The sequence below is a fragment of the Protopterus annectens genome, chromosome 9.part0 (genome assembly GCF_019279795.1).
Source record: "Protopterus annectens isolate FY-2018-M chromosome 9.part0, PAN1.0, whole genome shotgun sequence".
Classification (NCBI taxonomy): domain Eukaryota; kingdom Metazoa; phylum Chordata; order Ceratodontiformes; family Protopteridae; genus Protopterus; species Protopterus annectens.
Window position 1 is genome coordinate 1,296,488,346 of NC_056743.1, and position 144,179 is coordinate 1,296,632,524.

Consider the following 144,179-nt stretch of genomic DNA (forward strand, 5'->3'; position numbering starts at 1 on the left):
AAAGCGGCAAATGAGATCTGAGGTAACTGGGATAGGTGCATTATGGGTAAGGGATGATCTCAAGAGATTTTTGGTTACCACGAGCTATGGTAGCGGCTGAGTCAGTAGCGATGATCAGAACCAAACTCACAAGTTGTGGATAGAATGAAAATTCACATCAGATCTGCATTTGATGGAATGAGGAACAACCAGTGAAGCAGAAGTTAATACATCCCCAAGCTTAGACAACAGAACCAAAGGATATCTGGGCTATGGGTCTTATAATGTATGGCCGTAAAAGTTAAGGAGGTAGAGGTATACACCTTCTTACCATACCTGTCTATACACATAATGCTCTTCTCAGAAGACAAAAGCTTGGGTGAGGGAGTCAGCTTAGAAGGCTTATCAGTGAAGAAGGAAATCACTGCTGGATCAGAACATTTTTGTACATTTTCAAGCTGCAGGGATTTTGTGAAACCTGTCAGTTTTTTCAGAAAAAGTAGAAGTTAAAGTATCCAGGAGGGCTTCCGTATCAGGGGCACTGCAGAAGGCCTAGGAAAGTCCATTTCTAACAGGTGATAATACTTCTTCTTGGTTCAGACGTTTGAGAACTTTCCCTACTGGAAATTCTCTATCCTTTTAACAATGGTGCCCCATAGGACAACTCCTCAATAGGGAATCAGGAGAAAGAGTATCATCCTCAACTGATGCCAAGGCAAGAGGTGAATGGGTCTGGGAGGTGAGGGACTCCTCCCCGGAATCCAGCTCTTACTCCTCATCAGAAGAATCAGAAGCCCTGAGCCTCTTAGAAGGAGTGGAAGAGATGGCAAGAGGGGATGCTGTTTATGGTGATCCTTTGAAAAAGGGAGCACATGCCTGGTCATTTATTTTTTCTAAGAGGAACCTCTGCCCTAACAAGACTAGGAAGTTATGTATCCTGCATAACCTCAATAATGGAACCAGGGACTTCCTCCCTCACAAGAATCTGGGAAATTTCCTAAACGCTTCAGATACAGTTGATTTAAAAAGTGTACACACCCCTGTTAAAATGCCAGGTTTTTGTGATTTAAAATTGACACCACAATAAATAATTTCAAAACTTTTCCCACCTTTAGTGTGACTTATAACCTGTACAATTCAATTGAAAAAACAAACAAACCTGTTAGGAGAAAAATATAAAAAATAAAAAACATACAATAAGCTGGCTGCATAAATGTGCACACTGTTAAACTAATACTTTGTTGAAGCACCTTTTGATTTGATTACAGCATTCAGTCTTCTTGGGTAGGAGTATATCAGCATGGCACATCTTGACTTGGCAATACTTGCCCACTTGTCCTTGCAAAAGTACTCCAAATATGTCAGATTGCAAGGGCATCTCTTGTGCACAGCCCTCTTCAGGTCACCTCACAGATTTCCTGTTGGATTTAGGTCTGGCTGGGGCCATTTGAAAACTTAATTTTCTTCTGCTGAAGCCATTCTTTTGTTGATTTGGATGTATGCTTGGGGGTCATTGTCATGTTGAAAGGTGAAATTCCTCTTCATCTTCAGCTTTCTAGAAGATGCCTGAAGGTTTTGGGCCAAAAGTGACTGGTATTTGGAACTGTTCATAATTCCCTCTACTGGGACTATATCCCCAGTTCCAGCTGATGAAAAGCAACCCCAAAGCATGATGCTGCCACCACCATGCTTCACCATGGGGATGGTGTTCTTTTGGGGATGCAAAATGTTTTTGCACCAAACGTACCTTTTGAAATTGTGGCCAGAAAGTTCAGCCTTGGTCTCATCAGGCCATAACACATTTTCCCACATGTGTTTGGGAGACTTGATGTATTGTTTTGCAAATTTTAGCCAGGCCTGGATGTTTTTCTGTGTAAAAAAAGACTTCTGTCTAGCTACTCCACCCCGTAGCCCAGATATATGGAGAATACAGGAGATTGTTGTCACCTGTAGTACACAACCAGTACTTGCCAGAAATTCCTGCAGATCCCTCAGTGTTGCTGTAGGTCTCTTGGCAGCTTCCCTGACCAGTTTTTGTCTTGTCTTTTCATCAATTTTGGAGGGACTTCCAGTTCTTTGCAACATCACTGTTGTCCCATATTTTCTCCTTTTCTTGATGACTGTCTTCACTGTGTTCCACGGTATATCCAATGCTGTGGAAATTTTCTCGTACCCTTCTGCTGACTGATACCTTTCAACAATGAGATCCCTTTGATGCTTTGTAAGCTCTCTGCAAACCATGGCTTTTGCTGTAGCAGGCACCTGAGTAAATGTCAGGAAAATCCTACTAGGACAGCTGAACTTTATTTGGGGTTAATCAGAGTCTCTTTAATTGATTGCAGGTGAATCCAAGAAGACTGAATGCTGTAATTAAGTCAAAAGGTGCTTCAACAAAGTATTAGTTTAAGGGTGTGCACACATGCAACCAGCTTGTTGTACATTTTTTATTTTTTATATTTTCCCCCTAGCAGATTTGTTTGTTTTTCAATTGAATTGTACAGGTTATAGGTCACATTAAAGGTGGGAAATGTTTTGAAATGATTTATTGCAGTCCCAATTTTTTTATATCACAAAACCTGGCATTTTAACAGGGGTGTGTACACATTTTATATCCACTGTATGCTAAGCTGCGTCTCCCCCTTCTCCTCAGCCTCCTAGTCTCAGTCTCAGTGGACATGTGGATATCCAGCCCCATGCCTGCCTCCAGTGGGGTCACAACACTGTGAACATGCATTGGAACTGGGAAGTCCTTGGGTTCTACTTCCAGCTCTACAGAAACATCTGGCAGACGCTGGACAGCAGAAGTCTCTATAAACACAGCTTTTTGGACTTCTTTTTGGTAAGGGGCTGAACACCCAGACTGGTAGAATCAGAAGCAATGGTTCCCTGAGCTAACAACTTCAGATGTTGGTTTTTAAATGTACTGATAACAAGGACAGATGGCTGTGTAGGATCTTGGGTTACCAAGGCCTGGCAAATGTCACACTTAGTTTGATCATGGTTGGCACCTAAACAGAAAAGGTACTGTTCATGTCTGTCTTTTTGGAGAATCTGCTTCTCACACTCAAATTCCCCCTTTCTGGATGACATGTAAAACAAGTAATCAAAACAAGGGAAAAAGAAGGCAGGATCCCTAGTGGGGTACTTATCTGCCTTCGGCTCGGTAGCTGAAACGAGGTGACAAACAACTAACAGACCAAACTCAAAATCAGCATTCATAATGGAAGCAAAGAAGTTCTGCGGATTTAGTAAGTCACTTATGTACCTTACACCTTAGATGTTGGATACAAGTCTGATGTATGGCAATTAGAAGGGCCTACGGCTTTGGTATGCTGGCCAGACATATGGCTATCCTTGGAAGGATACCCCTTTTGTAAGGAATACTCAACAGTGATAAGAAAGGACATCTGTAGTACTGGATATCCAGCAGTTTATTTCTGTTAAAGTAGAAAAATGGTTCTCAGGCATCAGCACCTCAACCATTTGAAATATTCTCCCTACATCTGGTTGAGTGTACAGTTGATGAGTTTAAACTTATTAATTTCTTTTACCTGATGTTGAACTTCCAGATCACTTTTTACATTGGTAATCACTACCACCACAGTCTCTGCTGAGTGCTGGCAAAGATTCTAAGTATTTGGGCTTTTCTTTCTTCTCAGTTCTTGTGTGACCATGGAATTAGTATATATAGGCAAGGAAGCCATAGAGACACAAGATGGGGGATACCATCCTGTAAAAAAAAAATTTGTTTCAACAAGCTAAAATTTTCAGTGCTTTGTTTTATCCAGTTGAGGGTTTAGTAAGCTGAGAGTAGGGTGTAAATGCAATCTCTTTACAGCCATGCACCCCTAACAGGCACATCTTGAGAATGTGTCTCCACATGCTTATAGAAACATCTAACTGCTGAAAAAAAGTTACGCTGGGGACTGATGTCCACCTTTTGCTATTTTCTTGCCAATTTGTAATGCAGCATTGATCCTTATGAAGGGCATATACAGTTGTCTAGCTATTTTGAATGGTCTCTTTGCTCGCTGTTAAATACTGTTTCCCATGTTAAATGAAACCAACAACTGATCTATCTTTCTTAGACAGGTAGTATTTTACAAGTAATATCCAAGTTGCTTTGTCCTCTAGAGTATTGAGAAGTTTGTCAATTTTTTTTAAAAGTACACCGTGAGATGAGTGTTCCCTCAGATGTTGCCTCTGGTGTAAATGAAGGTCTTCTCTTCAGCAAAACTTCTCTTATGGAAAACCACAGAAGGTTGTTTGCACACTAAGGCCTGTAACTCTGAAATTCTGTGATCAGATGATGTGATTTCAGAGACCTTACTTAGTTAGTAGTTGCTGGGATTGCCTCTTTTGTTATCCCCGGTTTCGTAGAATTTTGTGTTATCCACATAGTCAGAGGCACTAGCTCCCCCATCTGGGATATATTATGATGTCACACATCAGGGCCTACTTAGTCCCTGCACTCTCACTTTATGTATGTTACTCATAGCCTTTGGATTTTGGTTTTAACCATTGTCATAAGAAAGTTCTCCTACCTGATTCCTAAAATATCAAAACCATCAAAGTGTTCATTCATTCTTTCATGAGAACTTAAACCAGGACCTGCACTCCCTTACTACTTGAAAAGCCGCATCACATGAAACACTACCACACGTGCTAGCATTTCAGTCTAATCACATCATACAAGAGGTGAAGAGAGAAGCTGAGAGCTAAAAAATTCCTTGAATATGGTGGCTTTGGAAGTGCTTATTACTTGGATTAATAGAAGGGTCCGTCTTGAGATCTCGGGTCAATGCTAGACTAGAGACAGAAGATAGGAAAATTGGAGGACAAAAATTGATCAAAACCTCTCACTAAGCCTGCCTTCAAAGTAGCCTTGTGTGGCTTTCCAGTTGTTGATTCCTACTTTACAATTGTTGAGTCCGTTTACCACCTGTTATTAACTGATAATGAAAGCGCTATGAATGGTGCACTCCCAAAAACCACAGTGGGAGTGTATCTTAGAGTATTAATTTCACCTCTCATCTAGAGCCTAAGCACCCCTGGTCAACTGACATGGAGCCTGCAATAGTGGTAGCACTCAAGACTGTTGAATCTTATCCCCAGACCTCTTGTTGGTTGTGCATGGCATACTATTTGGAATTAAAGAGATACTGATCAGTTCTCCTGCTATAACTGGGCCCATACTAATACCACAAATGTTAGACACACAAACACATTCTATAACACATAGTGGGACTTGTCTTTGCAGGTCCAGGAACACACCATTAAGGACTATGGGCAGATACAAGTGCCAAGCTCTGTGCAGGCCTTGTAAGCCCCTCTGATTCCTCTGACATGCCGATCTTCTAATCCTAGTACCTAGTAACCCAAAACCTAGTACCCATCTTTTGGACACTTGTCACCTCATACTCTTAGCCTAATTTCCCCCTACCCCCACTCCGGAGATACAGGAGAGGTATAATCTCTATATACTAGGAAAAACGTTTAGTAGATTGCATCAAACACAAACAAGATACTGTTTCTCATTACTGTAGCTCTCTTCCAGAAGGCCTCTTTTCTGAAGAGGGATTCAAGGTTATGGTGTCCAATATTTTAACATCCTGCCTTTCCTCTAGAAGCACTTTAACCACTAATTAGGAAAGAAAGATGAGGAATTTTGCCATCCAACAATAAAGCATGTCCAGAAGGATGCTAGATATGCATACTGGAAGCATTTGGTTTCCACTCCCTTATTTCCAGGAAAACAATTGGTTTCTGCAGTTCCCTCTTGAACTAGAGTGATATTCTCAATAAGCATCTCAGAGCATACTCTTACATTATCTCATTAGTCTAGCACATAGATGACAGCACCTTTCAGCTTTGCTGCCTGGTAATGGCTTTTAGACTTTGGACAAGGCTAGTAGGGGGATACCTCCTCTACTCCTTTAGGAATATACACCTTTAATTGATTGCCACAACTGTCCATATTCTGGTTCTTTATTCTGAGGCAGGCTATGGAGAAGCTGACAGAATTTCCAAAATCTAGGATCAAAGGGCATCTTTTAAAGACCTTTATAGCAACATCTATATTGAGTTTTCAAGTGGTCTACTGCTATTGCTATGAGAGCAGGCTAATGGATATGCCTGAACTAGATGCATTGTCTTAGGATCATAGGAAGTTACTAGGCTATTGGCCCTGAGGCCCTTATAAGCTTAGCCAAGAGTTTAGCCCATGTTTATTCAAGTAAAGCCCCTGTCCAGCAGGGACACAGGTGGAATCCCAGGGGTGTATTTTCTGTTTCCCATCCAGTTATCCAGGTTGCGCTTGAAAAGGGATAATGAGAGTACCTACTCTGCTTGATGTGGAGATGAAGACTATTCCACAGATGGGGGAATCTCTGGGACACACATCTGTCCCACCAGCAAGTCCTATTGATGTCACAGACCAGGCCGAGGTCACATGTGCGGGTTACTCGAATGTAGCTTGACTTACAGATGCAGCAGTCCCATTAAGGTGGAGTCTGATATTGCTTTGTATGCCTAACAGAGGTCACTTCTGAGGAGTCTGCATGAAACTTAGTAGAGGGACAGGGCTTTTAGCCTATCTGTGTAGGGTAGATGTTGGAGGCCCTTGATTCTTCTGTTGAGGAAACTCAGTGGTCTATCCAGCTGCTGTATTCTTTGTGAGGTACATACCAAAGGGATGTTGTACTCAATAACTGGCCTTATAAGGGAAGAATACAGGGATGTTATGACCTCCTTGTCCCTGGATGAGATACCCTTACTTATGAGGTGGGCCATGTGGAAAGCTTTCCGTACAACGGAAGCAACATGGTGGTCAAACGTCAGGTTGCTATCAACCTGGCTGCCCAAATCCCTCACAACTGATTGTGTGCTTAGGACATTGTTATTAATGTGATAATATGTGGGGATGTCACTCTCCCTAAAGGGGATGATGATGCATTTTTTGGCATTCAGCTTGAGGCTATGTTTAAGATATGAAATTGTAGTAGGCTATCCTTTTAATTCCCTTCTTGGGTGATATCCTCTTTGGGTAAGTCTTCCAGGATCTAGTCAGTGACCTGCAAAAATGTAAGTAGGTGTTGACAACAGTTGATGGTTATAGGTGGTTACTAGGCTAGCAGCCCTAGACCCCTTACAAGCCTAGCCATGTTAATCCTCAGTTGTCCAAATTTTCCTTGGTTAGATGGTCATAATTCACAGAGCAAGTCTATGATCAACACCAACTACCCTGTCTTTGTGGGACATGGGTGCCACCCCCAGGGTGAATTTGCAGTCTCCCATCCATTTGTCTAGGTTGCACTTGAATAGAGTCAGTGAGGAGCTCTGCTTCATGTGAATTGGAAGTTTATTTCAGAGGAGTGTCAATCTCTGGGAGATATATCTGTCTCTCCAGCATGTGCTGTTTATGTCACAGGCTAGGTTACGATCCCTAGAGTGAGTGACTCTTGTGCCAATTTGACTTGCGGATGTGCAGCATTTCCATCAGGGCAGGGTCAGAGATTTCTCTGTAGACCAGGCACAAGTCACCTCTCAGCAGCCTTCAAGATACAGAGTAGAGTGTCAGGGCTTTCAGTCTATACACGTAGGTCATGGTTTGGAGTCCCTGTATTTTATTGGTGAGAAACCTCTGTGGTCTCTCCAGCTACTACAGGTGTCTGGTGAGGTAGATGCAAGAGAGAGAGAGCACTATACTCTATTAATGGTCTAATGAGGGTCGAGTACAGTGGAGTTATAACATCCTTAGACCTGGATGCGATCCCATTATTTTTTAGATGCGCAACATGGAAGGCTTTCCTTACCACTATGGAAACATGGTGGTCAAAGTTCAGATTGCTATCAACCTGTGTTTCCGGATCTTGCACCACTGGGTTAGAATTTAGGGAGGTGCTGAAAATATTGTAATTAGCAGGGAATTCCACTTTGCCAAAGGGGATAATAATACAGTTTTGTGCGTTTAGTTTTAGACCATGGGTTTGGCACCAGTCATTTGCATGTGTTAGCCCTTCCAGCAATAGGCTAACATCATTGGGGGACTTAATGATTGCACCCAATTTGCAATCATCAGCGAATTTGGTAAGCCAAAGGCCTTCTACTTTGGCCTGGAATTCCGATAAATTGATTCCAAACAGTAAAGAGCCCAGCACAGATCCTAGTGATGCACCACTTGTGATGGGTCTATTGATGAGCCAAGTGGCTACCCATTTAGTGATGTAAGGGTTGATTCCCAGCCAGGAGAGTTTCTTAATGATACCTGAGTGGAGGATTGTGTCAAAACCCTTGGCTAAGTCAAGACAGGCAGAATGCACTGTCTTATATTCATCCAGGGCTTATTTTTTTTAACAAGAAACATTTTTATTAAAATAACTAGAAAATGGAAATCAAAGTCTAGACAAAACTTTACTAGTAGTAGTAAATATAGTAACAGAGATAAAACAAATGGAATTGGGATCTTTAGAAAAGGGAAGGAGCAAACTACATAGGAAAAAATGTGAATTGTGGGAACAATATTTGCAGAGCAGGAACAAGATTTAAGAGGCAGGATTTGAATGAGCCATATATTGCTTAAATGACAATGTATGGATGGTTTATAATTGATGTATAATGTTTGCAACTACATTTGTTTCAGTGGTGTTGGTGATGTAAACTGTTTGCAACTAAAGTGGTATCATTCTGTATGCTTTTCATTTTGTAAGATTCTAAATATCACAATTCCAGTTGTTTTACCTCTGTTACTATCTTCACTGCTTCTAGTACAGTTGGTTTAGTCTTTGATTTCCATTTTCTAGTAATTGCTTTTTTTGCAGCCATCATAATTAGACTCAGCAAGGCCTTACTATGTCTAAGCAATTCTGATTCTGTATCATAGCTCAAAAAAATAATTTTCCTAGTTATTCCTCCAATTTGCTCACCCAGTATCTCTGACAGAGTAGTCTGCAGGGAATCTTTAAAGTCTGCCAACTCATTACACTCCCAGAAAAAAATGTTGCCAGCTAGCCCTTACTTCCCCATCACACATCCAACATCTTCATCCAGGGCTTTGGTGACTTTCTTGAATATGTCTGCTAGGTTAAAAAAGCTTGATCTACCCTTAAAAAAGCCAAACTGTGTTAGGTCTAGAGTTTGAAGGTTGCCTGTGTCCTTGTTGATAAGGTCCATGATTATTCTTTCCATGGCCTTGCAGATGAGGCTGGTTAGACTTATGGTTCTACAGTTCCCAGTGTTGGTTGATGCCCCCCCATTGTTCAAGGGGATTACTGTTGCTGTTCTTCACTCTGCTGGAAAAAAGCCAGTTCTCAGGCAATGATTAAAGAGAACACCAAGCGGGTCCACTAGGCCCTGTTTTAGTCTGCTTAGTAAGCAACCTGGGATGTTATCTAGTTACATTGAGACAATGTTTTTGGCCTTTGGAGAGCACAGATATGACCTGATCTCTAGAGAAACTAGGCATAGGACTGATGTCAGGTAAACTTTGCAATATGGCTGGTGGGGACGGGGATCGGGGGTGGAGTTTGCACCAAATCTGTCAGCTAGCAGTTTGTTAATTTCCTCTGGTACAGTATGAGTGGTGCTGTCCACTACCAGTTCAGCACATAGCCAGGCATTTTTTTTTAGATTTTGGATATAGTTAAAGAATGCCTTCTGATTATTCTTGGCTAGGGATGCTATTTTAGCTTCATAGTTCACTTTAGAGGACTTTACAAGATTACTGATTTGCTTGTTGAAGCTGTGAAGGGAATTATTCCTCTGCTGAGTCAGTTCCCTCTTGTTCTTAGACATTAGTTTCTTCCTCTTGTTATATAACCTGTTTAGACTTGAGGTCCGCCAGGGTGGCTTGTTTTTTCAGGAGGACCTGGTTTTGATCAGGTACAGTTGAGCCTATACAGTTGTTTAAGTGTTTATATAGGGCATTTGTGTATACCTCTGCAAAGGAGTCATTGTTGTCTGTGATCGCAGGGGATATAAAACTTTTTATACCACTGCTTAGTAGGTTGTAGTTTGCTTTGGAAAAGTTTTTTAGTTTTTTTGCTCCTGTGGAGGTGTCAGGTCCAATAGTTACTTTGAACGAGACTGATTTATGGTCCACCCTTACCATGGAGGGCATCACACGGGGGGGGGGGGAGTGCAGTGATCCCATGTTGGTGAGTAATATGCCTAGGACATTTGAGCCCCTTGTGGGAGTGCAAAATATCTGTTCCAGAGCATTTGTGTTAACAAAGTCCAGAAACCTCTGAGCAAGCATGTTGGTGCTTGTCTACATCTCCCAGTCAATGGAGGGATAGTTGAAATCTCCCATGACTAAGGCATTGGTCTGTATGGTGACCCCAGTAAGTCCAGGTAGGTGGTGCGCTTTTCTTTGCTCATGGTGGGGGGGACCTATAGATAACAATGATGTGGTAGGGTACTTTACCTATAGTTAATTGGATATGAAGTAGTTGAGAGAGTCAGACTGTTTGACCAGTCTTGAGGTGTACTTGGCCTTAGTGAAGATAGATACACTTCCACTTTGGGTTCTTTCATGCATATTTTTAGGTCTGAACATGTGTATAGCATTGAAGCCTTGCATGGACAGGGTGCTCTCAGCAGCCTTAAACCATGTTTCAGTGATTGCATAGACATCAGCATCTTATAAGGTGAGGAATGCTTCCAGGGAGTGCAGCTTCCCATTCAGACTCCTAGCATTAAGCATCAAAACCTTTAGTTTATGTCAAGTGGCTTTTGTTACATCGGAAATGTTGTTGTTTTGATGTTGCCTGAAAAGGCACTATGGGGGAGGCAAGTGCCTTTGCCAGTACCCAAAAGCCTATAGGGGAAAGGTACAGACCATCTCTGGCAAAGCAGTATGGCCTGCTGACCATGTCTCCCCAGGCTGACAGATACTGGATCCCCCAGGACTGACACCAGAAGCTAAGCCAGTTGTTGAAGTCAATCATTGTTTGTTTCTATTGTGACATCATCCTGGGTGGAGGTAGAATGCTGCTTAGGGCTAGGGTCATACCTGCCTGGAACACATAATGAGAGTTCAGTCACGTCTCTCTTCATATTGTGCAGAAAGGAATGCCTCAAGTCATTCACCTCAATATGGACTATAACAGAGTCATAACGGTACTTGTTGAGAGACTTGAGTACATGCATGATTTGACAGATCCTGGTACCTGACAGGCAGCTGGCCATGACCTTCTCTTTGTCCAGCCTGGTGAGGGGGACATCTGTCTGTCTCACTATGGAGTTGCCTATGACTAAGACATTAGGTTTTGAGGTGTTTTGTCTTAGGGCCTTATTTGCTGAGACACTAGTGCATGTGTTTTTATGTGTATTGGTTACTATTTGCATAGCAGTGTGCACAAGTGGTTTACATTTGGGAGGTCTCTGATCTTTTGGTAGACTTCTAGTGAGTGCCTCCGTGTATGTGGGATTATGCATTGTGACCTTATTTTGTGTGAGAGGTGAAGTGTATGCTGACAATCTGTTTGATATCTGATTTGTTGTTGTGTGAAAGAAGTAACTCCAGTTTCACAGTATAATTACATCTCACATAGGGTTTTTGTTTTAAGAGTAAGTGGTAATCAGTGTACATGAGGCAATTACTACATTGCCCCAGGATGCCCATGTCAAACAGGCTGGCTGGAAAAATGATGGGAAAAAAATACAGGTTTACTTCCTTCATCAAGCAGGAATCACCAGCAGTGCTTTAGTTTATGCAGGCTTGAAATCATTTTAGAAAAGACCAAGGCCCAACAATTCTTTTGTGTATTTAAGTATCACTCAAGAAACAATTTAATCAATGAAAAAACACATGAAATATGCAGCCTAGATAATTTAAGTGTCAATCTCTCACACAGAACAAAAACACCAGGTCAAGCAGATTTCATAAAACAGAAAACAAAATGGAGCAGGTAAAACATAAAGCAGCTCTATCAGCAAATCAGACAAAAATATAGGTTTACTTTTCCTCACCCAGCAGGGAATCACCAGCAGTGCTTAAGTTTATGCACGCTTGAAATCTTTTTAGAATTGTGATTGCCCCTGGTGCCACTCTTTTGTCCTTTTTCTAAAGAAGAAAAATCCCATTATAAAATCAACAAGACCTCTACATTTCAGGCACTGTTGTCTCCCACTATAATTATGGCGAAGTCTCTAAGAAGGTTGACTTCACCAGCTAAGCAGTCATAGCAGCACTTGTGTAAGGGTGGTTTATCTATGTTTTCCTTAATTTGGAGCTCCATTATCATTCACTAACAAGACATAACCACCATTACAGACAGCTATTTGTTGAACTATTAGGTCCTCCCCAAGCAAGAGCTCAGAGGAAACAGGTGGTCTCCAAAGAGTTCCTGGAACAAGCCCAAACAACATTCAAGATAGTAGTAGACCATGTGTATCTGATAAAGGCAAAAGGTTTTCTGTATTTACATTAATAACTTGTGTCCCAACTGCCGGATGTCCAACAGTTTGCTTTCATTCACTCAAAAAAAACACATATTCATGACAAGCAGTGAACTGAAATTGTTGTTTTCAGGGGGTGGGCAAGCCCCCTCCATTACCTAATGTGGAAACAAGAGCACAACCTCTAAACAGACTCCAAGGTCACACCAACACAAATAAAGTAGATTTGGAGATAAAGTCTCTGTATTCAGGCATCTTGCACTCAATACGCTTGAGCATTCATCTGCAAGCAACTGAGCTGCAAAGGTTCTGGAATGTAAGCATCTAAAAAAGAGAACTGTTTGCTCCTTCCATTAATTCCAAATATATGGTCAGTTTCTGCCTCATACTGGACTTTAGTAACCTCACTACCACATCTGATACATCAAGTTCCAGATAGTGACTATCCAGGTAGCTCAGTCCCTTGCATCCCCAGAATACTTAACTGAACATGATGGTTGTCTTCCAGCACATCATTGTCTGAGGTGTGCATTGGAGTTTCCTTAAGTTTGCTCTTCGTGGACACAGTTTTATTGCAAGGTGCTGCAGTTTAGTCTTTACCAGTATGCTAGCCATAGTGGCAGAGCCTGTAGAGGTGAAGGAACTTTCTGAATTCATCTATTCTATCTATTCATCCGTCCTTGTCCCACTGCCACCTAAACTATTCCCTCTCCTCCTCCCCTTCCCCTCTCATCTCACACACTTTACCACAACTGCTCATTTAAGGTCTTTATGATATTCTACCAACCTTGAATTTCTCTCCGACAGTAATTGTTAGATAGAATCTAACTTTTTATATTGTAATTTATATAGTTAATATTTACCATGGCTGTTTAAACTCTCAATATTACTCTTGTATTCTAACTTGTTCATTTATAAGTTGTATTCTGTTTCTCCTATGTATATACACTTGTACGTTAATATTGTATGATGTTTTGTTTTTGCATTTCTTTATCTGTGGAGCTTTTCTTCTCAGGTCTCCACTGAAAAAGGGCTCTGTTGCCCAGTCGGATTAGCCCAGTTAACAAATATCAAATAAATAAATAAATAAAAATCTGGCTGGATGCTTTTCTCCTGCAGAGGTTGTTATCACAGTAGAATTGGACCCCTTTCACTGTTCATTCTTGCCTATGGAGAGGGTCCAGGAAGTCATGTCTTTCACTATCTAGAAGAAAGAAGGTGCCATGTGAGGGAGGATACAGACAAGGCATGAGCAGTCATAAGACTTAGTGGTCTTGGAATGTCTATTACTCTACAAATCTACATACTTCTTGGGCTTCATGACAACCATGATCTTTCTGGTTCCATCTGCAGGCCTGACTATATGGACATTCCAGTGATTTGCAAGATTTAGTGGTTGCAGGGTCATCAAGCTCTCATAGAGTTTCTTTTGTTACCAGAGCCGTCTCACTGGGCTCTCATGTGATGGGCTGCTCCCACCAATCTTAATGCAGTCTTTTCCTTTCACAGATTCTGCTGACTAACATTTCACTAGCAGGTTTGAGAGCACACATGGGCTTCTCCCTTGATTAGGAAAAGTGAAGACCTCCATTTACATAAAAACAGGTTTCACATAAAATTGACATCATTTTTTTGGTCTCAAAACATTAGAAGCAAAGTCAAGACCAGGGCTCATCTTGTTCATGTCACAAAATCAGGCCATTTTATAGTACGTGAACAGAAAGAGTAATATATACTCATAGTCCCTATGCAAAAAGATGGTGCAGGTCTTGCAATGAGTCATGGACCAGGAGATCAGTTCATAGGTTCATAGGTGTGTACTAGGCTAATGGCCCTGGAGCTTTTACAAGCCTAGCCCATAGGATTACCCTGGCATCGTGCCACCCGACCTTAGTTCCCAGTGCCTCTGTTGAGTAGAGCCACTGGAGTGATCCCCAGGGTGAATTTTCTATTTCACATCCACTCATCAAGATTTCTTTTGAAGAGTGCCAGTGAGGTGCTCTGTTTGACATGTGTGGGAAGTTTATTCCATAGCATGGGCAGTCAATGGGTTATGAACCTGTCCCTCCAGCATGTTCTGTTGATTGTAGTAATGAGGTTGAGGACTCTGTAGTTTGTGGTGCGGAGGGATTGGAATTTCTTTAGGTGTAGCATTTCTAACAGAGCTGGTTCAGACATGGCTTTGTAAGTCAAGCAGAGATCGCGTCTAAGTAGGTGATATGAGACAGAGTATAGTTGGAGTTTTTTGAGTCTGTCCATATAGGACAAGTAAGGCCTAGGATCCTCTTTGTGAGGTACTTTTGCGGCCTCTCCAGTTGTTGCAGGTGTCTAGTGAGGTACATGCCAAATGGGGCATTGTATTCGATGACTGGCCTAATGAGGGAAGAGTAGGGGGAGACAATGACCTCTTTCTTCCTGGATGCAAAACCCTTAGTAATGAGATGTGCCACATCAAAGTACTTTCTGACCACAGTGGCAATGTGGTGGTCAGAAAAGAGGCTGCTGTCAACCTGTGTTCCCAGATCTCTTATATTCCCTACTGTGTTTAGTGGACTACCATTGATGTGGTAATTCATGGGAACTGGGTTTTTCCCAAAGGGGATGACGGCACATTTTTTGGCATTGAGCTTAAGGCCATGGTTCTGACACCAGTCTTTGGTTTCAGTGAGGCCTTTCTGTAGGATGCCAAAATCACTTGGAGAGTTAATAATAGCTCCCAACTTGCAATTGTCTGTGAACTTTGTCAGCCAGAGTCCCTTTGTGTTGGCCTGGACTTCAGAATAGTAGATACCAAACAAGAGAGGACCCAGGACCGTACCCAGTGAGCCACTTTGCAACCCACCTAGTGATATAGGAGTTGATACATAGCTTAGTGAGTTTTTCTGATTCCTGAATAGGGAATGGTATCAAAGGCCTTGGCCAGATCAAGGTAGGCTATATCAACCACCTTGCCTTCATCCACAGCTCTGGTGACTGACTCAAAGAAGTCAACCAAGTTGAGCAGGCATGATCTACCCTTCACATTCAAACTGTGTGGGATCCACAGTTTGGAGATTCCCTATATCCTTGTTTATTAGGTCCATGATGATGTGTTCCATAGCTTTGCATCTCAGACTCATCAGGCTAATGTGGCAATAGTTCCCAGGGTCTGTAGTTGCTCCTCCTTTGTGGAGAGGGATGACTGTAGCAGTGCGCCATTCAGTAGGGACAAAGCTTGAGGTGAGGTTGTGATTGAACAGGGCACACAGGTGAGGTGCCAGTTCACTCTGTAGTACATGTAGAACACACCCAGGGATATTGTCAGGTACCATATAAGCTGTATTATTGGCCTTGGACAGTGCTGTTTTAACCTGTGCAGCAGTAATACTGGGTGCCTGGCAATCTACCGGTAGTGTGATTGTTCCTTTGGGGGGGGGGTAAAGTTGGCACTGAATCTATTGGCCAGTATATTGGCAATATCTGTTGGCTCAGTATAGGAGGTACCATTCTGCAGTAGCTCAGAGCAAAAATAAGTATTGCAGCGGAGATTCTTTACATAACTATAGAAGGCCTTGTGGTTGTCTTTACTATCTGCTGTAATTCTGTTTTCATAGCTATCTTTAGAGGATTTGATGAGGGAGTCCAACTTTTTGTTGAGGCTGATAAGGGAGTTTTTCCAGTTTTGGGACTTCACCTTATTTCACATCAGTTTCCTCCTTCTGTTGTAGAGTTTGTTTATGGCAGGGGACCACCAGAATGTCTTCCTTTTTTGGAGGAGAGCTTCTTGGTTCTATGGCGAGATCCATGCATTTGTGTACATGTTTGTACACTGCATTGGCGTATGATCCAGCGGTCATGCAACTATTCTCCATTTGCATGAGTGCCACCTCTGCTTTTAGGAGCCCAAAGTTAGCTTTGGAGAAGTTTTTCATGGTGGTTACCTTTGTGCAGGGTAGGGGGCTGGGAAAGATGTGGATTCCCAAGGTGATTAGTTTGTGGTCGGATCTAACCAGGGAGGAGTTGACTATTGGTGTAGAGCAACGGTTGCCCATGTTAGTAATAACTAGGTCAAGGATGTTGCTACCTCTAGTGGGGGTAAGAATGAGCTGGTCCAGGGCATTGGAATTAATGAATTCCAGGAAACATTGGGCAAGTGTATTGGTTCATGAGTAGTTTTCCCAGTTAATGGAAGGGTAGTTGAAGTCACCCAGTATGAGAGTGTTAGGCTGGACCCTAATATTTTCCAGGGTGCTTAGGAACGTGGAATGTGAGTCTTGGTACATGGTTGGGGACCTATAGCAGGCTACAACCTGAATTTCTGTCTTACCCAATGTTAGCTGCACCTGAAGTATCTCTGATGCTTTATGTTGGGCTACCAGTCTGGAAGTGTGCACATCCTTTATGAATATGGAAACACCACCGCCTTTGGAGCTTCGGTCCAAGTTCTGGGACTAAAAGGTGTGGAATGAGTTATAGCCTGATAGTGCAGAGGTGCTTTCTTTTGCCTTGAACCAGGTCTCTGTTACAGCACAAATGTCAATATTCTCCATTTTAAGGAGTGCTTCGAGTGAATGCATTTTGAGATTTAGACTTCTAGCGTTGAGCAGTATGACCCTCGGATTGCATTTGTTTGTCGCTGTTATGGTGGTAATTTGGTCTTTGGAACACCACCTAAAAAAGGCACTATAGGGGTGGCAAGAGCCTTGGCCAGTATTTGGAAGCCCAGGAGTGACAGATGCAGGCCATCTCTGGCAAAGCATCAAGGTCTGTCAATCATGTCATCCCAGGCAGACAGATACTTGATCCCCTTAGAATGAGACCAGAAACTTAGCCAATTGTTGAAATTAATAATGTTCTGCTTGTACTGTGGTATCATTATCAGTGATGGTAGGATGCTGCTCAGGGCTAGGGTCATACCCACCTGGGCTACATAATCCTAGACCTTCTCCATGTCAGTTTTCATGTAGTCCAGGGAGGTACATCTCAGGTCATTCACACCCACATGTACAATGACAGAGTCATATTTGTACCTGTTGTTGAGGGACATGACTGAGTGTATTACATGGTGATCCTGGCACCTGACAGGCAGCTGACTGTTACTTCCTCCTTATTCAGCCTAGTGAGTGGGACATCAGTGTGCGTCACTATCGAGTTACCTTTGACTAGTGTGTTGGGCATGCTGTTTTGCCTTAGGGGCTTTAGTTGAGTGGTACACTGTTTAGGAGAGTTATGTGTCTCGTGATTAGTGTTGTGTTGTAGTGGTCGAGTGCATTTCTGCCTTGGAGGTCTCTGCTGTTTGGGTAGATTTTTATTGAGAGAGTCTGTGAAGGTGGGTGTGTGGTTTGTGTTTTTATGTGAAGGCAGTGCTGATGTGTGTTCTGCAGGGCTATGTATTCTATATGGTGTGGTGCAAGTGTTGACCTTCTCCTCTTGACCAGCTATTCTGGTCTTGGCGGGATTGTGCTTGGCTTCCAATTTGGATATATAAGTGCATCTCTTGCAAGTCTGAGTGTTGGGAGGTAAGGGGAGAGGGTTGTCGATGTACATGAGGCAGTTGCTACATTTCCTCAGGATGCCCAAGTTCATCAGGTTAATAGAAGAAAGCACAGGGAACTGACCTTTAGACATGCCTGGAGGGGTGGACATTAATAATAAGTACTGTAGCGGTTTCCTTGTAGAACTTTTTTGTGCTACAATAATTGCTACAAGAAGTCTGGTAAAGTGCTAGACTAATAAGCTAGTAAAAGTGCAGGAGAGGAGAGAACTCATGGATCTAAGGAAAAAACTGAAGACCAGACTTGGCACTACTCAGAAGTTTACAAACAGTCCTGGATACAGCAAATCTGTAGCTGGACTAGACTAGTTACAGAAAAGACAGGAAACCAGAAAGTTGAAAGAGATGGAAAAACTGCCCAAACGGCCAATAAACTACAATTTCTGGGCCAGAAACCACTCCTCTTGTGGTAGATAAGCTACTTAGTGCTTACCACTCCCACTGATAAGATAGAAGGCTTCCCTCCAATACAGAAAGGCTTGGGGGTCACAGAAGCTTACAAACAGTCCTGGATACAGCAAATCTGTATCTGGACTAGACTAGTTACAGGAAAGGCAAGAAACAAGCTTAGAATATTTTTTTTTACAGAAAAGCAGCTAAAACAGCACTAAAAACAATTAAAGTGCAGTGCAAGCTAGCAAACTTCAGTGTGTATTAATACTAAAGCAAATACAGTTTAAATAAATGCAATTTATTCAAACTGTATTCTGAAGTGAATTCAATTATTGTTTTATTCAACTCTGAACAGTCAAAAAATGCAAAAAAATATACTTGTCAACTGAGAAGCACACTCAGTCAGAACACAAAGAGATTCTAGCCAAAGTTTTTTTTTAGTAAAGTGGAAAGTGAGAAAGCAGGAACAGAATATAATTCAAGGTTAAGAACCTAAGTGGGTTGGCCTTGTCAAATGTTCTCTCTGTATTAGGTAGAATGAGCTAATGACACTAGACTGGGAGCAGTGTCCCAGATCAAATTAACAGTAGGGGCAGTCAACTACAAAGCTTCCAAGTATAAGAACAAGACACTAATAGGGAGGAGGGGTTGGAAACTATTACAGCTACTAGCTACACTATTAGGCAGAAAACACTACAGAAATGTTTATCACAGCAGAAAAACAGCAGTGAGCCATTAAATGAAAGTTTTAAACAGATAAAGGAGCAATGAGACTCTTGAGAATGCTTTGAAACTGCAAACAAATCAGTTATATGATACACTTCTTGGCTGGAAATCAGAACAAACAACAGGCCCCTATCCAGGCTATGCTACCTGACTAGAACACAGAAACCTCAAAAAATGAACAGAAAACCACAGATAGAGCACTCACAAACAGAAAATACAACTCTCGGTAAGAAAATGCAGTTTACAGTTAAGTAATTCAGTAAAAATGCAATTACAGCAATTCTACATCCCAGGTAAAGTTAATATACTGACAAACTCATTGAACTTTAGTTCCGTCCCTCTCCTTGATCTGAGGGTATCATAATCCTGTCTTGTCAGAGTCTTCTGGGACTGGGTATCCGTGGAAGTTGACCTCATCATTACACAGAAGAATGTGGTCCTCCCACTATTCTGTTTGGTACAGCAGTGCAAGAAGGAGTTGATAGTGAGCATGTTCTTTTGTGGCAAGGAAAATTGTGTGCATTTTTCTATCATTTTGTCACATTTTAAGCCTCAATTCAAACTTCAGAGAAAAAAAATATCAAATGTCATCCTTATTACCCTGTGCTGACTGAGAAATTTGTGATTTTAAACACTCAATTACTTCATGGTATAGAAAAACTATCTCAACACAAGACACTGAACTCCTGTTCAGTTGGGTAGGCAAAATGTACAATCTCAGGTAATGGCTTCTCATGACATTTGCTTCTTTTAGATTTTGTAATGACAGTAGCTCTTGGAGGTGACAGAAAATACTGGGTTTTGCTAAGTGGAAATGTCTTCCATTTGGGAGGAAAGTTTCTGTATGCTCTCTTAGTGGATTTATCTATGTAACTTAATGCTTAATGCCCAAAAGTCACAGAAACAAAACACATTTATCAAAATTGAACTAATCAATGGAAATATACATGCAAATTAAAAAAATTAGATGAACCAACCAAAAGCAATATTTATAGCAGGGGAAAGCCCCGTGGCACCCTCACACCTCCATATTTAAATATACTAACTCCAAACTGACATAAATGCAGAGAAAGGGCAAAGATCACATACACTGAAAGCCCAGCCTGCTCCATTATCCATTCATTCTGATTATACATGACAGAAAATGCATCTGTTGAGCTTATTCAGCACACTTTAACATGTGAAAACTATGCCAAACAACACTGAAAGTTAGCTGTTGAATTAAAAGACAGTCTCACAAAAAATCTTTAAAAAATGGCATTCAGGGACAGCATAAACATTTGTATTTTATTTACAAGTTCCTTGGCTTACAGTTATTAGTCAGATTTTGTGGATTATCAGTTTGTTTTCTGGTTTGTCTCACAGCATAAACATTCCCATTTAATAGCCTTTAGTTCTGAAACATGCTCCTACGTGAATAGATTCAATTGTAGGCGATCCTTTTTTTTTACTCAAAGAAAGTTTTATTAAAATGTTTTCCATATCTTCAAATAGATTGAACCATAAATAGTGAAACATAAAAATAATATAACATAATCAACTAGTCAACTATTTACAAAATAAACTATATACAACTGCCTAAGTATACAATCTATAACATCACGTTTCCATATACAATGTGAAATTTGTATTAAGTTGCTGTGCTGACTAATCAGATCAATTTGTTTTGTCCAATATTTGGTCAACTTTCTGCCAATAAGTGATGTATGATGTTGTCCTATCAGTTCTTTTCTTTATGGTTGTTACTTCCATTTGTGACATGAAGACTGATTTTCTTGAAATCTTGAAAAGTTGGTGGTGCTTTATTCTTCCAGTAAATTGTTATGGCTTTATGTGCAATGGCAAGCAATGGCCACAGTAAAGGATATTTTATTTTTGGACACATTGTGGTATGGGTATATTAAACAAAACCAGTGACTTGGTTAACTGAAAACTATCATTAAAATTGTTTGAAAGTCATAATTAATTTCAAACCAATATTTATTCAGTGAATGACAAACAAAAAAACATGTGTTCCCAATCTGCTTTTGTATGTCTTTTACATCTCCAACAATCAATATGTTTCTACTATATTAGTTCTAATGTATGAGGGGTTAGAAAGGATCTATGTAGGAATTACCATGCATATACTTTCCACTGAACTGGCTTGGTAGTAAGGCTTGGTGATAAAAGGATAATTTCTTTTTCATTTTTATCACAATCCTTTTGATTAACCTGATTATAATAATTCCAATAACTATTATGGTATAGTTCTTTGTTTCTTTAAATTTCTTATTTATTAAAAGTATCACAAGCACTATGAACTTAGGAATATTATTTTTAAAAGTTGGTGTCATCAGTTCCAGCTTATTTATGATGTACTGTCTTATTTGTTGTATTGGTAGACACAATTTATCATCTAACTCAAATTTCCTTTAGATTTGATCTAGTGTGAGCAATGTATCGCCATTGAGTACTTGATGCCAATAAATAACTTCTTTTTCTTTAAGCTCTTTAATTACATTTGAATCAAAGGTAGTTTATACATTCTTTTGTACAAGCTATAAGATAAAAATGTCTTTATATCTGGGTTCATGTTTATATATTTTCTAAACAGTATTATTGTTTCAGTAATAATTATATACTTTGTTTTTATACTTTTATTAAATATTATGTTATCACATTATAAAAGACTTTTGTTGGATTTATATTATATTGTTTATGGGCTGAGTTACTAATGATATTACATATAGATTCATGAATTAATTCCCATTTGGCTGTATAGTTTGAGTTCAGCCTTAGAGTAACTGTTTTACTAATAGATGTCAATGAATAAATCTCTATATCTGATAGATTAATTCCACCCTTTTCCCAATCTTTTAAATGGTTAAGTGCAATTCTAGGCTTATTGTTGAACCAAAGGAAATTCAGCATAATTTTATTGTATTACTATATAATTTTCTTAGTAGGAGGGATGGAAAAGGATTATATATAATATAATAATTTGGGGAAAATGATTGATTTAATTATATACAACCTATCTTCCATCGTATAAAACATCTTATTCCATTTCTGCATTAATGATTTTATTTTACTTAGTATATGAATATAGTTAATATTTATTGTTTCTCTAGTGTTGCTAGTTAGTAAGATTCCTAGGCATTTAATTTTATTATCAGGTGCTAAGTACTTAAAGTCATTATTTGATTCCCTTTTATTTGAGTTAATTAATAAAATGTTAGTTTTGATTTCATTAAATACAAGAGCAGAAATAGTTTGAAAGAAGTTCATTGTTTGGAACAATTCAGTTAATGATTTATCTTTATCAGATATTCTCAACAAGACGTCAATAGAAAATAATTGTATTTTCATTTCTATGTAATTCCCAGTTACTATGCCTTTAATATTTGTGTTCATTCTAACATTGTTAGCAAAAGGCTCAATTGCTAATGCAAACAGTAAAGGTGAAAGTGAGCACCCTTGCTTAGTTCCTTTTCTAATAGTAACAGAATTATAGAGACATGACCCAGTCTTAACATAGGCTAGAGAATTTTCATATAGTGTTTTAATTAAGAATGTGAATTGTTATAAAAAAACATATTCTTCTAGTACCACCAGTAAATAATTCTAATCTATTGAATCAAAAGTGTGATTGATGTCTAGACTCACTAGAGTCATGTCTCTCTTATATCAACATAATTTATCAAGGCAAGGATTCTTTTAATATAATTGTAGGTGTTTCTATCTTTTATGAAACCTGTCTGATCATGATCAATTAATGATGGTAATATATGTTTAATTCTCTCTATATGTATTGCCATAAACATTTTGTAGTCTACATTTAACAATGAAATGAGCCTATAGGAAAAACATTCTGAGGCATTATTTTCAGATTTCAGAATAGGTGAGATTAAACTATATTTCCAACAGGTAAAACTAATATTCCTTGTTTAACCTGGTTAAAAAACTTCAACAATAACTGTTTAACTTCTTTGGGCAATAAATTATACATTTCTGGTGTCATGTTGCCATTTCCTGGTGGTTTATTGGGCTTCAGTTTTTTAATTTGATTCTGCAACTCGGGCATTGTTACCTGCTTGTCAATGTGTCTACTTTGTTGTTCCTGTATCTTGAGGTTTATACTAGTCTGAAGGAATTTTCTAATTATTTCTTTTGATTTAATCTCTATGTTGCTAGTATTAATTTTTTGATACTGTGACTGAAATGTTTCTAGTATGCTGTTTAAGTCTGAGACTTTATTAATGTTGGAATTATATATTTCTTTTATTTGATTCATTTTAATAACTTTCTTAGTTCTATTTGCTATTTTCCTTTGATTCTTTGGATTCATTGAATAAGAAACAAGTTTGATTTTTTTCTAACTCTATCATTATTTTATGATATAATATTTCAGTATATTCTTTATTTTTCATTGCTAAATCATCAGTTAATTGACTATGTCCTTTTTGTATATTAAGTTTAATAATGTTTATTTCCTTTTAAAGTTCAGTTAATTGCTTGTCAAGTTGCTTCCTTTTATTTTGGTACCAAGTTAATGCTTCTTCCATATATGCATACTTTTAATTCATCCCATATATAGATTTACGAAGTGTCTTCATTTATGTATAATTCAATAAATTGTTCTAATTCTTTTATATAAAATTCTTTAAACTCTTTTAGATTTGTTATATAGGATGGTATTCTAGTGACTGTCACCTTTTGTTTGTTATGAACTTCTACTTCAAAAGTAATTGCATTGTGGTCTGTTAATGGACAAGAGATTAATTGCTAAGAAAGGTGATTATTTCCTTTGATATATATACTCTATCTTTTCTTGAGTGTGTGTTATATCTCTGAAAAAAATGTATAATGCAGAGAATCTTTGCATATTCATTAACATCTTTAAGATTATATAGTTCAACAAATTCTGCTAGTGTTTTTGATGTTACAGTTTTCCTTCTGGTATTAATAGAGTCAGTGTCTTTATCATCTAGTATGCAATTGACATCCCCAGCTATTATCAAGTTCCCTTTGGAATACTGGATTACTTCTTCTAACTGTTAACTATACTTGCACTCAACCCAGGTATCCAATAAATGTTAATAAAAGTATACAGTTTACCATTTATTGAGACAGTTGACATACAAAGCATCCCATATTTATCTTGATATGCGCTTATTATTTTTGGCATAATGACAGAAATTTTCCATAAAATCATTACGCCTCTTATTTTTTTCTTATGTGATGAACTAGTTAATACTGTATAACCATTGAAGCTGAGTAGATTAAGGTCTTCAGTTAATAAATGCATCTTTTGCAGAAATTTCAGTTGTGGGTTTATAGTTTTAATATATTTAAATAAACTTAGTTTTGTACATATATTATTCAACACATTACTTGAGACCACCTTCATATTTAAATACTGCTACATATAGATTTAATTGAACTTGTATTCCATTAGGCAGAATAATGTATAAAAGTTCTTGTTTGTGTACAGCTGTGAATAAAAAAATGTTTTAGTTTCCTTTTAGTTTGACTAATATACTTAGGCAAGTAAAAACAACATAAGAAATACTGTAGTATCAAAACCTGAACCATGAACCCCTTTCTATCCGTGGGGTTATTATAACCCCTACACTTAAGATGACAAAGCATCAAAGTGTCCCTCTCCCTATCACAGGCACTATACTCCGAGCTTGACAAGTTATTAGTTGTTAGTCAGAAAGTATGTTATCATTCTATAGGATAATTATAATAGTAAACTTATGGTTATTAACCAGTCTGATATATTTTAAATTCAGTCTACTAAGGTTGACAAGAATTAAAAATCCCAATATCATATCAAGAAATCATACAGGTTGATATGAATCATCTTGAACTGGAGAAATTGTCTTACAGTTATGCTTAAATATAGGCTACACTGTTGTACTTATGAATTTTGTAATGCATGTTTACTATAAGCAAATTTTTCAACATTCCTTCTTATGTTAAAACCGTCTCTTTTTTCTTTTCCAAATTCAAGCAACACAAAAACAAGATGAAAACCCATATGTTAGTTAGCTTGTATAATTTATGTTTGGATATTGTTTCTCTGGTTTACTTAGGATAGCTTATTTAAAATTTATTATACAGATTGTAGCAGTGTCATATGTATGTAATTATATACATTTTAAAAGTCCTGAAAAGGTGAAGTGTTAACTCATGTAAGCTTAAAACAACCCTATAAATAGAAAGATTTGGTTTATATACAATATTATTTAACACACTAACAATCCACACTGAATTATAAAGTCAGATGACAATGCAATCAGCATAATTGAAATGATACAGGCAACAGCAAGGTTTTGAGCAAGTTTCCTTTTCCGAGTTAACAGGCTGAGAAACATTTACTTAAGTAACTCAATATGTATCACACAAAACTGTTTAAAAAGTTTTGCTTGTATGTGGTCTTATTTTAATGTTCAAAGTTACTCTTTTGCAGATAGTTGTAGCTAAGGTTGCCACCTATCCCGTTGTCAGCGGGACACTCACGGGTTGAGCTGCCTCATCCCGTTGCCCACTGTGGAAAGTAGTTGGACTTGAAAAGTCCCGCTTTTCAATCGCACTGAATTGCCGTGGAAAAGCCGCAATTGTTTCCAGCTTTTCCACGGCAATTCAGTTATGTCACCAACCCGGACCTGCAGGCAAAGCTGCTGCCTGTTAGGTCCGGGTGCTGTAATTCATGCAGCAATTGGCTGCAATTCATGAAAGGGGTGGGGATTGGGGCAGGAAGAGCTCTGCAAAGATCGCAGCCAGGAGCTCAAACACAAAACGAATGCAACCTTTTTGATGATAATTATGCATTAGTATGGGAGGGGTCTATGGAAAATACCATCAGTCGTTGTAAAATGCATGCTAACTTCACCCTGAAAAGAGGAGTGACTATACAAAAACACTGAACTCATAGCCGACTTAAATGCTGCTTCAGTCTCCCATGCTAAATCAGGCCTTTTGCTAACAACCGACATTGATAATTTCCATTTACTAACAAGAACACTAACACTTTATGTTATTTAATATTTATTATTACATCATTTGCAGGTTTAGATACCTTTTGTCCTAATGAGTCAAAGCACAGTTAATGATCACAGCAGTTTGGAAGTTTTTATTTTATTAATTATGTTGCATTTTACTTGCAGTGAAAAAAATGAATGGTCTATAAGTTAGCAGGCTCAAGCAGCCGGCCAGCCAGTCAGCTAGCCACTCCAGCAGCTGGCCAGCTAGCCACTCCAGCAGCCAGCCAACCAGCCACTCCAGTAGCCAGCTAGCCAGATAGCTAGCCACTCCAGCAGCCATCCGTCATACCCATAACAGCATCTCCTTCACCGCTCCTGTGGTGACTTCATGGTAGAGGGTGTGGCCAGTGTCATATTGGCCACACCCCCATGTCCCACTTTGGCCCACTGAAAAGGTGGCAACCCTAGTTGTAGCCTTAGATGTATTGGCTTTATCTAATGCCATGACTACTCTATCAGTGTAAAAGGACCACAAAACTCTGTAGCTTACATCATCCTTCATAGACTAAAAAGAAACATCAGCAAATACAGACACTATAATCAGCAACGTTTCCTTATACATGACTTCTGTCCTTATGGTTTGCAGATAAATGTCAGTGTGGAATAGATATGTGGACTACAAAATGAAATTGCCTCCTTTTATCGGACTGTTGGTTTTTATGACAGAAATCTTTCAAATCAATTAGTTGTTTGTAATGAAAAATTAGATTTAATCAGTAAATGTATGGACTTAACATGAAATCTGTAAAGCAAAACTTTTTTTTATTTCTACTGTATGTTTTACTAAATCATTAAATTATAATCTGTGGTAAACTATTAATACACTTAGAGTGAAATAGTGTGTCACTTTAAGAGCTTAGAATGATGCTGTAAAGCAGTGACATCACCATTCTTCTTTTATTTATTTATTTATTTTATTTATTTGCAGTTTGTTTACCAGGATAGTCCATTGGGCTACAAGGAGCCCATTTTCAATGGATTCCTAGTGAGAAAATCTCCAGAGAAATACAAATACATAGTACAGAAAGAGCACAAATCCATAATATACATTTCAATTAAATGTTAAATACATATTTTGTATAGTACAAACCCATATTGCACAATTCAAATAGATGTTACATAATACAGAAAGAAAAAAAGATTTTCATAATAAAATTACATCAGGTTAATTCAGTAAGTAGTAGTTTTTTTTTTGGGGGGGGCGTTACAATGAGGTAATTTTTTAGTCATTGGTCAAATATATCCCAAGGGATGTAAAACTTTAGGAGGTAGTGACAGGCAACAAAGTTTGGAAAGTTAGGAAGAAAGTGTGGTAAAATTAGTTTGGATGAGAGCAAGAGCATTCCCATTGTGAAGTAAGGTGTGAGTGCAGTGAGGTTTTAAACAAGGAGAGACTGCTGGTGGTGCGGATGGGAGAAGGGAGAGTGTTCCAGAGGCGTGCAAGAGAGGACATCAATTGATTCCCAGCAGGATGTGTTGGTTTATGCAATTTAATTAGGTTTTGGGAATTGGATCTTAGGATTCTATCTGGTTTATGCATTTCAAAGGTATTTGCTAGGGAGGGGCAGAGAGATGGGTTATGTATGAGTTTGTATGCTTGGATGAGCTGGGTATATGTGAGGAGGTTTGGTAATTCTAGTCAACTTAGTTGGTGAAGGGAATTACAGTGGTGAGAAGAGGCTCTAAGACCTGCTGCAAATTTGGATATTTTGTTATAACAAGATGAGAGCTTTGTTTTGAGGGAAGATTGTAGGCTGATTAGGATAGATGCACCATATAGAAGGGATGGAACGAGGTGTGTATTAGCTAATGTAATCCTGGTGCTGGGAGAGATAAAGCGACTGTGGCGGTAAAGCATACCTAATTTTTTATGGGTTATTTTGATATTTGCTTGTAGATGCTTATCAAATTTTTGTTGATTGTCAATGATAATTCCTAGTAATTTTGTGTCAGAGACTTGTTCTAGGGGGGTATTATTATTGTTGGTAATTATGAAGGATTGTTTGTCTAGGGAAGAGGTTTTGGATGCATTGAATAACATAAGTTTTGTTTTGGTTGCATTAAGGGCTAGATGGTTGTCAAGGATCCACTGTTCAATGGAAGAGAAGGCGGCTTGTGTTAGATTGTTAAGAGCTGTGATGGAAGGGGAGGAACAGATTATAGTAGAATCATGGGCATATTGGATGAGACTGGAGTTAGGAATGGCTTGGAAGAAATCATTTATGAATATGTTGAATAGTAGGGGGCCTAGAATGGAACCTTGGGGGATGCTTGTGGATATATTAAGCAAGGGTGAAGTAGCTTTCTTTCATTTAATTGTTTGTTGCCTGTTTGTAAGATAGCTTGAGAACCACTGGGTAGAGGAAGGGGATAGGTTAAGTTTAGAGAGTTTGGTAAGAAGGAGGTTGTGGGAAATAGTGTCAAATACTTTAGAGAGGTCAAGGAAAAGACTGGATACAAAGTGGCCAGAGTCACGGGCTTTGTTGATTGTTTCTAGGAAACAGAGGAGGGCATTGGAGGTAGTATGACCTGGTCTAAAGCCATGTTGTTTGGGGGTAAGAAGCTGATTATTGATGAGGTAGGGTAAGAGTTGTTGGTGTACACTCTTTTCAAGTAGCTTAGAAATAGGGGATAGGATGGTGATAGGGCAAATGTTTGGGATGTCATTATTATTGCCACCTTTATGGAGAGGAACAATAAAGGCCATCTTCCAGAGCTGGGGGACCTGGCTTTCTGAGATAGACCGATTAATTAGTATGCTGATAGGGAGAGCAATGGCTTCTGTGGCTACTTTTAGGAAGTAGGAGGGAATTTCATCAGGGGCATTGGAACCAGGTTTTAATTTTAGGAGAAGTTTTTTATGGTGGATATAAAGATGGGATTGATAGAGAAAGGTGGAGGTTGGGGGCAAGGGATGCTAGGGGAAGAACGGATGGGAGCACACTGAGGAGGCGTTGTAGAGGTGTTGGTGAAGGATGATGTTAGCTTGCTTATGAACTCTATGAAGAAAGAGTTAAATTGGGTGGCCAAGTCCATGCCAGAGACATCTGGGTTGGGGCAAGGGTTTTCTTTTTTTCCTTGGTTGAGGAGAGATGAGATTCCTTTCCAAAAAAGTTTGGGATTGGTGGTGTGGTTGGTTTGGAGAGTTGAGGAATAGGCTTTGCGGTCTAAGGTAATAAAGTTTTTGACTTTATTTTATAGTGTTTTATATTGGTTTAGGGCGATAGTGGTTTTATTTTTGTGGTAACATGTCCAGGCTTTGTCACGGAGTCACATAGTAGCTAAGGTGTCTTTGGTTAATCAGGTACAGGGTTACTTTTTATATATTTTGTTTTTAGAGGGGCAAAGGAGTTGAGCAGGTTTGTGAAAGTAGAGTTAAAGTAGGATAGAGCATTATCTAGGGAAAGAGGTTTTAATGGGTTCCAGTTTGTGCTTTTTAGTGCATTTGAAAGGGTTTCAGCATTGAAGTTCTTTAAGAAACAATTGAAATATAGGTGTGTTAGTTGTATAGAATAGGGGAGACAGTGGGCAAAAGTGGGGAAATGGTCAGCTAGTGGGTCTGGGAGAATACCTCTATCAGAGATATAGTGAGGATGGGATACTAGAATCCAGTCTATTGTAGTTCCAGTGATGGTGTTCTTGGAAAGCCTGGTAGTGGAATTGTTTAGTTGTGTAAAGTTATATAAGTTAATATTGAGTGAGTTAGAGGGAGATTGGATTGTGGCCCAATTTATGTTCTCGTCCCCTAGGATTATGGTTTCATGAGTAATGTTGGTAGAGACCCAGGCAAAAATATCTTCAAGGAATGAGATATTGTCACCAGGGGGAATATAGAGGGAGAGAACAAATATGAGTTTATGCTTGTTTAGGTGGAGTAGGGCTGGTATTATTTCTGCCTTGCCAAATTTGGGAAAGGGTTTGGTATAGGGGGTGAATAAGAGGAATGCCGAGTAAAGGAGTGCTACACCACCTCCTTTTTTTGTGTTCTGTCATTCCTTAACATGCGGTAGTTGGGAGGAGTTATTTCAGAATCTTGTGTGTGGGGCTTAAGCCAGGTTTCTGAGATGGAGAGAATATCAGGCTGGTTATGCATAAGCCAGGCATGAAGGTTTGGAATTTTGTTACATAGGCTCTGAGCATTTAGACCTGAGAAGTGGAGGGGTTTGCCTGTTGCTTGGGGGTTTGGATGCAGTGTGGTAGAGGGGTCTGGGTTTGGGTGGATGTCCCCAAAGGAAAGGATAGAGATAAAATGATGGATGAGGTATTTGGTTTGTTTGGGTTGCAGTATACAGGTAGAGAGTTTTGTGGACATTTCGACTAGTGTAGTTGAGAACAGTGTTTTTAGAGTTAGGTAGGAGTCTATAGGGGAAGAGCATGGTAGTGTTGAGGGGGTAGAGACTGGGAGATATATGAGTAACAGTAGATGTGTACCTTGTAGAGGATGGGGTAGTGGTGTGAAATGGGGGGGGGGAGTGGTTTGCATTAGTAGGTTGGGTGATAATTTAGGTAAGTTAAGGTAATTAGAAGTATTATTTGAGTAAGTAGGGATAGACATTTGAGGGTCATGATGTTGGTTATTAGAGTAGTAGTAGGGGGTGAGTTAAGTTGTGAAGTTAGTTTGAGTAAAATTATGGTTTAGGTTAATTGTTTAGTAGTTTATCAGGATAAGTTGAGTTTGGCAGTAAACTCTGAAAGGTAAGCTTACTATAATGGGTGAACTGTGGGAGGAGATTTTGGGAATATGATGGGTAGTTTGGATTGGATGGTGCCTCTATTTAACTGTGGGAAAACCCAAGCTTCAGAATTGCTTCATGAAGCTAGGTGAAGAGTTCTAAAACAAAAAACAGTGTAATCAGCATGTGATTCTGGCAGGAAACTTGAGAATGCAAGTGTAGTGCTTTTGATTCTTTCTGTGTAACTCAAGCTTCCTGGCTTACTCTGTTCATTTTTATGAAATGTATTACCACAGATGTTTAAAAAAAACTTTCTTAAGAAAACAATCATAAGTACTGTATAAATGAGTTACTATACATCTTAAAACAAAACATTTTGTGTGTAAATCATGTACTCTAAAAACAAATTATTTATTTATATTAAACAGCAGTCTGCACTCAAAGTTTCCGCATGTACGGCAGGTGCAAAGGCCCAAAACACACCAAAATCAAATTCAAAAACTGGCCAGCACTCTCATGAGAGGTTCATCCAATTCTCTTTAATGACTACATAAATTAGTGTAAACCATACACTAAAGTGAAAAACAAACTGGTTTCGACCCTTTAGCCTTCATCATTGTATTATAACAAAAGGTTTCTTTAGCACAATATATACTTATTACAAAACATTAGGTCCACATTTTCCATTAAGTAATTAAGCTACATTTAACATTTAAAGGTGCTCATTCAAACCAGGGGGGAAAATCCTCCTAATTTAATAATCCAGGATTTTTCTTTTTTGCTCAGAATGTCATGCCATCCAGCTTTCATGTTTCTGTTACTTAAGACTTTGTCAATAATAATAAATTTGAAATGTGCTGTAGGGTGTCTGATAGTATGTTTGTACAGAGCACAAAACTGACATTTATTTCTAATATTGCTTAAATGTCTAATATATGGAATCTGAAGGGACGTGATGTTTGACCTATGTAAAAGGCTGAACGTGTACATGTAGCAAGATATATGACTAAATTGGTACTACAACTGGCAAAAATATTAATATTTAAGATTTGGGGGGTATTTTTACTAGTGAATTCTTTAGTCTGGATTACATGTTTACAAAAGGAACAGTGACCACAAGGGATACAACCCAGCAATATACCCCCTTCTAGTGTACCCTGAGATATGTTTTTATATTGTACCTTGTGTTTATAATGATTAAAAAATCCACCCAGTGTCTTGCCTCTTCTAAATGAAAAGCAGCATCTGGGACCCATTTTTTTCCCTCAGCCATTAAAATATCCCACTGTTTTTGAATCAGGTTCATAAATCCAAAAGTGTTACACCCATAAGTAGTATTAAATCTAACAATACCATTTGTATTTATTTTATATTGACATTGTAACAAGTCAGACATATTATACGTTTGCACTTGATTACTAGTATGAACCACTTGTGACTTACAGTATCCTCGATTACAAAATCTTGTAATAAGGGTTTGTTGTGAAGCGAAAGCGTCATCAGAAGAACAAATCCTATGAAACCTTAGAAATTGAGACTTGCGGATATTACGTATAATGTGTCTGGGATGGCAACTTGATGCATGTAGTAGGGTATTAGAACCTGGATGCTTTTGATAAACTACACCTACCAAAGTACCATCCTGCTGGTGGCTTATTTGAACATCCAGAAATGAAATACAATCAGTGTTGTAGTGTGCAGTAAACTGAGTCCTCCACTTATTTTCATTCAAATACTGAATAAATTCCTGAAGATAATCAACATCAGACCTCCACACCAACCAGCAATCATCAAGATATATTTTCCAAATATCAATTTCATCAAGAAACAAATTATAGTTATAATCATAAATTATGTGTTGTTCTAAATACCCCATAAAAATATCTGCATATATATTGGTGCAAAGGATGCACCCCATAGCTGTACCCTTTAGTTGTAAAAAAAACCAATTGCCATTAAAATAAAACACATTTTTTGGAAGGACATGTTCCTTGATACAAATAAGAAAAGTGTTGAAACCAGGACTATACAAAGGAATACAATCAGGCCAATATTCTAATGCATCTAAACCAGCCCAATGTGGTACATTAGTATACAATGATGTAACATCTAAGGTACATGTAACCCAACCTGGTTCGAGCTGCATCTCAGAAATGATATTCAAAAACTGGGTAGTGTCCTGGATTCTAGCCCTAAAACCTTTCAACAATGGCTTGAGGTAAGTGTTCAAAAAAGCAGAAAGGGGTTCAGTCAAGGAACCTTTCCTTGACACGATAGGCCTACCCGGTGGTTGATAGGGGTCTTTGTGTATTTTAGGGAGTAAATAATAAAATAATAATAAATAAAGCTGTTGTGACAATGGATCCAAAACAGTCAAATGATGTAAAGTTTGCTTGGTAATTATCACTTAAGGCTAGATGTAAAAAACTGTCAATCTCCTTTTTAAATTTGGGCATAGGATCAATGGCCATATTGGTAAAAAATCTACCATCCGATAATTGCCTAACTGCCTCAGCCAAATACATGGGCCAACCCATAACAACCACCACCCCTCCCTTATCTGCAGAAATAATAACCACATTTTTGTTATGATGAAGATTATCCAAAGCCTGAATTTCTGATGCATTTAAATTATTCGTAAGTAAATTCCCATGTAAACCAAAGCCAAAGTGTAGATCTTTGAGGACACATTGCTGAAAAATACCCACATATTTATTACTGGGTGGGATACATGTAGATTTATGAAACCTGGAATCATGATGTGACTCAGATACTCATTCTGTATTATCAAAATATAGTTTAAGATTTAACGCTCTACAAAAAGAGACATAAATCGCAAAAACATCTTCAGGTACCACAAAACCAGGGACAAAATTCAAGCCTTAATTAAGCAAATTGTAGTTCTACATTTGATAAAATCACAGAAGAGATATTATGCATGTTATAGGTACTCTCTAATGGGGCACCAGAAGATGTAACAGTGTTTCCAATGAGGCCACTTGGTTTATGTTTTCTGCCACCCCTTCTTCTAACCCTAAACGGTTAGGTAACTGATCTTGTCCCTGTCCAGAATAAATGGTTACATTATGTCTTTTATGGGCTGGTGACTCCTGTTTATTGTCATTTTCAGTATCGGTATAGGAGGAAGAATCCTCCCCAGACGTATCGCTAACAAAACTATTACCAGATTTTTTCAAAATCGACCTCTGTCTTTTCCTTTTTAAACCAGTATTATTGGTATCCTGCCTTGTAAACTTAACACTTTTCTGCTGATCAAAAGGTCTACCTAAAGTATAATCTTTTAAATCCCTTTTAAATTTATGAATTTTTCTCTCCCTGAGTTGTTTTTCAAAGTCAAGTAAATCCTTAGTTAACTTTTGAAAAGCCGATTGATATGTAAGCTGGTCTTCCAATTTTTTGACTACCTCAGAAACATCTGATACAGAATGCACCACCCTGCATTAATAAAAAGAATACAAAGTCTCAACAAAATGCATGGTTGCACCTTGTTGTGCCTCAGCCCATTCTGCTGTTAGTGTATCATTAGCCTTCCCAACCAATGGTTGTGTACAAATACGTAGACCCCCTAGGTGTTATGCCTTTAAGTTTATAGGCCTTAAGTAAATTTAAATGCCAAAGATTAGACCTTAAATTTTCCATAGACTTAGTCTAGAAAACATTTCAATACATGACGTTTCAGGGTTAGGGTCATTGGGCATGCCATGTTCATTATTTGCACCTAGCCCAAATATCTGAAGATCGTCCTTATCTACTGATAGACCATGTAAAATAGCCATCAAATTCATATTTTAAATATATAAATGGCAGTGACCAAAAACTAAAAAAAGGAAAGGATCAGGTGAAAATAAATCTACAAATCAGTACGGAACCCTAGCTATTGTTAGAAGAATATCCACCAAAAGTTGTCCAGATGATAACCATTCCAATGTAGTGTAAATTCCAAACATCACCATCATAGATCATATAAAGTGTGAAAAAAAATCGAAAAAAGTTTTTTAACTTTGCCAATACAGCAAACAATAAACCAACCATGTGAAGAAACTGCAGTATCCAGGGTTTCAAAGGTTCTGGCGCCTTCCAGGAAAAAAATGTGAAGTCTGTCTGGAAATAAAAGATTAATTTTTAATTGTTGTTGTTTAAGTCTCTTAATTACAGTAGTGGTAAGCATTCCTTCCTTTTTGCTTCCCCTGTAGAAGAGTAGTTATTATCAAACCTAATAATGTCATTCCCATATCTAATTGGGGAATTGGTCCATGCTGACTTCAGAACCAGTTCCTTGTCCTGTGAATAGAAAAAATGACCTATGACAGATCTTGGTTTGGTTTTGTCCTTGTTGTACATGGTTGATTTAGTCAAAGACCGATGTGCTCTCTCAATTCCATATGAAAAGGCTTCTTGCAAATTTAAAGTTTTGGGAAGCCAGGTTGTGAGAAAACTGGTCATGTTTTGAGCCTCCTCATTTTCAGGTAAACCATAAATCTGAAGATTATTCCTCCTGCATCTGTTCTCCAGATCATCCACTTTATTTATTAAAGATGTATTTTGCTTAAAAAAATTCCACTTGTAGTTCTTGTTCTGTTAATCTCCCATCCAGGTCATTTAATGAGTTTTCCATCCTGGTTATTTGGATCTTTTGTTGCTGCATCATTTAGGTTCATAGATTAGTACTAGGCTAACTGCCCTTGCGAGCCATTTTTTAAGCCTAGCCAATTATCCCTTGTAAGACTCAAACCCTACACCTTGTGTTTATAAGGCAAACACCTTAACTATTAGGCCACCCTCCCAACCCCTGACAGGAAAATTTGAAAACCTCTCTTTGTCTAGAGGTTTCTTCTTTATACAAATCCAGTTTACTGTCCATTTTATCAATTTTTTGGTTAGTTTAGACGTGTTGACTAATAAAGTTTGCAGGTCCTTCTTTGAAGACTGGTCTTGAAAGTTGTATTTTCAATCGCTCATCTTGTGACAGTATCAGTAGCCTTTCTGTTGAAGTATTTGACAGGAAATTTGTTAAACACCAGCAATTCTTTTCTGATACAACAAACCAATGACCTTTAAAGCTTATATCCTCTAATTTTTGTGAAGAAATTAGTCCTGGTTTTCAATTTTTCCTGTCAGTAAATATAAAGACTGTCATAGCTCAAGAAAAGTGCTGCTAACTAGCCTGCATCTTGGCCACACCTCGATTGCAGGTGATCCATGAAATCTCCAACACTTGCATGACTTGGGGTCTCAGTACTTCATTGCCAATGTGCTTATTTCTATTGTTTGTACACATCATGACTAAGGAAAGAACAGAGCAGTTGACTTGTAGTGGCTGCCCGAGTAGCTTCTTAAAGAACTCAAACTCCAAAGAAAACTGACAAACTACATAATAAAACAAAAAAAAAGGCAAAAACATGGGAAACAAACTGTTTCGTCAAGTTTAATAACTCAACTTCTTCAGACAAACAGAACAACCATATCAGATACACTTACATACCAAATACCAAATCACATGATCAAGGGTAAAAGTCACATGACCAAGCAATGCTAAACTTTTAAAGTGACCACATTACTTATCTGAGAAAAAAAATTTGAATGCATATAAAGTAATTTAAAATACATTCAGCATTCTCATTTTTTAAAACATACACAACCAAAATACACAAATAATATAAAACTATAAACTATTCAATGAGTCAAATTCTTCCATTTCAGCATGCAGACTATAGAACACAGATCATTTAATCCTGGTTGATTATAGGCATGTGTTCTAATCTGCCAAATTAACTCGCACTGCTCAAGTCTTAGGGTATGTGAACCTCCCCTTTCATCATACTCAACTTGATCTATCACTCTGAATAAAAATGAGATGCCTGGCTGATTGATCACATGTTTAGCTAAAACACTTTCCAACCTCCCTTTTCTAATATTATATAGGTGTTCATACACACGTGTTCTTAATTTCTGGTCAGTCTTGTCTATGTAAAAGCTAGGATAAGGCTGGCACTGGGCTAAACACACCACTCTACTGGAATTATAGTTGTACTTGCACTTACAAGTATACTTTCTCCCTTTCAGTGTGTATGTATAACCACCATCCATATGCTTACAATAGGCACAGGCCTCACATTTAAACATACCTTGTAGCCTTGTCAGTCCCAAATTTTTAAATTCTAATAACCCTTTCAGGCTTTGAGCTCTTCTAAAAATAAATCTAGGGTTAACACCTAGTTTATTCACTAAGGACTACTCTAATGCTATTGCACTCCAATTCTTAATCAAGACCTGTTTAATGTTGCCAACCTCAATATTATAAGGGGTTATAAAAGTCAAGGGATAGTTTACTATTTCACTTTGTTGGATATCATCACTCACTGTACCCCCATTTTCCATCATACATTGTTTACCCCCCAAGATAGCTTTGAAATAACCTACATTCCTTTTCATTTGAACTTCATTCACCAATTTCTTATACCACAGAAAAGAAGACTCCACAGCAACCCTTGAAGAATTTAATCCACTTGGAAGATAAAATATCACAGTAACAAAATACAAAAACTGATGTTCAAATCTCGTTCTCTCTAGCGCCTCGGCAAATTAGCCTTTACAGAGTAAAAGATATCCTTATACTAACTTTCAACTCTTCTTATATCTTACAAACCCCTCCCAACATACTTGCAATCAATTATTCAATTAAATTGTTTGATATATGTTTGAACAACAACATATTTGAATTTAATGGTTCTATATATAAGCAAAAGCAGGGCACGGCAATGGGGGCGGCCTTTTCCCCCAGTTATGCAAACACATTTATGGGGTATTTTGAGAATAGATACATATATACTAGTTCTTTTTTTAAAAAATATGTGTACAAATACTACCGTTTCATTGATGATTTGTTGTTCATTTGTAGAGATGGACAAGAAGATGTGCAAAAGTTTTTGATGGAAATACAGAGTAACAGTATGGGTATAAAGTTTGATGGACTTCAAAATGGGCAGAAAGTACAATATTTACATGTTACATTAATAGGATACAAGAATAGGCTGTTAGAGTATCAAATTCATAGAAAATTTCAAGGAGCGGGGTCTGTATTGCATGGTACTAGTTATCATCCAGCACATATTATTATGGCAATTCCGTATACTGAGTTTAATAGGGTGAATAGACTGTGTAGTAACCCCATTACCAAAGAAAAGGAATATATACAAAGTTATAACAAATTCAAATTGAGAGGGTATGAGGAATATTACCTTAGAGAAAGTTTAAGAAAGGTTAAAAATCAAGGTAAACATAACAAAGGGGTGATATGGGATGCATCCCAGGAGCCAAAAGATGTTATGTATTTTGTGTCTACCTTCTCTATATTAACAGAATATATTAAGGAGCATGTGACATATAGTTGGAATCTATTAAAAAGGGAGATGAATTATTTGTCTGATAAAATTATTAGTTTTTCATTTAAAAGGGGTAGAAATATTCAAGATTTCCTGGTGCATAGCCGATTTAAAATACCAAATATGCTGATGTATACACAAGTTGTTCAGCAGGGAACAAAAAGGTGCGGTAAATGCACTATTTGTAGGTTCATTGTTAAACAATTTGAGGAAATTAATGGTATTCCTTTCAGTGTAAGGGGAACTTATAACTGCAACTCAACAGCAGTAGTTTATGGTATTGAGTGTCCATGCAAAAAGTTTTATGTCGGAGAGACTAAAAGAACATTAGCTTGTAGAATTAAAGAGCATGTCAGAGACATTATAAATAATAAGGAAACCAGCCCCTTGGCTGCTCATTTTCATAGTCATCATGAAGGAAGAAATGAGGGTGTTAAGGTCACAGTATTAGACAGTATTCAAAATACTAAATATTTGAATGATAAATGTATTAAACAAATATTAAGGAAAAAAGAATTGTATTTTATACTAAAATTTAATACACTTAAACCAAATGGGTTAAACTATGATTGTTCATGGAAAAGTTTACTTTAATGATTGTATTTTTAAGGAAAAGTTATGCTTTTTTAAGTTTTTTAGTTTTTAATTAATTGTTTGATTTAATTGAATAATTGATTGCAAGTATGTTGGGAGGGGTTTGTAAGATATAAGAAGAGTTGAGAGTTAGTATAAGGATATCTTTTACTCTGTAAAGGCTAATTTGCCGAGGCGCTAGAGAGAACGAGATTTGAACATCAGTTTTTGTATTTTGTTACTGTGATATTTTATCTTCCAAGTGGATTAAATTCTTCAAGGGTTGCTGTGGAGTCTTCTTTTCTGTGGTATAAGAAGTTTTCCTTGAGTGCTCGTTGTGGTTTTGAATTCATTCACCAATTATTCGAGTAAGGATGCCGGGAAGCCTCCCTTCGAATTCAATTCACTTAGCCATCACTGCAAAAAATAGGAGGAATGTAGTAGCTTCAAACAAGACAAGCAAGAGGGAAAAGATACTGTAAGTACCACAGAGGTTCTACAACACTGAACCTGCACAACACATACTGGGACTGTTAGACTACAGGTACTGGGGAACAACTGCTAAAAAACAAATGTTATTATTAAAGATCACAGCTATTCCTCAGTGCCAAAAATAAGTATTCATTCATCAAAAAGGAGTGGCAAGCAGAAAATGCTGCTCCTCAAGACTGCATAACTTTTATATAATAGCAACAGTAATCTGTGAAAATGAATATGTACTCTACTCTGAAAAATGTACACAGGTGGGTTTGCCTTTTTATTTAATGTTGTACCTTGCACTGTATAGTGTGTACTATCTACTGCAATAATGAAGGACACAGAAGTGATAAAATAATGAACTGTTGGAAAAGCATTACATTTCAAATTAATTTGGAAGCAAAAAAAAAAAAACAAAAATCATACCATCAGGGTGACTGATTGAAATCCAGACTTCGAAAGGCAAAAGCAATTTAAGAAGACAAATAAACACACACATTACTGAGGGTGGACAAAATGCACATACCTGTAAAAATAAAACTAGCTTTAGCTGCTTATAAGCATGCACAATGCTCTTCTAATCACAATAAGTAAACAAAACATATTACAACATTTAAAATTATGTTCAGATTTTAATGCACTGCTTGATTATGAAATCTTTAATTGGACAACCTTTTTTATTAAATGACTAATATTAGTATGGAAAATCTTATTATGGCTAATACTTAATTTAGAAGTGAATGCAATTTCAGTGCCTTTTGAATGATGAACAGTACAAAAATAATAAAATGCAGGTTTCAAAAACACAACTTTAGTGGTACCTTCAAACCTTTACATGTTAGATGACTGAATTGCCATGTTTACACATCTAAACACGCAAATGTGCAGTATTCAACAAGTTTTTAATAAAAGTATATGTCAGCAAAATGAGGGCTGCACATTTTTGATAGTATGTTATCGATCTTCAGAAGCCAAAGACCCAGTTCTTGAAATAAAGATAAAAAATCTTAACAAGAAGCATATACCAATGCACTTTGCCAAGGATTGCCACAGTAACTAACATATCAAGTCATTGTCACATCAATTTCTAAAGAATCTAAACACTGCCAACTAACAAATTACATCCTGGGGAAAACCACCCACATAGACAAACTCATAGGGTGTTACAGCAGTGTATAAGAAAAGATTATCGCTCAGTAAATTTTACTCAAAAAAAAAAAAAACTGCTTTCAAAGCTATACGGTTCTTCACTTAAAGTACCATCAGAATTAAGTATACTCATTAACGTCTGTGTGGAATGAAAGCTGCTCAACAGAAAATAATTATACAGTCAGAACACACTAAAATCAGAGAACTCCTCAAGCCTGCCTTCCACAGTAAGTTGCTCACTTCATGTGTCAGGCTGCACCATTTCAAGCTACTGCTGATCACACATACCTCTCACTTGTCAGACCATTCGTGATCGTCTACAGCTGCTGCCCAGTCCAAATGTCATCTTCTGGAATTCAAATTCCATTTTACTAGGGCAGAACATGAAAACGTAAACAACAGCAGCGTCTGTGTCTGTGCGACTGGACGCAAGGGGCGTTCTTATAGAAGAATGCTCGTTAAAACAAAAAAAAAAGTATTTTTTGTTTCTTTAAAAGAAAATATTTTATTTCTTCCAGACAATACAGTGCAGTCTCCATTTTCCAGACAGTGTCTCTTAATTCCGGACAGTCCAGAAGAATTCTGGATGGTTGGCAACCCTACATGCCCTGAGGGGAGTTACTGCCACATGTGTCCTGAAAAGGCCCTTGGGACTTCTTGAACCACATCTTTCCACTCCTCTGATTTCTGGAGTAGGATTGCTGAGGAGTAGAAAAAAGAATGCCTGCAGCAGAACGGGTCTTTCCAACTTATTTTCACCTGGCTAGTTTGTCTTTGACTTTCTGGCCAAACAAGATTGATCCATCAAAAGGAGCATTGATGAAGGAAGACTTGAAAGGCTCTGCAAACTCACACAAATGCATCCAAGGTGTGACACCTTATGGCAACGCCTGAAACCCCTGCTTTGGTCATCCCTTTGGCTGCATATGTGATGAGCCACATGAAGGAGTTCGATATAGACTCCTGGGTGGCCAGCTGAAAGGCAACTTTATCCTGCACCTTGTCAGACACAGCTCCAGTGAAGGTATCTAATAACTCCTTAATCAGATCCCTCCGGATTCTAGTAAATTGTGCCATGAAATTCAGAACCTTAGGGTGATGGTCAATGAAACATAGACCCACTTTCCAAATCTGTCCATTGTACTACACTATCGGTTAGGTGGGTGGACAGTGGGACTTTCATCAGTGAGTTCCGTCTTGGTGGCCGCCAACACCACCAATATTGGGAAAAAGGTTTAGCAGTAGATGCCATATCTACTGCTAAACCTTTTGCCAAATATTGGTGATCTTCAGGTGCTGATAAGATTTTGTCAGGTCTCAGGGGAATCAGCTCTATGGAATCAGGGACTTTCCATGCCCACTGGGCAATCAGTTTAATGAGGTCATCAGTGAGGTAACTTGCAGCTTTGGTGCTCGCTGTCTTGATGTGGAAGATGGTGGCAGCTCTGGGTCAGAAGGTACAGACATGTGACATTCCGATACAGAAGAGGTCAGCTGAAAGCTCACAGAGGCAAATGCCCTCTCCATAACCTGGAAGGCAGGCCCCCCATTAAATGAATGGGAGCCGGGAACTGAGAAAGACAACCTCAGAACCGAGATTACACCCTGCTCTGAAGGACCACCACCTGAAACAGGAGCCAGAGAAGAGCCTACAAATGTCAGGACTCTGACAGTCAAGGATGGTTCTGAATAAAAAACAGGAACTGATCCGAAACCCTCGCAAGCAACAGCTGAGCCATGGCCCCAAGTATCTACCCAGTTCAAGGGAACCTAAGATATCATATTAGTCCCTGGAGCCAAAGAGGGAGTGCCCATAGGTACCAGGTCAGCTGGAACTGGAGAAATCAAAGTGGTGGCTCTAAGCCTCATGAGGAGGTCAGAGGAGGAAAATCCAGAGGAGTCCTAGGAGAAAAAAACCCAACTCCAGAGGGAAGAGAAGTCTGAGAAGGGGCAGAAAGACCCTTGGCCACCAAAAGCTGATCCACCAACCTCAGAATGTCTACCTCAGAAAGTCTCCTGGAAGATTGAACATATATCCCCGAGGGAGATTCTGGCCTTTCTAAAAAAGGGCTGGATAGCTGACTCCCAATAGGGTCTATGGAAGGCGAATACCTTGTCCTGAGTACATATAATGGTTCAGACTTTGGCACAGAAGGGGTGGGTAGAGTCTGCTGCGGTGCAGGTTGTGAAGTTTGTACAGACTGGGAAACAAAAGAAGCCAGTGCCAACATCAGCACAGAAGCTGATGGTGCCATGACAGCAGTAGCTGGTGCTGAAGGTTCTCATTCTGATAATTCTGGAACCTTAGTCCTCGGTTCCGAGGAAACTGATGGAATCTAAGACTTGTGTTTCTTAGTCTCCAGTGCCATAGGGGAACTCGGTACTGGGTAATGACTCCTCTTTTTGGCATGATCAGACTTTGAGGAGGAGGGAGGATCTGACTTGAACAAAATTTCTTCGAAAGAAGATTTTAGCATCCCTTTTAAAATCAATTTGTTTCATCTTTCTACCAAGGCCCTGGTACCAAAGGCCTGTCGGATTGAAAATCTAGATCCAAATGGGGCGCACCCAAACAATATACACAAGAGCGATCCCCATCTGAATTAGACATCCTTCGCCAACAGTTTTGGCACTGCTTAAAACCTGAAGTGCCCTTTTGCTTTTCCACCATTTTAACAGTAGAAGAAACTATAGAAAAAATCACAGACACACACACAAAGGAGAGGTGAAAATTCTACCAATAATGGTAGAAAAAAATACCAAGATAGGTAAGACAGAAAGGAAAGGAAATACCAACAATAGTAACATGCAGCTACCTTACAAGGTAAGAAATGGGGAAGGGGAAGGTTACCAAAAATGTTAATGAGGATACCTCAAGCTATTAAGGGTAAAGAAGCACTAAACACTCAAAAAAAAAAAAAAAAATATATATATATATATATATATATATATATATATATATATATACATATATATACATATATACATATATATATATATATATATATATATATATATATATATATATATATATACACACACACACACACACATATATATATATATATATATATATATATATATATATATATATATATATATACAAAGACAACTAGTAAGTAATAACTATAGAAAAGACAGAGAGTTTTCCAAGGAAGAACAATAAATTTGACTTAGCTGGAGAGTATTGGCTGATGCGTCTTACTATCAGAGCAGCAAACGAGATCTGAAGTAATGGAGAGAGGGGCATTGTGGGTGGAGTCTTAGCTCAAGAGTTTTTTGGCTGGCGTGAGCTGCATAACGGCCGAGCTGGTTCCGAATATCAGAACCAAGTCCCATTCGTCAAGAATGAACGAAGACTGACAACATCAGATATACTGTTCTTTAGATAATTTTCTGTATTACATGAATAACAGCAGCACTTTGGTTATTTATGTAGTCTTCAGAATGATCAAACCCCAGTATTCATACAGCGATTATTCCAACATCTAAGTGTGTGGAAAATTTCACTACAACTTTATAGCACTTTACTGACCTCAGTTAGACAGACAGGTTGTAAAACTGCAGCAGTAAGTAACACTGAAAATTACAGAAAGAATGTAGTGGTTCATGTGTTATGCAGTCTAAAATAATTTGCTTTCAGAAAGAATGCAAGTTTTGAAAAGGAAGGGAAATGTTGGGACCTTTCATGGTCTATGGCAAGTAAAAGTACAAATGGCAACATTGAAATGTATTAAAGGCTTTTTAACACCTTTATTGCATTATCTCTTAAGAAACAGGCAACATACATTTATATAAAAGAAAACAAACAAATTGATATACTCCCTGTTACAAGCATTATACATCACATGTATTCTTTTGCATAAATATCAAGAATCCAGCATTGCATAAATTGCTCAATTCCTGCCTTCCCTTAAGCGTTACTCTGCCTCCTTATTCTGCAGGTATTGCCCCAACAATCTCCATTTTTTTAATGGGATTTGCTTCTACCCTTTTCTAAAGATCAGACTTCCAGTTCTTTTACCTCTGTTACAATATTCAGTGTTTCAAGTACAGTTGGCTTAGACTATCATTTCCATTTTCTTGTAATTGCTTTTTTGGCAGCCACCAAAATTAAACTTAACAATGCCTTACTATGTGTAGGCAATTAAGAGCCTTTATCCCAGCTCAAAAATCATTTCCTTAGTTGCACCCATTTTCTCACCCAATATTTCTGTCAGAGTACTCTGTAGGGAATATTGAAAGTCTATCAACTCAGTGTACTCCCAAAACATATGCTACCAGTTACTTCTGTTTTCCCTGTTACAACTCCAACATTTGGCATCTACCAGAAGAAAAATTCTTTGAAGTCTGATTGTGGTATAAAATACCCATACAAACACTTTCAATTCTTCTTCTTCTTTTGGCTTTTCCCGGTTAGGGGTCGCCACAGTGGATCACCTGTCCGCTCATGATTGGCAGTAGAGTTTTACGGTGTCGAGTTGCCAGCCCAGCACCCAACCTTCCACGGAAGGCACACACTCACACCTAGGGCCAATTTAGAGTGTCCAATTCACCTACAGCATGTCTTTGGGATGTGGGAGGAAACCAGAGCACCTGGAGGAAACCCATGCGACCACAGGGAGGACATGCAGACTCCGCACAGAAGGCACCCCAGCCGAGGATCGAACCAGAGAACCTCTTGCTGTGAGGTGACAACGCTATCCGCTGCACCACCGTGGCCGCCCCATACAAACACTTTCAATTAAAACCCCTAAATCTTCTAGACGTGTTGCATATTTGGGAGCCATACATGTCTTCTCATTGTTTCCTTTTGAATTGCTTATCCAGTCTCACTTCACAATCTTTTCTAACCTCCTCTCCAATAGTTATTATGCAATATTTTGTAGGCCCTACTAATTATCCCTTTTTAATGCAGTTTCTGTTCTGGATTCATCTGAAAACTCTACAGTAGTAGGTCTTTCACTTTGGATTCTACAATTCCTTTCTCTTTGCTTAATACTCTATCAATCCCTGATATGGAAGATAGTCTGTAGTCTGCAGTCCAAATGTCTTCTTGGCTTCTTCCCATTCTATTACTTTTCCCTCTCTAGTTATTTGATCCAAATACCTTGGTTCTTTTGCCAGTTTTCCCCAGTAAATCCCATCCCCCCTCTTGCCTGTTTTCTGTATCTCTAATTGAAGTCATCATTATCGACAAAATCTTATTTCTCAATTCTCAGGTTGCCTTAGTTTTTAGATTTTTGTTTCTACTACTTCATGAATATAATATTCTGTATGTCTGTTATTATTCTCTTTAAGGATCTGAATCCAATTTTTCACTCTCTCCTTATTACTTGAATTTCCTCACTGCTTCATCATCATCCCTTTATACTTTGAATTATAGCTTTCTGCTTGTGTTTTGTACATGAGCCTTAACTGTGTAGCTCTAAAATATCCCTTTAGATCAGGTAATCGTAAACCTCCTTGTTTCATTAGAAGGATCAACATTTCCCACTTTACCCATGTCCTCATCCCCTCCCAGATAATTTCCTTCAACTCTTTATTAATTATTCTCCACAAATTATCTTCTTGTTGATAAAAATATGCCTGACCTATATGTAAAACTAAAGGAACTAAAAACATTTTTACTGTTTGTATCTTTGCTATCCATATCTATTAACAAGACCTTCCAGTTTTTCAGTTTTTGTATTATCTTTTGTTTAGTCTCTTCTCACATATCCTTAGCTACCATAACAAATCCTTTTTAATCCATGCTCCTAAATACTTCAGTTTATGGTGTCCCCAAAAATATGGATATTACTGAACCAATTCATATGTGGGTACACAGTTTACAACTATAGTATTTGTTTAATCTTCATTAATTTTATATCCTGAAAAGACTTGAAACTGTCAAAAATTTTTCACAGCACTGAGATGTTCTTTTCTATTTTTAACAAGTACAAAATAATATTGTCTCTAAATAAAGCCAACTTTTATTGATTACTATATCAACTATATCATTGAATATCTGAGTCCCTTATTTTCTTTGCCAATAGCTCTAACTACAAAAAAAATTACAAAAGGAAAAGAGAACACACCTACCTGGTTCCTCTGTTCAGACACAACTTATCAGAGAGGCACCCTTCCACTTTAAGTTTTGTTGCTGCTCTCTCATATTTCCCCCTAATTAATCTTGTTATTGTATCACGGAATGCAAATGCTTCCATTGCCCTACTCATAAAATCCCAGCTTACTTTGTCAAATGCTTTCTCTGCATCAAGATCCACCAACAGTGTTATTTTCTTACATTCTACTTCCTTGTGGATCATCCTTGTTCTATTAATGTTGTCAAATATTTGCCTCTTTTCCACAAAACCACATTGAGCCATATATATTAAGTTTGGCAACATCTTTGCCATTTTTTCAGCTATTTTAGACAAACGTTTTATATCATGGTTTAAAATTCAAATGGACCTATATGAAGCTGGGTCTGTTGGGTTTTGCCATTTTAGGTATTACAGCCACCACAGCTTTCTTCCAGGATGTTCCAGCCTTCTAGATTTTTATCACTTTCTTCTCTCCTATCATTAAAACTTCTACAGAAATACCATCTGTTCTAAGACTTTCCTACAGATTGATTTTACATCACCATTTTTATCTCATCTCCTCCTATTTTAACTATTAATTACTGAGCCTTATCTACCTCTAGCCTTGGTATGCTTAAGTCTTCCACAAATATTTCCACTTATTCTCTTTTTTGATTTCTACATTTCTCTGCTTTATACAAATTATCATAACATTTCCCAAATATTTCTAATACCAGTACAGGATTTCAGATTATTTTTCTTGCTATAAGCTCTCTAAGTTTGGCAACAGGTCTTTCAATTTTCTGTTGACTAAGTCATTGTGCTAAAAGTTTTTGTGCTCTGGACTGGAGTTATTATTAAAAACAAACAAACAAAAAAAAAAACAGCTAGTTAACAGCAATCTTCTAAACTCATGCATATTACCCAGACACTCCCTAATATACTCTTAAGCACTCTGCAGTTGTGCTTCTTCTGTGAGATTCTTCTTATTCTGCAATACTTTAACCTTTGTCAGTTCCTCTTAATAATTCCCATTACTTCTTAGCCATATGTATTTCTTTTATTTCTCCCCTACTGCCCCATTTTTAAATTCCACCTTCATTTTATCCCATGCACTTGTTATAACTTTTGTTGAAATTTCTATCTTCCAGAATAACTCTTGAATAATTTTCACTACCCATTCTTTAAATTCCCTTCCTTTTAACAGGTAAGCGGGAAAGCACCAGTGTCTCATTTTTATTTTATTACTCTGCATTTTTATCTTGGCTGTTATTGGCGCATGATCTGAAGTAGTTATTGCATGTGTGTGTCAAAACATTCAGTTAAATGAACATGTTCCTGTTTAGCAAAATTTCTGTCTAGTCTAGCCTAGTTATTGTACCTTGGGGAATAATATGTAAACTGAGTTCCTACTACTGAATACATGTCTTCCATACCAAATATGTTTTTAGATTTCTTCAGAAATCTACCCTCTTTTGTTATATTTTCCCTTCTAGGTCCCCCAGTTACATCTTCACTTTTGCAAATCAAGTTCCAGTCCTCACCTATAAGTTATATTCCCTGCTGAAAGCTAATTATTTCTCCCCAAAATTTCTTAAGCTACATAATGACAGTTTTAGGTGGAATATAAATACATGACAGTATAATTTGCCTCCTTTGTTAGTCAGCCCTTACTACCACGAATCTACCATTGTTATCTTTTTTCCCTCTTCTATCACTATTGGAACTCCTCCAGCAATTAGCATGGCTACTTTCCATTTCCTTTGTCCATATGTTGCTGAATATCCATCCTAAAATCCTTTCTTTACCAAACTCACATGTTCATGTCTTTCCAAATGAATCTCCTGTAGCATTGCTATTTGCCCTCTGCATTTCTTATATAATTCAATAGTCTTACATTTTTGTCTATACTTGTAAGGCTATTCATATTCCAAAATAATTTGGACAGTGTAGCCATTTTGATTAGAAGTTATTATTCTCACTTATTATATATGATAGCTTTGTGCACCTACTAATGTTTGACAGGCTGATCTTTTATACAGTGGTTTTGTGTCATCCCCATTTGAACATATGTCACATTTTACAAGAAATGTTGTTTTACTGAAACCCCCCAAACAGCAACAACAAAACAAACACACTCCAGAACACCAACATAACCTATTAGCTTAAAACAAACACACAATGCTATGTACATCTTCAAATGATGAAGTTTAACCACCTGAGATGAAAAACTGTCCTAAATCAACAGATGCAACCATAGGCATTACGTAACCTAAAACTAAGGTTATTTGTGCTAAGATGCATGTTACATCTGGTGCTCCTACTTAGACTAATTGCTGTCTGTTCTTGTCTTATCTTTATTCTCCTCCCAGATGTGAAAAATAGCTTTCAGAAAACATTAACTTTCAGCCTTAAGAAAAGTGCCCTGGTTATTTTTAAATAAAACTAAATTGTACACTGTTCTAGTAAATGCATCAAAGTATTTAGGCATCAGGAAAGTTGCGCTCTCTTATTCATTTACAATAATTTTAGTCTTTACTTTTTACTAAGCTACTTGCCTTTATATCTTTTAATTTTATGATTCCCTTGGAAAACAGTGGACAGAACTCTCAAGATTTATTGCCTGCACCTGTAGTCAGGTTATTTCCATGGAAACATAAAAACAGAATGTACAGCTGCCCTCAGCTGCAGACTTCTCAACTTACTCTGAACATGTATTTGCTGAAGGAAAACTTTACATTAAAAACTTGTTATTAGATTAAGCCAAGCACATTAATCTAGGGATTCAGCTATGCAAAAGTAAGGAAAACATATCAATGCTACATATATTATAATTAGTGGACTCTTACACTCCACCCACACTCCAACAGCCAAATATTACAGTATTTTAGCTTAAGCATGCTTTCATCTAGCCTTTCTTCTCTTTTACATTGTAATGCCTACAGTTTTGCAACTAAAAAAATACAAAAATACTTGTTTCCTTTAGTATCCTTATCATATACAACAATCACTGCAAATGCTTTACTGTATAACATGCAATTTATATCATTAAATGTTTTATACAAATATAGTTAAGAACAGAAAATGTTTTACTTACAGTTGCAGTTTCTTCTTTCCTTTTAGTGTCCTTTGAAACATTAAGGACATGAAGTAGGGTATATGCCTTTCATTCCCCCTACAAATTTAACAACGTCAACAAAAGTCCAGTCTTTCTCATTCACTTTTTTTATATAAAGCCATACTTCACAAATGTGATTGATGCTTTATAGTTTCACATTTACTCACTAATTTTAGTGCTGCTGGTCTTGCTCCTCTTCATCTCCATCTCCCAATTCCAGATTCTGGTTCAAGTCCAGGGTACTCCCGATTCTTCTAGTCAACACCTGTGTTTTTTTCCTGTCTCTCAAGCATTTTCCTTTGGAACATTGGAAAAGGTCTCACTGGCAAAGTTTCTCTATGAGCGTTATTATTAGAAGAATGAGAAGCATAGTCCTCTTCTGTCTGATGGCCCATTGTTTGTTGGACAAACTTTTGTATTTCCTCCTTTACTCATTCACTCCAATGGAGATCAGGGAATTTGCACTGTAACTTCCAATGGGCAGAGCCTAAGCCTTTTGACAGAATCAAATTATGTTCTCACATTTCAAACAAATTTTCATATCTCTGGAACCATAGGGGATATGAAAGAAATATAAATGACAAACCCTTCAGCACAAACTATTTTATAGTGGTAGTATTCTTTAGGTTCTAGGTCTTAAACTGAATTTTATGGGTCTATATTAGATAAACGAAAGTTTATCTTACCGAATGCTGACATTATTGAAAATCCCAGAACTTGAAACTGCAATTGTGGGGGGCTGTGCCCCCCACACCCCCCCTAAATATATATTCCAACTCCGAGATCACACTACAGTGAGGAAAGGGCAAATAATCCCATCTTCACTGTACTGCAATCTTACAATTCCGGTTTCGGGTTCCGGTGTTTTCACTCATGTTAGCATTCATTTAGATAAACTTTAATTTATCTAATATAGAACCAATTTTATAAGTCACAGTAAACACAATAACCTTTTATGCTTGTAATATTTTGTAAACAACTTACAATATCTCAGCAAGCACTCAAGTTACATACATACTGCAGCATTTTATTCACCTAGATGAGAGCTTTCATGTGAGGCTACGGAGTTTTGTCTGTGTTACTCGGTTGTTGAGATATTTAGAAAAATGTGAAAATTATATCTAAATAAATTAATACCATAAAAACAACAGTTAATATCTCTTTACTTGCACTAGCAGAGGTTAAATATTAATGCAGGTGAGTTTGTCATCATGCAAGCTTTAAGATTAAATATTTTAAAACCTTGTACATAGCATGGGTTGGAATAAATGATTCAAATATGAACAAGCAATATTTGACACCTAGAGGCATCAGTAGAAGTTAACTGCAGATGCACCTGGAGGCATCACTCAGATCAAAAATGAATTTGATTCTCCACAAAGAAATATTCTGAAGACAATTGGATACTGCAGCTTGAATCTCACACCTGCCTCTCGACATTCCCTGACTTTTAGGATAGATTTGTTTCTTTTTTGTCTGGTATACAGTGAATAATTATTTCCACAAACACTCTATAGTCTCCAAGTTTTAATATTTTGCCCTTCTGCCACAGTTTTGTCAGAATTAACTCTTTCTGCTGATATGATTACATCTTTACTAATACAGATCTTGTCTGCTTTCTCATAACCAGGTTTGGAGCATACACATGATATACACTTTCAATTAACAAATCTCACTGTGGAATACCAGTCTAGTTGTTTATCTGTGCTTTCATAAACTTAATACAGTCTGTTCCTTCCATTTCTCTGGTACAGCAGAAAATCTGAGGTTTTCTCTGCATGCTCAGCCCTCAACTATACCATTTTTGAAACAGCTCTTCTTCAGCAGTCTCATACTCAGCTAGCCTTTTTTTCATTTCAAACTCTGATTTTTTTAGTTTAATCAATTGATCTGAATAACTGCTTAAATCTTCCTCCATTTCAGCCTTTTATTTGAGTTGATATACTCATTCAATGTTTCATTTATTGTAATCAGTTCTGAGCACATTTGATTTAGTTTTTCCTCTAAATTACTGGAAGCCATATGTTGTAGCAAAGCTGGAGCTTGAACTGCTGTTTGCTGAACAGCTGCATGATTTTTCATAGTCAGTGTTTTCTCTTCACCTTTTACAGTGGATTTTCTTTCAGGTTCTCTAAGTTTTCCATATGCTGAATTTTACTAAAACTGACAGAATTATTAACTCTTATGTCTCTGTTTCTTTTTTAAAACTGAGAGACCTGAAGTTAAGTTGTCAAACAGTGTGCAGACCTCTTGGAAGTTTTCAGTTTTTAGTTCACAACTTCATCAAGCCTTATTGCTTTGACTGAGATTTGAGGAGTTGAGTCTCCTTTGGCACTGCTCTGTATCAAGACCTCTCCTTCTGAATCCATGCCTTTTGGCCTTCCACAAGTTCCTACCTCATGAGAGATTTTAGATATTTACCATTTGAGATCTTCCTCATCAGTTAACCACTGCAGAAGGCCTCTAAAATTAGATATAAAAGATGCATACTCATCATGTTCATTGCTATATGAGCAAGCCTTTTGTGGTAGTTGCTTATTATACTCCTGCTAGCCTCCATTGTGTGGGCAATATGTCCGTCCTACTGATTTGGATGGATTTTTGTGTGAGTTAGGCAATTATGTAATTTTTCGCATTTTTACCTGTTTTAGTGTTTTCTTTCTTGCAGATTGTGAACACTTTGTAGATAAGAATGTCAAAGTGATTAGTGTACAGACTGAATGTGCCCTCCTTGCCTGGCATATCACATTATGATTTGCACTGAATGGAGACATGTGCAACCCCAAATGTGGATATGACAGAAGATTCAGAACTGTACTGAACCTGAGAGATCAGAAGAGAAAATCCTAACAACTACTCATTGCCAAAGATCTTTTTGCAGACCAACTGATATGGTGAATACATATCTCATATTTATGTCCAGTAGAAATTAAGACTTCCATGCCAAAGCTTAATGATGCTGTTTAGGACTGACTGAAATGAACATAAAGTTACGTTTTCCATTACATATGTGTTATAGCTCATGCTGGATATATATTTCACCTTATGAGGCCACAGATGCAACTGACTTCTAAGTAAACAATTTACTGCTATTAAAGAAGGCAAAGTCTGAGCTAAGGTAAACATGATGACAAGGATAACAGGTGTATTGTAATGGATTTGTAAGCTAAACTTGACTCATAAAAATGTATTTATTTCTTTATATTATTTACCAGGATAGATAACTGATTTCAGTGGACCAGCTAGAGGCTCAGTCCATGTGTGAAAGCCTTATTCTAGTTATGGGAAGGGGAAATGGGAAAATGAAAGGGAAGAGGGGAAATGGAAAGGAAAGTGGGTAGTTAATTTGGCTTCTAGTTTTCTTTTTGAAGTGAAAATTAGGGGGTTGATAAAGTAAAATCCTTAGGTATTTCAATTAAGTTATTTGAACTGAAACACTGCTAGAGTCTTTAATAGCTAGGAAGTTAGATACTTTTTGTAGTTTTTGCTGACTACCAAAACAACATGGTTTTACTTTTACATTAGTTTAGAAGTAGACTGCTGTTAATGAGCCGACTGATTAGCTCAGTAAAGTCATTCTGTAGTTCAGTTTGTATTCTAAAAAATAACCATGTCATCAGTACATAAAATCCGTGTGAGATGAGGCAGGTCAATTGGTTATTTGTTGATAAATACTGAGAAACACACAGCAGGGCAAGTATGGAGCCTTAGGGAACACCTTGGAGTAATGCAGCACATGTAAAGCTGATGAGTCTATTGGTTAGAAAGTCCTGTAACCAGCAGGAGGTGTGTGGACTAACTCCTATTTCTAATATATGTTTAGGTATCATGGAGTGGTCAGCAAAGTCTATAAATTTGCTTTAAATTAAATTAAAAATTTAAATTTTAAATTATAAATTGCCTTTGTGAGGTCTATAAATAGTGTCCCAGTCAGCTCACCTTCATCCATATTCAGTAATATTTATTCTGTACTAAATAATCCTCACAGTATGTCAGGCTAATCAGAAACTGTGTTGGTTTATGGCAAGATGATAATATTGTTGAATGTAGTTTGAAAGCTGTCTGTAAATGATTTTTGGGTAGTTTTCCAAAGATTAGCTCTATAAACGAGGTGTAAATTAGAATCATTGGAGGATATGGGTTGTTTGGGTAATGGTTTAAATAAAGCTGTTTTGAAAATGCTGGACATTGTATTTAGAGTAATGGAGTTACTGTAGATATGCAGAAGGACAGTGATGAGATCTGTGCAGTAGAATATAAACAGATGATATAGGTGATCAGACCCTATGGAGAGATGAAGGGGGGATTTGATCAAGGAGAGGTCAGATGGCTTTCTGTTTAATCTATTTGAAGAAGAAGAGTGATACGAATGGGGGAAGGAAAGAAGGTTGAGACAGACAGGAGGAAGATTAGTGGCTGGATTCATTAATGCCTACACTAAGTGTACACCATTCTGAGTGAACAGACAACACACGCATAACTCCCACCTTCTTCCGCCTTATCTTAGTTTTCCTATTGATTTTCTTGCAACCTTAAATAGTGAGGGCATTTCATAAACGTTACCACAATAATAGACAGCACATGAAATGTGGTAGGGATGTTCTTGAATACAGATTGTGCACACTTTGTGTAGGTGTTCATGAATCCAGCCCCAGGGAGACACTGTCATAGCATAGCAAATCTTTAATGACGTCATCTGCAGTGAGTTGGCCTTGTGTGCATTGAAGAGCATCAGGGGAGATGATGTTGTTAGAAGCTTCATTCCATAATTGTTGGATTTGTCTAAAATAGAATGCTATTTAGTTTTGAGATGGTTGGCCTTGTGCCTTCATGTGACTTGTTTGGAGAGGTTCTGGGGAGATGTGAATTATTTGCATAAATTTGCGACTGTTTTTCTTTTCAAAAAGTGCAATAATTAATCTCTAAGGTTAAGTAGGTGTTTTGTTTATTTAATTATTGCAGAGGAGAGTGCCTCTCTACTTGTACAGCAGTGTTGTCTGTAACTCTGCAAGTCTTTATTAGATAGTTTATATGTATTTGTTGACTGAGAATACTCATGAGGCACAAGTGCCCTGTTTCAAGAGTAATCCAGGATCACTTTTCTGATTAACTTACTAGCTCAGTGTAGAATATAGATATCCAAGAATAAAAGTCCAGTAGATGCAATATATGTGATTTTCCTTTACCCAGACCAAAAATCTGTGTCATTTTCTGAAATAAAATTTTCTGTCGATTGGTTTCAATGCTTCTTTTATTTCATGCAACAGCTGTGTAGTCAGTGAAGACATACCTGTCATTAAGATGATGTCTTACAAGGTATCAGACTAAAATATATACATTTTGAATACAGAACTTTGCAGTTCACAGGTTCTTAGGTTCATTGGTGTTTACTAGGATAATAACCACAAGGCCTTTTTAAGCCTAGATAAGTATCCCAAATCTCCACATTCTGATACTCTTGATAAGTGCAAGCAAGGGCTTAGGAGATGAAACATTTACAAGCCGGGGCCTAGGAGATGAACCATGTACAGGCTGCCTGTGTCCATTAAAGACATAGGTGCCAAATCAGGGATGAGTTTCCTGCTGCACATCCAATTATCCAAGTTGCATTTGAATTGGGTTAGGGAGGAACTCTGCTTTACATGGATAGGGAGCCTGTTCCAAAGATGAGTAATCTCTGGGATGCATACCTGTCTCTCCAGCAGGTCCTATTTATATTACAGGCAAGGTTCCAGTCCTTAGAATGGGTAACTCTGGTGCTGTGTTTTGCGGATATGCAGGCGGTTCATCAGAGTGGGGTCTGACAATGCCCTGTATGTCAGGCATAGATCTCCCCTCAAAAGCCTGTAGGAGACAGAATACAGGGATAGAGTCTTAAGGTGGTCTGCATAGGACATTTTACTTAAGCCCTATATTCTTTAAGTGAGGAACCTCTGTGGACATTCCATTTGTTGGATATGCCTGGATAGATACATACCAAAGGGGGCATTGTACTCAATGATAGGTCTGATGAATGCTGAATATAGTTAAACAATGACTTCCTTAGACTTAGATGCCATACCTTTGTTTATAAGTTGCACAACATAGAATGATTTCTTCACTGCTGTAGACACGTGATAGTCAAAGGCTAGATTACTATCTATGTGTGTCCCTACATCCCTGACTACTAGGTCAACTCTAAGGGGTGTGTTGTCAATATAATAGTTACCGGGGTGGATGACTTTCTGAAGGAAACTATTATGCATTTCTTGAAATTTACTTTTAGTCCATGGCTCTGACACCAGTTGTTTGTCTGTGTCAGCCCCTCCTGGAGAACATTTGTGTCAGTGTGGGATTCAATGGCAGCTCCTAATTTGCAATCATCTGCAAATTTAGTCAGCCAGAGACTACTGACATTGGCTTTGACTTCAGAGAAGTAAATGCCAAAAAGAAGCAGTCCAATGACTGATCCCTGACAGTCTCCACTTGTGACTGGCCTCTTTGTAGAGGTGGATTCCCTGATTCTAACTTCCTGGGTCCTGTCTGTGAGCCAGTTGGCTATCCACCAGGTGACATATGAGTTTGTACCTAACCTCTCGAGTTTGTCAACAATGCCCAAGTAGGGTATTGTGTCAAATGCCTTGGCCAGGTCAAGGTAGGCAGTATGAACCATTTTGCTGTCATCCTTTGCTTTGATGACCTTCTCAAAGAAGTCCACAAGGATGAGTAGGCATGATCTGACTTTGATGAAACCAAACTGGATTGGGTCCAGTGTCTGGAGGCTTACTATATCGCTATCGATCATTTCCATGACAATTCTTTCCATGGCTTTACATATAAGACTAGTGAAATTTATGGGTCTTGTAGTTTCCAGGGTCTGTAGATGCCCAACCTTTGTGCAGAGCGATGACTGTTGTTCTCCATTCATGAGGCACAAAGCCTGTTTGGAGGCTACAATTAAATAGCAATTCCAGAGGCCCTGACAGGTCATGTTTTATGCTATTTAGAAGGCATCCTAGGTTATTGTTGGGGCCCATTGATGCAGTGTTCTTGGGCTTAGAGAGAGTATTAAGGACCTGTTCCCTAATGATAGCAGAGGGAGTTATATTTGATAGTATTTCCTGAGGGAAGGTTGAGGGGGCGAGAGGGGTAAAGTTGGAGCTAAATTTATTAGCCGGTATGTTTGCTATATCTTCTTGCTCAGTATAGGTAGCTCCATTTAGAATGAGCTCTGCATGCAACTGTGAATTGCCTTTGAGGTTGTGGACATAGTGAAAGAATGCCTTGTGTTTGTCCTTGGCCTGGAAGGCCAAATTCACCTCAAATTTGGGTTTGGTAGACTTTATCTGTCCTTTGAGATGTTTGTTTAGTTTGATGAGAGTGGTTTTATCCTGCTGGGTGCTGCACCTCCTAATTTTTGCTATGATTTTCTTACTTCTGTTATACAGCCTATTGATTTGGTGATTCTACCAGGGTGGCTTATTTTTTGAGTTAGTGATGTACTTCCCCTGTTGGTTATAGCTGCCTCTGTGCAGCTACTAACATTCTTGTACTGGGTTTCTGTGAACAGTTCTGTATAGGCAGCAGTGTTCTCAGGGTTTATGGGGGCTTACATTTTGCCAGGTTATCACTTAATAGCAGGAGGTTAGCCTTAGAGTATACTCCAGGTTTAGGTGGGGGTCCAGGTTTTATTTTTACTTCAAAGGAGACCACCTTGTGGTTTGACTTTAATCAGGGAATACATTACAGTAGGGGGTGTGCAGCAGTCTCCCATATTAGTGAGGACAAGATCAAGTATGGCTGCACTCCTGGTTGGTGTATTAACTATCTTGTTTGTGTTTACAAAATCTAGAAATCTCTGTGCCTGTATGTTTGGTGTCATATAGGATTCCCAGTTAAAAGTGGGGTAATTAAAGTCACCCATGAATATAGTATTAGGCTGGATGGTTAGTGTTTCTATTAAGTCTGAATACATGGTATGGGTTTCCTGGGTCATAGAGGGGGACCTGTAGCTGGCAAGGAAGTGATATTGGATTTTGCCTATGGTGATTTGAATGTGGAACAGCTCAAGTGCTTTGTCCTGTTTGACCAGCCTTCAGGTATATTTATTTTTTATGTAAATAGAGACACCTCCACCTTTAGTTCCTGCCTGTGTAGTAGCTGGTCTAAATGTGTGGAAGGTATTATAGCCTTGCTCTGTTGGTGTGTTCTCCATGGCTTTAAACCATGTCTCAGTGACCACACAGACATTATCATTCTCTAGGCTAAAGAGAGTTTTGTAAATTCTTTGGCATACTTTAAAAAAACTATTTCTAGAATCCAGTTGTCTGTTACTGTCTCTGAAACACTTTCAGGGTGATCACCTTAGAATGTTGAACCACAAAGGCTTCTCTTTTTCCTTCATTTTATATTTATAGCCTTAGATTTAACATCCTTATTCTGGGATTTTTTTCTTTCACACTTAGTTTTCATCTAAAGAATGAGGAGCATCTCCTATTACCGTTTGTTCTTTGATAAATTTCTAACAAACAAGCCTCTAACTCACTTGTCTTCTTCTCTAAACAGATTACTTCCTGTGTATGGTATTTCCTTCGTGGCACTTTTGTCCTAACAGCACACATTAATATGTGAGTCAGTCAAAAGTGAAAATTCCAAACCAATACTGGCTATCTACAAAAGCAGTAGTGTAAGACAATTTTGAAATATAATGTTTGATGATGCTAACTTAAGCACTGGGGAAAAAATTAGTCCAGTAAATTTTACTGAAAATTTGGCAAAAACTGTTTTATCAAACAATATAGCAAATGCAATACTTAAGAAAACTTCTTAAAGTAATCAAAAGTTCAACCAACCTTCCTAAAAGGTAAGAAGAACAGAAGACAGATGAAGACAGTACTGGTTTTGAGTAGACTAGCACAAGGCCAGTGCAGGTGTAGCATATCTAATCCATCACTGGCTAGAGCATCCCTCAGGGTACTGCTGGAAAAACTGTACCAGTGATGGATGCAAGGATAAGAATATTCAAATCTGATACATAAGTAATTAAGCACTTTTTGAAGTAGGAACTGCAGCTTATCTGAGAGACAGAGATACTGGCAGATTAGATGACTAATCACTCATTATATGCAGTAGGAATAAAGGTTTTTGTGATTATACTGAGCATCTATTTATGGTTATAGTTTGGTGCAGACTTGTAACAATAACTACCAACTGTTTTAAAGTGAGCAGAAGCAAATCTGAAAAAGTAGATTCTCTAAAAAAGCAGCAACTCATACATTATGACAAGTATTTTAAATACAAGGTACATTACATTTGTCTTAACTGTAAAAGGAGGCACTTAACCTATCCAGTCCACCCTGTTAGTGATGTTAGCATGTTACTTTCCATCTATCCCACCTTCTTCTCTCTTGCTTTTTCTTATCTGTCCCACACACGCTTGAATGTCTCTGCAGATTCTAACTGCGCCAACCATTTTGGTAACCCATTCTGCAAGTATACAGTCATATACATGACAAAATACTTTCAGAGATCCAGTAAGTAGTCAGTTCCCATAATCTAACTGCAGAAAGAAATTTCCGTTGAATCCAACAACTATGCTATCGTCTCTGTGTGTAGCAACGAAAAACACAGAGGAAACACAGTGAAGGCTCCAAAAAATTTATTTTATTGCAGCACGATACTTGAAAATTAATGTCATGTAAAATAGATGATCAAAATGCTATGTTCAAGGACAGGTGAAACAGATAAAACAATTTATAAATGCTGAACGTCACAGTTCCCATAATCTGAAATCTCTGCCCTCTACCCCATTTTACTATTCAGTGTGACCTCTTCAGATGCCTCAAACATGACATTGTGCACCCATGTCCTGTTCATTCCATTCCAGACACCCTTCTGGTAGCTTTCCCCTGAATTCCTTCAGTAGCTTAATGTCCTTTACTTGTATGGCTTCCAAAACTCCCAAAAGGGCTTAAGCTGTGACTTTACAGGAAGGGAACATTAATTCTTTGTTTCTGAAGTGTATCCTCCTGAGGATACATCCTACCATTCTGTTTTCTGTTACTGCAGCATTTTCACTTTGTTTCTGGTGATCCAGTTCAGGTATGACACACACCCCAAGTCCTTTCCTGTTTTGTAACAGTCATTTCTACTCACCTCGGCTGATACTTCATACCAAAGTTGCAGCTGTCCAATTGCAGTACCTTGCATATATGTATTCAGCCCACAGAAGGATTTACATTAAAAATCTTGCTGGTTTATTTTACGTAAAGTAATATTAATTTAACTTAACTTGCTATGACTTTTGGTGTTGTTATTTTATTATTTTCAGTGATTTATATTGGTCTGTACTGAAGTTCAACTGCCTTCTGACTGCTCACTCAAATCATTTTTAGAAATCCTTCCTTAGCTTCTTCTATTACTACACCTATGTTTGTTTCATCTACAAAAGAATGAACACCATTCTGTTTTCGCTTAGATATGTCTAAAATGTATGCAGGTAAAAGTACTGAAACCAGACTCAAACCCTTTAACATTCTGCTTGTCATTTCCTTTATTCATGACATTCCTCTGTCTTACCCTCCATCCACATTGCAACCCAAACCCCTCATTTCAGTCTCAGCACCAATCCTTTCAGTTAGCAACTACCTGTCTGGAAGCAAACTATGTCTATAAGTACCCCTCTATCATATTCTGCTATAACTTGCTCATAAACTGGATCATGTTTGACTTTGAGTAGTTTCTGGCCATGAGCTATTCTTGTCCTGGAAATTGTTCTCTAGGAAAGTTACTAACTTTTCTTGCAGGATTTTATCCATGGCTTCCCCTGCTGCCACATGTGGTCTAATCAACATGTACTTCCCCGAATTTTCCAGTTCCATTCCTTAAGGGATAGCACTCTTGCTGTTTTCCAATCCTGTGGCACCTTTGCACTGGCTAGTGAGCTGGTGAATCCTCTCTCCGGCACACTAGCTAGCAGGCCATGATGGGCAACCCAACCAGTCCCTGTGCCTTGTCCACCTTGTTACCCTTTTATTTCCTCCGTCCTTTTCCTGGTGTCTGCATTCTGCTGTCTCAACTGTTCTCTACTTTTTTCATGACATATGGTGAAGTATTCATTCACTTAGCCTGGGCAGGTTTATTTCTCCCTTTTGTGTTTGTACAATATACCTGAGAAGCCTTTCTTCTCCTTCCTGATTGTTTCTGCCTACTCCAGTTTGAATTTATTTCTTTGATGCAGTCACCTTCTTTGTTCTTAATTGCAATGCCACATAGAATACATTTAGAATAGGGTTCACATTTTTATATGTTTTAATTAAACATTTACTTTATTTTTACAGATAGCACAAAAATAAGATCAAACCATACTGAATTTTATGGGTAGTGGAAAGAACAAATCAAACTTTAAAACAGAGACTGTGAAAGTGATTATTAGGATAAAGGAGTGACTGGGTTGTAGCATTATCAGAAGGTATTATGTGAATGAGAGATGTGAGCCATGCTACAGCCAATCTTACTACAAATGAGGTGACAGCAGGAAGACAGGCACACAGATACTGGATAAGAAAGGGCCGTTGGCTAGTTGTGGGCATTTAAACTTAATAGTCTGTAACATTAATTTTACATACAAAACAAAACTCAAAAGAAAAAGCATACCTACTTGAAGCCATATAAGGGAAAAGTTAGAACAGGATATTGAAAAGTAAGGTACATCAGAATAGCTGGTGATGCTGGAATACAGAAAGGAGTGCAGGAAGAAGTGGGAGACAGAAGAGATGTACCAGGCTAAGAAGGAATACTGGTTGGTTGACAAAGAGGATAAGACAGCATTTAACAATGGCAGAAACAAGGTGCCATACAAATGTTATCAGCTTCTGGAAGGTGACTCAGCAGACAGCACAAAGAAACTCTATCTTGTTGCATTTACAAAGACAGAAAAATATAAAGAAGATACTCATGAGACAGTATTAATAAGAAATGCCAGCTACAATCTGCTCACCAGTCCTGAGGGCATTCATTGCACTATGGGTAGAAAAGCATATCCCAAAAGACTGGAGAATATGCATTCTATTGCCAGTGTACAAGAGCAAAGGGAACATTCACAACTATGTGCAGTACAGAGGCATCAAACTCATGTCACACTGCATGGCAGTGCTGGAAAGGGGGAGTGATAAATTAATACGCAGGGCAGTAGAAAGTAAGAGGGGAAGTGAGAAGTTCAGATTCAGATCAGGATGCAGCACAACCCACCCAATATTTGCAGTAAGAAAGATAATGAAGGAGAAGAAGCTGGAGATGAGGAAAGAGTCCAACTAGGCATTCCTAGACTTACAGAAAGCATATGACACTGTCCCAAGAAAGCTGATTTGGGCAGTCCTGCGATGGTTCAAAGTCCCGAAAACATTGGTAGAATTAGTACAGGCTATGTACAAGAACCGACTGACACAAGTACAGTGTTCACACTTGCAGATGGGTTCCCAGTGGGAGTGGGTATGTATCAGGTTCAGCTCTGAGCCCACAGTTGTTCATACTGGTGATGGGCTACATTAGCAAACAAACTTGAAGGGACAGATGAGCAGAGCTGCTGTATGCAGACAATGTGGCACTACAAGCAGACTGAACAGGAACTAGAGCAAATGATAGGAGACCAATGATAGGGGAACAGAATGCAAGAAGCACGTGAGATTAAACCAAGTACATGCAAGAGAATTGTAATAGCAATAATGGTGAAAACAGAAAAAGCTAAAAGGTTAACAGATTACAAAGGATTAGTCCAAATAAACCACTTTAGCAGATCTAAGAGACTCTGTCTCTGTTGCCACCCCCTAGTCAAGTAGGTGGATGGGCGAGTGTTCTTGTTCTAATATATTACATTCAACAGGTCAGTTATTTAAAGGCAGTTATAGAAATGGAGTGAGGGTCCAGGAGAGCTGATTGGTGTAAAATTTGGGAAATGGAAAAACACTTCCAAAGCTTAGAGGTTAGTCCCTTATTTGAATATTCCTGAAAGACCTGTGAGGGTTTACCAGCTCAGCAACTTGTGAAACCTCATACTTAGTTAAAAAGATTTTTTATTTTTATTTTTAACAAACAACCAAACAATCAAACAGAAAATGACAACAAACCACGAGCTGCCACTATAGATCTATATTTTAGAAAACACTTTTGGTTGAGCTTTATCACATCCATCTAAAAGACTGGTTTGTTGAGTGGTTCATAGTTTGATCATTGAAAATGCCTGCTTTTTATGAGGCTATCACCATACTTTATTAGCCTGTTTTGAAACACACAGAATATGAGAGGCTGTGCCTATCTTGCGAATTGTGAAAACTGAGATAAAAGGGAAATAGAACAGGTTAATAGCTTCAAGTATCTGGGAAATGTAGTTGAGAAGAAGGGAAGGATGAATGAAGAGATAAAAGCTAGAATCAGAAGTGCTGCAGCCAACTTGTACAGAGTGTCAGAGGTAGTGTGTGAGAGAAGAATGCCAAAGAATCTGAAAAATAAGGGGTACAAAACAGTGGTGTGACCAGTGCTTCTGTATGGCACAGAAAACTTGGCAGTGGAAAGCAGAGTAATTGAATATTGAAGTGATGGGAATAATGTCCTGGAGATGTGTGGCAGGATGCACATTGCGGGAGAGATGAAGAAATGAGAACTTCAAAGCAGAAGCCAAAGTAGTCCCAGTTGCAGAGAAAGTCAAGAATATATTGTGGTAGTCCTTCATATACAGGAAAGCAGAAGTTAGTCTAGTGAAGAAGATAGTTTATTTGACTGTTGTCACTGTACTGCTCTTTTGTTTTAACATCTTTCTGATATTTCTTAACCTCCTATGATACTGCAAAAGCTGTTTTGAGTTTGACAAAGTTCTGAGTCTGTCAAAATATTTCTAAGTTTTGCAAAGTTTTTGTGTGTTGTGAACATTTATCAGGGTTAGTAAACTTATTTCCAAGGATTCCTGATATTGCAGGAATTCTTACTTCTGTTATAAAGCTTTTGTTACTGCACTAAAGTTCAAAGCCATTTGTTTTACGTTGGAAGGGTTTTTTTGCACTCTGATGGGAGCAGAGAGCTAAATTCAACAATCCAAGGTGGGAACTGCTAGTTGGTAACTTACTGTGTTTTTATCTGATTGTCCTCAGGGTTTAACTTTATAAAAGTCTTTCATCCTGCTGGTATAAAAGCTTTGTGTTTGAGCATCATGCAAATGCAGTTCTCAGTGCTTGCATATAAGCAAACCTCTCCAGTTTAAAATCCATTATAGGAAATGCTCTCCATAGTCTCCCACTGTTCACAGTTGCTTGAAGAGCTGCCAGTTTGTGCAGAAGTTGTTACCACTGCAGGTCATCCAATAGTATACTACTAAACACTCTTACTTTGATCTTTAAGTGACTCTCCCTTACTCCTCCCATCTAGAAATTTTGTTTCTTTGCCTTACATAGCATAGGCTAGACTCGTACCTGCTGAATCGCGACTGTTTGGTATCACCGTGCTCTTAAATCAGCTATCTTACATTAGGAGGGCCTTCCTGCACCCTTGTCGCAGAAGTGTGCAGCTCAGGACTCATCTGAGTTGGGGGTTGCTGTAGAAAGGCTCAGTTTGGGGCTTGCCCATTGGTAGTCGGTTGTTAAAATTGTTTAAATTTGCCTGTATATAAGCCTTGCATTTGCATGGGCTTGAGTTCAGTTTACAGGAGCTGCTCAATTGTTGGCAACTTTAGCCAGAGGCCTGCAGTGCATCTACAATGAAATCCAAGGCATCCACTGAAACAAAAAGAAAAAGAAGTATATTTTAAGCCAGCACTGCACTTTGTTTATTGTATTTAATTGAATTACTGCTTCATTTTTGCTATTTGTGACTAAGTCCAGCTAGCCCACTTCCTTCCCAAATACCACATTCAGAAAAATTCTGCCATAATGGACGGGCAGTTTCCCATCATTTCTCCTTCCAGCTTGATTGATATGGGCATCTTGAGGCAATGTAGCAATTGCTTCATGTATACTGACAACCATTTACTCCTAAAGAAAACTAACACCCTATGTGAGAAATGCAAACACACTGTGGAATTGGAGTCAATTCTCTCACATAAAAACAAACTAGACATCAAACAGGTCATCAGCACACACACTTCATGTCTCATGCAAACCTCATCTTTCACACAAAATAAGGTCATGACACATAAACCCACATACATGGAAGTACTCACTAAAAGCCTACCAAAAGAAAAGAGACCTCTTAAACGCACACAACCCACACTCACCACTAAGCAAAAAGAAACCACTACACATATCAATACACACACTCACGTCTCAACAAATAAGCCCCTAAGGCAAAACACATTAAATGTCTTGGTCATAGGTGACTCCATACTGAAACACACAGATGTCCCCCTCACCAGTCTGGACAAGGAGAAGGTCACAGACAGCTGCCTACCAGGTGCCAGGATTTGAAAAATCATGCATACACCCAAGTCACTGAAGAACAAATACTGTTATGACTCTGTCATAGTCCATGTTGGAGTGAATGACTTGGGATGTACCTGTCTGCACTATATGAAGAGATACATGATGGAACTCTCTGATTATGTGCCCCAGACAGGTATGTACCTAGTCCTAAGCAGTATCCTACCCTCACCCAGGATGATGCCACAATATAAACAAAAAATTATTGACTTCAACAAGCTCAGCTTCTGGTGTCAGTCCGGGGTGTCCATTATCTGTCAGCCTGGGAGGATAAGATAAACAGACCTTGCTGCATTGCTAGAGATGGTCTGTACCTGTCCCCCCTAGGCTTCTGAATACTGGCAAAGGCCCTTGCCTCTTCCATAGTGCATTTTTTAGGCAAGGTCAAAACAACAAATTTTCCAATGTAACAAAATCTAATCAAGACAAACTCAGGGTTGTGCTGCTTAATGCTAGGAGTTTAAATATGAAACTGCACTCCCTGGAACCACTCCTCAAGTTGGATGATGCTAACAACTGTGCAGTTACTGAGACATTGTTCAAGGCTGCTGAGAGCACCCTGGGCAGCAAGACTACAATGACTTCTACATGTTCAGACCTCAAAATGAGCATGAAAGAACCAAAGGTGGAGGTATCTCCATCTTCATTAAAACCAAATACACTTTGAGACTGGTCAAACAGCATGACTCTCTCAAACTACTCCCTGTCCAATCAGCTATTGGGAAAGTACCATACCACATCATTGCTAGCTATATATCTCCCACATGAACCAAGATAAGTACACTGCCTACCTCAGTTTACTGGAATCCCTCGTCATACAGCCCAACACCTTAGAAATGGGAGATTTCAACTATCCTTCCATAGAATGGGAGACATACATGAGCAAAAGCATTCTCGCCCAGAGGTTCCTGGACTCGGCTAACACAAATGCTCTGGAACAGATAATCTGCTCTTCCACAAAATGCTCTGATGTTCTGGACATAGTACTCACAAACATGGGGGGATCACTGTACTTCCCCATGCGTGATGCCCTTCCTGGTTAGGTCAGACCACAAATCAGTCTTGTGTGAAGTAACTACCAGAAATGACACCCTCAGAGGAACAAAAATTATAAAAAACTTACCAAAGCTAACTACAGCCTAATAAGAGATGATATAAAAAGCTTCATACCACCCGCAATTGCAGACATCAGTGATCACTATGCAAACGTGTATGCAAATGTCCTGTACAGACTTACGTGACTGCATAAACTCTGCTCTACCTGACCAGATCAAAACCAGGTCTTCCCATAAAAACAAGCCACCGTGGTGGACTTCAAGTGTAAATAGATTATATAACAAGAGGAAGAAACTGTTGTCCAAAAAACAAGAAGGATATCACTCTGCAGAGGAAGAGTTCCCTCCTAAGCCTAAACAAGAAAATTAGAAATCCTGTAAAGTCTTTTAAAGCAAATTACTAAAGTAAAATCGCACCCCTAGCAAAGAATAATCATAAGGCATTCTTAACTACATCTGAAGTCTAAAAGGGAATGCCCAGCTAGGTGCTGAACTAGTTGTAGAAGGGATCACTCATACTACACTGGAAGATATTGCCAACCTGCTAGCTGACAGGTTTAGCACAAACTTCACCTCTTATCCCCATTGACCATATCCAAAAGCATACCTGACACCAGCCCTCTGCCTAGTATCTTTATAGAACAGGTCATCTCTGTGCTCATGAAGGCCAAAACCATGAGACCAGATAATGTCCCAGGTTGTTTACTAAACAATCTAAAACAAGACCTAGTGGACTCACTTCGTGTTCTCTTTAATCATAGCTTGAGCACTGGCTATGTTCCTGCAAAATGGAGAACAGCAACAGTAATCCCCCTGCACAAAGCGTGGGGGGGCATCAACTGACCCTGCAAACTACCGACCCATAAGTTTAACCACCAAAGCCATGGAAAGAATTATCATGGACCTTATCAGCAAGGATATAGGTGACCTCCAAATGCTGTACCCAACCCAGTTTGGCTTTGTTAAGGGCAGATCATGCTTATGAAACCTGGTAGACATCTCTGAGAATTTCACCAAAGCCATGGACAAAGGTAAGACAGTGCACAAAGCCTATCTCAACTTGCCAAGGCTTTTGACACAATTCCCCACTCTGGCATCATTGAGAAACTCTCCCAGATAGGGATAAGTCAGAAGTTTGATAAAACAAATGAACACGGTAATTGAGACTGTCCATAGAGATCATGTGGTATAACAGAAGTAAACAGGATGTATTACTTTGCAGCTAAACTGATAACTGATAAAGTTCTGCCATAAGAACACAGGGTAGTGAGGGAAAGAAAGGGAAGAAACTGAATATCATCATGGAAGTATTGAATACAGAAAACTATAAAGCAATTAAGACAAGAAGTGTCAATGTTGGAGGGTATAGAAGAGGGAACAGATCAACAAAAATACTTAGAAAGATAAATGCGATTAAGGCAATGCACAGTATTAGAACAGATCGGGATATATTGTGCACTGTTGCAAATAACAAACTAAAACTCTCAGCACAGGTGGAAAAACTTAGAAGATACGGAGATAAATATAAAGGAAAAGTACAAAATAAGCAATTTATTGATGACCGAAAAATGTTTTATAGAAAATTGGGAAACAAGGTAAAAGGAATTGAAAGACCACCCAAAAAAAAAAAAGAAGAAGAAATAGATACATTTTGGAGAAGTATTTATGAAGATCCTGTGGAACATAAGAAAGATTCTAAATGGATAGAAGAAGTAAAAGCAAGAATAAGTTTAAATGTACAGGGTATAAAATAGGATGAAGTAACAGCCAGAGAGATGGAAACAAAGTTAAGGAAAGCCTCAAATTGGAAAACCCCAGGCCCAGATGCAGTACCTAACTTCTGGTTAAAAGTATTAACATCTTTGCATGAAGATTTAGCCATGAGTGAGAACTATTTATATGCGCACCCTGAACAGACACCAGCCTGGTTAACAACAGGAAAAACAATGCTCCTATTTAAGAGTGAACCTGCAAGCTACCCTAAAAATTATACACCAGTAACTTGCCTTCCAGCAATGTATAACCTATACACTGGAATTTATGCAGACAGAGTTTATAGTCATTTAGAAGAAAACTCCATTATGGCAATAAAAGTAAGTCATATGGCACAAAGGATCATTTGTTGTTAAAGTCATAGTGGAGAACTGTAAAAAGAGGAAGAATATAAGTATGGCATGGACTGACTATAGAAAAGCATTTGATACTATCCCACATTCATGGATAAAAGTGTGCTTAAAAATTTATAAGATACATCCTACATTGATCAGCTACATTACAGTGGCCATGAAACACTGGCAGACCACTTTTCAATTAAGCCATGATAAAGGACAAATGATTATTCCAGGGATAAAAGTTCAATGGGGGATATTCCAGGGTGACCTTCTGTCAATGCTGCTATTCTGTCTTGCCCTTGACCCGTTAAGCTGTCTACTTAACAGCTTAGGCCATGGCTATAATTTGGCTCCTAGAAAACAACAGAGTGTAAAGACCTCTCATCATCTCTTTGTTGATGATTTAAAACTGTATAGCTCATCAGATGAGGAAATGAAAGCACAACTGCAAGTTGTCAAAACTTTTTCAGATGATATAAGAATGTCATTTGGTCTTGATAAATGTGCAAAAGCAACTGTCAAAGCAGGAAAACTGCAGCATCAAGAAAACATCAGTATGGGACAAGAATGTGATATAAAAGAACTTGAGCAAGAGGGAGTGTATAAACATTTGGGAACTGGTGAAGGATCAACAATAAAACATGAACAAATATAAATAAAACTTGGTAAGGAATATTTTAGAAGACTTAATTAATTAATCCTGAAAACAGCGTTGACATCTAGGAACAAAGTTCAAGCTATAAACCAATTTGCTCTTCCTTCCTAACTTACAATTTTGGAGTGATTGACTGGCCCAAAAACATGTTGGATAGATTAGACAGGAAAACAAGAAGGATGCTTCATGCTCACCAAATGATTTATAAAAATCAGTGCATACCAAGATTATATATTGCCCATTCTGAAAGACGTATGGGCATCCTTGAAATTGATTACATGTGTAGGTCTGCAATCATGGGACTGCACACATATCTGCTGACCTCACAAGACCCAAACGTAGTGAAAGTTTTGAAATATCAGGAGAATAAATCTAAGATGATTTCCCTGCTTAGTCTAGCAGAAGCAAATTGGCGTCAAGCAGGAATGCAAATCAAACCAGAAGTAGATAAAAAACGGGCAGCAACTGAATGTGCCAAAAAACAAAAGAAAGAATATAAGGTGAAAGATCAGATAAGAAAGCAAGAAATGTGGAAAATGCATAAATATAGTTGCAAGTATAGAAAACTTCTGGAAGAACCTCATGTTGATCTAGATTGAATGCAGGAATGGTTAAGGAGAGGTGAATTCAAACCAAGAGATGAAAGGTTAATATTGGTGGCCCAAGATAGTGGGCTACATACACACTGGTTTACAAAGTCCATTGAACTTGTGGGAGAAACAGACAAATGTAGGTTTTGTAAAACAGAACTGGAAACAGTCACACACCTCGTTGCTGGTTGTGACATATTAATGGCAGAAGGACTGTACACTGAAAGGCATAATAATGTGGCAAGACTGTTGCACTGGGGACTGTGCAAACATTATGGTATTGAAGTGGCTGAAAAACACTGGAAACATGAGCCACAAAGCATCATAAAAAATGATGGTCTACATCACACGGGATCACTATTACCAACAGTTCAAAAGATAGATGCTACAAAACCGGATATAGTGGCCCATGAAAAGAAGACAAAAGTAGCATTGATCATTGAAATCGCCACACCCAGTGACTACAGTGTCTTGCATACAGAGAGACACAAAGTCATAAAATATCAGGATTTGCAGGCAGAAATGAGAGCAATGTGGAAGAAAGATACCCAGACTGTTCCAATAGTAGTAGGAGCAACGGGTTTTATGAAAAAGAATCTACAAGCATATTTAGATATATTACCAATACATGTAACTCTGTATGAATGGCAGAAGGAGTCATTACAGGGCACATTGCAGTGCTGAGTAGAGCACTTCTGGCTAGCATCAAAGATTGAAACAATACTAATTTCACAAATTTTTATTATACTTTGACTTAAGAATGGGGTCTATTCCCATCATGGTATTAGAAACCCAAAAGATTTGGAGAAATTAAAAATAGGGATAAACCCTTACATTACTAGATGGGTAGCCAATTGGCTCATTGACAGAACACACTCTGTCAAAGGACTCCACCTCCAACAGTAGATCCATCACCAGTGGAGTAATACAGGGGTCTGTGCTGGGCCCGTTACTGTTTGGCATCTACTTCTCAGAAGTCCCGGACAATGGAGACAGCCTTTTGCTCATCAAGTTTGCTGATGATTGCAAACTAGGAGCTATCATTCAGTTCCCCCAAAGATGTCAACATATTGCAAGAAAGGCTAACACAAATAAATGATTGGTGCCAAAGCCATGGTCTAAAACTAAATGCAAAAAAATGCATTATTATTCCTGTTGGCAAAATGGAATTCCCTGCAAATTACAATATTGACAGCAACCCCCTAACTTCCAACCCAGTGGTACGAGACTTGGGAACACAGGTGGATAGCAATCTGAACTTTGTCCACCAAGTTTCCACAGTGGTAAGGAAAGCCTTCTACATAGCGCACCTAATAAACAAGGGCATAGCATCCATGTCAAGGGATGTTATACCTCCACTGTACTTGACCCCTATCATACCACTAATAAAGAATAATGCACCCTTTTGCATGTACCTCACCAGGCACCTGCAACAGCTGGAGAGACTTCAGAGATTTTTCAATAAAAAATACAGGGACTCCAAACCATGACCGGGTCTATATTACATGAATGAGTGATCAAAATGTCAAGTACAACATGCTTGACATACTTTGATTGCTCGATCACGTCATCGAAACCCAAAAACACTGAAAAAAACAAAATCGAAAGATTTTGTTTGTCCCACTCCAAACATACAACATACACACATACAACCAATTTATACAAATCCCTACACACTTACATCACTCAAACACTCAAATACCTACACAAACACACATACTTTTAAAGCTGTGCCCCCCACACCCCCCCTAACTAAATATACCAACTCCGAGATTGCTGTATATTGGGGAAAGGGCAATTTCCCGGTAATCGCTTGCATGACTACTGGGAAATTGCCCTTTCCCCAATGTACAGCAATCTCAGAGTTGGTATATTAAATAAAGCAGCCTCTTACGAAGCCATTCCTGACAGTGTAGCGTGTTTACGTCATGCGCTACACTCACCAGGAAGGCCGACCAAAACATTTTGGAACTCCAAATTTCAACATTTGGAGGTTCTGATTACAAGAAATGTTGATCAAAGTATGTCGAGTATCTTGTACTCGACATTTTGATCACTCATTCATGTAATATAGACCCCCATGACCCACATGGACAGGCTGAAAGCCCTGACACTTTACTCTGTATCTTATAGGCTCCTGAGAGGTGACTTGTGCCTGGCCTATAGGGCTATCTCCAACCCTGCCTTAATGGAAATGCTGCACATCAACAAGTCAAATCGTGCAAGAGTCACTCACTCTAGGGATTTCAGTTTAGCTTCTGACATTAACAGAACATTCTGGAGAGACAGATGTATCTCCCAGAGACTGCCGCTTCTCTGGAATAGACTTCCTGTTCATGTAAAACAGAGCTCCTCACTGACCTATTCAAATGCAATGTAGATAATTGGATGGGAGACCACAATTTCACCCCTGGGACCCTCATGGGCAGGGGTAGCCACTCTGTTCATAAATTCATTCTGCAAACTTCCCAGAAAGAACAAATAGGAATACTTGGGATTAACATGTCTAAGATTGTAAAAGCTCTATGGCCGCTAGCCTAGTAACCTATGAACCCATGAAAGAAGGAAAGAGAAAATGGAGATACCCAGCCAAATGATGGATGAATGGATGGATGGATGGATGGATGGATGGATGGATGGATGGATGGATGGATTGCATGACAGAAGACTTGCAACAGTCAAATATGACTTTTAAAGAAGATAGGAGAATGACATTAAATCAAGAGAGGTGGAGACAGTTGTCACAACACCCCCACTCAATGTAGAAAATAGGGAAAAAGGTGGTTTGATAGTGGTGATGATGATGATGATGATGACGAATAACAAAAAAAATCAGCAAGCATGATAGCCAGAGTTTTAATTTATAAGACTTTAGCAAGTACTAGAACAAAACAGGGGTGTTAGTGGTTTTAAAATTCCAAAAGAATATGCACAATTGTAAGATGTAAAAATCAGACTGACAGTAGGCATTACATTTATTTTTTAATTTCCACTCATATATATGAATGAAAACTTACCAGTGGGAAGTGTAAATTGGAACAAAACAAAAACAATCCAAAGTTTCTAACATTTTGATTGACTCCTGACATTTCTTAGGCCTTTTGAGGAATACTGAATTCCAGGAACATTTATATATTCAAGATCTATTTACAGTGATCTTAGATTATATCAGGCTTGAATAGTTTAAGCAATCACTTTTATTTTTTGATAACATTAGTGGTACTGATATGGATTTAGTTTGTTTCGTCAAGGAACTTGTTCTTAAGAAAAAACTTTTTCACTTTTGAAGACAAGTTGTTTTCCCAAGTCAGAGGCCTGGTTATGTGAGCAGTATCAGCTCCCATTTAGATTAATCTAGTCCTTTCTTCCTTGGAAATATAATTTGTCAACTCTTCTTTACAGAAATACTTAAAGTAATACTTGTGTTATTTGGATGATTTATTGATTTGTATGAACTCTCTCTTTTTGAGTAAAATGATTGTTTGCAGTATTTGGAAGATACAATGTAAAAACATAAAAAAGTCAGCAGTATGTCTTTAACATCAATTCAACTTGTTTTCTAATGCCTATTTACATTTTAATGGTAACCATACTTTATTGGCAGAAAAATAATCTTGTTAAGGGACAAATGGTACATTTATCTAGATTAATATCTGATGAAAACATATTTTTACATGAGGTTCTGATTTTGAAACAAATATTTTTGCATACAGGCTGTTTTACTAAACTTTGCGATGACAGTATCCATGAGGTCAGTTGGAGTAAACATAATATATACACTTCCATCCTTTAAAATCCTAACACAACGGGGCCAGATTCCAAAAGAGTTGCTTTCAGCGTATGTCTGCCCTGATTCTGAAAGACTTTCTCTTAGTGTAAATGACTTGCTTCATTGTATGGCCTATCTATTACAAGGCTTACACCCAGGGTCTAATTTCAAAAGGGTCTATATTATCTGAATGAAGTTTTCTAACTTCAAATACCATATGGGCGACACCATATGGTCGAAGTTAGAAAACTTCTAATACTAAAAAAAACAAAAAACAAAAAACGAAAAACAAAAAGGTCACCTAACATGTTAAAGCAGGGGGGCAAGGCTCCCTGCACCCCCCTGCTCTTTAAATATACCACCTCCGAGATCGCACTACAGTGCAGTAAAGGGAAGTCTTCTCTTTACTGCATTATAGTGCAGTCTCGGAGTTGTTATATTTAAAGAGCGGGGGGGGGGTGTGGTGGTGCAGGGGTGCTTGCCCCCCTGCCTACAACCCTTAGTTTAGGGTTTAGTCTTTTCTTTTTTTTTTTCAGGATTCAAAGTTTTCTAACTTCGACCATATGGTGTCGCCCATATGGTACTTGAAGTTAGAAAACTTCATTCAAATAATATAGACCCATTTCAAAAGAGTTAATCTCAGTGTAACAAAGGGTACATTTCAAAAGACTTAATCTCAGCGTAAGTGGTCACTTACACTAAGAGCAAGTCTTTTGGAACTTGGCCCCATGCCAGACCTTTTACTATGGACTTCTCAAAGGTAATGGTTCCAGGCTTTTCAAATGATAATAAGAACATCTGGTGCACTATGTGCAGAAACTGCAATATTTCTTTGGGTGGGGACCAATTAATTCAAATCAAGGTATTTTGATTTGCATTCACAAAGAAAAGAAACATCAAGAACATATGAAAGCCAATTTTGATGTGTTCCCTAAATACACTCAGTGTCTAAATGGAATTTTTAAATGTGATACCTGTAAACAACATCAGTACATTCAAGAGGGACTCAATATTAAAGTGGTGGATTATCACATTATTACTTCATACAAGGACCATTTCAATTGCACTATATCAGGTTTAGCTTGTATAGCTCAATGTGGCTCTTTTCAGGGTTGCTTACATTGGGAAAATGGACAGACGTTTATAACAGCATATATATATATATATATATATATATATATATATATATATATATATATATAAATAAGCATATAGTATTAAGAAATGTGGGAAGCAGAATGCTTCTTGTAGACATGTCCCATTGTGTAATAACTTTAAGAATGCTGCTAAACTATAATTTATGTGTTTTATCATTTTACAGGTCATATGTTTGTTAAAAGATTTTTTGGTATAGACAATTTTTAATTCATCTTGTTTTAATGGTCACGTGATTTATTTTATTATCAACTGAAGTCATTTAGGAAATGGATCATTATTTAAAGTGCAAATGTATTGAATAACAATTATTGTAAGTCCTGTTACTTCTTTGGACGAAAGTGCTTAATGCAATAGGTTTATTATACTACTTAATGTTCTCCTGTACAAAATGTTAAACTTATATTATTGTCCACCCCCCCTTAATAAACTAAGAGTCAAGAATACATTTTCCTCCTTTAGAAATATTAATATTGACTCACACTGGGATTTAGTAAACTCCATGTAGGCTTCATGCAAAGCCTACACAGAGTTTACATGTGTGTGTGGACATGCGTGGCAAGCAGCAGCACTAATTACGTATTCATGCCACATATCACGTTTAAACTTAAATAAGTGTGTTTTCATGTCTGGGAACAGCAGGAAACCATGTAAAGCAACATGGATAGCAATCCTGTTTACAGCAGAGCACAGTTGGTTACCGTGTTTGCGCATAATGCCACAATGATCACCAGGGCTTAATATATAAGTTTTCATAGCTCTCGATCTTTTAGTACAAGAAATCTGGGCAAAGCCCAACATAATGGGGGGACAATGACCCAGAAATAGGGACAGATGCTACATATATGCATGTTAGAAATGTGCTGGAATAACAAGAAGTTTGTGTTAAGATACATTTTCTGAAGGATTTGAAGTCAGAAATTCAAATGTATGCAATTATTTAGTGACATCAGTCCTGAGATAATCCCAGTGATATGACAGAAAACCACAGATTTTATAAGGACTAGGCCAAAAGATATATGGCAAAAGTCTGGACATACTGCAAAAATCTGGACAGTTGATAGGTATGATATGTATATGGTCCAAACACAGTACAGGATAATGTATACAGTGCAGGGTATTGTGAAATCCTGTTCCTGGCATTTTGTCTCAATGTTGTTTATATGATCTGTAAGGGTATATGGACTGCCATGTAAAATAAATACTCAGGGGTAGTGTATATTTTCAAAAGGGACACACAAATCAATTGTAGGAATGAACACAGGGAAAGAGGACAGGTGAAACTCCCACATGTACAGCAGATGAGGGCATGTCAATGGAAGAGTGTTGCAGCAGCAACACCAGTCACATATCAATATGGTACAGTAGGGACTGCACAGTGAAAATGTGTATTATGTGACTATCACACAAAGTGACATAACAATGGGGAAGATGGTGTGAGATAAGCATTCTTACATGAACAATGCAGAGGACATCTATCAGGGATGTCATATACAACTGGGGTAGGGTGTATTTTGTGAAGCTGTGCAAACTGATTTGCCTGAATATGACTGTAATCTCAGCAGAGGTCTCCAGCAAGTGGGACACAGTAAAGACTCATGAACAACTTTAAAAGAAGCACACACAGTCATGGACAATATCGGAGTAATACCATTAGTAATCCCATGTATCTGATATAACATATGTGATTTAGAGTGATCAGAGAGGGTTCTGCACAAACACACTTATACAACTATTATGACATGGCTGCACTCTATGAGAGTAATCATGCACACTGTCCTGACACTGCAACATCTTCTGGGGGTGTTAGGAGGGACACTGCTATACCTGTATGTGACATTATGATCAATACAGGCTAGTTGACTGGAGTGCATGGCATATATATATATATATATATATATATATATATATATATATATATATATATATATATATATATATATATATATATATATATATATATATATATATATATATATATAGAGCACAATCCACACTGTCATTAATGTTACCGATGCCATTAATGTTGTCAAACAACTATGTACTGTGAGCATCACCGGAACAGGTATCCCACATGCATCTGGTCTAACAACTTGATGGGGTTTCTGCACCATCAGACAATAATGTTTGTCCCACAAAAAGAATACCTAGGTATGGCCAATAAGCTGTGTGACAGCTCACTGTGACAAAGGTGGTATACTTCAGTTACACATCATTGGAAGATGTGTAAGGAGGTACATGAAGAAGGGTGCATTGACTACGTTATTGGTGTGATGAAGGCTGTAAAATATAGAGGTATTATGGCTTCTGATGTGGATGTCCTTCCCATACTCAGTAGCTGTGTTACATACAAGGGAGTAGTCAGAACTGTGTCCACATGCTGGTGTACGCTCCACATAGCATCTACCTCAGGACACAGGTCACATACCTACTAGCCTGATTACAGGGTGTGATATGTACATTATACTTAGGTTGTGTGTTTGCTTTCCTGACATGACAAGTCCCACTATCTTTTTGTGTCATTGCAGGTGTTGTCATGACTGTGGCAGCAATCTGTGGTGTGTGTTGATATTATCTGTATTATTCTAATATCACAGTTGGAGTCAATGACTGTCCACAATCTGTAGTCCTTCAGGCAGCTGTTTGGACACAGGATGTGTATGTCACTTGTGATGTCTGTGACTTAAATAATGGACAGGAAAGGGCCTAGCAGACAGCCCTGATATACAGTCCTAATCACTAGACCTGAGATACAGTTCACGTCACACATTTCAACATATTTCAATTCCATGTATGTGATACAGTGGTCTCCCCACTTGGTGATATAGGTGTTTATGGCCACATCTGCCATTGTTGAGTGAATACCTCAGTGTGGCTTTGTGTCAGATGACTTGAGCTTGTCAAGGTCCTACCCCTGTCATGACCCTACTTAATCCTCCACACCCCTTTTCTCCAGTCCTCTGTATAATAGTAGACTCCTCTATTTTTCTTTACGCTAAGCACATTGTTTATTTCTTTTTAACTGCACAAGCTAGGCTAATACAACCCATGAAAATATGTATATATTAAGCTCGACTTAATTATATTTCTCTATATTATAATTATTCTCTACTTTAATATTATCTCTTATGATATGTTGTATACTAACACTGATTCCTTCCTCTCTTAACTCACTGTTTTTCCCCCTATCTAATCCCTTCATTCTTTCTTTTTTCTAATTTTTGTAAAAAAAATTAATCTCATCTTGCAAATGTATCTACTACAAGTTTTTCTTTATTCGTAAATACGTCTGTACAACTCTGGAGCTTTTCTCCTCGGGTCTCCACTGAAAATGGGCTTCTGGCTCAATTGGACCAACCCGGCTAACAAATGTCAAATAAATAAAAGGATGACAGTATAGTCATCATGCATGCCCTCAATTACCTGTTTGAGGGCACTAGTGTTCATTTAGTAAAAGGTCCATGATGACATGTTAGTCTACCTCACAGATGAGGAGAGTCTAAGATGTGTATACATGCATGCATCAGGTGCTGTACCCACCCCAACTCACATGGATACATGTTGATGTACACCCTTCTACAGGAACATAGTATGTTTGGAGGGTGCGTTGAAGTGTGTATTCAACCATGTCAGGAAGGTGCATGTGCTGAGTCATGTAATAGACTATATGTGATGTTGTCACAGCCCACTGATTCTGTATGATATGCCTGGATAAAGGTAAGACAGTGCAATACTGGCTATCCTGATTTGGGCTAGGGTTTGAACACAATCCCCCATGCAAGTATCTTTGAGAACCTCACCCAGCTGGGGATTAACCTTTATGTCACTATATACACAACCAATTGGCTCACTGATAGAATACATACTGTGAAAGCTGGTGAATCAACCTGTACCAGTGGAGCTGTCACCACTAGTGTACCCCAGGGATCTGTGCTTATCCCCTTACTGTTTGGGCTCTATTTTGAGACAGTTCAGGCTAAAGTATATGGCCTTTGGCTTACAGAGATTGCTGATTCTTGCATACTGGATGCAATCACCGAGTCCACCTACAATGATAACATACTACAGGAGAGGCTAACACAGACAAATGATTGGTGGCAAAGCCACACAGTGTACAAATAAATGCAAAAATGTGTCTTTATTTTGTCCTTCTGCAAAGTAGAATTCCCTGCTAATTACAGCATTGACAACAGTCCCACTATGCTGAAACCCAGTGATGCAAGCACTGAAAACACACACAGATAGCAATCTGAACTTCGACCACCAAGTGTCCACACTGGTATTGAAAGCCTATGTTGTGCACATCATAAGTCATGGCATTGTATTCAGATCTGAGGATTATATTACAGCACTGTACTCAAACCTCATCAGAACGTTAATAGAGGATAATGCTCTCTTTTTTATGTACCTTACCAGACACATGCAGCAGCTGGAAAGACCACCGGGTTTACACACCAAGAAAACACAGGGTCTACAAACCATGCCATGATGTATGTGGATAGACTGAAAGCCATGTCACTGTAATCTGGATTGTATAGGATGAGGTGACTTCTGCCAGGCCTGTCTCTGACCCTACCCTGGTGGGAATAGTGCACTTCCACAAATCAGATGTAGCTGATGGCATCAGTAGAGTCTGCTGAGGAGATTATGGTAATAGCATTGTCCAACATGCTGGTGTAAAAGGCTCTCTGTAATGTCAAGGAAGTGCACAAACACACACACCCCAGTTGACTGCAGTGAGAATCAAACCCTTACCTAAGTATACAGAGTAGAGAACTATGTATTTAGGGTAAGCACCACAGCTCAAGTCTGACTTGGACTGTCTCAATCAACACATTATAGTTGATGACATCAGCAGTTTCTGGTGAAGCAAATATGGTAATAACAGTGTCCCACATGTTGGTGTAAAAGGCTCTCTGTAATGTCAAGCAAGAGCACACACACACACACACACACACACACACACACACACACACACACACACACACACACACACACACACACACACACACACACACACACACACACACACACACACACACACACACTCCCAGTTGACTTCAGTGTGAACAGAACCCATACCTATCTAAGTATACCAACTACATAACTTTGTATTTAAGGCAGGCATCACAGCTGAAGTCTGACTTGGGCTGTCTCAGACAACCACTTATAGCTGATGACATCAGCAGTTTCTGGTAAGGAGAATATGGTAATAACAGTGTCCCACATGCTGGTGTACAAGGCTCTCTGCAATGTCAAGCAAGTGCACAAACATGCGCGCACACACACACACACACACACACACACACACACACACACACACACACACACACACACACACACACACACACCCATGTTGACTGCAGTGAGAACAGAACCCCTACTTAAGTACACAGACTACAGACCTCAGTACTTTATGCAAGCACCATGGCAGAAGTCTGTCTTTTACAAGGCTGCAGAACCACTTCTAGTTGATGACATCACCAGTGCATGTAGGAGAGAAGATGTTGGGAGGCTTGCAAGAAATGAATGTGTAGGTATGTGCACGTGTCAAAATACTGTCAATTCATGGGATTGCAGTGGTAACTGTAAGATACACATTTATGCTCTTCTGGCTAGACACACACACACACACACACACACACACACACACACACACACACACACACACACACACACACACACACACACACTTGACTTTAGTGAGAACAGAACCTTTATCTAAGTACACAGGCTACAGAGCTCAGTACTTTACACAAGTGCCACGGCACAACTCTGACTTTTACAAGGCTGCAAAACAACTTATAGTGGATGACATCAGCACTGGATGTAGGACAGAAGATGTTGGGAGGCCGGTATAGGTTCATAGGAGTTTACTAGGCTAATGGCCCTAGGGCTTTTACAAGCCTAGCTGTGTAAAAACCCAAGTACCCTTATTGAGTATAGTTAGATATTCATTGTTAGCAGTGTGATTCTGTGATTAGCACTGACTGCCACTGTCCATGAGGACATAGGTGCCACCCCTGTTGTGAATTTATGATTACCCATCCAGTTGTCAAGGTTGCGCTTGAATGGCGTCATTGAGGAGCACTGTTTCACATGCAGTGGGAGCCTATTCCAGAGGAGTGGCAATCATTGGGAGATATATCCGTCTTTCCAGAAAGTTCTGTTTATGTCACACACTAGGTTGAGATCCCTGGAACAAGTTATTCTTGTCCCATTTGATTTGCAGATGTCCAGCATTTCTAGAAGGGCTGGGTCTGAGACTGCTCTGTAGGCCAGACATGGTTCACCTCTCAGCAGCCTGTATGATACTGAGTACAGTGACAGGGCTCAGTCTTTCCATGTATGTCATGTTTTGAAGGCCCTGGATTCTCCAGATCAGAAACCTTTGTGGTTTCTCCAGTTGCTGCAGGTGTCTGGTGAGGTACATACAGTTTCATACTGGTGAGGTACATACAGAAGAGAGAATTCTACTCAATTAGTGGTTTGATAAGGGTCAAGTACAGCAGAGCTAAGACTTCCATGGTCTTGAATGTGAGTTTGAGCTTAGAGGGGTGCTATGTATATCATAATCAGCAGAGGTACTTCTTTGCCAAAGGGGGCAATGAGACATTTTTAGCATTAAGTTTGTCAGTGAGTTTGGCACCAATTATTTGTCTGTGTCAGCCCTTTTTGTAATATGTTAACATCACTGGAGGACTCTGTATAACTGTGCACAGTTGACAGTCATCTGCAACCTTGTTATGTCACAGGCCATCTACCTTCACATGGACTTCAGAGAAATATAGTTTCCAAACAGTACAGAGCCCAGCACAGACCCTTGTGGTACTCCATTGGTAACTGGTCTACTGGTGGAGGTGGAGTTCCCAGCTTTGACAATGTGCATTCTATCAAGGAGCCAGTTGGCTATTCATCTAGTAATGCATGGTTTAATCCCCAGATGGTAGATTTTGTCTATGATACCAGAATGGGAATTATGTCAGAGGCCTTGGCTAATTAAACATAGGCAGTATGTCCTGTTTTCTCTTATCCAGGGCTTTGGGAACATTATCAAAGAAGTCCACTAGGTTTAATAAGTAAGATCTACCCTTGACAAAACCAAAACTGGTCAAGTCAAGAGTGTTGAAGGTTACCTATGTCCCTGTGAATAAGGTGCATGATGATTATTTCCACAGCCTTGCAGATTAGGCTGGTTAGGCTTATGGGTCAATAGTTCCCAGGGTCCGTTGATAGATGTGTAGGCATGTTCAACTGCAAAGATAGTTCTAGTTCTGCATGATAACAGATTGACATGCATTGCATATCACACATTTGATATTAATGTATGTATTGTAGTTGATATATGTGTGAAAAAGTGCACTAGGGTTGCAGTGCATGGAGTAGGGAACACATACTTGCATTGTAAATAAGTGACATATTGTTAGAAAGGGACATCAGTTTATGTTTCCACATTCAGTTTCATGGCATAAAGAGAAATAGACAGTAAACAGTGGTAATACATGCTAATAGTGACTTTGCATAGCGTAGCTGAGAGCAGCAGGCTTGTACAATTGTTGGCAAAGTGTTTGTGCATGCGAGAAACACATTTCCATTACTTTCCTTGTTCAAACATAGTCAAGCAGTGTGAAAATGTGAGCTGCATTGCTAAAAGTCTGAGATTTAATACTGAGTCTATGAAACATACTTGTTGCTTAGCTGAATCTGTGGCAACAGGTGCAAATGCATTAACACATATATTTTTGAGCCCAGATGATACTGTGTTCAAATCCAGGTGTATCTAATACTTTTAAACAGTGATAATGCAATGGCATGAATTCTTTATAGTGCATGTGTTGCTGTTTATTGGCATAGCACAGTGGGGTTAAGCAGGATTGCACAGAGGTAACCACAGCACTGTAGGGCCACTTACCATCACTTGGCATTGGTGCACGATGCCAAACTCTGCTCAGAAATAGAGGCCAAAAACTGAAGAGTTACATTGTTTATTCCGGTAATTATGTGTGTTGTGTGTGATTTTATTTTTTGACCAGATTATAGGTGTTAAAATGGGGTAGATAGGAAAGTGGTGAAATGGGGAGCAAGTAGGGGAGGAACAAAGAGAAAGTAATACAGGAATGTGTAGGAGGGAGGTAGGAAAGAACCATAGCTATCCATTTCTTCAACAGTAAAAACTGATAATATCTGCAGAATATTAGATGAATTTGGACTGTCAACTCCACAGAGAGGGGTGGCAACAACATAATCATGTTGTATAGCCAACTGGACTGAATCAAGTATATCAAGATGACACATGTGTGGAATGGAGAGCTATGTATGGGACAATATTTTTTTGTGGGACAGGTGTCCTTTTTTTAAATTCAGTAAGAAAGGAATGCTGGGTAAGGGATGTAGATATTCCTGGATCAGGTAAGTTGTGTAGGTGAGGAAGCAAATGAAAACAAACAAAGACAAAAAAAACAAGACATAGGGATGGTGAGGGCCAGAAACAGTTGGGGAACACCATGATTGGGGGTGAGGGAGAAGACAACACACGCTCATGCCAGTCAAACATGGAGACAGTGAGAATCATGTCCTCACTCACTGGGCTGTAATCACTGTCTCCTAAGTCTGCTGGTGGCTGAAGTGCTTGACAACTTCTCCTCCTTCATATCATGAGGGAGAGCAACCTGTCCATCTGGTGTTGGCATACACTAATGGTGCAGTGCCCAACCCTATGCACCAACCCTGGCATCTCCTGGTGGGTGATGAAGTCCCCACCTCTGCCACTATTCCTGGAGGGTACCACTGCACCAGCTGCTGGGGCAGTACTGAGGGAGCAGGTAGTGCAGAGGCAGTGCTGCCAGGTTGGCTCCAAGATGTGCTGGGTATCAGTGCTAGAGTTGGTGGAGTGGGGGCAGGCTGATCCACTGCGGCTGGCCTACCTCAATGTGCTGTGTAGAATTCAGTGATTTGGTACACATGGATGATATGGAGCCATTTTGATGACACAATAGAAAATAAAAACAGAGAGAAATGGGTTGAGGAGACAGAAAAAAAATTAATAAGACTAGTACCATCATATGTGACATACAATGAATTAGCACAATTATACAACTATTTATCTGAATTATTACATTTAAGTATACCTCCTATCAAATACACACTATACCTACAAACTGCTGAAAGTAACCCTTGAAATGTGCATATATTGCGCATATGCAATATTCCACTTATACAGATTATAGTTAACAACAGGGCATTTATGCCACTTGTATACAGTTTAATTTAAAGTGAATATTATTAAAGACATGCAGTACAGTATAGATGTGACTCATGGTATTTGAACTCAGAACCTCTGACTACAGTCTTATATTTGACACCTAAAGCTGGTTTGTGCTACAGAGTAATGCATGCTTATTAGCTTTTACAGTTAGGATATACATGTTCAATTTGCTACAACTATGTATAAAAACTAAAATCTACCTTTAACTTTTAAAGCTACAGTAATACTTATTTTATGCTGCATACATACCACTTGCTTCCCTCTGTCTCTCCATTTGAGCAGTATCAGCACATTGACTGAGCTTTATGTTGGCATTAGCTAGGGAAAGAACAGAAAAGAACAGAAGAGCATTATGCATACCAGTATTGTCTATATTTAGCTTTCTAAGTATTACCAATACTCTCTTATTGTCATATTTACACAGTTGTGGGATTCCACAGTCTCAAAGTCAGTCAACCAATTGTTGAGAGTATTCCTTTTGTGCCTGTGTAGGTATTAAAATGATGCTTACACTGATTTCCAGTGCATGGGATGCCAGTAGAACTGGATACAGCATGAGTCAAACTGCTCCATGCCTCAGACTTGTACTGGGAGCCAGAATAGTCCTTCTGCAGAAGCCATTAGTTGTGGCACTTTACCTGGAGTCCAATAAATATCCTGGACTCCTGGATACCCCACATCTGTGCCCTAAACTGGGCAGTTCCCCACTAACTCCAGTCATGTCTAACACTTGACCTAGGCAATGGAAAATAATGCTTTCCTGCCAATTCCAGTTATCACCTTTACTGGTAGTGTGCAAACCCAAGCAATGATGCCAAACGCATTTATGTGATGTTAAGTGGAGCACAGCAGTGTCAGGCAGGGAAGACATAATATTTGAAACAGGTAGGTTAATCTGACACTTGACCTTAGTTTGAGGGATGTCTGGTGATGTAGCATGAAAATATATATTGAAAATTGGAAGGTAGCTGTTAGGTGAGTTAAGTTTGCAACATGCACTGGGGGTATGAATATCATGACCTGGCACATTTGTTTTCAGATTTATACACTGATAAAATTTATTTTTAAAGTGTAGGACTCAAACCTAGGCATAAGAGACAAAACATTTTCTTTCACAGTGTTGATTTTCCATCTTTGCCATAGAAGAAGTGCTGCTCAGATATAGTCAGGAATAATTCATAAATACAGCTGACACTTTGAGATGTTACACATGTATGTGTGTGACCTGACAAGGTTCTTGTATATAGATCCAGTTGTGTATATGTCTTATTTAATTGTGAAGGCCATCCAAGTTTAGATAGCAGAATCATATTTACAGAAATATAGTAGACAGTATACCCTCAGTCATATATCTGAAAACATACTAAGGGTTTGCTATCCCTCATAACATATAATTCATATCAGCTCCACTATCTAAAGTGAGAGTGAATATAATGGGAATATAATTGGCACAGGAACAACAGTAAAAATGTCTGGAATGTCCTGGATTAGAAACCAGAACCATGTGCATAGCAGTCCCACACTTATACTTGTTGCCACAGTAATGTTGAAATAGCACTTGTCTATTTTACAGTTCATTGTTATGAATTGCACTGTCACAACAGTAAAATAGGTTGCATACCCTGTACTAGAGCCCAGGACCATCTGTTCTCCAGCCCTACACTTACACCTGCTACCATAAAAGCAGTTGCATGATATTTCCATAAATTCCTACTTGTTCTTAAGTTGTCTGTGTTAACCGCCTCAATGCCACATAGAAAGTTTGCACAGTACCCCAAAAATTCATTAAATGCATCCATTTTTAATTATTGGCTGTCTGTATCCTGTCTGCAGGTGTTCATTGACTGCAGCTATTGGGGAACCTTGCTAAAGTAGTTGAAATGAAGAAAAGCAGTCTATGATATAAACAGTACAAAATGTTTGTTAGTACACATGACATATTTATCCATAGGTTTGGAGTTGAACTCTCACTTCAATGAGCCTTCAGAACACAGTCTTTGTCACACAAATAACCTCTTTGTTACACAAACTTTGCAGTAGGGAACTGAAATCATTCTGCATACAACCAACTGCAACATCATCCACAGTACTAAGAAACCACATAACAGTCATTTGTACATGTATACATTCTGTATGTAGTGCACTGAGTGATCACACAACCATTTATGACTATTGCTTGCAGAAATGCAGCTCTGTCTTATCTCTCTGTGTTTGTTGCTCATTCTTGTCTTATCTGAGTAATACTCTGAGACATGCAGTCTGTAAGGCATTCTATATCATTGTCCTATAAATGTGTGAGGATATTAAATGGCAATAATATACAGTGGTCAAGAAATGAAGGGGAGGTTTAATGTTACTAAACAGAAACTGTGAAATGTGTGCTGCTTACTTACATTTAAAACCTTGATACACTTACTTTGTAAGTCTAACTTAGCTAACACACCCACTGGAGGTAAGGGAGTGTGAACTGTTGTTGTATTTTCCTTCTCCCTACCAGTAATAATTCACAGTTGTAATCCATTAGCAACAAACACAGAGGGAGTGCCTGCACTATTTTACATCTGCTACATGGAGCCAAGGATTTGGCACTCAGCGGTTCTAATGAGTTCACACCTCATTTGCATATTCACCATTCTGAAAGGCTTGAAACTATACCATAAAATGGCAACCGTGTAGCTAGGGAACCTAAAGGTGAGGAGACTTGTTTATGTGGAGAACACAGAAGAGGCTATTACTTTGGGATATATCTGCACAGAAGACTACCAAACTTGAGAAGGTATGCTTGCATTTTTTGGTTCTATACTGCAGATGCTGCAATGTTATTTAAGAAAAATCTGTTTCATATTTATATAATATATTAATTAGCCAATGCTACTCTTATCTGTATGCATTACTTAGAAGTATACTGATGGAATGGGCATGTCTATCAGGGCATTTCACAGGTATACATGATTGGTCTCTGCTGTCACATATTAAGGTAATGTCTGTACAAATCACCCACCTTTTACTTGCTTACACTACAAAGTAATGACATGCAAAGATATGCCAGTCATTCATATTATTACACAATACACTCCAGGTTCAACACTTACCTTGTAAATTCAGCAGTTGCAACAGTCTTAGTTCAGGGCTGACTCTGTCTGATGCTAGCAGTAGACAGCCATTACATGGGTAGGTAAAGGTTGTGAGCATAGCCTGGCATCAGTGTTACTATATGTATGTGCATAGGAGGAAGGTTTTAGACCCTTAGGTGGTGAGTGAGTGTGCTACGTGTTGTGTCTTAGCTAATGTGAGGGCTTACTGAGCACATATACATCTGCCTACACCCACAGCAGCTGCTGGTTCCCCCTCTGACTCCTCACCTATGTGTGGCTGTGGTGACCTTGCAACTGGTGGTGAGATGTGTGCCTCTTCCCCTTGTTGAGCCTGCTGAGGTTGTTTTCTTAGGATGATGTTGTGTAACTTGGCACATACAGTAAATATTTCAGTACAAGTGCATGGATTATACTGCAGAGATCCCCCAGATGTATCTAGGCACTGGAACCATGACTTCAGCAGCCCAAACACCTGCTCTATGATATTTCTAGTTTGAGCGTGTGCCTCATTATGGCATTCTTCAGCAGGTGTGTGTTTGCATTTCTGATGCCTGTCCTCAGCCACGGTTACAGTACATAGACAGTAAATGACCCTGTGGGATATTCCCCTTAGTGAAAATCTAATACAATTGGGAGGTGTGCCAGATATGTGAGTCATGGTAACTGCCTGGGTTGCCAGCACACACATTCAAGATAATTCCCTTAGTATTACACACAACTTGGCAGTTAACAGAGTGGATGTATAATCAATCTCCAGGAAGGTCTCCATCATCTTTCTATTTATGTAGAGCCTTCCCTGTTTCCTGGGTGGTGCCTTAATTTCAACATGTGTGCAATCCAGGGCACCCAGTACTTCAGGGTACTGTGCTACAGGTTAGAACTCACGCATATTTCTGGCCCTATCCTCAGGAGTATGGGGAAAATATATGTGATCACTGGAATGTTGGAGCATAGCATTCAGGAAATGATGGAGGATCCTGGATGCTGATGCCTGTGGCACCCACAGCATGCCCCCTGTTGGTCTCTGAAAGGTACCTGTAGCTGAAATTCTAAGAGTTACACATACCTTTGTCTCCACTGGGATCGGTTCCCCTCAGGTTGCCCTGGTTCCGAATTGAGGATGACAGAGGATGCAGAGTTCCTGCAGTGTGTCTCTATCCACCCTGTAGCACTCTGCTATTTCCTTGTCATGTACATTGTGATAAGCTACTCAGGGTCTGAAAACTCTTCTCCCTCTTGGTCTTGGTCTATTAGCAGCAGCAGCAACAGCAGCATAAACTTCAGCCTGTTGCACATACACATGAATTAAAGTAACCAGGCACCTACCATTGTTTTTGTGTAGACTCCTTTCAGTTGCTGTATTCCAGTAGGTTTTGGAAATTGCAGGGAAAATCAGCACTGTGTCTACATGATTGCTTTATAGCTTGTTGAATAGCTCCTCTATCATGGATTGTTTGATTAGCATACAATTCAGCTGCTTATGCTGTAATTAGCATGTCACAGTGTTTACCTTGTTTGCATGGCTCTACACACCGTGTAGAGCTGCTTACTTATGCCAAAACAGTTTGCTACCATATGCGCGTTGAGCAGTACCACACACATGATGTAAATGGACCATGTAGGCTTTACTGACTCTGGCTTTCAGTCTTTTTAATAAGACTCCATCCTCTTTAGGCTGTCTTTCAAAGGAAAGACATTTACCAAAGTACCACCTGTGTGAAGGAAACAGATTTCTGACAACATCCACACACAGAAAACATTACAGGCCTTCAGAATTAAACTAAGACATAACCTATTTAAAGAAAATGCAAGCAAGTGCTTTAGAGATAATAGTTAACCCCTAAGCTGGTACCAAATGCTTTTAAATTATTACAGAATGTTATGCACATGTATCACATGATAAAACATATTGGCATCATCTATTGTATATGTAAATAGATGGAATGCATTTCAAATCTTGAGGGACAAAACCATTGACACCAAAAACATCAACCACAGAAGATCAAAGCACAAAATCCCAAACAACCAAAAAAAACCCAAGTGCTATGTAGGGGGCTTCCCCCTGCTACTCATATAAAGACCAACTCTGAGATTGTGCCATGGTGAGGAAAGAGCAAAACTCCAGTCCCCATTGTGCCTCAATCTCACACAACAAGCTACTGACTTTTTAGTGCATCTAAAAATGCTGGTAGTAAATGCATTCAGTATTCTGTCTCTCAACCTACTGTGGTTAATGTTTCTAGTATCATTGTTTTTTCCCTTTGGAATTTTTAATGTATCTGAAATAGGTATATATTGCTGCTTAAGAACTACCTCTAGTATATCTTTATTATATTTACTAGTGCTTATATTAATGTACATGTATGAATATCCTTTTATGTTTTATTAGAATTTTGTTCTGAATCTGTCTAATTAGACATCGATGAAGGAAGGACACCAGCCAGGTCCACTCTGAACACGAATAAAATTTATTGAATATAAACCACTAAAAATTATACTGTTTAAAATTGCAATGAGATATCCAGGCATTAATGAAATGGTGAATGTCAATTGTGTATTAAAATTAAATCATTTGTTAAGATAATATTATTATAATGGCTAAGATACATTTTATTCAATTTTTGTTATATTTTTTTAGTGTGCATATAACCATGAGAAGTATTGTTAGAATTTTAGCACGAGTGTTGCTTTAAACATTTTAAAATCAAGCAATAGTATGTTAATTACTTAACTGGTATGCGTATTTGAATGCTGGGTAGGTTGTTCAAAATTGTTCTGAAGAAGTCCTCATAGGAGGGATGAAAGCGCTTAACTGTGCACATTTTAAACAGTATAATTTTTAGTGGTTTATATTCAATAAATTGTATTCATGTTCCGAGTGCACTTGGCTGGTGTCCTCCCTTTCTAGATTATTTGGTTTGTTGATTTACGTTTTGTTTGTAATTAGACATCGATGCTTAATGTTTTGAAAGTAAAATGTCTGAATAGCTATATTGCATGAACAGAAACATAAGTCTTTTATTGCACATCTGTTGTAATAGATATTCTGCTATTTTTGTTGCGTCTTTGTAACATTATATGTATATTTGTATATGGGTCTACTTCATTTGACTGAAAATACACCAATGAAAATGAAATCAGTGGGATCACTTCACTGAAAGCCCACTTCACTGAAAATGAAATCAGTGGGATCACTTCACTGAAAGCCCACTTCACTGAAAACTCATTTGACTGAAACTCATTTAATTGAAAGTTATATATGGCCTTTTTCCCACTGTAGTGCCATCCTGGAGTTAGTATATATATTAAGGGTGTGTGTGGGGGCACAGCCCCCCACATTGGGTGTGGGTGGGGAGCGTAGCCCCCCCATATATTATAAACATTTTAAACTATACACATTGACGCTTACAAGTGCAATAAATTACTGTTTCCAGAAGAGAATATATAACCAACATTTTATATATATATATATATATATATATATATATATATATAAAACTCCAGGATCACACTACAGTGGAGAAAAGGCCATATATAACTTTCAACGAAATGAGTTTCAGTCAAATGAGGTTTCAGTGAAGTGGTCCTAGTAATTTCATTTTCCGTGAAATGTATTTTCAATCAAATGAAGTAGACCCGTGTGTGTATGTGTGTGCGTGTGTGTGTGTGTGTGTGTGTGTGTGTGTGTGTGTGTGTGTGTGTGTGTGTGTGTGTGTGTGTGTGTGTGTGTGTGTGTGTGTGTGTATATATATATATATATATATATATATATATATATATATATATATATATATATATATACATATATAAATATATGGGTTTACTTTGTAAGGCCAGAATATCACACCAGTGACTTTCACAATCCCGAGACTAGAATTCCGACAACATCAGAAAACCGATGTCCTGGATCACCAGCTGAGAACTCCAGCCCCTTAACCCTGTGGTAGTGTTACCTTGGAGTTGGTATATTTAGTTAGGGGGGGATGGGAGGACAAAGGCCCCCACATCAGTGGGTTTAATTTGCTTTGGGTTTAATTTTATATTTTTTTGGACAAGTGGTTACTTACCTGGAGTTCGCAGTTGGTGTTCTAGGATGTTGGGTTTCTGATATTGTTGGCCTTCTCGTCTTGGCATTGTGAAAGTCGGTGTTGTGGTATTTCAGTCTTCCGAAGTAGATCTATATATAACTATGCCCTGCTTGTACCTGGGTAATGGATGAAAATAGTTGAAAGACAAGTCCACCTACATAAATCAATAGATAGATAGATAGAGAGATAGAAAGATAGATACAAGATTAAGGAAATAACCTGAAGGGAGTTAAATAAATTTATTAGAGCATCATCTACAAGGGTTGTTGCAAGCATCAGCTCTGAAGATAAATGTAGTTATAATTCTAATGTCCATCTTTGATGACATTCTTGTAAAAAGATGTTCTTTATAGGTACATGACTAAAGTATGCATGTTTCAGTGAGTTATTAAAATGATGATGCTAAAGCTTTGACCATGAGTATATGGATCAAGTGTGAAATCAAGCAGGTCTATGAATAGTAGATGAAAAAGCTAGTAAGCAATGTGCAGTCAGACTAAATCGCATCCCAGTTTAATATTAAATAGTTATCTGTGCAGAGCTGAAACCTTGCTAAGAATGTTTATTATTTTTCCAACTTGCGGGTTTATGTTAACAGATGTGCAATTTACACAATTTGATTTGCATATGGATGTATGAGCTCACAATTTCCTTGCACTGTAGTTACTTTTTAATAATAAAATAATGATTTATTGTAAAAAAAAATAATTGAACATGAGGCAAGAGCATACATCATTATAGTTGTGATGCTTTCGTAATCACTGTTAAACACCTGGGGATTGTATTAGTTTTACCTCACAACTGTATGATTGTTAAAAGATATTCACAAGGAAGTAGCAGAGCATTATGATTTTGTTTTGACAATTTTTCTTATTTCAGACTTGATAATTAGACTAAAGAGTCGAATATAAGTGAGATGAATATTTCATTGTATTTCACATGACAGTACAAATCACCTGGTTTGATGTTTGTATGTAAATGCTAAAGTTCACATGTGTTTGCTTTTTAGTTGCATCTCACTGAAGGAAACTCTACAGATTTAAAATAAGGATGTAGCTCATCAGTGCAATGATGCAACTGCTCTCCTCCTTCCAGGCTGTATTTAGTGTAGCAGCAATAACAAATGTTGCCTCTAACAGAATGAATGGGTCAATATGTTGTCCCCCAAAACCCCAAAAGGGAAGGAATGTGCCTAGTGTGATCTCATTCCAAATGGGTGTGCTCCCTGACAGGGCACAAATGGGTTTGGTTGTCACCCTGAAGAGGAATAAATGTATCTGTAGAGCAGCTAAGGGTCATGTGGGATAGAAACCTACTAAAAAATATATAAATATCCTAGTAAAAGGAAAGTCTTTAGCTTTTTCCCCTTAATGTGAATCATAGATTATTAGATCACTGTTGAAGTAGCATATATCTACATGGGACGTATCCTGCCAAGGATATCATATGTCCGGACAGTATACTAAAGCTTTTGGGAGCTTTCCTTGCACACTGTACATCCAATAGAGCATGAGGGTGTGCTAATATAAAGAGGAAGTGTGGGTACCAAAATTCAGAACTTTCTTGTTATTGAAGAGTTCAGTCCCAAAACATATGTTCCCATTTACCTCTTTCTTCCACATCACACCTTCAACATTTGCTATCTACCTGAGAAAAAATAATTTGAAGTCTGCTTGGGGTATAAAAAATACCTATAAAAAAACTTCCAAGCAAAACTTCTAAACCTACTGGACTTTCTTGCATACTTGGGAGCTACACATATGTCTTCCCATTGTTCCCTTATAAATTGCTTTTCCAGTCACTCCTCTAAAAATTTTCTAACTTCTGATTGCATCGTAGAGTTATTCTGCCATATTTTAAATATCCTACTAATTATCCCTTTTTTAACAGCAGCTTCTGTTCTACATTCAACTAAAAATTATACCAGAGCAGGTATTTCTCTTAGGAAACCTCTATGCATTTCTATTTTATTGTACTCTGATATCAGTCCCTAGTAGGGAAGACGGCCTCTAGCTTGCAGTCCAGTCTTCTTGACCTCATCCCACTCTATTACCATTCCCTCTTTAGTTATTTGCTCCAAATACCTTGATTCCTTTTCAATTTTTTCCCAGTAAATTCCAGCCCCCTCTTGCATATCTTCTGTACCCCTACTTACAGTCATTCCTAATGGCAAAATCTCCTTTCGCCATTCTCAGGTTAGTTCTTGAAATACCTTCTGCTACTTTGTAAATGTAATATTCTGTATGGCTGTTATTATTCTCCTTAAAGATCTGCATCCTAAATTCCACTCTCTCATTTTTTCTTGACCCCCCCCCCAGACTTCATCATCATCATCATCATCATCATCATCATCATCATCATCATCAGTATCATCCTTTTCCATTTTGAATTATAACCTTCTACTTGTGTTATGTATATGAGCCTTAACTATGTAGCTCTAAAATACCCCTTCAAATCAGGTAATCCTAAACCACCTTGTAATATTGGAAGAATTAATGCATCCCAATTAATTCTTACTCTCTTCCCCTCCCAGATAAATTTCTTTGGCTCTTTATTAATCATTGTCCCCAACTTCTCCTTTGGTTGCAAAAAATATGCCTGACCTGTATATTAAACTAAAGGGATTAAAAACATTTTCATTGCTTGTATACTGCAATCCATATCCAGTTTCTCAATTTTGTATTATCTTTTGTTTGGTCTCTCCCCATATATCCTTAGCTGCTATAATAGGAGCCTTTGCAATCCATACTTCTAAATACTTCATCTTATCTTGTTCCCATAAATATGGATTGTGCTGAATCAATTCATGCGTAGGTACATAATTTACAGCTATAGCCTCTGTTTTTTCTTCATTAATTTTGTATTCCAAAAAGACTTGAAACTGCTTTATATGTTACACAATGCTGAGATGTCCTTTTCTGCATTTATCAGGTACAAAATAATATCATCTGCAAATAAAGCCAACTTTTCTTGATTATAATATCAATTATATCCTTGGATTTCTGAGTTCCTTATTTTCTTTACCAATGGCTCTAAATATAAAACAAATAAAAGGGAAGGAGGATACCCCATCTGGTTCCTCTGTTCAAACTCAACCTATAAGTGAGGAACCCTCCCCTTTTAATTCTTAGCTCTGAGCCTTCATATGTCTTCCTAATTAACCTTATTAGTGTGTCAGAGAATCCTAATGGTTCCATTGCTCTACTCATAAAATCCCAGCTTACTCTGTTGAATGCTTTCTCTGAATCAAGACCTTCCAAGAACAGCAGTATTTTCTTACATTCTGCTTCCCTCTGGATCATCATTTGTTCTGTTGATGTCAAATATTTGCCTCCCCGCCATAAAACCACATTGATCCATATCTATCAATATTGCAACACTTTTGCCATTATTTTTCTTACTATAGACATAAACACTTGGTAATCATGGCTTAAAATTGAAATGGGCCTATATGAAGCTGGGTGTGATGGGTCTTTACTATATTTGGGTCGTACAGCAACCACAGCTTTCTTCCAAGGTGATGGTGCTTACCCTTCATTTAAAATACTGCTAAATAAAAATCTTCCAAATCTTTATCACTTTCATCAGTCCTGACTTTTAGTGTTCCACAGGAATACCATCTGTTCCTGAAGACCTTCCTGGAGATTGATCATACATCACAGTTTTTATCTCATTTCCTTCTACCTTAACTGATGGTTGTTGAGCCTCATCTATCTTCCATAAATATTTCCATTTGTGCTCTTTCTTGATTTCTGTATTTCTCTGTCTTATACAAATTTTCATAAAATTTCTGAAATATTTCTGGTACCTCTACAAGATCTGTGGTTATTTTTCTTGTTATAGGCTCCTTAAGTTTGACAACAGCCTTTTTTTATTTTATGATGCCTAAGTTGTTGTGCTAAAAAATGTTATGCTCTGGAGTCATTATAAAAAAAATAGTTGCTTAATTCAATCTTTTTACACTCGTGTGTATTATCCAAACAGTCCCTTATTTTGTCTTTAGCACTATGCAGTTGCACCTCTTCTTCTTCTGTGAGATTCTCCTTATTCTGCAAAACTTTAACCTTTGTTCATGGATCCTGGATTTGCTCCTATGCATTCAGCACATTGGGCAATGAGCACCCTTCAGCAATTTTACGGGGTTGGGTTGCTAGCCCGAGGCACAACCCTCCTCAGAGGGTGCACCACATACTCACATGCACGCATTCACACCTAGGGCCAATTTAGTGTGTCCAATCCACCTACCACATGAATGTGGGAGGAAATCAGAGCACCCGGATGAAACTCACACAAATGAAGGGAGGACATGCAGACTGCACACAGAAGGCACATGATCTCAGAATCGAACCGGAGAACTTGTGAGGCGACAGCACTAATCACCACACCACTGAGTTGTCTATTAACCTTTGTTAGCCCATCTAAATAATTTCTATTACTTCTTAACCATATCTATTTATTTTTTATTTATACCCTATTTTTAAACTCCATTTTCATTTTATTCCACTCAATAGCTATCACTTCTGCAAAATTTTTATCTTTCCTAATAACCCACTACCTATTCCTTAAATTCAGCTCCTGCTAACAGGTAGGTGGAAAAGCACCAATGTCTCATTTTTACTTTATTATCCACTATTTTTATCTTAGTTTTTATTGGTGTGTGATCTGAAATAGTTATTGGATGTGTGCTGAAACTTTCAATTAAATACACATTTTCCTGTCAAACATTATTTCTATCCAATCTAGCTCAATTATTATACCTTGGGGGATAATATGTAAATTCTGAGTTCCTATTACCAAATTAAGTCTTCCATACCAAATATTTTCATAACGTTCTGCAAAAATCTACCCTCTTTTGTTATATTTACTTATTTATTTATTTAACATTTGTTTACCGGGAAAGTCCAACTTGGAAAAAGACAATTTTCAGCAGAGGCCTGGGGAGTAAACGCTCCAGATGCATGTCTTGGAAACATGGGAGGAAACCAGAGCACCTGGAGGAAACACATGAATGCAGGAAGGACATGCAGACTCGCACAGAATGTACTCCAGCTGAGAATTGAACCGGAGAACCTCTTGCTGTGAGCTGACAACGCTACCGCTGCACCACTGCACCATCCATAAATTATATTTTCCCTTCTAGCTCCCCTGATATATTCACACTATTGCAAATCAAGTTCCAGCCCCAGCTATAAAAAGAAGTTATGTCTTACCATAATGTTCCATCTGTGTTGTTGATCTTCGTTTATTCATTACTGATGGGTTATCAGTTCCGTCCTTGGAACCGAGCCGGCCAATATCAAGCTCACGTCAGCCAAAAACTCTCAAGCCAAGGTCCTACCCAGAATGCTCTGCTCCCTGTTAACTCAGATCGAGTTTTCAAGTTGATAGATTAAAGTAGAGGCTACCTCTGGTCATAACAGTCCTACAAGAAAGGAGTACATGAGATCAACCAAGAACCTCCGGATGGGGAATGGAGGGTGGGAAGTAATGAATCAACGAAGATCAACAACACAGATGGAACATTATGGTAAGACATAAATTATTTATCTGATGTTGTTAATCTCCATTCATTCTCTACTGATGGGACAGAGTCCCCAGCTTCCTATATTCCTGGGCAGCCCTCATGGACGGACATTCCTGAGCACCATGGAGCCAAAGGAAGCTCTACCTCTGGAGGCCAAGTCCAATTTGTAATGAAGAATAAAGGTATGAGGTTTGGCCCAAGTTGCAGCTGACCAAATATCATTGAGGGAAGCCTTAGCATGGAAAGCTGCTGAAGTTGCCATAGATCTTGTAGAAAGTGCTTTGACTCTATGAGGTAACGTGAGATTGTTTTTGTTGTAGATAAATGTTATACAATTTCTCAACCATGAAGCCAATGTAACTTTTGATACAGGATGACCCCATCTAGGTCCAGAAAAAGCCAGAAAGAGTTGGTCTGATTTACAGGTAGATTTTGTTCTGTCCAGATAAAATCATAATTGCCTATGAACATCCAAGGAGTGCAGGCAATACTCTCCCTTGTTAGAATGGTTAGGAAAGAACACTGGAAGGTCAATAGACTGATTGATAGATCGCTCTGACACCACTTTTGGTAAAAAGATAGAATTAGTTCTCAGTGATACCCTATCCTTATGGAAGATAAGATAGGGAGATGTGATCCATAAGGCCTGGAGTTCTGACAATCACCTGGCCGATGTGATTGCAATCAAAAACAAAGTTTTCCAAGAGAGATATTTTACATCACATGAAGATTGCAGGTTCAAAGGGGGGGAGCTGTTAGAGCTTGCAGAACCAACGTCAAATCCCAAGTTTGTACGGGTTCTCTAAAGGGAGGTTTTAGGTGGATAACCCCTTTCAAGAAAGTCTTATAGAGTCTGTGTGATATAAGTGAAGAATCTTGAAAACCAATATGAAAATTTGAAATGGCAGCTAAATGTACACGGATAGTAGAGGCAGACACCCCAAAGTGGAAAAGATGTGATAAGTAATCCAACACCACAGAGACTGGGGCTGACAAGGGATCTAATTGTTTATTTGCTGCCCATAGAGATAACCTTTTCCATTTGTTAAGCTAGATTCCTCTGGTGGACGATTTATGAGATGCAATAAGAATATTGCACACAGGGAATGAAAGGTTTTCATGCCTGGCAATCATAGGAAGTGGAGAAACTAAGCTGTCAGTTTCAGGGTTGTTAGATTGGGGGTGAATCAGACCCAGTGGATGGGAGATCAATGTTGGGGATGGGTTGAGGATCCACGGTTGATCTAGCAGGTGAGGCTAGAGGAAGGGTAACCAGACTTGTCGAGGCCAATATGGAGCAATGAGGATCACTCTGCTCTTCAACTGTTGTGCTTTCTTTAGAAATTGGGAGATGAGGGGGAGAGGAGGATAAGCATAAAAAAGACCCAGAGGCCAAGCATGGAATAGACCATCCCTTGGTGACTGTCCCTGAGGGGGATCAGGGCAAAGTACTTGCTGCACTTGTAGTTGGTTGGGGAGGCAAATAGGTCGCAGCAAGGCTGGCCCCATCAGTCGAAGATTTTCGCCACTATCAGAGGACTGAGAGACCACTCGTGAGGCTGTAGAATGCACCTGGTCAATTTGTCTGCTATCAGGTTGGAGCTCCTAGGAATGTGCGTTGCAGTCAGAAAGGGGTTGTAAGTGATCACCCATTGCATTATTCTCAAGGCCTCTTGGCATAACAAGTAAGATCTGGTGCCTCCTTGTTTGTTGATGTACCAGACCACTGACATGTTGTCTGATTGGATTGCAATAGTCCCAGATGGAAGGATGAAGTGAAATGCTTGCAATGCTAGAAGCACCACCCTCAGTTCCAGGGCATTGATATGCAAAAGGGCCTCTGTCTCCGACCAGGTACCTTGGACCGAGTTTCCCTGACATAGCCCCCCTCCCCATCAGGGAGGTGTCTGTGGTCACAGTGGCTAATGGCTGATGGGGGCTGAAAGGGCGAGACCATTGTTGGGGATTTTGAGATGTCCACCAGAGTAAATATTGCTTGCATCTCTGCGTTACACTTATCTGAAGAAACAAAGGATGTTGAAGAGGGTACCACTGAGTGAGAAGTAGCCATTGAAGGAGCCTCATGTGGAATCTGGCTAGAGGAACAATGGTAATCGAGGCTGCCATTGACCCCAATAGCTGGAGTATAGATCAAGCTGGGGATTTGTGGTGAGAGAGCAGTAGTTGAACTTGTCTTATTCTCTGAAGTCTGTATGCTGGAAGGGATGCTGTGCAGTTTCTCGTGTCCAACATAACCCTATAAATTCCAAAGACTGAGTTGGGTTTGTGTTGGATGTCTCCCAGTTTATAGTGATTCCCAGGCTTCGAGCTGTTAAGAGAGTATACTGCAGGGCTTCTTCCAGTAGACGCTTGGTGGGGGCGGTAAGAAGCCAGTCGTCTAGATATGGAAATGCCTGGAATCTTTGAAGTCACAAGTGAGCGATAACCACTTCCATGCACTTTGTGAACACTCTGGGGGCTGTAGAGAGACCGAAGGGCAGGGCTCGAAACTGGTAGTGACTGGCTCCTATACAGAAACAGAAGAATCTTCTTGAGCATTTGTCCATCTTTATGTGGTAATACGCATCTTGAAGATCTACAGAGCACAGCCAATCATCTTCTTCCAGAAGAGGAAGGATAGACTGAATCATGACCGTCTGGAATTTCTCTGTTTTTACAAATTTATTTAGTGTACTGAGATCCAGAATTGGTCTCCAGTCCCCTGGCTTTTTTGGCACTAACAAGAACCTGGAGTAAAAACTGGATCCTATCTGGTCTGGGGGGACAGTCTGGATGACTCTTTTTTGTAGCAGCTTTTGGATTTCATGTGCTGCTGTTTCCCTTTGACTGGGTGGAACGTTGGGTAATACTCTTGATGAGACTGGGCAAAGATGAAAGGGGATGTGATAGCCTCTGGATATAATCCATTGTACCCAAGAGTCAGTTGTTATCTTTTGCCAGGCAGTGGGGTACAAGGAGAAATGACCCCCGACTGCTTCCAGAGGTGAGCAGTCGGGTAACACTTCAGGAGCGCTGATAGGGTTGGCCAGAGAAAGAATATCTGGAGCCCCAGTTTCACGGACCTCCTCTGCACCAAAACGGGCATCTTCCATTGGAGTTTCCCCCTCTGCCTCTAGGGGAGAACTCGGCACTTCCATCCTGGAAAGAATCCTGTGATTTCTTGTGCCAGTTCTTTCTGTTCCTCTGATTTCTGGAGTAGAATTGCTGAGGAGTGGAGTGTCTGACACCAATAGCCAACAGGGTCTTGCCATCTTGTTTACACCTTGCCAGCATATCCTTGACTTTAGGGCCAAACAAAGAAGTGGCCTCTATGGGGTCATTCATGAAGGAAGCCTTAAAGGAGTCCACAAAGTCGCAAAGGTGCATCCAAGCATGTCATCTGGTGACTATACCTGCGCCTGCTGCTCTAACTGCCCCTTCCACTGCGTGAGAAGTAAGACACATGGAAGAGTTGGAAATGGACTCTAGGGTGGCTATCTGAGAAGCCACATTATCATGGACTTTGTCAGAAACATCTCCTGCCAAGGTTTCAGAGAGCTGGTTGATAAGATCTCACTGTAGCCTGGTAAAATGTGTCAAATAATTCAAAGACCTTACGGTGAAGGTCGATGAAGCAAACACATGCTTCCCTAATCTGTCAGTTGCCCAGGTCTCCTTGTTGGGTAGATGGACAATTTGGCTCTCTTCTGCCAAATCCTTCTTAGTAGCAGCTGCCACCACCATAGCATCTACTGAAAGACCTCATGACTAACAGGGATGCTCAGCTGGGGGCAATAATATTTTATCTGGTCTCTTAGATATCACTTCCATGGTGTCAGGAGCCTTCCATGCGAGCTGCTGGATGAGCTCATTGGCAGGTGGGGTGACCAAGGAAGTAGGGGGCCGGGCACGAAAAGCTTGCAGGAATATGGATTACTCAGAGGAAGGATTAGAGGCCTTCCAGTCACCCCTCTGTCTAAGGATCTCGGGAATGTTGCCAAAGGATACCTCATCAAAGAGTGACCATGGGGACCCCTCCCCATCATCAAAATCTGCATCTTCAGTCAATGACTCCTCAGTGGAGTCCATGTGCTTCCTCTTACATGATGCTTCGTGGGGTACTTCCTCAGTGGGAGTTTCTGGGGAAGACTGCAAAGAAGGGGTCTCCTGAGGAGGAGAAATCTGAGGATCTTGTGCCCAGTGTTCAGCAATTGAAGCTTGTGGCAGTTGTGGCACATGGGGGAGAGGACTCCGACAATTGAGCTTGGAAGGCTGGCCCACCCAAGGAGGGATGGGTGCCTGGAACCGAGCATGACAACCTCGGAACTGGGGTCACACCCTGCCTTGATGAGCCTGCCCCCAGACCAGGAGTCTCAAGATGACCGTGGACCATAAGAGAGAGAGAGAGAGAGAGAGAGAGAGCATCCCTGGAAGGTGCCATAGAAAAAAATCGACGTTGAGCCAGGAATGCCCTCCCCAATGGCACAGCCACTGGCCTGAGAACAGCCCGATGTCCAGTGCACCAAAGGCCACAAGGACAACTCTGGTTACAAAGTGAGATCAACTCTTGGAATCGGAGGAAGGGAAGCTGCTGTCGGAGTAATAGGCTTTGAGACTTGAGTGGAAGTTGAAGGAGGAGTATATGTTGGGGTTTGAGGAGATATACTTTCACCTGAATGAGGGAACGTGGACTTCGACTGTTGACAGAGACCTTTGGCCACAAGCAACTGGTCAACAAGCCACAACACATCCTATTCAGAAAGTCTCTTGGTTGACCTCATGGAGAAAGCTGATGGTGATTCTAGCATTTCTAGGAAAGGACTATAGTGACTGCTAGCAAAAGGATCCAGTGAAGGGGAATATTTGGTCCTTGCTAATTCAATAGGTGTAGAGCTTGGAGCCGAGGAAGTCTGCACTGAAGAAAATGGTGTGGAAAAAGTCTGCGCTGTACCAACGGTGCCAAAGGGGAATGAACCTGTATGAATGGTGTCATCAGGGGTTGAGACAGAACTGTTGGAACCATAGTTGTCTGCACCGGGAACACTGGTGCAAGTATTGATAAAGGAGACATGTCTGTAGTCAGAATCATTTGGAGAGTTGCCAAGCCTGGAGCCGACAGGGTTACAGGGGGCAGTGCCAGAGTAGTAATCAATTTCACCTTCATGTGAGTCAACTCCCTACAATCTCCAGAGGGAGAAGAAGGGAGTGACTTTGATGAAGAAGAGGAAGAACGCCTCTTGCAGGGTTTAACAGGAGGGGGTGAGCTCTCCAACCCAGAAATAGCCTCAGAGAAAGGAGACTTGAGGAGACCTTTCAAAATTAACTTATTCTTCCTCTCGTTGAAAGTCCTGGTAGAGAAATTTTTACAAATCCCACACAGAGGATCCACAGTCAAGTGGAAGACATTAAGTCAGTAGGCACGTAAATCATGGCCATCGGAAAGCAGTAACTTATGACCGCAATCCTTGCACTGCTTGAAACTAACGCTATTTTTCTTATCCGACATAACTGGTGTGGAGAAGCACAGTACCAAAAGGAAGAATAAGGGCTACCCAACAAAAGGGTAAAAAGAGAAAAAGAAGGATTACCAATGATGGTAATGGAGAATTACCACAAGGTAGTAAAAGAGGGTACTAAAAGGAAAAGACTAAAGGGAGAGAGTCTAAAGTGTGCAATAGGGTGGAAAATATTAGAATAAACTTTTGAGAAAAACTTAGAGTAATAATATATAAACTTTCAAAAAATTAGAGAGCTGAGAGAGTGGCTTGACACGGCTGTACAGCAACGCGCCAAATGAGATCTGGGTTAACAGGGAGCAGAGAATTCTGGGTAGGACCTTGGCTTGAGAGTTTTTGGCTGATGTGAGCTTGATATTAGCCGGCTTGGTTCCAAGGATGGAACCGATAACCCATCAGTAATGAATGAATGAAGATTAACAACATCAGATGTAATATTCCCTGTTGAAAGCTGATTATTTCTCCCAAAATTTCTTAAGTTTCATAATAGCAGGTTTTGGTGGAATATAAATACATGCCAGTGTAACCCTCCTCCTCCCTTACCAATAGCTTCTTACAACCACAAATCTACCATTATTGTCTTTTTCCCTTCTATCACTATTGGAGCCTCCTAGCAATATTGCTACCTGTTTCTTTTGTTCCTGATATTCTGCTGAATATCCATCATGAATTAATTTCAAATGTGTGTCTAATTCACATGCTCATTTCTTTCCAGATGTGTCTCCTGTAGCATTATTATTTGCACTCTGCATTTCTTAATATAATTCAATACTCTTTCCTTTTTGTCTATACCTGTAAGACCATTTATGTTCCAAGATAACATGGATAGTGTAGCAATTATGATAAAAAGCTATTTTCTGTCTGTATAATTAAACTAGAAGTTCAACATGTGTAACAAATAAACGAATGAAAATGCTTAAATTCAGAACTGACTCAGTGTCTCTCTCATCAATCCAAAAACTCAATGATTTTGTTGTTACTACTATACAATAACATAGATAGTCATAACAGACACAAATAGTAAGAATTATGTTAAAAAAATTGATAACAATATATGTGTGTTCACAATGGTTCCTTCATAAGAAGACTGATCAAATAACTATTTACAATGAAAATTATATAGAATTACATATTATTACACAGAAGTTTTAAAATACGAATTGTATAATAGAAGATTACATATAACAATACTTTGGTGATGTCATGATGTCATATTAATAAGATGAATTCCAAAGTCAAACGACCGAAGTGTTTATGCAATATCTATTAATGAAGGTTGAGTTTTCTGCATTATATTGTATAGAATATTTGAATACATATTTAGTTTGTGAGCTGAGTGATATCTTGTTTAATATGATGTTTGTTCTGTTTCTGATAATTTATTTTAATGAGCTTTTCCCTCATTGGACACTACGTTCCAAGCAGACCTATCAGGAAAGTGGCTTTTAATGATGCATGACTTTATTGGTTTATAGAAGACAGGTATTATGAGTGGAGATGATGGTAAGGGTAATATAGTGGTTGAATAACAGTTTCAAAACACTGAAGTGACATCATTAGATTTAGTAATACCTTGGAGATTTTATGATGTCATGTTAATAAGATTAATTCCAAAGTTTGAGGATCGAAATGTTTATGCAATGTCTATTAATGACGGTTGAGTTTTTTGCATCATATTGTCTTTAGTTTGTGAGCTGAATGACATCTTGTTGAATATTCAGGGATAAAATGTTTTAGTACTAGATTCTTATATATATATATATATATATATATATATATATATATATATATATATACCTATCAGTTCACCGACAGGTCAAAACAGCGACACTCCAAATCATCGACACTTCATAACATCGACGTTTCAGGTAAGTGATCTTCTCCCTCACAGGACCCATGGTAGCACTCGTTTCTCTTTTTTAACGTCATTCTTCAAAATTTACCCTGACAGCGTTGTCCTTACCTTCTTAATAGTGAAACGAGTGCTACCATGGGTCCTGTGAGGGAGAAGATCGCTTACCTGAAACGTTGATGTTATGAAGTGTCGATGATTTGGAGTCAAACATGTGAGTGTCGCTGTTTTGACCTGGCGGTGAACTGATAGGTACCCATATATATATATATACACACATATACACATAAGTTTTTTTATAATGCGATGTGTTTGTGCATGACATTTAGTACTTATTGATATATAGGTTCATAGGTTCATAGGTTCATACTAGGCTATCTGCCCGAGGGCATTTACAAGCCTAGCCCATAGTTTTGTGGCTTACGCCACCCCTTTAGTATGGGGAACTATACCCATTATTTTGCTGTGCCTCTGTTGAGCAGTGACACTGAGGTAATCCCTGGGGTATATATGGGGTGTCTCTGTTTGGATGCTAATGACATTTTAGACCTATCAGGGTAGAGTTTGTTTTATTTGTTAGTTTTACATGTTTCAGATTGGCTCGAGCTCTTTTTGTCAATTATTCATGAGGTGTTTTAGATTGGAAAATTATGGTTTAGTGGACCAATTGTGAGAGAAAGTCAGACGTATTACATTTTGATTGGTAGGATTTTGTGTTGATTTTATTGGTGCTGACTAGAGTGCATGTTTTGCATATTTTTTTCTTAAGTTTACAATTGGATAGCTTATGTTATTTAAAGTTTTTGATTTGTTTTTATGGATTTTCATGTTTATTGGTCTGAAGAAGCAGTTGTTAACCACAAAAGTGCTCACCCTTTTTTCTGTGATTAAATTTTATTATTTTCACAGTTATGGTGGTCGTACCAAGATTTTTATTTACTACAAGTTCTTTGTCATTCCTGGTGTGGCCTTTACCTGCATACCAGTTCACTGAGTTAATAGAAGATTACATCATAGGCTTGTAAATGACCAGATCGGAATGATACATTGTGATACAAATATTAAATTTAATACAGAATACTCAGATGTAGCTTGACATCCAAATATGGGAGGCAGTAAATATTAAAAGTAAGCAAAGCTGAGTTACAAGGAAACTGTGAGATGCCAGCTATGAGGTAAATTAGGAGAAGTTATGAGTAATAAGGAACTACCATATTGACAAGTATGATTAAAATAATAATGTAAAATATCAAGAATGATTCCCTGAAACTGAAGTAGAAGGTTAGGATTAATATAAGACTAATTCAGTTTAGAAAGGGTTATATTATTTTTACACTAGCAGGTAGTTTAATATTTTAAGGGCTGATGCAGATCACTCATATACATACAGAGACATTTGTGAACTTTGAGTAGTAAAGGTAAGGATATTCCAGATAACAAAAATATAGCTATTTACAGAGCCTCCCTGCTGTTGTCAGACCTAAAAACTTCTTGATTGAAGCCAATAAGGAACCTTAGCACCCTGGCTGTGATAGCCAATGCAAAGGCAAGCTAATGAAAGCAATGATTTTTCTATGAAGAGAAAAATGTTTTGTGCTGTTTCCCTTGATCATATTTTTCTTTGAAGCATATAAAACAAATTTACCTTGATTGTTTTATGTTGCTAATCTTTTTCATGGTTGAATATTGTATTTATTTAACTGTGTGTAGTACAGTATCAGGTACACTAAAATGTGGTATCTAGAACCTTTATTAAATTTATCATAAAATGCACTTTGTAATAGCAATGATCATGGGGAAGCAATATAGAGAATTATGGTTTTGGTGCTTTAACAATTGTGTTTCAGCATCTGGACTCTGCATTATTTCTAATATGCATATTGTGCTTGTAACTGTGATCATAGAAAAGCAAAATACAGCATTGTTATTGTGCTTTGGCAAGTACTATTCTCTGATATCCAATAGTAAGACATAATAGTCAAATATAGACAAGATGAATATTTTACTTTATTTTACATTATTACAAATGTCATTGGTAAACCCGTGGTAGTGGTGCTGTGGTAGCATTGTCACCTCACACTAAGATGTTGTCCCGTTCGATTCTCAGCTAGAGCATCTTCTGTGTGGAGGCATGCGTGAATGGGCGTGTCTTTGTTGAAGGTTGTGCATCAGGGCTGGTAACTTAGCACGTAAAAATCCACTACCAAACATTAGTGGACTGGAGTTCCATTGTGGCGACTCCTAACCCCTAATAAGCCGAAAGACACAACAACAACAAATGTCATTGGTAAATTGTTTAAATGTAGAAGTAGGGTCAGATATTCTTGCTTTGCAGTTTATGTGGTGTAAATAATAACATATGTTTTACTACAGAACTAAGGTGATAATGAGGAAGTGCCATATAATATAAAAGCCCTGATGTTATTTATTCTTTTCACTGATTCTTGATAGGGAGAAGTAATAGCAAAATATAGCCAAATGTAGATATTTCACTTTATTTTATATAACTACAAATAATTTGGAGGAGTATTTGCTTGTGAATGTAGGAGTTCATATATTCTTATTTTGTTCTTCTTATTTTATTATGATAGAAAAGGGAATCCTACAGTTTATCACATACTATTAAAGTGAATATCAGAATAATGCCACTGAAAGATCACCTGGTTCCTTTAGTTGACATTTTAGTACACTGGAGCTGGCTATGTTGCAGACACTGTGCTTTTACTTTTGATTCTTGAGACTCCGGTGAAAGGGAGGAGGTACATTTTATTTTTTTCTACCTTTTCCTCTGAGTTTGTGTGACTTCAGAGTTTCCCCAGAGATCTGGGATGAGGAGCTTTACCCCACATCATGGGTGGAGGGCACTTGCCACCCTTAAAATAATTGTTTAGAAGTTTTATGTGAAATTTTGAGTGTCAATGAAATCAACATGTGATATATTAAAAATGTCAATATTGTATGTGTGAATTAGCTTATGTTGATTAAAACAGCTTGTGATTAATTATCAAGAAAACAAAATGATTATGTGGAAGAAAATACAACATTGTGTTCTTGCTGCTGTTATAAGCACTGTACTTGACAATGATAAGTAATAGTCAAATATAGCAGCAGAAATGTTTCATTTCAGTTGAAATGACTATAGCTATAACTTGCTGCATTGTTTATCCCATGTCCTGCTGCTCCAACTACAAATGCTATTTCACCCCCACCACAGCTTATGCACAGAATACAATGTGTAGAACAAATGGGTAGAAGATCCATTATAGTGTTTCAAAGGTAAGCAAACTTAGTTTCATTTTATCAAACTATACCCTTTGATATATTCCATTCAATAGAAGAACCACAAATACAAACGAACCAAGCCAGTAAAACAACGAAATCCAAGGCAGTCAACCCAAGCAGATCCACGTAGTGTAGTTAATAAAAATAATTTTAATACTCGAATCACAAATGCAGTAAAAGGCTCTAAACAGAGCCACACATTGATTGTGTGTGGCTTTGCTTAGAGCCTTTTACTGCATTTGTGATTCGAGTATTAAAATTATTTTTATCAACTACACTACGTGGATCTACTTGGGTTGACTGCCTTGGATTTCGTTGTTTTACTATATTCCATTCAATAACTGGAAAGTCATAAAATGAAAGAATATAGATCCAGGTAATATCATGACATAAAGAAACACTGACCGCTGAAAGAGGTTCAGTAAAATGAATCACACTGCCTTCATAAGTACTATTAGAAGCACCATTAAGCTACTAAATCTGATTTAACTAAATAGTTAATAACTCTTTTTACATTACACCTGATAGTGAAAAACAACAGTATCTAAATACAAGTGTGTCTAACACTTCTAAAGAGAGCAATGAATTTCCTCTGTGCAAATGCCTATTACTTTTACATTGAGTGTTGAAGAATGAAAAAATGCTGTAGTCTCCTGATCTTTCTTACAAACACATATAATTTTATATTCATGGATGGTTACTAAGCTATATGTCCTAGAGCCATCTTAAGCCTCACCAAGTTTATTCTAAATTTACTAAAATATTGCTTACATGTGTCAATAAACTAAGGAACTTTATTGTTAAGATATAGGTTTGTAGACATCAAATATTTATAGGCTGCCCCCATCCATTAGGGACATATGTGCCAAACCAGGGGTATATTTATGATTTTCAATTCATTGGTCCAAGTTACATTTGAATAAGGTTAGGGATGAGGTTTTCTTCACATGGATGAGAAGCCTGTTTCAGAGAAGGGGTAATCTTTGAGACACATACCTGTCCCTCCATGTCCTGTTTATGTTGTAGACAAGGTTTAGGTCCTTAGAATGAGTATTTTGGATATTTGTTTTGTGGATGTGCAATAAATCCATCAGTGTGGGATCAGAGGATACCTTGTAGGCTAGGCATGGATTACCACACAGCAGTCTGTAGGAGATTGAATACAGAGATAGGGCTTTGAGGTGGTCTGCATAGGACTTGTTTCCCACTCCTTGTAGTATTTCTGTGACGATTCTCTATTGGTCTCTCAAGCTGTTGCAAGTGCCTGGTCAGGTAAATGCTGAAAGGTGCATTGTACTCAGTGACTGGTCTAATGAGAGCCGAGTACAGATGAACAATAACTTCCTTGGACCCAGATGCTATACCCTTACGTATAAGTTTGCAATACCACAGTAGCCATTTAGTGGTCAAAGATCAGGATATTGTAACATGCATTCCCAGATTCCTGACCACTGGGTTTACTTTTAGGAGTGCATTGCTAATATGGTGATTTCCAGGGCTGGCTGTCTTTTCAAAGAATATTATTATGCATTTTTTAGCATTGAGTTTTAGTCCATGGTTCTGGCACTAGTTGTCTCTCTGTCTCAGGCCTTCTTGAAGGGAATCTGTGTCATTAGGGTGATTCAATGACTACACTAAGTTTGCAGTCACTCTCTGTAAACTCTGTCAGCCAGAGGCCCTTGATATTTGCCTTGACTTCAGAGAAGGTGTTGCCAAAAAAGAAAAGCTCCCACACTGATTCCTGTAGGACTTTAATAGTGACTGAATTAGCGAATGATTAAAGGTTTATTTTAAAATCAATCTGTATTTTTCAAATAAGTCTGGCAGCTGGTGCAGAGGGTTAAGGTTATGAGCTCTAGTTGCTGTGGTACAGGGTCTGATTCCCTCAGCCTTAATTTGCCTACCGTGTCACATTGAAGAAGTCACTTAACCAGACAGTGCTTGGGAACAACTCTGAATTTGGGCTAGGCTCCTCAATGGTCCTCGGGAATGCAAGCCTGATAAGAACCTATGAACTGCCTAAATACATTTCTGTATTAGAATCTAGGTAATGAATAACTGATGTAATCCGCTGAGAATGTTATGATGTTTCTCAGACCATCTTCAACCACTACTATCTTATCACTTTATTATGCCCTCATAAAACATTACTATTCTGCTGCACACCAACATTGAGCAGTGACAAATGATTTTTGTTACTGTCATTCAGTGCATATTTTATCTTGTACTGTTACAGTCAAACTGCTATGCCTCAGTATGGATTGCACGGTATGGAGCATTCTTTTTGCATAGAGTCAGGATTGTCTTAAGGTTATTTATAACAGTGTAATGTATTTTGCACTTTGAGTGGTGATGCATTTTATTGACATTGTCTTTGAGTGGTTCTGTACAATGTTAACCTATTTGCTTCAGTGTTACAGTAATATTGTTTTTAATTAAATTTATCCCTTTGCAATAGAATTCTACCCAGCCTTCTTAGACGGGCCTAGGGTTTCCAGATTTGATCCATAACTACTAAATATTCTAGGTTCATAATTTCACAGGCTTATCATTGACATGATGCCTATTATTCCTCAATAAATTTGATTACTGTAACCCCATCTTGATATTTTCTACCCTCAATATCTGTATCAAAACTGTTTTTGAAGGAGGTTAATAAATGACTTGTTCCAATTATAAGGGTAACCTTATGTTACGCGTTGGAATGTGTTGTATAGTCTGTATCTCAATTATATGCGTATTATTGATAATTACTTTTAGGGGGCCAAAACTTATGTTTGACACTCAAGTATTCAGTGCTCTGAAATATAAATGCTAATGTGTGATTTTGCATAATTATATACTATTTCTGAGATCACAGTACCTCAGGGAATTCACTTTACTCCAAGGTACAGTGATATAAGTTGTTGTTCTGGTATGAGTGTAGCACTTGCAAAAATCCTTTTTTTATTTTTGGTTTTCATTGCACTGGTATTAGTTCCACATTAGAGTTTGTACTTCATTAGTGACAAACACTTTCCTGGCAAATGTCTGCCACACAGCTTATATTTGATATGATGTTCCACAGTGATGCATTCTGCACATACTTTTAAATAGAACTGAATCAAGATTGCTTATAGACCAGGGAAGAGGTATCCAATAACTACCCTACAAGAAAGGGAATATAATGGCAGTTCTAAAGTCTTTCTGAGTAGTTTGAGTTTAACAGCACTGTAAATTTTCTAGCAAGGAATTATTGTACCTTTTCAAGTGGCTTGTTTGATGACTACAGAATATAGTGTTATATTTATTGAGGTGGATCAGTGAGCTATAAAGTGACACAGTAACCTTCCTGAATGCCTAAGCCCTATAGAATTAGATGGGCTACAGAATATGTTTTTTCTAACTTTGCTATGTGTAAACTCAACAAAATATTAATAATTAGCCTATTATTATACTTAGAGCTTTAAATACAGTTTCATTTATTTTATGGTTTGGCCATTTATTTAGTAACTGTTATGTATAATCCTTTTCAAAGTCTCATGATGTTACAGTTGATAACATTAAAGGAGATGTCACTATTGAACTAGATATGCACTTTTATAAACTGCCTTGGAGACTCTGGCATCTTTTGTTGAAATAATCATGTTACCTATTTTGTAGTAATCAGCAAATTTTCTTAACTAGAGCTCATATCCTAGTTTTATAACATAAAGTGACCCCACTAATAACCTCCACCTGGATAGGCATGTAAGCCTCCCCCAAACCAAGTCATTGCATCCTGTTGCTTAATCAATGTTTTGAGTACATATGGACTGATATTTAATGAATTAAATTTGTCAGTTATTCCCTTGTACAGAATAATATTGAATGCCTTAGCCAAATTAAGATAAGAAGTGTGCTCTGACAGTCCTATAGTAACAGCCCTTCATCAAGCACTGCTGTTATCTCTTCACAGGATGACATAATACTCAGAAGGAAAGATTTCCCCATAGCAAACCCATACCATTACATATTTAAAATAAACCAGTCCCCTTTGTCATTTTGGATAGGTTCCATGATGACTTTCTGTACGATTTCTACATAACATACTAATCAAACTGATTGGTCTAAAATTATTTACGTATGATGCGACACCCACCTTTTGTGAAATGGTACCACCACAGACTTTCACCATAAATCAGGGATATGCCCACATATCTATATTTTGCTTAGCTCAGCTGATAAATGTTTATTTAGGTTTTCCATGATTCTGTACAGAAAACAATAGGGATGCTGTCTTGTCTCACTAAACTTAACTTTTTAATTTTTATTTGTGGCAGCATTCTGCTTGTGTTCATTGTGCTCTGACAAATGTCTTTGCTCACTGTGATGTTTGTGCAAAACATTTTTTGTAGAGATGCTCTTTGCAGCTTGTAACTGGCTTATCACTTCATTGTTTATTGATAACATATTACACTATACTCACAAATGTACCTGATAGGGATAATGCCATTTATAGTTTGCTTAAAAATTTTGAAAATATACTGTCCAACTTTAGGTCTTTAATATTGGACTGAATTTTCCTGAAATAATTTGTGAGTATTAACTGAGTACCTAAGGGTTCATGGTTTCACAAATTTCTTAATAGCACAGGTGTTGGAGACTCTCTTTTACTTTTCTTTTTTTATTTGCATTCTTTTTGGCTCCTCCAGTTGACCATCAGCTTTCCCCTACATCAATAGGACTCAGCTTAGCTCCCCTGGGCTAACCCTGACCTATGTGCAGGGTCAGTAAGGAGACTGAGGACCCTGGTGCAATGTTATACTGCTGCCAAGGAGTGTTTTTACATCACAGACCCTAACTTCCCCATCACCTTCCCTATGCTCTTACACATGATGTCCTAGGAAGGGTAACCAATGACTTACTTTGGCATATTACCCTGTTTCCATGCTGTCTCAGCCAATATCCCTGCATGGTTGTGAAAATGCTCCTCTGTCCCCAGCCCAGCTGTAGCTCTAACATGAGGTGCGCATTAGACAGGGCCCACCTACCAGGACAGGAGTGGCCATCCTCCCATGTTAACAGCTCAGATAAACAAGTCACAAATTGAACCTGGGTTGCCTGGGTTGTAGGCCTTTATCCCTCTAAGCCATGGTGCTGGCTTGAAGACTCTCTTTTTCTTGAACTTTTGGAATTTTTTAATAAAATTGTCTTGGAACTCATGTCTGTCCTGGTGAAGAATCATGGAAAAAAACTGGTTGAACATAAAAGAGGTGGATACCTTGTACAAAGTTACTGGAGCATTGCAACTTTTGACATTGATAGTCACATTTTATATTTTTATTCATTAAAAACAAACTAAAGAAAATAAAAGAAACTTTAGAGACAGAGAGTGAGAGAGAGAGAGACAGACAGAGAAGTATATGAAAGTGTTTGGCTTACATAGTAAAAAGTTCATCCACCAATAGCAATGGAGACTCTACAAGACTTACAACCAGTTGTGAGGAAGCTACTGATTTTTTTTCAGACAATAACACTGTAGCAGTGGCACATCCACACAATGATCTTCCTGACTGGTTGCCAAGGAGGTTAAAGGGCATCTAGCTTGTCTAAACAATCTCCCTGTCCAATCAAAAGCCAGGAGCAAGGTAGAAGAACAGATACAGATGTGCTTTCCAGTTTACAAAAGTACAAGAGGACCTCATCCAATGGAGTCCAAGGCAGAAGAAATGCAGAGAGAGAAGGTAAAGAGTAGAGACAATAATGTTAAATAAAATATAGCCATTTACAATTTAAGTGGAAAAGCTTTAGCAAAAAAGCAGTTTAATTTGTTGAACAGGGGGTTTTCCTTTGTGTTTTTCTAATATAATGAATTTGAATAATGTGCTTGTTAAACAAAAGTTTTTCACCAGAAAATCACATTTAAAATACCCTCTTGATAATGAGAACATTAGACAGATTAATGCTGCAACTGGTCAGCAAAGAAAAAGTACTTATAATCCTCATTTTGTGTCTACATTGGCAACAATAGTGAAAGTATGCAAGTGATATAAGGCAGTTTATTTATTATTTATTTGTCTTTGTTTACTGGGAAAGCTCATCTAGGTAATACCCATTTTCAGCAGAGGCCCGGGAAGAAAAGCTCCATTTGCTTGCATTGCATTACACTAAGTTACAGTCACACACAGAGTAGTTACATTTCTATTACCATTTATACAAAAAAAGTAGTTACATTTATACATATACATTCTAAGATTTTATAGAGGTAGAAGTTACTTAAGAGAAAGCATGCATGCACCTTAGTGGATTGTACAAGTAACAGTTATGTAGAAAAATTGTTTAGTCAGTTACTGGTTACCAGCTCTGACACCCAATATCATTATTTATCTATTGATGAAAATATGCCCTAAACAGCTTCATGCTGAAAGGTCAGTAAGATACATAAAAACTGAAAGGGTGGGGGGCACTGTAATAATAAACAGCACTGACTACTATATTCTGTTAAACAAGTTATTAAATGAAAACAATTACAGACAAATCACTTTGCATGATATAAACACATTTTGTAAGACAATTTAAGTTCTGGGTCTTGTGATCTGTAATGTTTTTTCTACATGTTATCTGCCCAAAAGGTTGGGGTCCTGTTTAGGATCCCGAAGATCAACAAAAAAGGTTTTAAACCTCCTCAGGTAGATTGCAAATGTTGGAGGTGTGATGAGGAAGAAAGAGATAATTGGAAACATATTTTTTTGGGAGTGTAATCAGTTGGCAGATTTTAAAAATTCCCTGCAGAGTACTCTGTCAGAAATACTGGGAGAGCAAATTGGTGAGACTAAGGAAATTATTTTTTGAGCTATGATGCAGGATTGGAATTGCCTAGACATGGTAAGGCCTTGCCGAATTTAAGTCTGGTGGCTGCCAAAAAAGCAATAGCTAGAAAATGGAAATCAAAGTCTAAACCAACACTATAAAAAGTAGTGAATATGGTAACAGAGATAAAAGATCTGCAATTAGGATCATTAGAAAAGGGTAGAAGCAAATTACATAGAAAAAATAGGAATTGTGACAATACATGCAGAATAATGTTTTGAAGGAGGAGGAATGAGGTTTAAGAGAAGGCAGGAATTGAATGAGCTATGTAATGGTCAAATGACAATGACTGTATAGAAGATTATATGTGATATATAATGTTGAGTACTGAAAAATATGTCAGTATGGCTTATTTTCATTTATATAAATGTATGATTGCCTATGTCATAAGTGATAACTCAGTAAATATGTTTCTTGTTTAAAAAATGTTTTAAACCCATCATTTCAATGAGTTGCTTTGGCATCTAGATCTAAATGGAGAATTTACCTAAGTATGTAGATATCTTATTGAATGGAATCATGATTAGGGGCATTTCTTATGTTAAAGATTCCCTGCCTTTTTAAAAAAGACTATAAATCAGACACAGATATGTTTAAAAAAAAGATTTTTGATGGCTGCAGTCAATGTAGTCTCCCTATATACTTAAATTCTACAGGATGTCAAACTGGAAAGCATAAAAAAGTACTTACTTAATAACTGTGTTTACACTATCACATAAATCATCACAGCATACATGTATTACTGGATTTTATTTTAAAGAACTGAATTCCCAGGATAGACATTTTCAGCATGTTTCAGGGCTGGCTATGGGAGTTGTTGCAGCTTAGCTTTTGCTAACCGTGTTTTCTCTACTGAGAGGTAAATCACTTATATAAGATGGACAATTTAAATTTACATTCATTATGTAAATATTTTTTATCAAAAGGTGGCAGCGGAATGTTTACTGATTTTGTTGCAGAGCTGAGCCAAAGTACTTATTTTCTTTAATTTATGTCTAGTGTGTCTAGAGACAGAATGGCTTATTTAGCTGTTCACATCACATTGATAATAATAATAATACAAAAAACAAATTATTTCAAAAATGCATAGAACATTTACTTTTGTGAACAACTGCTTTGCCTTTTGACACCAGCAGAAAATGTTATAGCTGACAGAAACATGAAGCATGTCCCTGTTGGAATAGAAACTACTGTGTGCATTTTGTACTTTTAATATATGCTTTTTAAACTACAATTAAAAGTCAGACTGACACACAGGGTAACTTGGTAATAACAAGCATTCTTCATTCTCTACAGAACAAGTGATGGTACTGTGACAGCCCTGCACTGGCCCAGTAATCAATGAGCCTCAATCTCACCACTAGCATCAGCGAGGGATGTACACAATGGGAGGATAACAAGTACACACACACACACACACACACACACACACACAGTAAATAACAATTTTCCTTAAGAGCACACAGAGATCACAGTCAGTCTAGGGTTGGTTTCTCCCTCTTTCTCCAGATCCCCAATAAGACTCCCCACTGACACAACTATAAGGTTAAGATCTCAGCCAAGTGGTCAAGCCAAAACCTCCAGCAGCTGACACACACACACTCACACACACACACACACACACACACACACACACACACACACACACACACACACACACACACACACACACACACACACACACACACACACTTTGAGATTTGATTTATATACAAACACACAGACACTCCTGGGGAAGACTGGCACAGGTTTATTAGCTATGCCCCCTTTCGTCCAGACAATAAGGTAGTTATTACTGCCACCAACGACTACTTATCAGCTACTCTAAGGCCCTTACAAGGGGTGCCCAATACTATTGTGTAATGTTACTATTATCCAAATGGTAAGTGTTCCGTTCTCACAGCACTGTGCAAGGTGTAGTACAGCTAAACGGAGACCTTAACACTTTAAGAAAATCCAATAAGCGAAAGAATCAGGGTTTCTTGTAGCTTTACTGACATTTCTTAACGTTAATACTTTTTTGTAAAACTGCAACACAATACAAATAGCAACATATCAGAATATATACAATATACAGCACTTCTAAATACACAGAATTACAGCATACAAATTACTTACAGGAGATGTGAATGCCAGGGCCTGGGAAAAGAAGATCATGACTGAATTTCGTGAGGGCTAGAAAGAAAGCTGCTTCCTGACTGAATTACATCACTTCCTGAGGCTTGCTATAATGCTGGAAAACAAGTTAATCTAAACTGCTATAAATAAAAGGCCACTAGATGGCAGCAACAGATCAAAAATGCCCAAACTGTACAACTATGACATAAACTGCCTGAATTGCTATGAAGGGCAGAATACTCCCTGCCTGGCATATTATAGGTTGCCACTACACTTATTAATATTACTACACACAATAACACATTTTAACCATTTTCAGAAACAAGAACTACAATGTCCGAGACTGGCCTCAAAAAAACTTTAGCAGTTCCTTGTTTGACAACTCTTACTTCCACCTTTCTCACTTTACCATCTCTGCTAGGCAACGTATCAATGATAAGTCCCACAGGCCATTCATTCCTGCATTTTTGACTGTCCTTTATTAACACATCATCATCTACTTTAACATTTGGTTAGTCTGGAGTCCACTTTCTACGACTTTGTAAGGTGGACAAGTATTCCCTTTTCCATCTTTTTCAGAAAGTGTCAGTGAGACTCTGAACTTGCTTCCATTGTTTTACATTAAGGCCTGCTGTTTCAAAGTTACCAGAAGGAGCCAACAAAGAGTTTGCCTTTTGAGTTAAAAGCATGGCTGGTGTAAGAACCTCAGGATTATCTGGATCGTTTGACACTGGTACTAAAGGTCTTGCATTCATAATAGCCATAACTTCTGCCATAAAGGTACTTAAACTCTCATGGGTCAGACGAGTAGGCTTATATTGCAGCAACATTGCATCCAGGATATGTCTAGCTACACCTATTAGTCTTTCCCAAGCACCACCCATATGCAATGAGTGCGGAAGTTTGAAGACCCACGTGCATCCTTTGTCTTGTAGACAATCTCATACTGCTGTACCACCTGCATAAATATTCAGTTCCTTACAAGCTCCCACAAAGTTTGCTCCTCTATCAGAGCGAAGTAACTTTGCTGGGCCATGGATTGAAAAGAATCTCCTCAAGGCATTAATAAAACTGGAAGCTGACATAGATTCAATCAGTTCTATATGTACAGCTCGTGTAGACAGACATGTAAAAAGTACTGCCCAGTCTTTGTTGTCAGCACTACCTCCTCTAGCACGGCGGGTTACCACTGTCCATGGGCCAAAAGTGAATGGTGGTTCAGGAGTCACTCTATCTTCTGGTAAATCTGCCATCTTTTGACTTTCCAATCCCCTTCTCAGTTTATGACAGATAACACATTTGTGAATAACTGCAGATGTCAGGCATTTACCACCAAGGATCCAGAAACCTGCAGCTCTGATTGCACCTTCTGTTATGTGATGTCCTTGATGAGCCACTTGGTTATGGCAATATCTCACAATCAGTGTAGCAATGTGATGATTGTGGGGGATGATAATTGGTTGCTTGTCTTGTTCAGTCAATGTTGCAAAGGACAAGCGTCCACCAACTCTCAGCAGTCCATCTTGATCTATAACAGCACTAAACTTCTTGAGACGACCTTGTTTTGGCAATGCCTTTTGCTCTTTTACATGGTCACATTCCTTTTTGAAGTGTTTGTGCTGAACAGAAGAGATGATCACATTGTTTGCTTATGAAAGTTCCTCTAAGCTAACTTGCTGATGAAAACTTTTCCAGCCTCTAAGTAGAGAGCTATCTGATTTTCTCTGAAAACTTCTGGCAATATGAATAAGTCTGGCTATAGTTTCAACTAGTGTCTTCCAGTTTGAAAATCTTTCAAAACAATGTGAATGAATAGTGGAATCAAAGGCTCTAGTGCTGAAGCTTGCAACTTCTGGTTTAATTTCAGGATCAGCTTCAGGCTGTATGAGAGGATAACCAGTAGTCGTGTCATTTGAATTGTCTTTAACTGGCTGGTAAAGAAATTAAGGGCCTGAGAACCATACAGTAGTTTGAAGGCAGGCTGTCTGTGTGGGCCTTATAGCATAATCAGCAGGGTTTTACTCTGTGGGTACATAGAACCACTGATGAGGATGAGTTACTTGTCTGATTCTATTTACTCGGTTGGAGACATACAGAAAGAATCTTCTAGAGGTATTGCAGATGTACCCAAGGATGGTTTTACTGTCTGTAAAGAATTTCACAACATCCAGTTCCAAGTCTATTTAATCTCTGATTAGCTCATACAGTTCTACCACTCATACAGCTGCACATAGCTCCAAATGTGATATTGTATGCGCTGGTCTAGGGCTTAACTTAGACTTTCCCATAACAAACCCAACATGATATACACTTACTGCATCAGTTGTTTTCAAGTAGGCTACTGCACCTATAGCTGTGATGGATGCCTCTGAAAAAACATACAGTTCCTTTTTACAGGCTACTGACAGTGAAACAGGCCCATAACATCTAGGTATCTTTAAGCCTTTCAAAGCCTGCAAAGACTCCTTCTACTGAATCCACTCATGCAGTCTGTCTTGTGGGAGTAATGCATCCCATTCCCATTTCCCAAATGACAGTTCATGGAGTAAGGCCTTACCTTTTATAGTCGCTGGTGCAACAAACCCAAGGGGATCATAAAGGCTGTTCACAGTAGCTAAGATTCCTTCTCTGGTGAAGGGTTTTTCCTCTGAAGAGACCTGAAAAACAAAGCTGTCTGCTTCTAGATCCCAGCCTAGTCCTAACCTTTTCTGAAGAGGCATGGAGTCTGTACCCAGACAAAGATCTTTAAGGTCCGTAGCTCTATCTTCTGCAGGAAAAGCTTCCATGACCTGTGTGATACCCGTGCCCTAGCTCAGCAATCATGGAGCCTCAATCCTCACCACTAACACCAGAGAGGATGTCTCATATATGAGGAAAGGATAACAAATACACACAGTAAAGTGCAATTTCCCTTAAGAGCACACAGAGATCACCGTCAGTCCGGGGCTGGTCACTCCCTTGCTCCCCAGGTCCCCAATAAGACTCCCCACTGGCACAGCTATAGGGTCCAGATCTCAGCCTAGCTGGCAAGCTAACCTCCAGTACCCTTTCTGTCCAACCAGTGCTTCGTGTTCCTGCCCAAGTAGCTGAGACACACACACTTTGAGATAAGTATTTATACTTCACAGACATTCCTGGGAAAGGCTGACACAGATTCTCCAGCTGTGCCCCTTTACCCAGACTATATGGTAGTAATTACTGCCACCACCAGCTAATAATTATCAGCTACCCAAAGGCTCTTAAAAGGGTGTCCAATTATTACTGTGCAATATTATTATCCAATCGGTAAGTGTGACTAATCAGTCAAGGCTTATTAGAGTAGCCTTGTACAATAAACTCATTAAATATGCAATGTACTCTAGAGCTTAACTTATCTCTACACAAACCAGCCACAGGTAAAAGTTTTTTTAAATATTTAATAATAAATAATTAAAACACAAGACAATACTACTACACCACAGTGCTATTCAAGAGTTCAGAGATCACACAGAAACTTAAAATAATTCAGTAGTACAGTTCTGACATAACAGAAAAACACTTAGGCTAATCTTTATAGTCCTAGCTATTTCTACAAGAAAACACACATTTAAGATAACTTACTTAAGACAACAGGCAGAGTGCTGAGTTAGATATCCAAGATCAAAATGCTTAATAATCTCTGGTTCTCACTGTTTAAATTGAAACTGCAGTTATGATAAAACTTTACATCATTTGTTTACACTTTCCTGGTTCCCAGGCTGACAGAAACTGCATTTACATTCTTTTACACTTAGAGCAATAAAGGACATTCCATATGTAAATTCTGGTCATTAACTTTAGCCTTAAAACAATAGACAGGATGCTTACTCCAGACTCAGCGACTCCAAATTCTAACTTCAAAGGAATAGACAAAGTAATTTTAATTTCAAAAGACCAATAAGAAATACTTGACTTAGTTTTCCTTACAGCAGATGGCAATGTTGCCACATTATTGAAACAGCATTCCTTTACATTTAAAACACAAGCCTGTATTTTACATTTATATTTACAAATACCAGAATTATGTATCAATTTCTATTTGACTAGGCTGGCAGCCTTCACCCTTCTCTACCAGTCTTCACAACCTGTTTGCTGTTAGAAGCAACCTTATAAAGCCGCAGATTAGATTCTGCCAGCATCTGCTTTGTTTTGTTGAGAATGTCAATTGCTATCTCAGGAGTGCTAGCAGATGCGAGTCCATCACCTACATAGAAATGTCTCAACACAAAGTGTTTGGCATCTTGTCCATAATGTTCATCTCCTTTTAGGGCAGCTTTACGCATACAGTATATAGCCACAGCAGGAAAGGGACTGTTGCCGAAGACATGTACTCTCATTCTGTACTCCACTACTTCTTTGTCTATGTCATGATCTTTGTACCAGAGAAAATGTAAATAATCTCGGTGGTCCTCTCTCACTAGAAAACAGTAAAACATCTGCTGCACATCAGCTGTGAAGGCTATGGGCTCTTTTCTAAAGTGCATGAGGACCCCTAGTAGAGTATTGTTTAGATCAGGACCACTTAACAGTACCTTATTTAAAGAAATACTTTCACATTCTGCACTGGAATCAAACACAACTCTTATTTGATCAGGTTTGTATGGGTGGTAAACACCAAACATTGGCAGATACCAGTGTTCTTTACCTTGATCCAGTGGTCCTGCAATTTCAGCATGATCATTATACAGTAACCTTTTGATGAAGTCTGTGAAATCTCTCTTTACCTTTGGCTTTTTATGTAAGTTTCTACGAAGAGAGTTCAGGCGCTCCATGGCTTGTTCTCTATTACAAGCTAAACAATACCTGGGTGTGCAAAATGGGAGAGGGGCCACCCAGCTGTCATTATCATCCTGGTAAGTTTCTCTGTCCATGATCTGGAGAAAGGCTTGATCTTCTATGGACAGGGCTTGTTTATTATTGTCCTTTGATTTCTGGAACACTGAAACCCCTAGATTGTCAGTTTCTATGTTAAAACTGGTATCTTCTTTGCTGTGTGAAGAAGAGTCCCAAAACCATGTTAAATTATCAAAGCTTTCTTTAACAGTAAATTTGTTTTGGCATGGACTGAAAAAGGATGTGTGGCCATTTGTTAAGACAGACGTCTTGAAGGAACTGATGCTGTTTGGCTGGTGGCTGTGTGTCTCTACTCGACAGTGGCACAGGAAAATAACTTTCTTGGGTGGCGTAAGCCAGGGAACCTTGTTGGCTAGGCTTATGTAGGCCCTTGGGCAGATAGCCTAGTACTTACCTATGAATCTATGAACCTATCCCAGGCAAACCTCTCCTACAATGACCCAACCCAAGTCAAGTCTCTGAGCATAAGGAGCATTGACCGGTCCATTAATTTGCTCATGCACTTTGTGTACTTCTAAAATGTCTCTTCCAAGAAGCAAAAGGATAGAAGCACCTGAATTAACAGCTTGAATGAAGTGAGCAATTGAGCAGAGGTGAGGGTGATGATAAGCCACCTCTGGAGAAGGAATTTCTGACTTCATCAGGTATCATGTCACACTCTATCAGTGTAGGTAATAGGAATCTATTTTCCTTTTCAAAAGATTCAATAACAAAGTCTATGGCTCTTCTGCCTGCAGTTTCCATAATGCCTGCACATGTCTTTAGATTATAGGGAGCTGCAGTTGTTTTAATGTTAAAGATATCGAAAAAGTCTGACCTTGCAAGTGATTTGTTGCTCTGCTCATCAAGAACTGCATACATCTTCACTGCTTTGTCTCTTTTCCCGGTGGGAAACACAGTGTCTAAACAGATTTTAGAACATGACCATGGATTTTTACCTTGGCCACAGATTTCAGTGCACTTAGACATCACTGAAGAAGGGGAATCCTCTTTTTAGCTCCCTGCCCTGATCTTTCCTGGCTTCTACCATCCCTGCTGGTTGTGGAGGTGGATCAGGGTGTAAGGCCGTTATGCGTTTCTCACTACCACATTCTGTGCACTCGACTGATAGTTTACAGTCTTTAGCTATATGCTTAGTAGATTCACAGCACTTGCCATTTTGTTTAAGAAAGGACATTCTCTCCTCAATAGGCTTACCTCTAAACCCTTCACACCTTTTCAGTGGATGAGGCTTCTGGTGAATTGGGCATTGCCTATCAGGACTTTCTGTAGGGCTCACCTTGCTGCTGTCTTGACAGATTGTGGCCCTTGAAAGTACAACAGTTTTGTGTGTGAACATAGAAGTATTACCATGAGGTCTGGAAGGCTTTTCTGGTCTGGATGGCAGATTACTGCTGGTAATGAAGGCAAAGCTGGGGTCGCTCCTAATCTTTGCTTGCTGCTGAATGAACCTAGAATATACAAAGAAAGGGGGAAAAGCTACTCAATTTTCCTCTTTATATTTAGCTCCAACAGATGCCCACTTTTGTTGCAAGGTATATGGTAGTTTCTCCACTACTGGATTAGTACCACAAGCAGTGTCTAAATATGAAAGGTCTATCAAATAGCCCTCCTCTTTAGCACACTTTGTTTCTAGAACAAGATCACCCAGTTGTTGTAATTTTGTATTGTCTTTATTGCTCAACTTGGGGAAGGTTTCAAGCTTTTTCAGTAGAGCACCTTCAATTGCTACAGGTGAACCATACCTTTCTTCTAGCCTCTGCCATGCCATGTTAAGTCCTGCCAAAGGGTTAAATAAGTGTACTCTATGCATGCTTTTGCGTACTCTGCTGACTCTTTGCCCAACCATTTTATCATTAAGTCCAGCATTTCTGCAGCCGCCAAATTTAAATCTCTAGTTGCACTCAGAAAGGAGGACCACCATGTCCAATAATTTTCTGGACAGTCATCAAACTTGATAAAACCTGAGTTAACCATTTCTTTGCAGATAAGATACTTTGTAATATCCTGTATGTTTTGATGTTCAGGCATGTAATCTTTAGGCTGTGGTAGTGGGAGTCCTGGATTTTCATTTCTAAGGAGCTCTGGAGGTTGTTCTTTTATTGGTTTGACACTGCTGGCATCACAAGACTGATGGGGCATACTCAGGACACCTACTGGCTTTGGGGTGACTGCTGGCTTGCATGCATACTAATAAGTTTCTGGATGTACTCACTTGTACGTTCAGCAGAGGAGAGAGGTTTCTCTGGGACTTCTGGTTCTAAGTGAGTTATCTCACTTACTGATGAAACTTCTTCCAGGTATGCAGTGGCCTCTGCTGCTGCCGCAGCAGCTGCGCTCTGGCACTGAAGAATTCTGCCTTTTGTCGCATCATAATGGCTTCTTTTTCAGTAAATGCCAGTTGGGCATGTGCCGCATCTGCTTTGGCATGAGCTCTGATTGCTAAGGAACATGCTGAGGACATCTTACCGGATCTTGATGATTTGGAGCCATGTGACCGTGTATCATCTTTCGGGACACTAGAGCTGTTCTCCCTGCCATGCTGTGTCATGGAGGACATATCCTCAGATTTATACTTCTTCCCTGATCTCAGACTCATATTTGCAGTGCAGTGACCTCTTGTATTCAGGACTGCAAGGATCTCCTTTTTACTGTTCCATTCTCACAGCACTGTGCAAGGTGTAGTACAGCTAAACGGACAGTTTAACACTTTAAGAAAATCCAGTAAGTGAAAGAATCAGGGTTTCTTGTAGCTTTACTGAGATTTCTTAACTTTAATACTTTTTTGTAAAACTGCAACACAATACAAATAATAACATATCAGAATATATACAACATACAAATTACTTACAGGAGATGTGAATGCCAGGGCCTGGGAAAAGAAGATCATGACTGCACTTTATGAGGGCTAGAAAGAAAGCTGCTTCCTGACTGAGTTACATCACTTTCTGAGGCTTGCTATAATGTTGTAAAACAAGTTAATCTAACGGTTATAAATAAAAGGCCACTAGATGGCAACAACAGATCAAAAATGCTCAAACTGTACAACTATGATATAAACTGCCTGAATTGGTATGAAGGGCAGAATAGTAAGTGTGACCAAGACTTTCAAGGCCATTTAGGAGTGGCCTGTACACTGTCACCAAATACATATGCAAGTACTCTAAGAACGAGGCTAAACAGATACTTAGAAGTTAACACGTCTGTGTCAAAAAATACATATCTCTCAGAAGTGTGCAGCTGCTAGGAAGTCATAGAGCAATAAAAACAATTTTACATTTGAAACCTAGCAATTATTTCTGTTTCAATACAATAGGAAAACCTCTAGCTCTAGACATTGTGTCTGCTTGCTGCGCTGAAACTGAGATAACACAATCATAAAACAATTTCCACTTATTTTCTTGAAATTTTGCAAGTTAATTCTGTATGTTCCAGCTTCTGTTAAAACATACATTTACACAGGTATATAGTTTATATACATTTCTGTTCTTTTCCAGTAGGGTACACTGTGGACACATTCTTGAAGCTCAGTACATAACGCACAGTTCAACACATACTTCTGCACCAGTAGTTTAATATACACATAACATATAGTTATCTTACATTTGTAAGACAAGCATTTGAATCATATTAATATTCATAAATGACACGCGACTATCAACAAAATTCCAGATAGCTGGGCTGGCAGTGTCATAGGTACATTAAGAAAATAGAGAATAAACACTTCATGCTGATATGATCAGAATTTTTTTTCTACTGCTTTAGTATGTATAGTCTCCATGGAAAGAAGTGGTAAGTTCTGGCAAGAAGGCACAGCCTGTTTACTTGTGCCTGGTTATGAAAAGCTGGCACCTGAAATGAAGCTGGACACTCTTTTTTTTATAAGGACTAGCAGCATTATTTGCCATCAGTTTATCCATATCAGAAACGGCTGTTGTTATTTATTTGCATATAACACTGCTTGTATTTCTTGCTTTAAGACAGAATCATGATGTAATATATGCTTTGCTTCTATTGCTACCAAATAAAGCAATGCCACTATTCTAAAATCATATTATTGATATCTTTTATTGGTACTTATGTATTATCACAACCAGATTTCAGAAGTCGCATAAGTCGTTATGTTTGCACAAAAAGAGGTCTCTTAAGCTGTAAAGGGGTGTGTATGCAAGTAAGTAGTAATGTTTCACTGAGGGTTTGAGACAGGGATGGGAATAATAGGCCAATTTTGTACTCCTGAGTGGTGTGTCATTTGTTTTCAGTGAACTCCACCATGCATCACAAATCCTGCCTTGTTGATTACAACCTCAGCAAAGGGAAGTTATTCAGGAATATTCCAAATGTCTGAGTGTTCAGGGCCAGTAAGCATGAAAACCAATGGTGCCTGTAACAAAGACTGACTAAGGGGGCACTAATTCCTGAAGCACTGCTGACTTTCTCCTTGGTGGGAGTCCTGTGGCTGGGGTGTCAAACGTTATCCCGCTTCACACAGCCTGTCCTGTTCATCTGAAGTTGTTTACTGGCAGCAGCCACTTACAGTACTTCTAAGAGGTGCTGTAAATGCTGAATGATTCACACACAGATCTCCCAAATGTAACAATCACACATTACAGTGCGTGAATGTAAACAGATTTCAAACGGCCTGGTTGTCTTGTAGGGAATGCAGTGAGTTGTATGAGTTCAAAAAGTAACAACGAGTGAGAAGCAGCAGTCCTGCTTATAAGTAGGGAAAGTACATTACCCGGAAAGAGGAATTTAAAGGTTATTCCTCTTCCCATGTGAAAAACAATCAGACAGAATAGTACTAAAGACTTTACATACCCTTTCTTAGGTTAGCAGATCTCGTTCCGCACAAACATAATGATTTTTGCGCCTACTGAAATCTGGTTGCGATAATACGTAAGTACCATATTGTTTTTATAGTTCCCATTCTGTAGAGCAGTAACCAGTATGTTGAAACTAGCAGTAGTACTGCAGGAAATAACTACTGTCTAGCTATGTATATAACGCACTAATGGACAGTTTAGGAATAATGAAAACAGTCAGGAGTAACTGGAAAATTGTTATGGAAAATGAAGTTTTATACAAGATTGAAAGTAGTTAGCTCAGATTTGTAATCAAGAGGACATATTATCTAAAAACGCTATTATAAAAAATAAGCCAATACTTTATGTACATCTACACATTGTAGGTACATTAGTTAAGGCCCACTGTTAGCTTTTAGTCAATTGGGCAAATAAAATGAATGTTACACCTGCAGTAGCAGTGGTGTAGCCTATATAGCAAAATACTCAGGGTATAATTGTTTCTTTATAGGAAAACCAGTAGAAAATTGAATCAATGTATATGGACATTTCTATGCAATGTCTACTAAAATAAAAATACAGAATCATTAAACATATGATAAGTTTCAAATATAAAAAAAAGATTTGAGGATTTGGAGGCTGGTATAATGGTTAACTTGTTTACCTCACAAACAGGAGGTATATGGTTTGGTTCTCACTAAGGGAAATTGGCTAGGATTCAAATGATCCACAAGGGTAGCTAGTCGAGTACTTACTATGAACCTAAGATTGCCAACAGTAGGCAATGTTCTACTGTGACTTGGGGAGAGAAGATATAATGCAATGTTGGAGTTTAAAGAACTGAGATGGCAGATATTTCTAAATGTCAGTCATCATCCAAGACTGAATAATAAACACATAAGCATCAAAAGTGCTCTACAATTCTGATTACTATAGCAACCATTTAGGTTATTTAAATAAAATTTATTCTAATAATGTTAATTTTTTAATGTGTATCGTCAACGCTGATGCATAGTATTATTCCTTTAAAAGAGTACTTTTTATGTATATGTTCATTGATATTCTTTTCACCAGCTTATATAATTTTAGTTAAACATTTTAATATTAATTGAATTATTATAGTATGACATATTTTCAAATGCTTTTAAGGTACTGGGATTTTAATTATTTTAACTGTTTTATTCCAAAGAAAACTCATAATTTCAGTAGAGATAAAAACACTAAATTCATATTAAAATAAAACTTGGCTGGTTTTTAAGATTGTGTGTTCTCCGCTTTTTATAACATGCTACATTAAAACATTTTCCTTCTGGTTTTTTGATATAATTGAAGAATACCTTATAATTGCTTTCAGCCTTAGAGACTGAGTATGTAGTTAGAACAAGAATATTTCCTAAGATAATTAATTAGTTTCTGTACTTTAACTTAGATCTGTTCTTACCACAAGGCTATTTTTTAAACTAAGTCTTGTTCTTCTTTCGGCTTTTTCCCAGTTAGTGGTCACCACAGTGGATCACCCATCTGCTCATGATTGGCAGTAGAGTTTTACAATGTCGAGTTGCCAGCCTGGTGCCCAACCTTCCACAGAAGGCACACACACACTCATGCCTGGGGCCAGTTTAGAGTGTCCACCTACAGCATGTCTTTGGGATGTGGGAGGAAACCAGAGCACCCGGAGGAAACCCACAGACCACAGGGAGGACATGCAGACTACGCACAGAAGGCACCCCAGCCGAGGGTCAAACCAGAGAGCCTCTTGCTGTGAGGCGACAATACTAACCTCTGCACCACCGTGGCCACCCCGCTATAGTAATACATCTTTTTTGTAATACCTCACTAATGTGTGATTCCAACATAGTTTTCTTGTTGAATTTACCTAGTTAATTATTTCTTGCCTGTACGTATTATTGCATACAGATAAAATATCATGTTAAGTTGCTGTTGAGAACAAAATCCTAGCCTGTTTTTAACATACATCATTTATTGGACTATAGTTTCCACTGGTGAAGTATAAGATAGATTATTTGTGATTGAATTTGATTTTGCTCTTTGGATAAAGATGATTATATTATGACCTGTGTTAATTACATAAGATATTTCAGGTCTAGTTCATAAGAGTGATGGTTTAAAATGTTGAAATCCTTATGATCGAGACCAAATGGTTGGCATTTTAAAACATCAAACCATTTTAGCTGAGATCACGGTACAGTTTTCCCCACTGTAGTGTGATCTCAGAGTTGCTATATATAACTAGCAGGGGTATGGGGGGGTGCCTGCCCCCTGCAAAAACATTGTTTGTCTTATTTGTAGGTTTTTGACAATTTAAATGTCAACCTTATGGTCTTGATTGGGTTCTGTTGGTTTGGTCAACAGGAATTTTGGTCGACATCTGTTTAATTGATCACATTTGGTCGACTATACAGAAAAAATACACTATACAGATATTCAACAGGTGTGCAAGATTGACAGTCCCCAGGTAGGGGAATATTCCCTTTTCTTGGTGGCTGTGCAATCTTGGAATTAACATATATAAATAGGGGGGGTGCAGGAGGGCTTGCCCCCCCAAAATGATGTTTTAAAGTTGCATACACTGAGGTTCTTCCTTGATGCATGAGTACTAGCATTTTCAACATAGAGTGGTTTACCTTCAGGATGTCAACATTTGTGTTGATCGACTAACCAAAAGTAAATCGGCCTTGATCGTATCGTTTTGACATTTTAAATCGGTGATCTTATTAACTACATCTGGTATTTCTTTGGGTGGGAGCAGAAAGGTCCCTGGTTTAGCAACATGGTATCTAAGATATTGCCATTCCCAGTTAGATTTCATACTTTTCTTTTTTTTTTCTTTTTTTTTTTTTGCGTAACATGGCTAATTAATGTACTGACAGGCATATTTATTTGCTGTTGGGAGTGTTTGCATATTGAAATTTCTAATAAGAAATGTAATTTCACAGATTTAACATCATGCAATTCCATCAGGAAGCTCTCATACTCTTTAGCAGGCATATGTGTGCAATATATTTCTATAATATTGTATTCAGTATTGATAACATTTATTATTGTTTGTGTAATTTCTAGTCTTACATTTTTTTTGGCTTCTGGCTTTTAGCTGTTCTTTTGTAAATATTAAGAAACCACCACAACAAGTACAAATACAACTCTGTCATTGTTCATGTTGGAGTGAATGACTTGAGACGTACCTCCCTGGACTACATGAAAAGAGACATGGAAGAGCTCTCGGATCATGTGGCCCAGGCAGGTATGACCCTAACCCTGAGCAGTAGCCTGCCTTCGCCCAGAATGATACCACAATATAAGGACAAAATGATTGACTTCAACAATTGGCTAAGTTTCTGGTGTCATTCAAAGGGGATCCAATATCTGTCTGCCTGGGATGACATGATCGACAAACCACAATGCTTTGCCAGAGATGGTCTGCACCTGTCGCCCCTGGGATTCAGGTTACTGGCTAAGGCTCTTGCCACCCGTATAGTGCCTTTTTTAGGAAAGGCTTAAATGACAAAACCATCACTGTAACAGATATAAGCATGCAAAATCTGAAGGTAATGCTACTCAATGCTAAAAGTCTAAATCTCAAAATGCACTCTCTCGAGGCACTCCTAAAAATGAAGAACATCGATATCCGTGCAGTAACTGAGACCTGGTTCAAGGTTTCAGAGAGCACCCCTGCAATACCAGGCTACAACCCTTACCACATTTTCAGCCACCGAACCAGGACCGAAGCATTAAAGGCAGAGGAGTGTCCATATTCACCAAGGATATTCACACCTCCAGGCTAGTTGCCCAGCACAATGCATCTGAAATTCTACAGGTGCAACTAACACTAGGTAAGACTGCAATCCAAATTGTAGCTTGCTACAGATCCCCCACCATGCCCCAAGATTCTCACTACACCTTTCTAAATGGATTCACTATACAATCTCGAAGTACTGAAATGTCGAATTTCAGTATTTCGAGACTGAATAGTCGAAAACCCACATACACGAAAACCCAAAATCACGAATACCACAACCGCGACCATACACACACACACACACACACACACACACACACACACACACACACACACACACACACACACGCACACACATACACACAAACCAGAACATAATCACACACACATACACCTACCTAACCAAACAAACATAACACACAGAAACACACCTAACCTACCTATAAGCAGGGGAGCAAGCCCCCTGCACTCCCACACCCCCTACTTATATATTCTAACTCCGAGATTGCACTAAACACACAAACACACAAAAAACACCACCGCACACACTCACATACTAAAATCCCTACCCAATATCTTCAAACACACAACACTTACCTGAAACCTCAGATAAATCCAATGAAAAAATGAGTGGTTTACTTCATTTTTTCATTGGGTTTGTGTCCTGTGTATCTTGGTTTACTACCTCAGATAAATCCACAAACCGCACCACACGTAATTAACATGACATTACGATAGCGGCGGATTCGACATTTACGGATCCGACACTTCTACATTTGGCATAGTGTAGTTTCGAGTAACTGCACTTTCCACTATTCGGGTTCAATGTACTGAAATTCGAGATTTCAGTACGTTGAGATTGTCTAGTGTATCCTTCTAAACATACTAGATCATATTACAACCAAACACCCTAATACTGGGTGATTTCAACTACCCTGCCATTAATTGGGAAAACTACTCGGGTACCAACACCTTTGCCCCACGGTTCTTGGAATTCATAAATTCCAATGCCCTGAACCAACTAATCCATAGTCCCACCAGGGGCTCAAATATCCTAGACCTGGTCATTACCAACATGGGAGATCAATGCTTTAAACCAGCGGTCACCCCCTCATTGGTCAGGTCTGACCACAAGCTAATCAACCTTGAAGTCCACATCCCACCCCCACCCCCCAGTAGGGAAACCTCCATAAAAACTTCTCCAAAGCCAACTTTATGCTACTCAAGTCAGAAGTGACAAACTTCATGATACCCATGCAGACGGGAACTGAAAGTTCAACCACTGAATCCTAAACTAAGGCACTGTATGAGCACATCCACTCATGCATGAATCATGCCATTCCAAACAGAGCCAAGATGGTCTCCTCCAAATAAAGGAACCCAATCTGGTGGTCCCTTGCCATAAACAAACTAGAAGGAAGAAACTGTTGCAGAAAAGAGGAAAATCCCAGGATGCAAAAAACTCCCTTACCAGCCTCAGTAAGATGCTGAGATCCCTCATAAAATCCTCCAAAGCTAGTTACGAAAATAATATTGCCAAAGATTCCAAGGACAACCACAAGGCATTCTATAGTTACGTCAAGAATCTAAATGGCAATGCTCAGATTTGCTCTGAGCTACAACAAAATGGCATTAAATATACTGATCCCAAGGATATTGCCAATATCCTGGCAGATTGATTCAGTGCCAACTTCACCCCCCTCATACCCCCTAAAGGGCTAATCTCAGTAGCAAAAGATTGCCAAATTCCAGTACTCACGGCCACACAGGTAAAAAATGCACTCTCCAAAGCTAAGAATACAGCATCCATGGGACCAGACAACATCCCGGGCTGTGCACTACATAAACTAGAAAATGAACTGGCACCTCACCTAAGTGTTATGTTTAATCATAGCCTCACCTCAGGCTTCGTGCCCAATGAGTGGTGCACAGCTACAGTTATCCCACTCCACAAGGGGGGAATCCACCTTGGATCTCTGGAACTATCGTCCCATCAGTCTGACGAGCCTCATCTGCAAAGCTATGGAATGCATTATCATAGAACTTATAAACAAGGACATTGGCAACCTTCAAACACTGGACCCCACCCAGTTTGGTTTTGTAAAGGCCCGATATTGTCTCCTCAACTTGACTGACTTCTTCGAATCAGTCTCCAAAGCTATGGACGAGGGTAAGGCAGTCCACACAGCCTATCTGGACCTTGCCAAGGCCTTCGACATCATCCCACACTCTGGAATCATAGATAAACTTACTAAGCTGGGCATTAATCCCTATGTCACTTGATGGGTTGCCAACTGGCTTACTGACAGAACCCACACTGTAAAAGTAGCCGACTCAAAATCCAGCTCCAGACAAGTGACAAGCAGAGTACATCAGGGTTCAGTCCTGGGACCACTCTTATTTGGCATCTACTTCTCTGAAGTACAGGCCAGCACTGAGGGACTCTGGCTAACAAAGTTTGCAGATGACTGCAAACTGGGAGCCATTATTGAATCCCCAAATGATGTGGATATTCTACAAAAGGGCCTTACAGAAACAGATGCTTGGTACCAGAGCCATGGGCTCAAGCTCAATGCCAAGAAATGTATAGTTATCCCCTTTGGCAAAAACCATGTACCCTTGAATTACCACATAAGTGGCAGTACACTAAACACTGAAAGTCTGATAAGGGACTTAGGGACACAGGTGGACAGTGGTCTCACCTTTGATAACCACATCGCCACAACAGTCAGGAAATCCTTCTATGTGGCACTCCTCATCACTAAGGGCTTTTCATCCAGAAAAAAGGAGGTCATTGTCTCACTGTACTCATCCCTCATTAGACCCATTATAGAGTACAATGCCCCGTTTAGTATATACCTCACAAGACATCTGCAACAACTGGAAAGGCCACAGGAATACCTCACTAAAGGAATCACAGGCCTAATGCAGATGCCCTATGCTGACCATGTAAAAAAACTCTAGCTATACTCTGTTGCATATCGCATTTTCAGAGGTGATCTCTGCTTAACATACAAGGCCATGTCAAACCCATTGCTGTTGGACATGCTCCACTTAAAGAAATCCCAATCCCTCAGAGCTGCATGCTCCAGGGATCTAAACCTGGTCATCACAATGAACAAAACATGCTAGAGGGATAGGTTCCTGACCCACACTCCCCATACTATGGAATAGACTGCCCATACATGTTAAGCTGAGCGCCTCTTTGGCCCTCTTCAAAAGGAACCTTGATGATTGGAGGAGAGATAGGAAATTTACCCTGGGGATCACATCAGTTGCCCTGGTAGAGAGGGGACCAGGGAAGTAAATATTCTGGGAAGAAATAGCCAGGAAATTGTTATGGCTAGGGTTGTATAGGCCCTAGGGCCGATAGCCTAGTACCAACCTATGAACGTATGAACCACCTATCCCACTGGGTCCATAAAAGTGAAAGGCAATATGGCCTGTAATTTGGGATATACGTTTTGGATCTTTAAAAGCGGTGCAATAATTATCATTGCTGCTTCATATTGCTTAGTTGCCTAGTTTGTTTCTCAGCTGGGGGATCTTCTGTGGGGAGTTTGCAGAGCCATGCTGTATATGTGTGGATGACCACAACTTACTTCAGCATCCTCCCAAATCCCAAAAATGCGCTGTGGCTGAATTGAATGTGTGTGTGTGTGTGTGTGTGTGTGTGTGTGTGTGTGTGTGTGTGTGTGTGTGTGTGTATGTAAGTATGTAATGATCTTATATCCTGTTCCGGATTAGATTCTCTGCCTTATACCCACCAAGTACCAGAACAGACTCCATCTCCTCTGTGGCCCTGAATTGTATTAAGTGGATAATTTATGAAGAAAACACAGTTTAGATCTTTAAGCCAGGTTTCATTAATGATACAGATGTCTACATCCTCCAAACAGAACAAAGCCTCTAAATCACATTTTTATGGTTGACACTTCTAGCTATCTCAGCTCTGATTTTTTTTACCTTATATGTTTTGCAAGTAGTTTCAAGAGACTGAACAAATACACTATGCATATTTCTGTGTTTCTTTCCTATAAACTCACCCTAATAAACTGAAATGACACAGTACTAATAGCAAATAATTAACTCATCACCTAAAAGACTTTGTTAACTATGCACATAGCTAAGCTCGTAATTATGTATATGCCAAATAACACTAAGAAAGCTGTACTGGCTTTGTACCACAACAATGGAGGACTGCAACAGTTATCCCATTTCACAAGGGTGGACCATCATCTGACTCCAGAAACTACAGACCTATTAGTCTGACTAATCTAATAACAAAGCTATTGAATGAATAATCATGGATATGATCAACAAAGACATTGACAACTTTCAACAATTGGACCCAACCCAGTTTGGCTTTGTCGGGGAACGTCATGCCTCCTAACTCTGGTGGACTTCTTTGAGAAGTTCACAAAGGCAATGACTGAGGGGAAAACTGTGCATACCACCTACCTGGACCTGGCTAAGGTATTCGATACAATATCCTACTCAGGTATAGTTGACAAACTCAGTGAAGTGGGTATAAACCCCTACATAACTTACTAGATTGCCAGCTGGTTCACAGACAGGACCCAGGAAGTCAAGATTCCTGACACCACCACCACTAAGAGACTAGTCACCAACAGGGTACCTCAGGGCTCCATGCTGGGACCTCTCCTATTTGATATCAACTTCATACAGTTAAAGGCTAATGTCAAGAGCCTTTGGCTGACCAAGTTTTCAGATGACTACAGATTGGGAGCTATCATAGATTCCAGCCATGACACAAACATCTTACAAGAGGGTCTAACACAGACAAATGACTGGTGCCAAACTCACAGATTAAAACTCAATGCCAAGAAATACATTACAGTGCCTTTTGGGAAAACTGCCACCCAGGCTAATTACTCCATCAATACGACACCCCTAAGAGTTGATCTGGTAGTTAGGGATCTGGAGACATATGTAGACAGAAATTTGGCCTTTGACCAACATATGTCCAAGGTAGTAAGAAAATCATTCTATCCAGGTCCAAGGAAGTCATAGTGCCACTTTATCTGGCCTTTATCAGACCCATCATGAAGTATAATGCCCTCTTTGGCATGTATCTGACCAGACATATGCAACAGATGGAACACCAACAAATGTACCTTACCCGGAGAATCCAGAGTATAAACACATTGTCCTCTACAGATTCCTATCTTTATACTCTTTCTCCAACAGGTTACTGAGAGGTATTCTATGCCTGGCATACAAGGTATCCTCAGATCCAGCTCTGATGAACCTTTTGCACATTTGGAAAATGAATAGCATCAGAACCACTAGATCCAATAATTTAAATGTTGCTTGTAACATAAGTAAGACATGTTGACAAGACAGATATGTGTCTCAGAGTATCCCCTGCTCTGGAACAGGTTCCCCGTCTATGTGAAGCAGAGCTCATCCCTATTTGTATTTAAATGTAATCTTGACCAATGGATAAGAATTGGAAATTCACCCCAGATCTAGCCCCCATAGACAAAGACAGGCAGTAATGCCCAAACTAATGTACCCCCTAACGTAACCTCTAGAAACTTCCTAAATAACATGTCCCCTGTTAATAAGTGCTTATGATACACAGGGACACAACTGGGTTGGATTACACAGCTAGGCTTATAAAGTCCCTGGTGATCGTTAACCTATGTACCTATGTCATAGGTAAGGCTGAAGAAATATGTACACTATTTATTCATACTAAACAGGGAGCACTTTTCCTATCTATGTAACATGTAGGGCCTATATCGAAATATCAGCTGACCACAGTATCAAATAGCACTACATCAAAGCTCACATCACTGAATCAGATTTTCACTGAAATGTTGGTAAAACAAAAAAACAGCTTTTTTGTAGGGGGCAAGCCCCACCCGCACCCCTACTCTACCTGCATATTATGTATACCAACTCAGAGATCACTCCACACTAGGGAATGGGCAAACACCTGATGTCAAGAAATACTGTCATTTCGGTCTAAAGCCAGTTGGATGATGTGAGGTTCAATATACTGCCATTCAATACTGCTGTCAGTCCGTATTTTGACATAGACCTGTAACATGTATGTATATGCATGTTTTTATTATTATTCACTTTTCTGAAGACTTTGCAAATGAAAAGGTTTGCGTAGCAGTATAAACGATAAATTGAATTAGCATTCAGTTGTATATTGAAATTATCTGTAAGGTATTAAGGCTACATTGCTAAACATTGTATAAATCAAATATAAGCTGAGCTAGTATTCAGTTATGTATAGAGATTATATGTAAGCAATGAACTGCATTACTACCCACTGTGGAAATCATACATAGCGCATAAGGTATTTTTACTCAGCAAAATTTGAGAAATGACAGGCTTTTAATACTGCTTTCCACTTTCACAAAGAATGTAATATTGCTTTGATACTGCAAGCAAAGCAGTGAAAGAAAATGTGCATAAGCACAACTAAGTAAAAAAGTCACCAACAGCCTGCGGCTTCAGAAAGGCGCAATAAGTCACCACATGTGAGAGCAAGATACCAATGTACCAAAAACAGGTAAACAGTCATTCTATACTGATAAAGTAAAAATACCTTATTAAAACAAGAAGCAAAATAAAACACTGATGAGGAGATGACAAAGTAAGACGGCAAGCTTTGAAGAAAGGCTCACACATGCTTACTGAAACACTAGCTCACTTCGCGGCAGCAACCCACATCTATCAACTAACTGCAGTACAAGTTCATAGTAACCTAGCAACAAAAAGAGACCAATCACTTCACACAGTCTCTCAGACAGACTTGAAGACTTGAAACATGACAAGACTTAAGGAAGAAACTGAAAGGTAAAAAAAAAAAAAAATAAAAAATAAACAAGATCTCATACACTCTTAATAGCTAGAAAAAGAATGGTTTCTCAGGGAATTTTATTTCAAGATGTTATGTAGTAATAGTTATCAAAGTTATATTAACTGCTGAGCACCTGTCACATTGTAATTGCCTGGTAAACATTGTCATGCTATCTTTTAACCTCAGTGTAGTCTCTTAAAACAAAGTATTTCTTAATTATTGTTTATATTTACCTTTGTATAAATTCAAAAATGAATTATGCTTCAGACAAAACTACAGGATATCTCTCTGATTTGTAGTTTTCTGTGCAGTAGTTGCAACTTGTATAACAGGGAAATAAAAAAAAAATTATCATCATTCTGAGGGAGAGATAGAGAAAGAGAGATATAATCGATACATTTACATGAAATGTCTAAATATGCATGTAACTGTCAGGCCTTTCCTAAATTAAATGCTTAACATTTTCACTATGGACTGGGTTGTCCTATAACACAGAATGATTTGTTTATGCTGGTTGCCCTGTACAGCACATAATGTGAGACCATTTGTATGCAGAGTATCTATATTAAGTTTTAAAAAGTATTTATTGGTAGTTCTATACAACAGTGAGGCCCTTGTTTCTTCCCAAGGAATAATTCAGCATTCTGAACATGTTTAACAATCTCTAAAATGCCATAGCAGCAATACTAGGTGAATAGCTGCATTTATTACAGTATGCCCATTGCATTAGAGCTGCTGCTATTACACTGCAAAAGGAATCTTAGTGTTGCTGTAATGTATGCAGCAGTGCTATTAACAAATAGCTAAGCTATCTCAGTTTTCTTACTGTGGTGCAGTTGTAATATTGTTCTCCGTGAAAACATCAAGCTGAGTCGTGGCAAATCCAAGTAAACAGGTTAATTTTTCTGAGCATCATTTCCCCATTGCTATTTGACAATACTGATATCAAATATTTGTGTGTGCTATATTTTTTTAACACATACAAATATTTGATATCAATATTGTCAAGTAACTCATACAAATATTGATATCAAATACTTCACAGCAGCCGCAAGATTTTTCTTTTTACTTTGTAAACTAATAGAAGATAAATGACCAGTGTAGTGACATTTACCGGGAAATTATACAGACTTAAGCTTGAGAGGTAATAGTTATTATGGCATACATCTAAAAGTGCACTTTGTTGGGAAGAATTGTGCTAGTTATTTTTTGTTACGTTTGTTTTTTTTACCCTTTAACTTTCTTTTGTCTTCATTTTTTCTTTCCCTCATCTTCATTTTGTCATATTTATAGGTACTCATGAAATGCTGTATGAGCTACTATGTGCTCATGTTTTAATTAATTAGTTGACAGGGACTTGTTGTCTAACGTAATTTATTGTTTGAGCAAGTTTGCACAATCTTTCAGACCTTTTTTATATACATTTTTCATACTGTCCTTTGCCAGAACTATCAATCTTCCTCCTTTCAGCTGCACCATTCATTCCATTACTCCTCCATCCTGGGTATTCCATAGTAAGGACAAGAGCTGTTTGGAGCAGGTCATCATATAAGCAGCCTTAATGATGGTTTGTGTCCTTGCTGGCATCCTGCCAATGAGAATATTTTCTAGTATGGGCCCTAACCCTTATCCTGACTGAGGAATAAGTGACCCATGTCACCACAGCAGCCACTAAGCCCTTTCCTTCCAAACACATATCCACATGCACCAGTGATAAGGGCTACCACATTCATGGCTTTGGTGAATGAAACACCCACCTCGGGTGCCACCTTGATGATGGCAATGCTCCTGCAAGGGATTGTGGAGATGGATGGTTGGGTTTTCCCCTCCCCCTAGGGATAGGCACCCCAATCCTCCTCATGTTCAGTATCAACACACCAATGCTAATGATCAAACATGGGTCACCAGAGTCATAGTCAGGGCTTTAGCCATCTATTATAGTAGAACGGGCAGCCTTCCTTCAGACCTTGTACTGCTTTGCCTTTGTCAACATTTATATCAGTTCTTATTTTCAATAATGTACCTTCACCTTGTTGTTTTTTTAACAAATTATTGTCTGCTCCCATTATGGGGTTGGATGTTGCCAAAATGGTTAAGGCGTTGACCACACAGACACAAGGTACATGATTTGACTCTCACCTTTGGAGAGAACTTGGCTAGGCTTAAGATGACCTGTAAGGGCAGCTAGCCTAGTACTTTCCTATGAACCAATGTACATCCTTGTTGTTCCTGTGTGGTGGTTGATTGTTTCTGACCATCGGTAAATTGTTTATACTGTCTTGCTTGCTATAACTTTCTTTAACAACTTATGAAAAAACAAAAAACACAGTTTATGCTGTTTCCAATGACTCCATACAACAATAACAAAAAACAGTCACAGAAAAACACATTTATTTAACACAACCGAGTGCATTTGTTTCCACAAAATGTTTAAGAACGTCTTCAGAATGAATACCTAGCCCATAACAATTCATTTAAGTAACACCAAATCACATGACTATAAAATTCTTAACAAAAACATGACTTGTCTTTCAAGATACAGCAAATGAGCTTCTAAATTTCAATAAAAAAATCTCAGTTTAAAAAAACAACTGAAATACGTAACGCATAATCATGTTTAAACAAAGTGATTGACTGTTTCTTTAACAACTTGCTAAACTGTTTGCTTTCATTAACAATATTCTCAACATAGCTGCAGTAAAACTCCAAAATTGTCATTTTCTAATGAATACAGTGACTACATTACCTCAGAGATAACAGTTAGCAGCCGAGCAACAGTACTAATTACCAATCTCTTCCAACACACTACAGTTAACATTATTGATCTGCCAAAACCCCCTTACTGAACACATACCAACCTTCCATTTCAGGGAAATGAGTACAAAGAGTGTCCAAAAACTGCTGAAGAATATAACAGAAAGATTGACTTTAACTTAGTTACACCTATCATCTTAAAAATGACATCTCCACTTATATCCAAGTCTTTATCCTATTTGTTTAATCTTTCCTTATCTCTGGAATTGTACTTTCACCATTTAAACACACTGTTATCATTTAATTAACTAAAGCCGCCTCACCATCAGCTCCAGAAGACTTCAAACTCACAATTAATCTTTACCCCTTCACTAATATTTTTGTGAAAATGGTCAGTGCTCAGATATTCAAATATACACACAAATATGGATTATTTTCAGATTCACAACATGGTTTTCATATAGGCTTTGGTACCATGCTGCGTTGTATGCTGTCACCAGCACAATATAAACTAATATGAATTGTGATCTTTTCACTGGGGGGATTTTTGTTGACATGACTAGGACCCTCAAAACGGCTGACCACTCACTTCTTACTAAGCTGAAAAAACTTATCTTTGGTGAAGGGAAATTATGTGGGTAAACAATTGTGTCTTAAACATAATTTATCAAGTGTACATTGACTCTACTTTTTCTGATATTGGTGCTTTGTGCTTCAGGGTGCCACAGAAGTCTGTGTTGGGCTTTGTGCTCTTCTCTGTCTTTGTGAATGACTAAAGTAAATCTCTTCTTCTTTACACAAAGCCGGTGTCCACTTATGAAACTTGGACACTTCTTTTCCTAAGCTACGGGGACAATTGCAAGATGAGTTTACTGACTTTTGACTTGTATCATCCATCATAGTACCCATCAGAAATATGCTGGACACATGCCATACTACTCATCAGAAATACTCAAATGCCATACTGCCTATCAGAAATACTCAGGACACATGCCATACTACCTATCAGAAATACTAAGGACACATGCCATACTACCCATCAGACATACTCACATGACATACGACTCATCAGAAATACTCAGGACACATTCCATACTACTCATCAGAAATACTATGGACACATGCCATACTACCTATCAGAAATATTCAGGACACATGCCATACTCTGCTATTCATACAGAAACAGCTGAACAAAAAAATTATCCCAACCAAGACCTTGCTGCAGTATCTTATACTCTCTTTCCAAGAAAAAGAATGCAGTTAGCAAAACATATGGTATTGCCTAAGTTAGAATTTAGTCCTCCATCATAGCCTTCCACTCTGTTACCAACTTCCACCTTCTATAAACTACATTCAACAAAATTTATAGATTCATCTTTTTTTCAGACCCTCGTACTTGTTTCTGCTACAGAAGTCACACTTACTTCCTGTAAGCAGCCAAAACTACACTTCTGTTAGTTACATTTATGTCTAAACTAATTGGGCTAATGCACTACCTACTACTAGCTTCAACGCTATCTTTTAAAGGGAAGATTTATTCCCTTAGATGCAACAATGCAACTTCTCTAAACAGATCTCCATTTGGTTTGGCAGTTGGAGAGAGGGCATTCTAAATAATTGGTCCACCATGCAGGAATCAGCTTCCACCTGAGATAAGGAACCAGTAAACTTTGTGAAATGTCAAGACTAAATTGCAAGAACTCCTATTCACTGAACATGAGTGCCAGATTTTTAAGGAAAATGAGACTCCTCAGCATATATGTATATACGAGAGTATATTACTAAACATTGCAGACAAATTGCCAAGAAGGACCTTATCAACGGATTTGGCTGCTGTAGAAAGCCAATTGGTATTGACTTTTTAAGTCTCTTTTTTGGCTTTAAGGGGGTGGGGTGCTATTTTAGGGAGAGGCACTGGGTGCTAAATGAGCCAGCTACAGTTCTGTCACTGAGGCATATCTAATAAAACAAAACGGTCTAACTTACCGTTCATCAAAACTCCATTCCATCAACTCACTAAACCAATCAAATAATAAGGAAAACTTAGATCACATACACTAAAAAAAAAAAACAGCCCACTAACATGCAGACATAATTTATGTAAACAGTGTATTTTAGGGAGAAAGGGTGTTCAGTATCTCCTGCACTAACTTACTTATGTGTGCTAACTCGAACACTAGCCCTACATATTAATTTGGTAAGCACTCTTTCCAATACCACTACACTCACACACACACACACACACACACACACACACACACACACACACACACACACACACACACACACACACACACTCTTCAAGCAGACCACTACCTAATCAAACCAAAACATCTATCCCCTTCTCTAGCCTGTACTCTAACCCTAAACCAGAAATACAAGTGCAAAAACACACACACACACACACACACACACACACACACACACACACACACACACACACACACACACACACACACACACACACACACACACACACACACACACACACACACACACCACTACCCAATCAAACCAAAACATTTTTCCTCTTCCCTAGACCTTACTCAAACCTAACCCACAAACACTTGCATGCACACAAAAGCAAACACAGTCTCACTCAACCCCAGTATTGAAACTTTTATTACAAAACTTTTGGCATTATTCCCCACACACACTTACCTTACATTCGATGATCTGCAACCTCACTATTCCACTACTCAACAAACTTTCCACTCAACCAAATGTACTAACAAAACATTTTTTGATAAAGACTATTTTTTTCCAAACATAATGTAACCTTTGCTTATATATATATATATATATATATATATATATATATATATATATATATATATAGCCAATTTTCTTTTGTAAATAATGCAAAGCTAAAATCTGTTGATATCTACTGCTGTTGTTCTAATATTTTTGTAAAATATGTAAAACTAATCCATTGCTAACAGATTATGTCATTGTATTATTCTACTGCCTGTAACTGTATTACTGAACAGCTCCGTTTATGCTTTTTAGTGAACCCTAGTCATAATTATGGCTGAAAAGGATGACAACCAATCCACCCACCTCACATTAAAATCTGTTAAATTAGCTGATTGATTGATCAATTTGTTGAGTATAACAAGCCTGTAATCTGCCTAGTTTTTGTTGATTAACACTGCCTTCTCATGCACTATACTAAAATAAAATGTATTAAACTAGCCAGTTATTCTCATGAAACTTAATGTGATGGGATTAATTAATATTTACAGTTTTTTTACACTTGGAGGATAACAATTCAGTTTTACATGCAGTCACAATTTATGTAGCTACTTGCAAACGACTGCACAACTTGCATATATAATCTACTATAAATGGCATATTAACACAGCCATAAGCTAATTATTCTATGATACCTTAAAACACTTGAATGTCAGGATATAAAGTTATGTGGTTTGGTTTCATTGTTCTGTTGCACCATCTGAAAAGTGAAGTCAAAAACTCACAGCACAGCTCCTCAAGTCTGTCTCATTTACTTTGTATTTTAAAAACCTAGATACTACATTCACTACTATATTTTTATTTTCTCTGTCTGTCTGTGTATCTATCTAACCATCTATTTGCTTTTGTTTACTAGGAAAGCTCCAGGATTAGAAAGGTACAAACATAAGTTTAAAGTACACACTGGTAAAATGAATTGCATATTTCCATAGGATAAATAAAATAGAGCGATATATACACAAGTACAAGCGGAACTGGTAAAAGATGAAAATCTATGCCAACAGGAAAGATATACATTATTATACAGAAACCAGTATTACCATACAATAAAAGTAAGTAAGTATAATGGCATTGTGATTGCTAAAGAATCTAGAAAGTTATAATTACAAAAGGAGTAAGAAGAGTAGAGCTGAATAACATTGCATTAGAATATTTAACAACAGTTCAAATACTGGGTTTCAGCAGTGTGGTGCTTTATGAAAGGTAACTTTAATTCTGATTCTATGCAGGAGGCAACCCTTTCCTATAAACATTCCAGCCAATGTTTACTATTAACTACAGGGGGTTAAGCACTTCATCATATCGCCCAAGCACAGATTCAGAAGCAATGAAAAGCAAAACTAAATATTTTTACTTTTTTTTAATAATTCACATCCATAACATTGCTTACAGCCATATGCTCCAACACCATGCTATATTGCTCTGTTTTGTGGTTCTGTGGTAGGCACAGTTCTTAGATAACAGCATCTTTTGCAAACAAACTGTGATAGTATTTTATGTTTGAGTTCTGCAGGTAGATGTTAAAAAGGTAGATTACATATGTATTCATGAAGATGTCACAGATCACCTTCACACTACCACCACCTATCTCTGAATCCTTAGAATTCCACTTAACATTTTCTTTCAACAGGGTCCTACTATCTAGTTTCATAAAAAAGTACTTTTATTATTTTTTTTACTTAATCTTGTAATTGCTGTCTATTTTTCCTTCTTTATAATATATTTTCTTCTAAACTGCACTCTCAGAATGACCCCTGAATTCAAGATGAGTCTGTATCATGCTCCCTGTATATCTGGAAAGCATCCCAGGCCAACAAATACATTTGAAAAAAATTCTTTTCACTCCCTAAATTATACCAGATTTAAATATTCTAAGCACAAACTACTTTAACACTAAACCCTAATAGTGGTTATTTTTTTCATAAATCAATTCTCCATTTAATACTGTTCCTATCTCTCAGTCTTACTAATGTGGGCATAACCTCTAGTCCTCTAAATGTGTCCCAAAGGCTTTTCTGTGGCACTGTATATGAGATTGTGTTGTAGTTTGAATATGTCACATCCACTGAGTCACCTTTTGTATTCAGCTGTGACAGAGCTGAATAGTTGTGTCATAGTGGGCTAGCAAAACATGCTATTGCTCACCTGTTAATCCACTGGAGTTTAATACTTCATCCATCTTTTACCACACATACGTTTCTTCATCTTCCCTTCCAGCACCAACCTAGAGTTCAAGGGGTGGCTATATAGGGGTGGTAATGGTTCCTCCAGTTATTTCATTTAGCTTTCTAGATGTACAGGGTAGAAAGTCGTCCATCCTGTCCTTGCAGCTTGTCATTCCTAAACACCCTGAGCTCATTTGCTTCATCTTTTGTGGTCACAGCTCCACCTGTCCAACTTACTCTGTTCTTATCTATATGTCCATTCTGTGTTATGCTATAGATCCAGAGTTTAGCATCCATTTGACCTTTAATTTTAGGGCACTAGCCCAAGAAAGTTTTCTGTGGTCTAAATGTCAGAAA

General features: G+C 38.5%; 1 long non-coding RNA gene across 1 annotated transcript; it reads right to left on the reverse strand.

Moving 5' to 3' along the window:
* Window positions 1–59,166: 59,166 nt before the first annotated feature.
* Window positions 59,167–115,945, reverse strand: LOC122812021. The gene is made up of 3 exons (XR_006366328.1): window positions 115,872–115,945; window positions 83,815–83,883; window positions 59,167–64,266 (listed from the first exon to the last, which is right to left on the reverse strand). It is a non-coding gene; the product is annotated as an uncharacterized LOC122812021 (long non-coding RNA).
* Window positions 115,946–144,179: the final 28,234 nt, after the last annotated feature.